A 121,896-nucleotide genomic window follows, 5' to 3' on the forward strand; every position below is an offset into this window, starting at 1 on the left:
GCTGAGGCCCTGGACCAGTGGGCCCGTGGCATGGATGCCAGAGGGGGCTGCTGGTTTACTATTTCCCATGGGACCCGAGAGCGTGGCCTCGGCCACCCCCATTCCTCCTCAGGCTGAGCTGGGTGCCCCTCTGGCTCCAGTGCACAGGGCCTCTTCATTGTTGCATACATCACATCGTTTTGTGTTCATTGTTGGCTCAGGGCTCCCAGGGGCAGGTGGAGACTGGGTCTAAAGGATGCCTGCTACAGAGAGGGCGCTTTGGTGTGGAATTAGGGCTCTCCCATCGCAGGGCTGATCTGGCCCAGCCAGATGTCTGTCCTGACTGCTGGTCTGGGCACCGGCAGCCTGTGAAGGAGGAGCCAGACTGGAGAGCCGTGTGGCCCAGGGGACGTGGCTATGGGCTGGAACTGTGTGGCTGAGTGTGGGCAAACCACAGATGCCAGCGCCTGAGCGACCCTTGGAGAACATGAAGGCTAGTGATCCCCAAACTTGAATGTGTATCAGAAAGACCTGAGGACTGGGTTCTAAAGTGTAAAGTTCCCGACCCCTCCGGTGTCCGGGCCAACACATCTCCAGGAAGGGTCTGGACCTGCGCTTTTTTTTCTTTTTCTTTTTTTGGCCACCGTGCAGCATGCAGGATCTTAGTTCCCCAACCAGGGATCAAACCCTCGCCCCCTGCAATGGAAGCACAGGGTCGTAACCACTGGACCACCAGGGAAGTCTCTGGACCTCTGCTTTTTTTTTTTTTTTTTTGCGGTACGCGGGCCTCTCACTGTTGTGGCCTCTCCCGTTGCGGAGCACAGGCTCCGGACGCACAGGCTCAGCGACCATGGCTCACGGGCCCACCCGCTCCACAGCACGTGGGATCTTCCCGGACCGGGTCACAAACCCATGTCCCCTGCATCGGCAAGCGGACCCTCAACCACTGCGCCACCAGGGAAGCCCGACCTGTGCTTTGAACAAGCACAGGGGAGGAAACTGAGGCCCAAGTCCCACCGTCAGTAGCTGAGCTGAGCTGGAAGATGCCACAACACGACCCCCAGTTCCAGCTCGTCCACTTGCCTCGCCTGGTCCCTGCCCTTGTGGGGCTCAACTCACTATACGCCTTGGGCTATGTTAGAAACCCCCTCTGCAGATGAGAAAACTGAGGTTTGGAGAAAAGAAAGTACCCAAACAACACAGCTGAGCTTCAGTTCTTGCTGTGCTAGACTTCCAGCAGGGAGGGGGGGCGCCCGGCTTCTCCGGGTCCTCTCTTCCCCGCACCCTCCACGGACACACACTCATAGCGGGAAGTCCCCCCAGAGCTTTTCTACTGACTTTGCTCTTTTCCTACGGTTTCTGGGGAAGTTGCTTTGAAGTGTTTTCCCCTTGTTTTTTCCTTTTCTGGCCCTGAAGTTGTTCTAAGACTTCACTAATTTATAACTCTAAATTTGCTTAGCAGAGCTGCTGCCTGGTTCCCGCTGGGGGTGGGGGTGGGAGTGGGGGGGCTGGAGGGCCAAGACCTGAGAAGCAGGGGCCCCTCGTGGGGGATGATGTGAGGGACAAAGTCTCTGTTCCTCCTTGTCCCACATCCTCGAAGTTGGGGCCGCGGAAGGCTCACCGGCGGCCTCAGCCTAACTTCTGGGTGGGACGATGGAATCGTAACCTTGACCGTGTTTCTCAGGTACCTCCCTGAGCCTGTTTCTTCCACAGAATGGGCTTGATGGAAGATGTTGAGCACCACGCCTGGCTTAGAGTAAGCATTCAGTAAATGTTAAGTTATTGTGGGGTTTTTTGGTTTGGGGTTTTTTTTGGCTGTGCCGCGTGGCTTGCAGGATCTTAATTTTCCCAACCAGGGATTGAACCCAGGCCCACGGCGGTGAAAGCACCTAGTCTTAACCACTGGACCGCCAGGGAACTCCCACGTTATTGCTATTACTAGTATTTTTCAATGGTTGCTCTGTGGAGCAGGGAAGGGAGGGGTGGAAAGCGGGGGGCAGGGGGTCTACAGGGGCTTCTCAGAGGAATCAGCAGATGAAGGGAATTTCGAGGCAGCTCCAGGACCTCCACTTCTGCTCCCATCCAGAGCAGCATATGGACTGAGCTTCTTTGCAAGAGTTTATTGGAAAAAAAGATTTTGCAACTTAAAAAGCGTTGGAAAATTACCTCACAGACCCGCATTTTCCAACACATGGCCACTAGTTACATATTAAAGTCTGTCTGGCCGAAACTGGGATGTGTTTTAAGTGTGAAATAGACACTATTTTCAAAGACTTAGTATAAGGAAAATAATGTAAAATATCTCAATTTTCAAAAATATTACATGTTGGGGCTTCCCTGGTGGCGCAGCGGTTGAGAGTCCACCTGCCGATGCAGGGGACACAGGTTCGTGCCCTGGTCCGGGAGGATCCCACGTGCCGCGGAGCGGCTGGGCCCGTGAGCCATGGCTACTGAGCCTGCGCGTCTGGAGCCTGTGCTCCGCAACGGGAGAGGCCACAACAGTGAGAGGCCCGCGTACTGCAAAAAAAAAAAAAAAATTACACGTTGAACACACTTTGGATGTGTTGGGTTAAATCAAATATACGACTAAAATGAATTTCACCTAGTTCTTTTACTCTTTCAACACGGCTACTAGGAAATTTAAAATTCCCTCCGTGGCGTGCATTTGTGGCTCATATTCTATTTCTGTTGGCCCGCGTGGCTGTACCCTACTTACCAGGGCCAAACCCCGGGGGCCTGGGAGGCTGGGGCTGCAGAGCTGCCTGTGTCATGAAAGGAAGACCTCCCTGCCTCCCAGCTGTCTGCCCCAGCTTGCCAGGGTGCCCGAAATCCCAGTACTAGGGCTTTGCTTTCTGGAGTCTGGAAAGCTTGGAAGAAGGGAGATGATTTCTGCCCTTAGCCTTCTGGATGAGCCGTGGAAAGAAAAATCTGGGGGGACAAGGCCCAGGCAGGGGATGAAAGGAGATGCCCGGAGCCCTGAGGGATGGCCCCTTGTTGGGGGAGGGGGTTGGAAATCTGGGTCCCAGACTTGGGACCCCCGAGCAAGCCCATCGCCAATCCTTTTCTCCTGCGCAGCCCTCGCACCATCTGAGCACCCTGGCTGACAGGGATAACATTCAACATCTAGGCTTACAGATTCTCTGCTCACCTTGCCTGACCTTGTTTTATGGATTCTGCACGCTGTCTTGAAAGCACATTTCCATCCATCAAATCTATTTTCCCTTTGGTTTCCATGATGGAATAAGAGATAGGTTGCTCTGGAGAGAAATAGGAGTAGTTAAATCCAGAAACCATTCAAGTGTCATTTTTAAAGGCTAGATAGTTATTATCAGATAAAATCATTCTTCCTGAAGATCCAAGGAAAGCCACGGAGATGGCAGAAAAGAATGGCCGTTGGGGGGATTGGGAGTCCAGAGGTCCTCGCCTGCCACTCGCCGCTGGACTGCTGTGGGTTGATCCTTCCCCTTTCCCCTCTCGGTACTGCGGGCTGCTTACCTGTAAGATGAGAGCATTGGGCTCACCGTCCTCACCTTTGGCCCTTGTGTTCACATCCAGGGCGGCCAAGCCCCAGGCTCCCTCTGGGCTTCAGAAAAGGGATACCTTGATGGAGATGGCTAGGCTGTCCTATCCCCCACTCCCACCCCCACCCCGTGGAGTCTCACCTCCAAGGAACAAGGAGCCAGAAGTGGCCCAAATCATGGGAAAGGAAACAATGCACAAGGAGGTCAGGGATCCAGGTTGGGCCCAAACCCCCAGGGTGCAGAGGGTAGAGTCCATATGGCAGGTCTCTCGGGTGGCCAGTCTGCTGGTCAGAGACCCTGAATCAAACACACGGGGCCAGGAAGAAGAGACCGGCTCCTGCCTGGGAGTTCCTGGGCTGATGGGGAGACAGGACGCCCAGACGCACCGTCACTTCCACAAATGACCAACCATCCTACATTCCCACTTGTGAAATGAGATAAGTGAACGAGGGCGTGCAAAGGGCTTTGTCATGGGAGCAATCCTGTGGCCCTGAGAGAGTTACGAGGAGGGTGGAGAGAAGAGCCTTGGTTTCCACATCTCTGTAGTAGTGGGGACCTGGCCAGGCCTGGGCGAGGATGGGGCAGGGCCAGTGCAAAGGCGCTTCATAAAGCTGGCAGGAGAAGTTCCTGTAGGTGCAAAGAAGCCACTGGCAAGGATTTCTCAACCAAACTCCCCTCTCTGCTTAAGGAGGTGTTGCTGCCCTTCTCGGGAGAAGGAATTGAACTTGACAGAAATGTGAGTGTCCGTGACCTTGTCCTTAGTATCCCCACCTCCTTATGAAAAGCAGTCCAAGCAAAAACTCCACGTCTGACTTTGACCCCTAGATGAAACCAACAAATTTTTTGTTATTTATTTATTTATTTTTGCGGTACGTGGGCCTCTCACTGTTGTGGCCTCTCCCATTGCAGAGCACAGGCTCCGGACGCGCAGGCTCAGCGGCCATGGCTCACGGGCCCAGCCGCTCCGCGGCACGTGGGATCTTCCCAGACCGGGGCACGAACCCGTGTCTCCTGCATCGGCAGGCGGACTCTCAACCACTGCACCACCAGGGAAGCCCGAAACCAACAAATTTTCCTGTATTGCATGCCAGTTAATCCTCATAGCAATCTTATGAAGAAAGGACTATCTTTTTTAAAATTTTTTTTTTATACTGCAAGTTCTAAGAGATATTATCTATTTTATACATATCAGTGTATATATGTTCATCCCAATCTCCCAATTCATCCCCCCCCACTTCCCCCCTTGTGTCCATACGTTTTTTCTCTACAGCTGTGTCTTTATTTCTGCCTTGCAAGCCGGTTCATCTGTACCATTTTTCTAGTTTCCACATATATGCATTAATATACAATATTTGTTTTTCTCTTTCTGACTTACTTCACACTGTATGACAGTCTCTAGGTCCATCCACTTCTCTACAAATGACCCAATTTCATTCCTAAGAAAGGACTATCTTGACTCCATTTTACAGATGAGGAAGCTGAGGCCCAGAGAGGGCAACTAACTTGGCCTAGGACACAGCCAGTGAACGTGGAGCCAGCTGTCACACCCCAGTCACACGCAACTGAGAGGGGCAGGGCCTTCTGCTCTATCACACTGCCCCCAGTCTCTGCCTGGGTGAGGCTGAAGTGAGGCTGGCTGTTCCCACGTGGAGGAACAGCCCAGAGGCAGGCCGTGCCCTCCCAGCACTCCACTTGTTTGTCTGCCGCTCTGGATTCTGCCTGCAGAGGGCAGTCCTGAGCACACACCAAGCCTCGGATCCTTTAGGCCCCCGCCGGGGTCCAGAGGTTTCTGGCACTCTGCCCCTGGACTTGGGGTCCAGGAAGCATTCTGCCCAGAAGCCAACAGCTCAGCCAGCCAGCCCTTCCTGGGACCAGCTTCCCCTAGCTGGGCCCACTGAGGCCATGCCTAACCCCCAAAACCTCATGGGTCTTTGCAAATGTAATGGAGGGACCCTAGGCCAGTGGGCAGAATGAGGGCTATGGAGAGGGTCCCAGCAATGCCACTCATACGCTGCATGTCCCTAAGCAAGTCACTTCATCTCATTATAAAACGAGGCCAATAATACTGCCTTGCAGGCTTCATGTAAGGAATGGTGATAGCCTAGGTATTATGCCTAGTAGATATAGGTGCCTAGTAGACGCTTGACTAGCAGTGCCCATCATCACTGTTACCTGCAGAGACCACACCGTGGTTCACTGAGAGGCTGCAGGAAGGGGGAAATGGAGGCTCTGAGGGGTGAACTGCCTTGCCCAAGGTCACACGGTGGTAAGAGCCAGGATTTGAAGTCACCTGGTCAGGCTCCAGACCCTGGCCCTTCCCCTTAGTCACTCTGCCACACCAGGGCCAGCACAGGGCAGGTGGGGATGTGAGTCTGAGGGGGACCACAAGACAGGGTGCTTCAAGGTGTCCCCAGGCCTCCCAGCGGCAAGGAGGATGAGAGAGTATCCCCAAGAGGCCGGGGCAGCATGGGATAGAGGGCATGACTGTGGCCTCATGCCCAATCCCCTGCTCTGGCCGATACCCTCTGTGGGCAAGGCATTCAATGGGCACAAGGGGCCCTCTGGGCTTGGCCTCGGGCTGGGCAGTGTGGACACAGCCTGCCAGGGGGACACCTGGCCAGCCAAGGTCAGCCTTCACCAAGGGCCCGTTGTGTGCCCGGCAGGGCCCCAGTGGGCTTTGCTAGGACCTAGTAGATTCTCAATCTGACTCCCTCCCTCTAGGGCAGGCACTCCCTAGGGTTGGGGCCTGCCTGGTCCGTTTCCCTCCCCACAGTGTCCAGCATAGCAAGGGCCTAGCACAGGGCTCGGGGCGCTGCCATGAACCATCGTGCTGCTCGTGATGAATTACGATGCACGCTTTGCAGAGGATCGGAGGTGTGCTTCTGACTCCTAGCACGGCTGGTATGGAGGGGAAGGGGGGAGTCAGGAGGGCTGCCCAGACAAGATGGGACCTGGCGTGTTCAACTGCATCTGCTGTGACCTTCAGCATGTCACTGCCTTCCTTTCCGTCCCAGGGGACAAAGGCTGAAAGAGGCACCCGGGCCAAGCCACCGGGAAATAACCTGGGCACGGCAGGGGTGACCAGCCGCTGCACTTCCAGTTTCCCCAGCGCGTGGCGCGCCGGGCCTACGGTCGCTCCGGGCCCCGGTGTCTCCCGGGGATCCTCCCGGAGCCCGCTGAGTGACCTTGACCCTCCCGCCCGGCTCCTGCGCCCGGGTCTCCCGGGGCCGAGCCGCGGCTTTCTAATCCGCAGCGGCCTGACCTGGGGAGGCAGAGGGGCGTCGCGGGCAGCCAGGGGGCTCCTGCGGGCCACCCTGGCGGCGGGCGCTGCGGCGGAGCGCGCTCAGGGCGCCGGGCGCGGGGCGGGGGCACGGCGCTCCCCCCGCGGTGCCCAGGCTGGGGCGCGGGGCGGGCAGGGCGGGCTAATCCCGTATGTAAATGGCAGCCAATGGAGGGTGGTGTTGCGCGGGGCTGGGATTAGGGCCGGGGCGAATGGCTGGCAATCTTACTGGGATTACAGAACAAAGAGCCTCCCTGCGCTCCCGCTCTCGGCTCCGCTCCCCGCGCCGCGCCCCGCCCTCCGCCGCAGCCCGCGCCGGGGGTGGGGGCCGCCGAGCGCCAGCCCCCCGGCCGGCCCGAGAGCCCCCGCCGGGCCCCCTCCCCGCCCAGCGCCCCGCTCTCCTCCCGCCCGCCCCCTCCGCCGCTCCGCGCCTCCCTCTGCCTCTCCTTCCCCCATTCTCCTGGATTAATTAAGGAGGCAGCGGCAGGAGTCTGAGTCCTGGCCGCGGGCCGGGGCCGGGGCGCCGCTGGCAGGAGCGCTTGGGGATCCTCCAAGGTAGGAGAAACTTTTGCGGGGGGCGGGCGCCGAGGCCCTTCTCCCCTCTCCTCCCACCCCCCGCCCCCGGGGCCCCCGCCCCTCCCCCTCAAGGTGTTACAGAATCTGGGTCCGGCTTTTGGGTGCATTGGGAGGCACGTGACTGGGATTATAATTCGGGCCGGGGGAGGGGAGGGACGGCCGCCCCCACCTGCCGGGAGGGGGTGGCAGTCGGGAGCTGTCACCCCCCGGCCCTTCCGGATGTAGGGGCGCCCGGGGCGGGCAGCGGGCGCCCGCAGGCTGCTGCAGTTGGCGAATGAGGTCAGTTGTGCTGCCCAGACGGCGGGCGCCAGTGTGGGAGCGGAGGGGGCTGGGAAGGCCGCGGCCCCCGCCCCTCAATTCCCCCCACCTCCGCCTTTCTCGGGCTGGGCCGGTCTCCTGGCCGGTGCCCCCCACTTATAGGCTGAGTTCAGGCAGGACTGAACAGGACAGCCAGGCAGGACTGCCCCGGCACAGTGGTTCCTGTTGGGGTCCCTGGGGAGGGGGCTGGCCTGAGTGGTGGCAGCTGAGCTACTCGTGGGGTGGGGGAAGGAGACTCAGAGGATGGCAGTGGGGGTCGCAAAGCTTTCAGAGGAGCAAGTTGGGGATGCTCTGTCTGTGGGTGGTCTCTGAGTTCCCGCAGATGGGTGGGGAGGCCCCTGGAGCAGCCATAGGATGTGGATGGGCTTTGAGTATGATGGGCTTAATGCCTTTCCTGGGTTCCCCAGCCCCTGCCTGTGGCCAGGGAGAGGGGTGATGCCCCGGCCTGGGCCCAGGTGAGAGGGGGACAGTGCATCTGAGAGTTCCGCCCTCCTGGCATTGCCGGAGGGGGCTCGAGCCCTGGACATCTGGTCCTGTGACCCAGGCTCCCAGGACTAGACCTGGGCTGGGAGGCTCCTGTGTCCACATCATAGCCCAAGTGAGGGAGCTCGGCATGTAGGGGTCTCCTTGCCCGGCACGTGGGGAAAGCAGTGGCCTTGGGTGGAGTATGGTGCTGTCGATGTGGGGCGTGGGGCAGGCCCGGACAGCTTCTAGGGGAGTGGGCATTTGCGGGGGCTTCTCTTACTGCCCACAGCAGAAGGAAGGGGTGGCCAGAAGCTGCTCTGACCCCTCTGGCCATCGTCTCCCTCGTGTGTCTGGTTGCTCGGTGGCTAGGACTGCTGCTCGCTGGTACTGACCTGGGGCCTCCGGGCTGGGGAGGTGCCTCTGAGCAGCACATTTATTTCAGCAACGTCATCCCCAAAGGGTAAGGGCATCGACATCGATTATTTATTCAGAGTGAGAGGCAGTGGTGGGGGGGGAGGCTGGTGACTGCTGGCAGGGAGGGGCCGGGCACAAGGGCAGAAAGGATGGGGGTGGTCAGGTGGCCATCAGGAGTAGGGGTCCGGGAGGGTGGGGGGGACCCTCTGCCTTCTTCTGAACAGGGACCTATGGACCAAGGGATAGGCCTGGCCCCAAGGGGTCAGGATGTCGGAGCCCCCAATCTGCCTTTGGGAGGTGGGGAGCTTAAGACCACACCCCGTTCTGTACCCTGCTCCGAGGGTGACCTAGAAAGTTGTGGCTCTGACTCAAAGGGTCCCAGAGGACCCCAGCGGAGGAAGCGAGGCAGGGTTGGTTCTCGGCCGCCACTCACTGACCACTCGTTCAAAATGTGGGTGGACTTGGGGGGAGAAGGTTGCAAAACTGGGTCTGGGAAGGTAGCATTGTCGGGGCAGGCTTAACCTACTTAAGAGGACCGTTCTCTAGATGCTGGAGGAAGGGTCATTTATTTGCACTGTGCTTCATCTGTTCGTTTAAGGCAGTCTCCCCGAGCTGGCTAGCCTTCTGACGTGGTTCCAGTTGCTTGATGATTGGAAATAGACGGAAAGGCAGACGTAATGATAGGGGTCTCGGAGACAGCTGTTCTTACAGCCTCCCTGTCTCCAGCAGCCAGGGCGTCCCCAGTTTGGTAATGGCCCCGTTGTTGGAGACCCCGGGTGAGGAGCTGAGGGTGATGTGGTGGGTGACAGCTTGGGGCTCTCGTGTCCTAAGCGTGACGCTGGAACCACAGACCGCATCTGCTGGTCCATCCTCGTTCCAGGTTCTGCTTCGTGTCCTCTGGCTCTCGTCTGCCCACCCGCTGCCTCCTGGGCCCACTCTTTGAGACCTGCAATCTTACAGTTTTCCTGAATGGCCTTTGCACGTGCCGTTCCTCTCACCTCAGAGATTCTTCCCACCTGCAGGGGCAGGGCTTCCTTAAATGGCCCCACTTGGTGAGGATGGGGGATAAGAGCTGTAGAATTTGCCTTTTTCCTCTCCTCTGTCAGGACTCAGCTGGCTGTCGTGTCCTCCAGCCGGAAGCCTTCCCAGACCTTCCCAGGACTGGCCAAGGTGCTACCTCTGTGTCCCCATGACATTCTGTCCTTCCCCTATCCCAACATTGATCTTAATCAAGAGTTACATGTCCCGATTGTACTAGGGACAGGGCGGGGACTGAGGCTTGCTTTTGGTTCCGTGGTGCCCCAGGGCTGGTCCCCAAATACTTGTTGAGTGAATGAATGAATGAAGTCCTGCCCCAGGGTCTGAATTGATAAGCACGCTTTCTCGTGTTGTTCCTGAATTCCCGTCTCTGGGGCAGGTTCCCACAATGGTTGGAATCCCAGGGTCTTTTCCTGAGCTTCCTGCCCCACATCCTCTGGGAGACTCCTCACCCCATCACCCCAGCCTGTGTCCCCCCCAAACCTGAGTCTGGGGCTTTGCTCCCTGAGCGTCATCCATCCAGCGTCTCTTGATCCTCCGACTCTCAGCCACTTGCGGACATCTCTCTCTTTGATGCCCTGCAGCCAGGACAGAGCCAGGTTCCTTGGCACAGACCAGTAGGGTGTGCCAGCTCCAGGGGTTCTGTGGAGGCCTCAGGGGGCACTGGGAACAGAACTTGCAGGGTTAATTCACAAGTCCCGGAGAGCAGAGCGAGACCCAGGACCGAGGGCTCGGGATCCCCCGGGAGGATGTGGGGCCTATGAGATGTGACCCCTTGTGGTGACTGGAAGGGAATTCCCGGCAGGAATTCACAAGCAGGGGCAGGTGGGGAGGATTGTTTTATATGGGAGGAGTGAAGGAGACAAACCTGGTCCGAAGACAGTGGCATGTCACCCCTTTGGTGACAGGGTGACAGTGGAGACTTCTGGGTGTAAATGTTGGGGTGTCCAGGTGAGTCCCAAGGGGAGCCAGCCTCACTGGGCGCCCGGGTTCCTCATTTGCAAGATGTCTGGCTGGGACTGTCTCACTGGGGTTGATATTTCGTCAGTTCAGACTTCGTGCTATGGGTTATGTCTGATGGCACAAAGAGGCTCAGAGCGCTGGGGGAGGATGGCGCATGGGGCACAGCCCTCCTGCACTTCGGGGTGAGGCTTTGCTTTGACCAGGCACGGGCTTGGCGTGAGTGGCGGGGGTGTGCCCGGCAGGGAGCAGAGCTCTCGCTCCGAACTCCCTCCTGGTCCTGAGCTGGGCCTGGCTGACCCACAGCTATTTGTGTGCCCACCTGTCTCCCTCCTTCAGGACCACCTGCTCCGGGCTGCCAGATTTAGCCAGTTAAAAGAGGGACACCCAGTTACATTTGGATTTCGGATAAGTAACAGACAATGCAGTACTGGGGCTCTCAGTGACACTGAAAATTTACTTCCTGTTTACCTGACGTTCAGACTGAACTGGGGGTCTTGTGTCTTTTCTGGCAACCTTTCAGCTGCGGCCTCTGGGCAGTGAGACTGTTGGGGGCTAGGGAGGGACTCAGGGTGTGGCTGGGGCCTGGGGTTGGGGTCAGGACTCAACCTGAGGGTCGGGGGATGGTCTAGAGCGAGTCTGAATCAGGCAGCGGCGTTTCTGATTTCCTCGGTTGGGCTTTCTCCTGTCTGGGGTCCAAGCGTCCAGATCTCCTGTTAGGCCTGGGCAGCGTGGGGCCTCAGGGATCCCCAGGCTGGGAGGCCCTGGTGTTCAGGGTCTTCTGTGCCACTGCGGTCCATACAGTGTATGAAGAAGTGTTGGGAGGAGCAGGGAGGTTGCCGGGGTCGCCCTGTCTGACACCGACTTAGGATTTGCAGAGCCAGGCATGAGCCCCGGGAGGCTGTTTCTCTGTTGCTCCCCGCTCCAAGGCTGGAGATTGCGCCTCTGGGGCCCCTGGTAGGGGAGGGTCCTTGGTGGGCTGGTCACAGGTTTGAGGGGCTGTCCCTTTAAAGGGATGCCAGGTGAGTACAGCACGCTGGTTGCTGGGAATTACCTCCCCGCTGCCATGCCGCCATCCAAGGCAGAAGCCCCAGCCCCTGTGTTGCACTGCGGCCCCTGGAATGTCACGGGAGGGCCCAAGGCCAGGGAGTGACCCATGTCCCCTCCCCCCAGCGGGCTGTGTGTTTGTGTGTGAAGTGGCGATGATGCCCCCGCTCTGCCTGAGCCCGATGGTGGTGCTGTGGTTTTGGGGGGTTCAGTGTTGCATGGTGGAGGCTCCACAGAGGGGTAGGTGGGTCACACCGCTGCAGGTCTGGAGTGGAGACGGGGTGGGAAGCCAGAGGCGAGAGGTCCCAGCTTGAGGGCTTAGGGTCCTGGGCAGCTCCTAGGTGCCCGGCCTGGCTGTGTGGTTGGGGAAGGAGGGACAGCTGAGGCCATGTCCCTTCCTGGCCTGTAGCTGGAGGAGACTCTTCAGGCTGCTTCTCTCCTGGAGGCTTGGGCAGGGCCAGGCCTGTTTGCTGGCGGGGTCTAGTGGGGTCTCAAGGTACGTTTTCTGGCTACTGGCAGAATTGCCCTATGGGGGTGTCTGTATCTGTCCATCCATCCGTCGGTCACTCCACAAACTAGTGAGAAACTTGCAGAGGCACCAGGTCTGCAGGGTCTCAGGTCCTGGCATCCAGCCCCAGGCCGGCACGTAGGAAGGGCTCACACCACGTGTTATCATGTATATTGTCGAGGGATGAGGAATATCTGGTGAAATGCCCAGGGCTTAAGTGTGCCGTCCAAGGAACTCGACCAATGCATGCATTCACATAGCCCAAACCCTGTCAAGACGTAGAACATTCCACCCCCCCCCCCAAAGGTTCTCTCAAGCCGGTATGCAGCCAGCCCCCTCCCTTCCCCCAGCCCCTGGCAACCCCTGATCTGGTTTCTGTCTCTATGGCTTCGCATCCTCTAGAGTGCCATATAAATGCAATCACGCAGTATGCAGCCTGCGTCTAGCTTCTTCCATTCCACCTAATGCATTGTCGGGGCATCGGGAGCTGGTCCTTTTGGTGGCTGAGTAGTACTCCACGGCACGGCTATACCACAGAGCTCTGCCACTCTTCTTGTGGAGGAGAGCTGAGCTCCGGCTTGGGGCCGCCCAGAGGAGGGGGTATCTTTTCCTCATGTTCACAAAGACACCCCCTCCCCACCCGCTTTGAGAGCTGACCCTGAGCCAGGATCGCTGCACACTTCTGTCCGCAGAGCTGGAATTTCATCCTCCGTTTCTGGTGACTTGCACAAACGGGGAGCTCCCGATGAAATTACACCTGCCTGCAGCCGCCCTCAGGTCTGCAGTCTTCCACCCGCCCAATGACCAGGTGGCTTCCTGGACAATTGATGCTCTGGGGGCAGAGGGTGAACCTGAAGGGAGGGAAGCTCTCTGTGCCCGGTGGTGTCTTGCCTGTCTCTGTGTGCCCCGCTCCCCCAGGAGTCTGGGGGTCTCTGGCAGTGAGTCCCTGGTCTCCACTTCTGCAGCTCTATAGTTTGGGATACAAATTCTGTGTTTTCCTGAGACAAGCGGATATGGAAGGAGGGCAGGCAGGAGCCTGATTTAGGGTCAGACAGAATGGGACTGTGTGACCTCGGGTGGGTGACACCACGTCTCTGTGCTTCGGCCTGGTCATCTGTGAACAGAACAGAGCATCTGGTTTCCAGGGCCAGCGTGAGCCTCAGCAGGGGTCACACAAGCCGCTGGGCTTCCGCAGAGCCCCAGAGGGCACGGGACCCCGCGGGGGAAGGAGGTGGGGACATACGGGCTTTCAGCACCCCGTGTCCCCCTCTGAGTTGGAGTAGGGCCACTTCTGTCCGAGTTACCTGTTAAGGCTCTGGATAAAACGTTGGTTGACACACATCTGAGATCCACAGATGCGCTGGATGTCCGTGTGGACGGCAGCACTGAGATTTCGGTTGGTCACAAGCTTCTGGTCAGGCCGATTCCAGCTCTGCCGCCTGCCTGCTGTGCGTGGCTTGGATGACTGCCAGCCTGCTGAGCCTCAGTTTGACCATCTAGAAAATGGAGGCAGCGCTGCCTGTGGGCTCATGAATGGCGGTCCCTGAGTGAAGGGGGGGCCCCCCCAGGGGTCGTGGCTTCCTAAGGAAAGGGAGCACCGTGGGTGACAACAGCATGGCCTATGGGTGTCTTGAGAGATTTGGGGGGTTTTAACTGTTTCTTGTGAGGAAGTCATTGACTTTTCCTGATGAGCCAGCTGCCCCCCCCTCCACCCCACCATTGTCCCCTCCCCCATGTCCTCAAAAGCTGGACCCCTGAATCCCACCCTTGGGCTGTACTCGGTGGAGGGACCATGGCAGGTTAGCCCTGTGCAGAAGGGCCCTCGGGTGCCCCTGGGTGGCTCCCTGGAGCAGACAGGACTCCTGCCTGCCCACCCACCCAGCCAGCTCCAAGGTGGTCCTGGCGGGCTCCAAGGGGGTCTTGTGACTGGGCCCATCTGGTGTCTCATGTTTATCCAGGAGCTGGTTTTTCAGGTGTGGTGGCTTTCAGCAGAGAGGCCCAGCTTGGGAAAGGTAGGGCCTCTGGGAAGGAGCTAGGTGCCCCTGTTCTCCATGTGTACCCTGGCTGGGGGGTGCAGCCCTCTGGGTGGATAGGCTAACCACATCCTCCCTCTGATCCTGGTCCATTGCCCACCCGCCCGCCCGGAGCCAGCCACTGCCTCAGATGCTCTGTTCTCTGCACATCCAGGGCAGGGAGATGCTCCTGGACGCCCTGGGTGGGAGGCCAGTGCCCCTCCTTGGGGGCAGGCTCCTTTGGCTTCCTTAGAGCTTCCCCACTTGCCAGCAGGGTGCCGTTTAACCATCAGAGCCTTTGAAACCAGACAGGCAAGGGTTGGAGCCCCAGTTCTACCCCTCACCTGCTGTGTGACTTCAGACGAGTGACTTTACCTCTCTGAGCCTCACCTGAACAAATGAGTGTGGTTATCCCTGCGTGACAGGGTTCTTGGGAGGATCCGCGTGTTCCGTTGGGAGAAGCTGGTCCCCACGCCAGTGAAGAGTGTTTTCTCAACTTGTCACACGATGATCCCAGAGGCTGGCCCTTGGAGAGCTCCAGGCCTGCCCAGAGAGGCCCTGGCCGCCATCATTCCCTGCTCTGCCCTTGCCTACTCTGCGCGCGGCGCGTGGGCTGTGCTGAATCTCTGTTTCTGTAAGCTGGGAAAACCCCGGGGGTAGAAGTGCTTAGTCCCCTTGGCGTGTCCACCTCTCAGACCCTTGGGGTGGGTGATCAGGTGTCCCGATGCCAAGCCCTACCTTGGTGCTGGGCTACCCAGGGGTATGGGCCCCACCGTACTCCCCTGGGGGCAGCCTGCAGGAGGTGACTGGAGGACGGGTGGGATTCAGGAGTAGTCTGCGGTGGGCATTCTGGGGTGGGGCGAGGTGGGGGCAGCAGTGTAGGAAAGGGTCCAGAGATGGGAAATGACACTCCAGAAGGTCTTCCGCGTGGACCAGCTTGGGGCGGGGCGGGGCGGGGGAGGCGCTTGTGTTGGGTCCAGGTGAAGACCTTCATCTGATTGCCTCACTCCCAGCCGGGCCCTGCCCGTTCCTATGAAAGCCGTGATGAGCTTCAGCAGTTTTCAGAACATGCTGCGCTCCCGTCTTGCTTCACAATGTGCTATTGCTTCTCCTTTAGACACGCTTTACCGCTCCCCATCCATTTCACTGGGCCAATTCTTGCAGGTCCCAGCTTGGATGTCACTTCCCTCTGGAAGCCTTCTCTGATGTCCCCTCCCGGGTCTGTGTTAGGTGCCCCTCCTCTGTGTTCCTACAGCTCAGCGCCCCTCGCCTGCTGTGTTCCAACTGGCCTTGTACTTGTCCGTCTCCCTCCAATGGGTCAGGGCCGTGCTGCCCTGTCCCTCTGCATCCCTGCCCCCAGCTCGCTGCCTGACACAGTGAGTGTCCTGTACCAACTTGTTAAGTGAATTAGAAGCAAGCTGGGTGCCGGGACATTTGGGGCAGGGCCTTGGAAGGTCAAGGGGCTTTTCCACCCTTGCATCCCAGCTCTCACAGGCTCACCCCCTCGTCCCCAGTTGCTGCCTCTGCTGGCCTGGCTGTGCCTCTCAGAGACATCCGGCGGGTAATGGCAATGGTGGGGGGGGGGCCACTGTGTGCAGACCAGTTTGGGGGGTTCCCCCTCCGTGAAGGGCAGCTGGCGCGTGTGGAGAGAGCACAAGTGTGAAGCCTCAGAACAGTTGATCCCCTGGATTATTCAGACACACGCTTTTGTGCGTGCACACATCTGTGTGGTGATCCAGAGGCCGCTGGCAGCGACCATGCCCAGGAACTTGACGTTTAGCTGAGTCCTGACCACCAGCCTCAGACACACGCCGCCCAGTGTGCGGAGCCCCCTCTAGTCCCGGCGGGTGGCACAGGGACGAGACCACCAGTTAGGAGCGTGTTTGGCTCCAGGTAATAGAAAGCCCAAGTACAGAGGCGTAAACAAAGAGGGGTTTATGTATCCCCCCCAAGAAGAAGCCTGTGGGTAGGTCCTCAGAGCCTCGGGTTGGGGCTCAGTGGTGCCTTTAGGGACTTTGTTCTCTTCCTCTAGCATGTTGGATTTTTTTTTTTTTTTGAAAATTATTTCCTTTAAAATGCACACTTCAGGACTTCCCTGGTGGTCCAGTGGTTCCGCTACAGGGGGCCCGGGTTCGATCCCTGGTCAGGGAACTAAGATCCCACGTGATGCACAGTGCGGTCGGAAAAAAAAAAAAGTAAAATGTACACTGCAGTGTGTTTTCATATATTCAGAAAGAAGTTGTGCAGTGTTCGCCATGGTCTAATTTCAGAGCATTTCATCGCTCCAAAAAGAAGTCCTGACCCATTAAGTAGATACACACACACTCGTCCCCTGGCAACCAGTCGGGGTCTGTCTTTCAGGATGTGACTTCTGTCCAGGGCTCGGGGCCAGAGCTTCTGTGGGAGCCCCCGTGCCACCTTCCTCAGGCACCCTTCTCCCTCCCCTACTCCTGAGCCTCCTGGATGGGGTGTGCCACAACCCTTAGAGCTGGAGGGGACCTCTTTTCCTTTTCAGATGGAGAAGCCGAGGCCCAGGGCTGGGAAGACACGTGGCTAAGGTCCCAGAGTTACAAGAATCAGGATCCAAAACCACATCTCGTGACTCTTGGTCCAGGGCTCCCTGTCCTCCGGCAGGTGTCCCGGAGCCTCCCCGGGCTTCCTCTTCAGGAGGCTGGGTGGACGCATTGAGGCAGAACAGCTGGCGGGAGGTCTGGGGGCAGACCGTGGTGAGGGTGGTGGTGGTAGGGGAGTGAGAGTGATCGGGGTATGGGAAACACCCCAGGTGAGGAGAGAGGAGGGTCCGCAGCGGGACCCGGTGGCTGTAGATTCTGCTCGGAGGCAGGAGGCAGAGGCCTGCTGAGCAGTTGATGCAATGGAGTGTAGGCTGATGGCCCCTGGGACCAAGCCGGAGAGAGGGGCACTGATTTCTGCCCCCGGGAGCTCATGGTGTCACCTCGGGGAAGCCTCAAGCCTCGTTATGTGTCCAGGGTAAATCCCAGCGGACACCATCCTTGGGATCTGTAGAATGGGGCTGACGAACTGGAAGGACTGCCTAAAAAAGAGACCCCTGGAGCCCGGGGGCAGGGGTGGGCAGGTGGAGTATCGTGGGTAGTGACGCTCCTGGTACGGGTGGACCCAGTCTTGGTGATGCAGGTGCTACATTTATCTGGTGAGATGTTGAGTCACTGCCTGTGTGGGCTGCGTCCGTCCTCGTGGCGCTGCCGAGAGCTCTCGAGGCTTCCGTGAGCACTTGGGGTGGTGGGCAGGTGGACGTGGCACAGAGCTGGCGCTGGCTAAGGTCCGGGTGCCCACCACTCACCTTGGGGAGCCGGTTGAGAGCTATGTCAGTCCCACCAGGAGGGTTCTCACCCTGCAGGCCTTGGAGGGCCAGGACCCTGGAGCCCAGTGGGAGGGGACATAGGGATGCCAGGGGCAGCGCCTGGGACCCCTCCCTGCCGGCCTGGCCTTCTGCAGGGACGGAACTTTGGAAGAGGAGTGATTTTCTCATCCCAGGCTTCAGACAGGGTTTCTTTTTTGGCAGTGCCTCCAGTGCCTCCTTGCTCCCATTTTCTGCTGCTGCAGACGTGAGGGCAGACTGGGCGACCCCACGTCACGGAGGGCTGCCAGCTGCCAGCATCTCCACCGTCTCCATAACTCATCCCAACGTCCCGGAAGGTCCGCGATCTTGGCGCCGCCCTCCGCCCTGTTTTTGGCTCAGAAAATTACATCTCCGTATCTATAGGGTCCCTTCTGGTTGTCAGGACCCATGATGACTCCGGGAAGCCCACGTTGGGCCTCACTGCGACCCCAGAAAGGAGGCCTGGCCACTGTCCTGAAGCCCCTCACTCTCTTGAGGGAGGCAAAAAAGACAGTTTGGAATAACGAACCAAGGGAGGACCCCTCAGCCTTTCTGCAGATACCCGCACGCGAGCCACTGGGCAGTGAGCCGTGCTTGGGGGGCTGCTCAGGGGAGGTGTGTGGGTGTGGGACACATGTTTGCTTCTGGCAGGCTTTGCTTTGAAGCTGGCCCCGAAGTCTTCCTGCTGTGTGACCTTGGGCAAGCTACTCAGCCTTTCTGAGCATCTGTGTCCTCATCTGTCAGATGGGTAGAGTTATGGTTAGAGGGTTGCTGTAGGGGGTTGAAAGAAGGATGCACAGCACTGGGTGGTCACACACGGCGGCTGATAAGGATGGCCGTACTGTGAGGCTTCGTGGAAAAGTGAGGTTCAGCCAGGGCCCAAGCCAAGGTGGGATTTGGATAGAAAGGCTCCGTTGGGGCCTGGCTCTCGCCTCCCACCACTGCTCTGTGAGGAAGGAAGGAGCAGGGTGCCATAGGTGTCTACGGGAGGAGGAGACTGAGGCCCAGAGAGGGGAAGCAGGTAGCTCTACGTCACACAGCCCCGGTAGGTGGCACACCATCAGTTAGACCCAGATCTCCCAAGGGCTGGCCCTGTGCACGCTCCCGAGACCATGGGCTTTTGGAAGGGGGGGGCTGCCCGTCAGCAGTGATCGGGCCCTAAGGAGGGAATGGTGTGACCTTGGCTGGGTTCCTCCAGGCTCTCCGCGTCCCTGGGGTTGGGAGACCAGGGCAGGCACGGGTCACTTTATTGGTACTTTTTTTTTTTTCGGTATGCGGGCCTCTCACTGTTGCGGCCTCTCCCGTTGAGGAGCACAGGCTCCGGACACGCAGGCCCAGCAGCCATGGCTCACGGGCCCAGTCACTCCGCGGCACGTGGGATCTTCCCGGACCGGGGCACGAACCTGCGTCCCCTGAATCGGCAGGTGGCCTCTCAACCACCGCACCACCAGGGAAGCCCGTGGGGTCACTTTATTGAATCACATCACCTGGCTGGAGCTTTAGGGGAGCCCCAGGTTGTCCCCGGTGGATCGAGGTAGCTAGGCTCCCCTCGCCCAAGTGAGGGTGGAGATGGGGGCATGAGTTTGGAGAAGGAAGTGGTGTCTGTGCACCCACCTGAGTACACACAGGAGGGGAGGGCCAGGGAGAGGAGCGGGAATGTGGCCTGGAGCCCTGGCTCCCCCTGGCTTGTGCGGTGGACGGCGGGTCACCAACACGCTGGGCCTCAGCTGTCCAGTGTAGGATGGATGATGATCTAGATCCTGCCCCCCTCCCAGATGTGCTGGTGTGAAAGCAGCTGTGGCCGGGGAGGGGTGAGTGGTGTGCACCTGTGTGTGGGATCCTGTGAGTGTCCTACCACAAAAGAATACGTGTCATCCCCTGGGGACCTGGTCATTGATGTGAACCAACCCCCTTATCCCGCAGGGGCAGGGATTCACCATGACACCCCCAGGATGGACCGTGTGGCTCCATCTTCCCCGTCTGGTGGCGTTCCTCGTCTAGTGCACACAGTGGGTCTGCAGGTGATACTTAACTATTTGTGAAAGGAATGAATGGGACTTGGGGCATGAGATGTGTGCGTGTGTGTGAGGACAGAGGGTGCAGGGACCTGGGGAGGCAGCAGGTGCGGTTGACAAATACCTGATGAGTGGACCTCTGAACGGAGGTGGCCTCCTCTCTCGTGTGTGGGTCACCATTTATAACCTTTGGCTTCTCTTTCCCCGCCTGGGAGCTCTGGGGTGGGAACTGGGCCTGAGTCACCCCAGTTCTGGGTCCGTGTCATAACAGGTGCAGTGAAAATACTGTGCAATTAGTTAGGGTCCTGTGGTATCCTTCAGGTGGGTAAGGGGCTCAGGGGGGTGGACAGGCCCAGGACTAGGTGGTCCAGTGGGAGCTCTGCGCTCCCGTTGCAGGGAGCCCGGATTCAATCCCTGGTCGGAGACCTAGATTCCGCATGCATGCCGCAACTAAGAAGTTCGCCTGCTGCAAATAAAGATCCCACGTGCCGCAAGGAAGATCCTGTGTACTGCAACTAAGATCCCTGCGCAGCCAAGATAAATAAACCATTTTAAAAAATAGAATGAAATAAAGGAGTAAGAACTAAAGGGTGAGGGGGCTGGAGGGCATCCAGGTTGGGGGTGGTGCCTGTGGACAGGCCAGAAATGAGGGAGGGGTGTGAGGGGGCGGGTGACTCAGATGACTGCTCTGGAGTAGATCAGGGCAGGTATAGAGGCCAGATGCCGGGGAGGGGTCGTGGTGGTCCTTCCATCTGGAGCTGAGAACTTCTAGCCCAAGTTCTCCACTTACAGATGGGGAAACTGAGGCTCAGAGATGGGTGGTGCCCAGGCTCCACTTCAGGGTGTCATCAGGAGTTAGAAGCTAGGTTCCTTCCGATGGGTTCCTAGGACCCTTGCTCCACACCCCTGGTGGCTCACAGGTCAGGGGGCTGGGTTGAGTAGAAGCCAGAAACAGGAGGAAGGAGGGCGGGGCTGGCTGCCAGTTGGGGTGGGGGCCCGTGAGTGAGCCCGGCGGCCCGATTAGCTCACCCACAGGTGACTAGCTTTCTTCCGCCCAGCCTTTTCCCGACAAGGCAGGGCCTGGGGCTCCTCATCCAGGTTTCTCATCCTTCTGAGAAGGCCTGTTTACGTCTGGCAGGGGGGCTCTCGGGAGATGCGCCCGCCCCAGGGGCTGGCACCACCTAGCTTCTTCCCATCGTCTCCTGACACCCAGCTGAGTGCCAGGCCTGCATTTCCCACCCAAGTCCCCCCAGCACGTAGGGGAACAGAAGGGTCCTTGTGCTGCCTGTCAGGAGTCCCGGGTGAGCTGGCCTGGAGATGATGAGACGGGTGATGTCAGGGGGAGACAGCCACTCAGCAGGTGATGTCAGCGCGAAGCCGTCATCACCGTCATCTCGGCTGCCTCTTTAACGAGCCCGTAGGATCTTCAGGCGCGAGCCAGACGCTTTTCACACGTTACGTCACGCGTGATCCTCTCTCCTCTCGATGCCGGGAGCGGCGCGTTTGGTGGTGCCATTTTGCTCAGGAGGAAACACGTGAAGACTCTGGGTGCCCGATGGAAGTCACAGGCTGGTGATAGCTGGGTGGACTCCTGATCCCAGCTTTGGTTGACCCCAAAGCCCAGGCACTTGCCCCCTCCTCACGCCGAGAGGGGCAGCCAGGGCAGCAGGGGCACTCAGGCCGGCCGGGTGCAGGCGTGGTAGGGTTGGATGTGTCGGGGCAGGGCCTTGGATGCCAAGGATGGTGGAGTTTGGCTCGGCTTGGTTTCCTCTCCCTCTCTCTTCAGGCTTCTGGTTCCTTTTAGTGACTCATTCATCCACCCAGCAAGTATTATGGACTGCCCGCTGTGGTTCTGGGGGACAGCCGTGAAGAAAACAAAATCCCCTCCCGACGTGGGCACGTCCTGTTGGGGCAGCTGGTGAGACCAGCACTCTCTCTGCCTCCCTGGCTGGTCTTTGGATCCGGCCTCTGCTGACCGGCACACACCTTCCCGTCCGATGGAAAGGAGCGGCCGTGGGGTTGGCACTCTTCATTGTCCTGGATTGGCAGAGGGCTTGGCACAAGGGTTCTTGGGCCTGTATCCTGAACTCAGAGGCTTTGGGGTCCATCTGGAAGGACCCGGGAGGCCTGGTCCCCAGGGGAGACTGTGTCTCCATCCAACCCGATTGGTTCCAGGTTTTCTCATCCTAAAGGATGAAGCCCTTCTGAGCCCTCCCCACCCCTCCGTTCTCGCCCACACCCCACGGCCTCCACCTGCTCCCACTCCTCAGCCCTCTACATCTGCTCCCTTGGGGTCACCCATTTGCCGCACCTCCCACCCCCATGTTTGTGTTCCTCTAGGCTCCTTGGCCAGCCTCCTGACCTCTGACCTCCACCCTTTTCCCCTCCCCTGACTCTCTGACTCTCCCTTGTCCTCAGTGCCCCTGATTTCTCCCACTCTGTTCTCCCTGGCACGCTAGGCCTTTGCTGCTGCCCTGCCGCATGTCTTGCTCATCTCGTCCCTTCTGCCCAGAGCTCCCAGCCGAGCCCAGCCCCTGATCACCCACGGGTTACAGGTGTCCCTCGGGATCCCAGAGTCAGCCTCTAGGCCTCCTGTCCTCCTCCCTCTGTTCCCTGCTGAGCTGGGGGCACCCTCATCCACTCTCTCAACAGAACCAGAAAGCCGGGTGTCACTCCAGGCGCCTCGCTCTCAGGACACCCGCATCCACTCAGTCACAAAGCCCAGTGATCACATCCCTCCTCTCCTCTGCCCCACTGCCACCATCTGCCTCAGACGTGGCCATCCCTGGCCTGGACTCTTGCAGAAGCTTGGTAGCTACCAGATCCCCATCTCCAGTCCTGCCCCCTGTAGTTCACCTGCCAGGACCCCCTAAACTAACCTTGTCTTGCCCCCGCCCCAAACCTGCCGGTGGTTCCCGTCCCCTAAACGATGACCTTCCAAGGTCCTTGACCTGGCCCCAGCAACCGTGCCCACGTCTTCACCCACCACTTCCTGCCCCGCCCTGGACGTTCCAGCCACGCAGAGCCAGGCCCGTCCCCACTCAACCCAGCGCTCTGCTCAGGCTCGACCAAGACACATGGGCGGCCCTGGCTGGTGGTTGGGTTTCCTGAGCAGCCGGTAATTTGGCTTTCCTTCAAACGGTCCTGCCGTATTTGCTCAGTATTTTATTCCAAGGAGGTGGGCCCTGCGGGGGCAGAGCAGTCATCCCCCATGTAGGTGAGCGGTGCCTGGGTATTGCTGCCCGGGCTTTGCTCCTCCCCTGCAAACTCCTGCTCCCACGTGACATGACACACTGCAGTCAGCTTGGGTATCGCCTCCTCCAAGGAGTCTTCCCTGATTCCGCCTTCCACCATCCTGTGCTTCCTGTGTGTCACCTTTTACCTTTGACGGAAGTATAATTTCCTTAACAGTAAAATGCATAAATCTTAAGTGTCCAGCGTGATGAGTTTTAACCTACGTATATGCCCTGTGTAACCACCACTCAAATCAAGAAGTGTCACCCTGTGTTTTAATCTCTTTCTTTCTAAGTCTGTTTTATTGTAACTATCTTATCTCCTCCCAACCTGGGACTCTCTCTAGGAACACCTGCTGTCTGTCCCAGTGCTCTGTGGAATGAAGTGTGATGGTTTTGGCGTGTGTGCGCATATGGTCATGTCCCCACATGCGTGACCATGAGTTGGGGGCGGGGTGTGGCAGAGGCTGTGCCCATGGGGACTGGTGCATTTTGAGCCTGGCTGGGGGCCCTGCTGCGAGGCCAGATGCCCCCTCCTCAGCTGGGAGAGTGCCTGATCTCCGCTCCCCAGCCCAGGGCCTCCGCAAGGAGCGACGCCCCGCCCAGAGAGGCCCCTGCCGGCTGGCAGCCTGGAGATTAGTCTCCAAGGCCACGACGCCAGTTGCCATGGGCACGCGGGCCCGAGTCAGGATTGCGATTCCTCATCCTGGTCACGCAGGCGGTGGCCGCCCCTGCCTGCCCGCCAGGAGCCGGGCTTTAAATAACGAAATGGAAACCTGACCCCCGGGGAGCTGTCTGCCCACCGGAGCCTGGCCTCCCCTCCCGCTGGGACAGGCCCCTGAGGCGACCCAGACACCCGCACACTGCCAACAGCACCTGCCCCGTCCCCTCTGGGGCAGAGCCTGGGTTTGAGGGTTCCCTTCGTTAGCTTAGCGCCCTGAGCACAGGCGTGGCCCTAGCCTGGTCCTCGGGAGCCCGCTCTGAGAAGAGAGCTCACCTTCATGAACCCCCATCCCCACCTGAGAGGGCTAAAGCCCCACCTTCCAGAATCCGGGGCTCAGCAGGGGCCGGGCTGCCCACGGCCAGGCCGCAGCTCCTCCTCCAAGCGGAAGGCGGGGAAGGCAGAAGGCCTCCCTCGTTTCCCCAGGAAGCAGCGTGATGCACGTGTCTGCCCTTTGCCCGGGCCTGGGCTGCTTTCCTGTCCTGGGGGTGGGGCAGCACGTGGGTTGGTTCTTTAAAAAAACTTTTTTTTTTAAGAATGAGGTTTCTGTTATTTCTTTCCAAATTGCAAAAGTCATACTCCGCACCTCAGATCATTTACAAAACGCAGAAGAGTAGAGGAGAGAAAGTCGCTCGTGGATGCCGCCCACGGAGATGAAATGTCTGGAGTCTCCATCCCAGGCTTTTCCGCGAGGTCATTAGTCTGTATGATGCTGGTTTCAGCTCCGGTGGGGCACTTAGGTTGTCTGCCATTTCCCTTTTTTGTGTGTTGGCGTGTGTATTTACGGATGTAGGACATGCTTTGGTGAAATGTTTTTGTACATAAATCTTTGTGTTTTGGATAATTTTCTCAGGATAAATTGTTAGGGAGTTCCCTGGCGTCCAGGGGTTAGGGTTTCACACTTTCACTGCCGAGTTCAATCCCTGGTCAGGGAACTAAGATCCCGCATGCCTTGCGGCTCGGCCAAGAGAGAAAAAAAAAAAAGGATGAATTGATTAAAGGACTGGGTCAAAGGGTGGGAACTCGGTTAAAGCTCTGGAGACGTGTCAAGACAACTTTCTCGTGTGTTGCGTAACTGGGGATCCCAAACCTGTCTCTTTAAAGCGGTTTATTGACGGGGGACAAAGCTCTTTATTACGTCAGCAGCTCGATAAGTGTTAGAAAGCAAGTCACCCAGGTAACTACCCAGATCAAGTTTGGAGCATTCCCAGCCCCCCAGAGGCCTCTATCATGCCCCCTTCCAGCAGCCAACCTACCCCACTTCCCTGCCAACGTGACCACCATCCCGGCCTGTAACGTCCGTCAGAGTTTGGCCTGTGTTTGAACCGCGCATAAAAGGAGTTCTGCAGCGTGACCTTTTCGCACCTGGATTCTTTCATCGTATTGGAGATACTCGGCCATGGCATGGCGTGTAGCTGTGTTTTGTTCATACATCTGATGTCTTTTTCACCAGACCAGGCATCAGGGAGAATGCATTGGAGGCAAACACATGGGCAACGCACTGAAAGCAGGATACCATCTGGATTATTGCCCGTTTTCAGAGACATAAAGTGTGTCTCCCTACAGACCCTACTCTGGTGAATAAGAAAGACTGCAGCCAGCACAGCACTTAAGCTCACGGGAGAGCACGCCGTGTTATGGGATGAACTTGCACAGAGCGTGCAGGCATCTGGGGTACAGTCCGTCCCCTCTGGGCCTTGGTTTCCGCAGAAGCACGTGGAGGTGGTCGGATGGGGGTCCATCCAGCTCTGAGTGCTATGACATTGTATACTTAAAAGCACTAAGAGTTCCTTCTCTAAAGTGGGTGAAGTTTGGTCTCGCCATCCTGTTCACCAACTTGCCTCGCTTTCTACATAAAGTAAGTGTGAGCTGACTTCGACCTCTGCCCACGTTACCCCGAGGCCAGGTGACTTGACGGAAGGGTCTTTGCAGGTGGTGTCCGTCTCTCCTTTGAAAACTTGCACAGACCCTCTCTAAGAGGCCTTGATAAGTGGGCAACTTCCACTTGAAAACCCTCAGGGACGGGGAACCCCGGGGCCCCCGAGGCTCCTGGTGTTCCGTTTGGAGACAGCCCTCCCGGTGGGGTAGCTTTTCCTGTTTTGAGTCAAAGCCTGTATCCCTGTAACCTCTACCAGTGTGACGTGAATGCACATGGACCAGTGTGGGGCTTCAGGAGCCAGTCACGAATCAAAGACTGGGGAGATGATGGGCATCACCAGGCCTGGCATCATGGGTCCCCTTGATAGCGCTCGGTAAATGGTAGGAGCTACTGTTAGTGTTCTTATTACTTTTTAAAAAATATCATTCCTTATTTTTTATTAATTAATTTATTTTTGCTGTGTTGGGTCTTCGTTTCTGTGCGAGGGCTTTCTCTAGTTGTGGCGAGCGGGCGCCAGTCTTCGTCACGGTGCGCGGGCCTCTCACTATCGCGGCCCCTCTTGTTGCGGAGCACAGGCTCCAGACGCGCAGGCTCAGCAGTTGTGGCTCACGGGCCCAGTTGCTCCGCGGCATGTGGGATCCTCCCAGACCAGGGCTCGAACCCGTGTCCCCTGCATTAGCAGGCAGATTCTCAACCACGGCGCCACCAGGGAAGCCCTTATTACTTTTTAATTGTGGGAAAATACCCATCACGTAAACTTTGCCGTCTTCACCATCTTTAAGTGGACAGTTCAGTGGCTTTAGGTACATTCAGTGCAACAAATCTCCAGAACTGTTTTCTTCTTCCCAAACGGAAACTCTTTCCCCCTTGAACACTAACTCCCCCTCCCCCCTCTCCCCAGCCCCTGGCACCCACATGTGACTCTGCCTCTGTGAATTTGACTACTCTGGGTACCGCTTACAAGTAGAATCACACGGTATTTGTCTTTCTGTGACTGGCTTGTTTCTCTTGGCATAATGTCCTCAAGGTTCATCCATGTGGTAGCAGGTGTCAGAATGTCCTTCCTTTTCAAGGCTGCATAATATTCCATTGTGTGTATAGACCACATTTTCTTTATCCATTCATTCATCAGTGGACACTTGGCTATTGTGAATAATGCTGCTATGGACATAGGTGTATAACTATCTCTTGGAGACTGATAATAATAATATTAATAAAATAATATTTTTAAATATATTTTTAATTTTTTTTTTTTTTTTGCGGTACGCAGGCCTCTTACTGTTGTGGCCTCTCCCGTCGCGGAGCACAGGCTCCAGACGCGCAGGCTCAGCGGCCATGGCTCATGGGCCCAGCCGCTCGGCGGCATGTGGGATCTTCCCAGACTGGGGCACGAACCTGTGTCCCCTGCATCGGCAGGCGGACTCTCAACCACTGCGCCACCAGGGAAGCCCTAAAATAATTATTTTTAATTATTATAAATTATTATTACAATAAAATAATATTATTTTATTATTATTATTATAAAATAATAATATTATTTTATTATTATCAACTTTGCTGTGGTATAGGATCTCAAACCTGGGATGGATCTGAGAAGTCACCTCTTTCGATCCCTCCTTCAGTGCTTGAGTCGGTCCATCCAGTATCCTGTGAGACTTCTTCCGGCCTTGGATGCATGCCAGGGGTGGGATGAGAGCCCTACTACCTTCTAACACCTCTGACCATCTGAGTGCCAGGAACTGGGGTGGCATAGGGTGGAGGAAAGAGGCTTTGTGAGAGGGATCATGGTAGAGGGAAGTTCAACCAGCCACCCCCTCTGTCTCCAGATGACCCACTAGAAGGAAGCAGGTGGGGGCTTTGGCAGGAGAAACTCGAATTTGATGCTTGGGCCAATGTTCCTCCATGGCAAGGATTAGGGGATGGTGATATTTATCAAGAGCGTCTTGGAGACTGAGGTCTATAAGAATAGATTCCATTTCAACTAACAGGAATTAATCCCTCAACAGTGCAGTGAGGTACATCCGATTTGCCCTATTTTCCAGATGAGGAAAGCAAGGTTTGGGGAGATGAAATAACTTGCTTCCTGGAAGGAAGGGCTTTTTCTCCTTGAATGGTGCCCGGCGTTGGGGCTTTTTAAAGGTTATTGGATTGATTTATTTTTGTTTAGTTATATCACACCTTATTTCAGAAGGGATTTGAAAGATTTGTAAAGAAACATAAACTATATAGCAAGATGGTTAGAGGACTTCCCTGGTGGTCCAGTGGTTAAGACTTTGCCTTCCAATGCAGGGGGTGCAGGTTCAGTCCCTGGTTGGGGAGCTAAGATCGCACATGTCTTGTGGCCAAAAAACCAAAACAGAAGCAGTATTGTAACAAATTCAATAAAAATTTTTTAAAAGACAGTAAAAAACAAAGGTTGTGGCCTGACACGGAAGCAGAAGTGAGTCTGAGTTTGATGAAGATGTGTGCCGTGGAGTCTGTTTCCATTAGGACTGTGTTCAATTGTAAGTAATCTGAGAAACAGAGACTTAAGAAGTGAGGGTTGGGACTTCCCTGGTGGTCCAGTAGTAAAGAATCCATCTCCCAGTGCAGGGGATGCGGGTTCAATCCCTGGCTGGGGAACTAAGATCCCATATGCTGCAGGGCAACTAAGCCCTCGAGCCACGACTACCGAGCCCAGGCACCACAACTGGAGAGAAGCCCGCGCCACAACGAAGAGCCCACGCAATGCAACAAAAGATCCCATGTGTCGCAACTGAGACCTGACACAGCCAGAAAGAAAGAAAGAAAGAAAGAAAGAAAAATATATTAAAAAAAAAAAGTGAGGGGTTTGTTTTCTCCTATAATGAGAAGTCTGGAGGCAGGTGGCCCAGCCCTGGGGCAGACTTCTGGGACTTCAGGGAGACCAGCGCCTTCCCTTCCCTGGCTTTTCCATCCTAGGTGGTGGCTTTGGTCACCCTGAGGCACACGGGACTGTTGGCCACCAGGCAGCAGGTGGAAGGGGTGGGGCAGCCAGTACCTGCTCTGTGGGCAGGAGAGAAGAGGGTTGAGTGAACCAGCTACACCGTTGGCCACAGAATCCTAGGTTCTTTCTGCGGGTCGATCACCAGATGGGATGGCCACTCTCTAGCCGCCAGTTACAAAAGGAGTGTTGGTCTGTTATAAAATAGACCAGGAGGCAAAAACAGATGGATGATTTTTTTCTTTGGTCACACCGTGAGGCTTGCAGGATCTTAGTTCCCCAACCAGGGATTGAACCCGGGCCCTGAAAGTGAAAGTGCCGAGTCCTAACCCTTGGACTGCCAGGGAATTCCCCAAATGGGTGATTTTTTTTTTTTTTTTTTTTTTTTTTTTACAACTGGTAAAGGTTGACTTAACTAGGATGCTTTTAGCTACAAGAAAAAGAAACCTCCACTGAGCGAGGCTTAATGAACGTGGGCTATTATTATATCCAGCCTGAAGCCCGGAGGTGGCAGGTCCAGATCATGAGCGTCCAGGTTCTTCCACGGGTCTGCTCTGCTGTCCTCTGCGTGATGGCTTCACCTCCTGTGCTGGCTCCTCTCGTGGTCCTCAGATGGCTGTCACGGTTGGGGGTGTCACATTCAGACCATCCCGACATCCTCGTTTCGGTCCCCTTCTAAGAGCAGGGAAAACTTTCCTAGAAGCCTCGTGTCTCAGTGGCCAGAAGTGGGTTCCATGCTTCTCCTTAAACCAATCCCAGGTGAGGGAATGGGATTGCCTTGACCAAAGGCCTCAGGGCGTCACCAGTATTTGCTGCCCCAGGTGTGAATTTAGGTGCCAAGACATAACGGGGGCTCTGTTAGCAGGGAGGAGGGAAAGGACTGGGGTCAGAGGTGGGGTTGGGATTCTGGTGTCTCGACCACAAATCCGGGCTGCCTTCCATTGTACTGTGGCCAGTGTAAGACCCCCTCCAGCCGCCCCGCTGGTACGGAAGTCAGGGCGGTGGCCTGCTTTATTCTCTGCCAGCTGCAGCGAATGGTGGACAGTGGGGAGGGGGCGAGAACTCAGGGCCCCAGGTAATTCCATCCCCACTGGGGAGCCCCTGGGACAGGAGATCCCATGGTGGGTAGGGCTGCTGGGGAGAAGGGATGCCCCCCCTCCCCTCAGGAGGGGAGAAATTTCTTTTTGTTTGTTCTCTCAAGCTTCTTTTTCAAGAAACACAGGCATATGGCTGCGGATGGTGCGGGGGCCGTGTTTGGGTGGTGTGTGTGCTCTTGCCTTTGGCGTGGTGGTAGTATTTTTTTCCACTGGCTCCAGTGCCCAGCTGGTACGTCGGGCATTGAGACTTGAGTCAAAGGTGCTCCCCTGGCATCCGGAGAAAATCCAACTCTTTCCAGTGGTGCCTCCTGGCATTTCCTATAGGGAAGGGATGGGAGAACTTTCCAGCAAACCCAGGTCTGAGCTCTGTAGAGGTCTGAACTGAGGAATGTGTGTCCAGGAGGTTGAGGATGTGGACGGGGATTTGTGAGGGGGACGTGGTGAGTGAAGGGGTCCTGGATTCACTCCTGAGGCTGCTGTAACAATTACCATAAACTTAGTGCCTTAAAAAAACCGAAAAATTTTTTTCTTAGAGTGTGGGAGACCAGAACCAGAATCAGTACCACTGGGTCAAAATCAAGGTGTCAGTAGGGTTGTGCTATCTCTAGAGGCTCTCAGGGAGGATCTGTCCCCGCTTCTTCCGGCTTCTGGTGGCTGCTGGCATCCTGTGGCTTGTGGCCGCATCACTCCAGTATTGAAGGCCGGCATCTTCCCAGCTCTCTCTGCTCTGTCTTCATGTGGCCTTCTGTGTGGGTCAAATCTCCTTCTGCCTCCTTATAAGGATATGTGTAATGGCATTTAAGGCCCACCCAGATAATCCAGGGTAATCTCCGCATTGCAAGGTCATTAACTTAATCACATCTGCAAAAGTGATTTTTCCATATAAGATTTCAGGCTCCAGGGATTAGGATATGACTGTCTTTGCGGGGCCTTTTTGGGCCTACCACAAGTCCTTAAGGGCAAATTTGAGCAGCTGTGCTTATAGAAGGGCTCTCTGGTAATATACACCAACCAGGAAGAGGGGGTGGGTGGAAATTCCCAGCTGACCTCCGCTTCTCTTGCCATCTCAGCTCTGCCCCACACTGGGGGCAACCTTGCACACATGCCTGTGGACACCCTAAACATGTATCCAAGTTCCATTCGCCCTTCCAAACAGCTGCCCCCTGGGGATGCACTTGCACCTGCATGGTCTGCCCTCAGTGTATCAGTTACCTATCACTGCATAACAAATAGCCCCAAACTTAGCAATGTCAAACAACAGTCATTTCTCATTTTAATCTCTCACAGTTTGGGATTTGACTAGACTCAGCTAGATGGTTCTTGTTCGAGGTCTCTCCTACAATTACAGTCAAAAGATGGCTGGGGTCAGGGTTGTCTCAAAGACTTCCTTACTCACGAGGCTGGTGCCTGGCCTGGGAAAGAGCTGGGGCTCCTCAGGCATCTCTAGATCCACTCAACCTGTCCAGCACAGTGGCTTCAGGACAGCCAGACTGCTTATATGTTGACCCAGAGCTCCGATGTTCAGTGTCTCCAAGAGAGCAAGATGCCAGGAGAAACCAAGCACCCTTTGGGACCTGGCCTTGGAGGTCAGGGTGGCATCTCCAGAACATCTGTTGGTTAGAAGTGAGTGATTAAGGGAAGTTCCTGGTGGTCCAGCAGTTAAGACTCCTTGCTCCCAGTGCAGGGGGCCCGGGTTCCATCCCTGTTCAGGGAACTAGATCCTGTGTGCCGCAACTAAAGGTCCTGCGTGTCGCAACTAAAGATCCCGCACATGGCAATGAAGACCCCCGCGAGCCACAGCTAAGACCCGGTGCAGCCAGATTAATTAATTAATTAATTTTTAAAAGTGAGTGATTAAGGCCCATATTCAAGAGGATGGGAATTGGATGTCACCATTGGATGGGAGAAGTGTCAAAGAATTTGCCATCATGTTTAAAGCCACCTTGGGTGGACACACCAGAGGAGAGGCCCCCTGGGGGTCCAGGTCGGGGAATTGCTTGCCCAGTGGATTCCAGGGGCCTGAGTGCCCAGAAGGTGGTCTGGGGCAGATGCGGGCTCGTGGCGGGGTGTGTCCTCTTAGGCTTATAGGCTGCTTGCCCCTCAGACCAGGGCTGGAGCGGGACCTCTGAAGTGCAGTCCCAAGCTCTGAGGTCAAGGGTGGGATTCCTACTGGACAGTCCCAGAACCTGACCGTGGTCCGTGTTGGAAGTGCTTCAGCCATCTGTAGTCCCAGCCTCCCTGACGACCCTGAGCCACAGCGTGCTTGCTAGTGACTCGGGGTCTTGGCCCACGCCACCTCCTGTCCAGAGTGCCCCCTTCCTCCCCACCCACCTTGTTCACATCTCCTGATTCTTTCAAACCTGCAGAAACAGCCCCTCCCATCAGACACCTTTCCAGGCCTTTGTGTACCAGGCTGATACTCAGCAGGCCTGGGGGTACACAGGAACTGGTGGTCTCACGGGGGCCCAGACGCCTCTGCATCCTAACTGAAGGAGAGTTGCAGGGTTGGAGGGAAGAAGGAGCTGTGGGTGCCCAGACGAGGGGCAGCAGGCCAGCCCGAAGGGTCAGGACATGCCTGACCACAGCAAAGAGTGAGCCAGGCAGAGGGAAGGGTGTCTCTTCTGAAGGGCACAGGGGTGCTACGGCCCAGAAGCCAGAGGTCAGGCATGTCCAGGGGCCTGTAGGCTGTTGTGTTGGGCACCAGAGGGAGGGCAGCGAGGCTGGGATCAGGGATCAGGTCGTCTCCTGGTATAGCAGTGACTTTGGACAGGACGGTGACCCCCGAGGGCAAGGTTTGTGTCCTGTTCATCTGTGTGTGTGGCAGTGCTGGGCCTGGGCTTGGGGTGGTGCCTTCTCTCTGACTGTCTCCCTGTGGGGGGAGCCCCAGCAGGACTTGCATCAGCATACTTGCGTGTGCACCTGTGATGTGGGTAAGTGTGTGTTGGGTTGCTAGTGCTCACACTCACCTGTGGGTCAGAGATGTGTTTGTCAGGTACACTCTTTCTCTCCCCCTTGCCCCATTCCAGCAGAGGTCACTGAGCAGCCACTCTCATTTTAGTGTTGACACTCAGTGACTACAGCCAAACACTTCCCCTTACTCATAGAGTGAATGTTATGTATCTCCAAGCCATGCTTCTTGCCTATGCCTCTCTCCACAGAAACGCGAATACTGTCTGTACATTTGTGTTCTCAGAGAACTCCTATTCACCCTTCAAAGCCCTTCTCAACAATCATCATCAACTCAGGAAAACCTTGTTTGGAAACCCTGACTCCTCCAAAGCTAAATAAACAGAAATTGTTTAAATAAAAGGGGGTGGGGACTTCCCTTGTGGTCCAGCAGTTAAGACTCCACACTCCCAATGCAGGGGGCCCGGGTTCGATCCCTGGTCAGGGAACTAGATCCCACATGCTGCAACTAAAGATCCTGCATGCCACAATTAAGACCTGGCACAGCCAAATAAATAAATAAATATTTGATAAACAAATACAGGGGGGGAGCCCTTTTCCCCCATATCAAGCCTTGTTGCCTGGGTGAGCTTCTCCTCTTATTCTCATTTCATGGTTCTGTAATTTTTTAAAATTAATTAATTTATTTTTGGCAGCATTGGGTCTTCGTCGCTGTGTGTGGGCTTTCTCTAGTTGTGGCGAGCCGGGGCTACTCTTCATTGCAGTGTGCGGGCGTCTCATCACGGTGGCTTCTCTTGCTGTGGAGCATGGGCTCTAGGCGTGTGGGCTTCAGCAGTTGTGGCACGTGGGCTCAGTAGTTGTGGCACGTGGGCTCAGTAGTTGTGGCTCATGGGCTCTAGAGCGCAGGCTCAGTAGTTGTGGCACACGGGCTTAGTTGCTCCGCGGCATGTGGAATCTTCCCAGACCAGGGCTCGAACCCGTGTCCCCTGCATTGGCAGGCGGATTCTTAACTGCGCCACCAGGGAAGTCCCTGGTTCTGTAATTTTTTGTGGACTGGTCCTGTGAGCTCTAGGAGGGCAGGCACGGCTGTCTGAGTCATTTCCAGGAGGTGTTAAGTAAACAAATTGGGGTGAAAGGAGGCCCGGGAAGCCTCTCCCCTGGGACCTCCCCACAGGTGGCCAGACCTCCAGCTTCTGCTGAGTTGTTGTAGGCTGCCCGCCCCACCCCCCCCCCCCAGAGCACATTGCCTTGGAACTTTGACCCAACTGATGGCCAGGTGGAGGTGTGCTCGCTGTTCGGTCCCAGTGTGGCCTTGCTGGGTGTAGCCCTCGGGGTTCAACAAATGTGTGTGGAAAGGAAGGAGGGGCACCCAAACCGTGTGCTCCTGATACTGGGGGACCCGGACGCACCGGCACGTGGGAGGAGGGCCTGGGCTGCTGCAGGCCCGGCTCGTGGGAAGCCCGTTGCTCGCCACCCCCTAGATAGGCTGCTTGCAGGAGGGCGGATGGCGTTTGTTTCTCGGTTCACCCCCAAGCCAGCAGGGACAAGTGACCCTCCCCAGCCTGGTGAGGCCAGGCCTCTCGGTCTCACTCTGACTGGTGGCTTCTCTTGTTCTGTGTGTGTCATACACACACTGTCTCTCTTTTTTTTACCCATCCCCATGCTGACACATGAATGCTCACTCACACTTCTGCCTCTTTCAACAAGTACTCTTCAACCTCGGTGGAGACTTGAGGGACGTGGGATTCCCAGTTGGGCCACTGTCCAGGGGAGGAACCTGTCAAAGGTGACCCTGGGCTCTGGGGACAGGCTCGCTTCCTGCAGGCCCAGGAAGGAGAAATATACCCTCCTGCCAGGAGTCTCCTTACCTGTGCCTGCCCTGGGGTCCCACGGGCAGGGAAGCAGGGTGCAGGGTGGGCCCCCTTCTCTGCCAGCCGGGCTGAGCCCCCCGATCTGTCGCTGCTCCAGAGGGAAGTGAGTTGAAGGCTGCGTCGTGGGGTGGAAGGAACCGGGATTAGTTGGCGTGATCTGGACTCAGGTCCTGGCTTTGTCACATCCTGGCTTTGGGACGCTTGAAACTCGAAATCCTTCTCTGTAAAATGAGGGTGGTTGTGAGAATTAACCGTGCATCGGGGCCTAACCAGTCCTGGGCACCTGGGGAGCAGTGCTTCGGCTTCTTCCCTCCCTCCCCTGGGCACCTGCTGTTCTGGCTCTGGCCCACTTTGCGTGTCCTCTGCGTGCGGCCCCGAGTCCCTGGGCTCATGGTGTGAAGGACCAGTGCCTGGGCTTCTGCGGTCATGTGCACAAGCCCTGCCCTGGTTCCTGTCTGCCCGGCGCCAGCGAGGAGTGGGGCCAGCCCACCGGTCTCATCAGCCACCTGGCTGTCCTGTCACTGTGCCTGGGGTTCCACCCTTAGCCCCGTTCCTCTGAATTAGGAGTCCTGCGCCAAGGAGGAGCAAAAAGAGAACGGACCGTGAGTGTCAGATGTCCCTGATCTCATCCTGGCTTCATCACTCACTTGGAGCAAAAATGTGCTGCCTCTGGGACTTGGTTTTTTCACCCTTGAAATGGGCCCAGTTCCCTCCATCCTGCTGCGCTCCAGGGGTGGAGGTCACAGGTGTCAGCGTGCTCGGAAACGGGCACTCGCAGGGGAGGGGGACAAGAGAGTGGCTCTTCAGCCAGGGAGAGGAAGAGGGAGCTGGCAGGGGAAGCAGGGCAAGGAGGGAAGGGGCGTGCGGGGTGCTGAACCCCTGGATGAAGGGGGCGTCTAGGATGGTGGGTGGGGAAAGGGTTTTTTTTTTATGGGTTGAGCTGGAACGTTTGTCTGCAGCCCTGATTTTTTGCCTACACACCCTTCTCCCCTCCCCCCATCAGCCCCATCCACTTCTCCTGCGGGGCCCCCTGTCACTGGGGGAGGTCAGGTTCCCTCCAGACTGAGCACCTGTCTTCCCAAGGCCATGCCCAGGCCATGGACAGCAGTAAGGACAAGTTCAAGGACAGTCCCCCCTTAGCCTCTCAGTGGCCCAGTGCGGGGTGTTTAGGATTGGAAACCCCAGCCCAAGTGCTGTCTCCTCACCCTCGCCCAGGGCCCGGGGGAGTGGCCTTTCTGGGCCCAACTGCCACGGGGGCCTCCCTCCCGGGGGCAAGTCTGCCTTGAGTTGGAACAGCGGTGACTCAGCCATGGACACAGCACTCAGCTAATCTTTGGCTCAGGGACCGCGAAGGCCTCCACCTCTCGGTGGCCAGCAAAGCTGCCACCGTCTGGGCCAGGAATCCTGGATGAGTGTAGGAGGCAGGCGGCGGGCAGAAAAACTGAGCTGCTTGGAAACATCCCCAGAGATCACCCAGGCCCTGTACCTGACTGCGTGTCAGAATCTCCCGGGGCTGAAAAATACAGCGTCCGGGGCCTGAGGTAGGCTTGTCACCTCAGGGCTTCTAGGGGGTGGGCCCCAGGAAGCTGGGAGCTGGACCCGCAGGTGTTGGCGGCAGCTGGGCCACCTGCCCGCCTCACTCACGCATGGGCAAAGGGAGGCTGGAAAGCCGGGTGATGGGGCAGGTGTCACACAGCAGTGTCCCTGCAGACCGGGGACCCAGATCTTCCCTCCACCTCCCCCAGCTCTGCCTTTTGGGGCTTTATAAAACAAGGTTGTCCCCTCTGGTCCCTGTGTGACCTTCAAACACATCAAGAGAGTGGCTTCCTCCCCTCCTGTGATCTCCTGGATGAAACAGCCCTGCTTCCTCCTCTGGGAGACCCTCCCTCCCCCTTTGTCCCCTCCCCTGAGGAGCCCCCAAGCCTGTCTCTCATCTCTAACTGAAATTGGATATTTTGGACCCGAAGGCAGGACCTATAATGTCCATGGTTTGCCTTCCTTATTGGTGTCTGTCCTTGTCCTCAGTGGCCGAGAACAGCATTTGGGCTCCCGGCTCTGCTGGTCCCTGTGTCCTGGGGAGACCAACCATCCTGCTTTTCCTGGGACTAAGGGGTTTCTGTGCTAAACGCAGGAAGGTCCCGGGCAAACCAGGCGAGTTGTTCAGCCTGGCTGAGCATCAGCTGTGGATTCGATCGGCCGGTCTTCCTGCTCCCCGCGTCCTGGCAGGTGTGAGGGGTACAGTCCTCATGGAGCATGTTGACGGGAGAGGACCGGGCTTGGTGACAGAGGGACAGATGGACGAGCTCATGCCCACTACCGTCTGTGACGGAGTGATAATATAGCAAGGAAGGCGGCTCACATTGTGACAAGCGTCTAGGCGGTGCTGATGCTGCAGGTCCTGGGACTACGCTTGGAGGAGCACCTGTGCAGGACACCTGTCTGACCCAGCAGCCTCCCTCATTTTCAGTTCCTGGACTGTTCCTCCTTCGTGATCCAAATACATCCAAAGTTGCAATCCCCCATGTTACCTTTTTATTGTTGTTAGACCACCCTGCTTATGGCTTGCAAACATCCTGGCTCCCGCCCAAAGTGGCTGACCATCACACGTGTTGTCAGTTCCCCAGATATTTTTGTTTTGGGCCACTCCACGCGGCACGCGGGATCTTAGCTCCCCGATCTTAGTTCCGTGACCAGGGATCGAACCCGTGCCCCCTGCAGTGGAAGCTCGGAGTCCTAATCACTGGACGGCCAGGGAAGTCCCCGTTTCTCCGAATATTTGTTGAGTGTCCCTGAAATCCCAAGCAGGTGCTCAAGGCAGTGAAGGTTTGGTAAACCTGACAGCCTCTGGTCTCCCGGGGCCACATTCCAGGTGGGGAAATCTGGCAGGACGCACGTGAACAGGTCACTTCGGATGTTATGAAGGAAATAAATGAAAAGGTGGGGGCAAGGGGTGGGGGCTGCCGCCTGGCTGCTGGGTCAGGGAAGGCGCAGAGGACCTGGTGATTGGGCTGAGGCCTGATGGAGCGAAGGGGCAGCGGGAGGAGACGGGGACCGGGCAGAACCTTCCGGGCGGGAGAAGCCGCGAGTCCGAGGCCCCAGAAGGGAGCACACGGTGTGTTTTGGGGACAGAAAGAGGGTGGTGCTGGAGCCAGCACAGAGCGGGGAGGGCAGACAGGCCCAGGTCACACGGGCCTGCAGCGTGGGGAGGTGACATTCTGCCTGCGGTGGGAACCCCCTGGAAGCTTCTTAGCGGGAGAGCCACGTGAGACTGGTGTGGCAGCTGCTTGCAGGGGGACCGTGGGGGCAGGAGGAGGGCGGGGAGGCTACAGTGGGGAGCCACTGTCCCCACGTGGGTGAGCGAGGATGGTGGCCTGGACGGGGAGGTGGCGAGAAGTGGGCAGACCTGGGTGCATCCTGGAGCCGAGCTCGCAGGACTCTCCCTGGATTGTTTCAGGGACGCGGCAGAAGAGAGCCGGGGGTGAGGCCTCAGTGTCAGCCTGCGTCTGAGCTGATGGCAGGAGAGAAGCGGATCTGAGCGGGAAACGCGGGCCGTGTTCCGTTTGGGTTGCTTGTTAGACGTTGAGATGGGGGAGGGGAGAGAGAAATGGAGAGTCCCCAGCATACAGGTGACATGTAAGCCGCGAGATTGCCTCGCAGCAAGGGAGGGAGTGGGATGGGGATGAGAAGAGAGCCCAGGACCCTGCAGCGGTCAGCGGTCAGTGCCAGGAGGGACGTGGCCGGGAGGTGGGGGGGAAGCCAGGTGTGTGGCCCTTGGCAGCCCTGGGAGAAGGGTTTGGGGAGGGGTGCTCACAGCTCCCTGCTGCCTTTCGGCCCTCGTAGGCCTTACCCCCCCAGGAACCCAGGGGTGGGTGGAAGTCCCTTGTCACTGAGGGCTTCCTGGCCACTCATGCCTCAGGTCAGGAGCCAGCCACCCATCACCCAGGATGTCACTTCTGATATCCTCTCTCAGGTGACACAGAGCAGCCCTTAGCTGCCTCCAGCCTCGCCCGGCCCCTCGTCCTCGCTTGCTGGTGTGTGGCGTGTGTGACGGCTCAGGCAGTGGCCTCTGTTCTTGCCATCCACTCCCTCTGGGGACTTTGTCCTGTTCGTTTTTTGGGCACTTGCCTCCTGGTTAACTAGCATACTTCGTGCTCTGTTCTGTGTCGTTTGTTGGTTTCATTGGGTGGTTGTCTTCTCCCTCGTTTTCAGATTAGAAGTAGCCCCACCTTACAAATGAGAAAACGGGGGGGTTAGGTGGTTGGTCCAATGTGGTCCTGGCAGCCTCAGGCCTGGGTCTCACTGCGTGTGTGGTTCACGGCTCGTGGCTCCCAGCCCAGCGCTCTGGTCCCCCTGTTCTACCTACAGCCGCTCCAGCCATGGGAGCCTGCCCCTCTCTCCAAGGCCCGGGAGGATCTTCTGCCCTCCTACCCAAACTCACCCAGCTGCCTAGGGCTCGGCCTCCTTGGGTTCCGGCTCCAGACAGAGCGTCCTGGGAGCCCAGACGGACTAGAAGTCAGGGGATGGCCCACAGCCCGGCCCCCTCCTCCTCCGTCCCTGAGTCCCTGGCTCCTTTCTAAATGGATTAGGACCTTTGCTGGAAGGAGCCAGCAGCCGTCTGGGGCGACCGGAGGCCAGGGCTGGCGTGCTGTCTGGTGCCTCCTGCTTTGCCCTGATTCGATTTGGGCTCCAGCAGCTGGGAGGCTGGCAGCCTGAGGCCTTTCTGGAAGTGGCTCAAGGGACTGGGGGGCAGGGGGCAGCTGTGGGGAGGAGGCAAGACTTCACGCGCCCCAGGCAGGCAAACCTCCCAGCTGGTCGTGCAACAGACCTGCGATGGGGCTTCGTGCCACAGAAGGGCCCTGGCTGATGCTTGGTCCATTAGCGGGTCCCATCGGGGCCTTTCATACCCTCAGCATCCCTTAATAACGTGGGTTTTGAGCTTTTATTGAAAATAAGGCAACCGGGACTTCCCTGGTGGTCCAGTGCTTAGGGCTCCACGCTTCCACCGCAGGGATCACAGGTTCGGATCCCTGGTCGGGGGACGAGGATCCTACGTGTGTGCAGCATGGCCAAAAATAGATAAATAAATACGGCAACCTAGGAGAAGAAATACATCTTATAAACATTTCAAAGTGAACCCATACACATTTTGGCCAACTGCTGACCTGGCCAGTTATTTTGTTTGTTTGTTTGTTTTAATTTAATTTATTTTATTTTATTTACTTTTGGCTGTGTGGGGTCTTCGTTGCTGTGCGCCGGCTTTTCTCTAGTTGCGGCGAGCGGGGGCTACTCTCCGTCGTGGTGCGCAGGCTTCTCGTGGCGGTGGCTTCTCTTATTGCGGAGCGTGGGCTCTAGGCGCGCAGGCTTCAGTAGCTGCAGCACACGGGCTCAGTTGTTGTGGCTCGCGGGCTTAGTTGCTCCACGGCGTGGGGGATCTTCCCAGACCAGGGCTCGAACTCGTGTCCCCTGCATTGGCAGGCAGATTCTTAACCCCTGCACCACCAGGGAAGTCCCTGGCCTGTTATTAAAATCAGTATTTATCTACAGCCAAGTAGCCAACTTGGGCCAGGATGGAGTCCAGAGCCAAGCTCTGCTGCATCCCTAATTCCTTTGAATGTTTCCGTCTCTGTCACTGGATGCATCTCACCTTGTTATGTGTGACGTGCTCTGATTGCTGTTCCGTGTCATCGATTTTACAACCCACTAAAAGGCCACAGTCTGTGGTTTGGACTACGCTGAGCTGGACACTGGCACTGGGGGTGCAGCAGTGATTGGCAGACCAGTCCCTGACCTCATAGAGCTTACAGTCCAGGGGGCAGAAGACACTATGGACTTGGCACTATATTAGGTGCCAGGCCCAGCCATCACCTACCCAGGACCTCTGACCCCCAACCCCAGTTACATGCACAGACTCCTTTACCCCCAAGAAGCAGAGAGGGCAGGACTCACAGGCTCCCTCTGATGCCTGCAGCTCTGTTCCCTGATCCCACCCCTGAACTGGCCACCTCGGGCCCTTGCACAGAGCACTAGAAGGTCTGAGCCCGGGGAGGGAAACTGAGCGTTCCTGCCTCTGCCCTCTACCTTCTCCTTTGCTTGGATTGGCGAGGGGACAGCTGCCGCATAGGAAGATGCTGGCACTGGGGCATCCTGTGGGTGGGCCCCCTGGACCTGATTCCTGGGTCAGGAAAGGGAGGGGCAGGATGGATCGGGGACCGAGGGAGGCTGACCTTTGTATCTAGTGGGGCCCAGGCCCGGCTGGGTAATACAGGGCCAGCAGACTTGTTCCCTGCCTGCTGTAGTCCCGCTATGACGCCCTGATCTGAGGGCGCCTCAGTAAGGGGGGAGGATACAGCTCTGTCCTCCGGGAACCTCATGACGAGGGGCAACGTCCTGTGTTGGGGAAACCTCACCTGAGGTGAAGGGGCCTCTGCCCTGTGGTATCTCTCTGCACCTCTGAGATTCAGTCCTGGAAGCCAGGAAGTAGACCGAAGTTCCACGGCCTTGGGGTGGCGGCCTTCCCCCGGGGAGCATGTGACTTGACACACAGCTGTGATGGGGGGACTCGGGGACAGGTGGGAGGCCAGGGACACCTGACCAGCCTGAGCAGGAAGGGACAGGAGGTGGGGCAATCCAGGGCACCTTCCCAGCAGAGGTGACAATTAAAAGCTAAGGGGGCAGGGCTTCCCTGGTGGCGCAGTGGTTGAGAGTCCGCCTGCCGATGCAGGGGACGTGGGTTCATGCCCCGGTCCGGGAAGATCCCACATGCCGCGGAGCGGCTGGGCCTGTGAGCCATGGCCGCTGAGCCTGCGCGTCCGGAGCCTGTGCTCCGCAACGGGAGAGGCCACGACAGTGAGAGGCCCGCGTACCGCAAAAAAAAAAAAAAAAAAAAAAAGCGCTAAGGGGGCAGTCAGTAGATGCCAAAGGGGCCAGGGAGGGCACTCAGGGAGAACAGAACTGGTGACAGCTGAGGAGCCGTGAAGGATGTCCGTATGTTTGGAGGGTGGTGACACTTAGAGTGCCTAGAGCATGGGGTATAAGGAGGAGTTGAAGCGAGGGACAAGAGTCTAGACCCTTGAATACCAAGCTGAGGAGTCGGGAGCTAATGTGGGCAGCAGGGAGCCATGGAGGGCGTGTGGGCGAGGGAGGGCCATGGCCAGAGGGGTGTGCGTAGGCAGAGTTGGCATTTAGGGCCTGCCGGGCACACTGCTTGTGGCTTTGGCTCTGGGGGTGCAGACTCGGGAGACGTGCCCTGAGGCACCCGCCTCCGTTATCCTGCCGTCTGTTCCCACACCTGTACGGGCCGTGTGCAGGCTGCTGTGTGTCCAGGCCTGTCAGAGCTCAAACCCCATCATGCATGTAAGACCCTTAGGTGGAGAAAAGGCCAGCTCTTGATTTGTCCCACCTGGGAAGTCGAGGTGGCCTTGGGGATCCCGGGGGCCTGGCGGGTTAGTGGTGGCATGCCACGCCCTATGGCCCATGGCCACCTCCGCCTCTTCCCTTCCTCCATCCAGGCGACCATGGCCTTGCTGGGAAAGCGCTGCGACGTCCCCACAAACGGCTGTGGGCCTGACCGCTGGAACTCCGCCATCGCCCGCAAAGACGAGATCATCACCAGCCTCGTGTCTGCCTTAGATTCCATGGTGAGTGCCCCTGCTCGCCCCTGGAGGAGTGGGGCAGCCAGCCTTTGTAACCCCTGCTGCTCACAGGAGCCCTAGCCGACCTGAGCCTCAGAGTCCCCGTCTGCTACAAGGCCTGTCTGCCGACGCCGGGGGTGGGAGGCTTAAGTGAGGTCAAGTGTGTGGAACTCCAGCCCTCGCCCCCTCGCCCCCTCACCCCGTCTTCGTTGTGCCACCTCTTACAGTTGAAGTCCCATCCCTGGGATGGTCACAAGTCTCCCTCCCAGCAGGTCACCTGGAGGGTAATGCGTCACAGTGATTCATTAGAAACTGTCACCCCCGTTCTTAAAGCCAGGGCTGTAACTGCATCACTCCTCTGACACCCTTGCCTCCATACCTAAACCTATAGCAGTTTATCCCAAATGAGAAAATAATAGGGAATTAATTCCCTGGCGGTCTAGCGGTTAGGACTCAGAGCTTTCACTGCCAAGGGCCCGGGTTTGATCCCCGGTAGGGGAACTAAGATCCCACAAGCTGCACGGCTCAGCCAAAAAAAAAAAAAAAAGAGAGAGGGAGAGAGAAAATAATAATATCATTTTCCTGTAGACTTTTCCTGGGGCAAGTTCTGTGATAGAGGGTAGGCAGGTGTCTTCAAAAAAAAAAAAAAAAAAAAAAAAATCTGTCTGGCATCAGGTAGCTGCACCCCCTGCATTTTGGTTCAGTGAAGTTGAACTTCAGAGAGGGCAGTACTTTGCCTGATGTCACAGAGCATGATTAGTTTTTAAAGTGGGCTCCCAGGGGCAAAGTCTACAGTGTCCCAAGGACAAAGGGCCTCCCTCCAGGCTATTCCAGCTGCAGGCAGCTCAAGGGCTGCTTAGGTGGTATTTGGGGCAGAGGTGGTAGACACCCCTGGGAAGGCCAGCTGGGTTTGACCCCTCCCCTGTACAGAGTGGCCTTCATGAGGAGGGGGGGCCCCAGGAGCTCAGCCCTGTGCCGGTAGCAATGTCAGCTTGGTGTGGTGGTGGCGGTACAGTTGACACAGGCAGCGACGGCCAGTGCCACAGCCACTAGCCACACGTGACAGTCGATATTTTAATTGTAATTTGTGAAAATTAAACAATTCAGTTACTCCATCACACTAACTTCATTACAAGAGTTCAGGGGCCACATGTGGCTAGTGGCTGTGGTATCAGACAGTGTAGAAATAGAACATTTTCATCATTGCAGAAATTCCAGGGTCCAGTGCTGGTCTAAAGGGTCTTTCAGAGGCTCCTTGGAGGAGCCAGTGACCCTGTAGCTGTCCTGGTGGCATGAACAAGACAGGCTCCCCCCGCCCTGCGACAAGGCCTTTACAGGTTTCCTAAGGGACCTCGTGGGTGACAGCGGCACTTACTTGGCAGTGACTTAACGCCGGCACCCAGCGGGCCTGGGGCCAGGTTCTCAGGCGGCCTGCAGGAAGATTGGGGCCAAAGTGCGGTCCGATCATCACCTCCTCCCACCCAGTCTCAGACCCTTTTCCAGGCATTTCCTCCTGACTCCCATTCTCTGTGCCTGTGGGTGAGTCTACTCCCTACGGTGGCCTCAGCTTCTTCAGCTGAGAAGTGACCGTGCAACGCAGGGAAGGCTCTCCTCCGGCTCTGCTGGCCACTCCTTGGAAACGGTTGAATCCGTTTATCGTCTCTGTTATACAGTGTTACCACAGGGCAAGGGAGCAGTGGGGTTTGGTTTTCATCTTAGAGAGCCGGAAATGAACACCATCCCTGCCCCCAGGAGCTCCCGGGGGACAGTCCTGCTGGCCCTGAGATGTCCCCAGCTTCCTCACCGGAGCGACTCCAAGCCGGAGCTGGCACTAAAGGCATGATCACGGCTCAGAGAGGTTGTAGAACCTGTCCTAGATCACACAGCAGTGGAACTGCGATTAGAAGCCAGGCTTCCCGACTGTCCGCAGAGCGCTAACTCAGATAAAAACCAGCATTTATCAGGCACCGACCGTACGCCACGAGCTTTGCAGGCAGGGTTTTCCCAGTGAAGTAGGCCTGAGATGCTGGTGGTCTTGGTCGCAGGGCCCCCTGTGTTAGGCCTTCCTGTGCAGTAGGCCTGCCAATCTCAACTCTGGGGCTGCAAAAAGAACCTCTTTGCCTCATACCCACACGGGATGCCCCGGTTTAGAGACTCTTTCCCACCAACCGGGCCCCATTGAATCCCCACAACAAGCCCATTACAACTCTGGGAGCTGGGCTGCTTGTCCGCATTCTACACATTTGGAAATTGGGGCCCAGAGAAGGGCGTGACTTGTAGGAAGAGGCTGATGCAGGATTGAAGCCTGGATCTGTCTGTGCCTTGGTTCTCCTGGGACCCCTCCCACCTCCTCATCCAGGACTTGGAGAGAGCCCAGGACAGGATCATTCCTGAGGCTGGGGCCAGGCCCGAGGCAGGAAGCCCACCCCAGAGCAAGGAGGAGGAAGGGGCACAGGCCACGTCCTCCTCCAGCCCCTGTAACCTTGTCTTCTTCCCCTGACCTTGGCCAAGCTCTGTGGGTGTCGTTCGTTCATTCCCACTGCAGTCTAAGACCCAGAACGTTGGGACGGTGACCTCTCCCTGGAGCTGCTGGTGGGATCTCGGGCAGCTGGGAGCTCACCTCCCACCCCCCAAAGCTGGCACTGGGGGTGTCCAGAGTGGGGGATCCTTCCCCCGGCTTACATCCCTGCTCCCCCGGCAGTGCTCAGCGCTCTCCAAGCTGAACGCAGAAGTGGCCTGTGTCGCTGTACATGATGAGAGCGCCTTCGTGGTCGGCACCGAGAAGGGGAGGATGTTCCTAAACGCCCGCAAGGAGCTGCAGTCAGACTTCCTCAGGTTCTGCCGTGAGTACTCGGGGCTCCAGAGGGCCAGTCCCCACTGTCCCTGAGGGGAGGAGCTCTGGCGCGTTGCTGGGTCCCTGGAGCAACACCGGGTGGCCCTGTGTGGGAGGAGACACTGGGCAGGAGGGGCTGCTGCAAGCTTCCCAATGTGGCGTTATCAGGGGCGGCCACAGTTTTCGTTGGAGTCACACAGCAGCCCCTCGGCCGATAGAGACTCTGGGCAAGCCAGACCCAGCTGCCTCCATGTGCTCGTGGACGAAGGGGACACTGTGGCCCAGTTGCTGTGCGGCCCTGATGCAGGGACCCAGTGCACGTGCTCAGCTAATACTTACTGAGCGCCTGTTGTGTGCGACACCCTTTAAGCACGAACTCACTTATCCTGACGTCAGAGGCTGGCACTGACCCTGTTACAGTAGCAGAATCTTGGAGCCGCCTCCCGGTGGCCCGTGGGGATGACGTGACTGAGGACTTGTCCAGCACGTAGGAAATGCTCTGGAAACGGGAGCAGCTAGGGATGATGTGATAAATAGAGCCACGGGCTGGGCCACGTGCTGGTGCTGTTTACTGTTCCCAGCAGGCTCGGGAAACAGTCATCACCGGTTTACAAATGAGAAAATGAGATGCAGTGAGTGTAACCATAGGGGACACACAGCTGACGAGTGATGGAGGTGGAGTTTGCTCTTTCGGCCGCACCCCTTCGAAACAGGGGGGATGCAGGGACTTCCCTGGAGGTCCGGTGATTAAGACTCCGCGCTTCCAATGCAGGGGACGCGGGTTCAAGCCCTGGCTGGGGAACTAAGATCCCCCATGCTACGTGGCACAGCCAAAAAAAGAAAAACGAGGGATGCAGCATGGGCACCCCCGGGACCCCTGCCAAAGGGTCCTGGTTGCTCCCAGAAGAAACCAGCACCAGCACTCAGAGCTGTGAGCCGGGACCCCCGAGGCAGAGGGGTCGTTCCGAAGCCCCCGACTCTTCAATGCTCCCTAGGCCGTCAGGGCCCCTCATAAGCAGCCCCGGCCTCTGCACTCTCTCCTCCCAGCATCCCTGGAGCTCACCAGGCTGCGCTGTGCTAAAGTACACGTTCCCCGGCTCTGTGTGTCCCTGCTCACCACTGCCTTTTGTCCCTGCTGTTCCCCACCTGGAAGGCCCTCGCTCCTCCCCTCTGCCTGGCAGACGCCTCCCCAGCCTCCAGACTGACATCCCTCCCGCCCCTGGCCCCATCGGTGCCCCTCCGCCCCAGCGCCCATGCCTGACTGCCCCCCACCCCTCGCAGCTTCCTGTGCCCTAAACTTCCATCCACGCCTACGCCCCAGCTTGGCGGGGAGCTCCCGAGGCAGCTCAGCTTCCCCTTCGTGGTGGATGAAGTCCTATGGGGTTAGAGCCTGGGCGGGCATTCTAGCCCAGAAGTTGGGACTCAGAGATCTTGGGGTTAAGAGCAGGCCCTAGAGGCAGACGCCTGGGCCCACGTCCTGGCTCTGCCAGCTGCTGCCTGCTGGGCCTCAGCCTCTTCACCTGTGAAAGGGGAGGACACTGCTACCCTGTCCTGGGTCGATCTGAGGATTAAACGAATTAATACACAGCGAGCACTTAGAACAGTGCCTGGCACTTAGTTTGCACTCGCTAAACACCATCTGTTTTTCGCACCGTTATCAGCATTTCCATCACCCGACCCCGGCCTGGGCCTGGACCCTGGGATCAGCCATTTCTGGGAAGGCTGTCCCCCCACCACACACACACACCGTGCTGGGGCGTATCGTTACTGGGGTCCAGCCACTTCCCCAGCCAGCCCCCTCTCCCACCCGGCCCTCAAAACCTGTACCCTCTCCAAGGTTGGGCAGGGGGCTGGACCGGTGTAGGGTGGGCAGTGGCAGGGTCCTGAGGCCCTAGATGGCCAGGCTGGGAGCCAGACTGGGGCCTGGGGAAGGTGCACCTGGCTTCCCAGAGCCAGGCACGGCTGCTATTTATAGCACCGGGAACTTGGCTGGTCTATTTCAAGCTTCTCAGGTCCCAGAGGAGAGCACACTCCAAGCTGGGAGGGGCGCCCCCAAGCCCTCTTCTCATCCCCTTTCCAGTGCAGTGCCTAGCATCTTCCCAACCCAGGGATCCACGGACACTCCCAGGCCCCCACCCTGGCCCAGCCTGGCATGAACCTGCCTCTTCCCAGACCCTCAGCCTCTTGGTGGAGTCCCCATCATCTCCCCATCTGGCAGAGCAGAAAACTAGGGCCTCAACTGGTTAATTCAGAAATAGGTGATGGGGGACTTCCCTGGTGGTCCAGTGGCTAAGACTCCATGCTCCCAGTGCGGGGGGCCCGGGTTCGATCCCTTGTTTGGGGAACTAGATCCCGCATGCATGCCGCAACTAAGAAGTCTGCATGCCGCAACTAAGAGTCCACATGCCGCAACTAAAGAGCCTGTGTGCTGCAACTAAGACCCGGCACAGCCAAAACAAATAAATAATAAATAAATAAATATTTTTAAAAAAGAAAAGAAAAAAGAAATAAGTGATGGAACAGACATTCATTGAACCCCAGTTCTGAGCCAGCCCATCTGGTCTCTCATGAGAGCTCACAGACTGAGGCCCAGAGAGGGAAGGGACTTGCGTAAGGTCACACAGCGAGTTAGAGGTGAGCAGGGATGAGTGCCCTCTGCTGGGCACTGGGAACCCTGAGGTAAGCAGCCCTGGCCCTAGGCAGGGCGGTTGGGGCAGGCCTCACTCACCCATTTATTCTTCCTTCATTCATCCACTTGCACTCCGTGTTGGGTGCCCAGCTACAGGGCTTAGCACAGGGCAGGGACATCCCAGCTCACTGGGCTGGTGGTGTGATGAGTACTCACCATGGCCCCGCGTGCTCTGTGTCCCACAGGAGGGCCCCCGTGGAAGGAGCCGGAGGCAGAGCACCCCAAGAAGGTGCCTCGGGGTGAGGGTGGCAGCCGGAACATCCCACGGTCTGCCCTGGAACATGGCTCGGACGTGTACCTTCTGCGGAAGATGGTAGAGGAGGTGTTTGATGTTCTTTATAGTAAGATCCTTCCTCATTCCATTTGGGGCCCCCAGGCGGGTGGGAGCCCCCAGCCCTGCCCAGAGGAGGAGGCCCCCTCCTGCCCCACTACAGGCCCTGGGCGGAACCTCAAGGCGTGGGTTCCTTCTCTCCCCACCCCCAGCCCTCCCTCATTCTGCATCCCCAGGCGTGGATCTGCTGTCCCAGCCCCATTCCCTGAACCAACATCCCTACCACTCCTGCCCTGGCGCTGCTCACTGCTCCCTTGTGCCTCGAAGAGGCCCCAGGCTTGCCCTGTCTCCTCGCCACCAGCCCAGCTCCCTGCTGTCCCCACCTGCCCTGTGACCAAGGGCATCTTCCCAAAGCACAAGTCTGACCACAAAGCTCTTCCCTCCGCTGCCTACTCGGGCTCCCTGTCACCCTGGGCGTGGCATCAGACCCTACCACGGCCCGTCCCCAGCCCCCTCCAGCCACGCTGACCCACCTCCTATTCTCCTGCTCATTCTGGCCTCATTTCACACCTGCTGTGACCTTTGGGCCGACCTTCCCCTCCTCTGTCTGGTGGACGCCTCATTGCTCTCTAAGGCTCAGCTCCAGGAAGCCCCCAGCTCTGAGCTTGGTTAAGGCCTCCTCTGGGCACCCACTATGCCCTGTGTCCTCACTCGTCCAGTTGCTCTCCAGGATCAGGGACTGTATCTGCTCTTTCTGCTGTTCCTAGCCTGCACTTCAGAGCCCAGCAACAGTGGGCTCTCAGAGGGTGTTTGTTGAATGACTGAGTGAAGGCTAACTGCCCAGCCAAGTACTACCTTTGGGGTGGAAGAGGGGAGGGGACAGGCAGGCCTGGTCTCCCTTGGGAAGTGTCAGGTTGCAGAGTCTCTGGCCCAGTGGTGACCTTCACACTCCCTGGGTGACCTCATGCGGGTCCCTTCCGTCCCTAAGGGTCCCACCCCATGATTTCTAATTTGCTTTATTCCTTTCCCTAATGCAGCCTTTGGTTCTGTGGAGCAAAGGTCGGGGTGGGGTGGGGGGACTCCTGCTGTTGTCTAGATGTCAGGAGGAGGCCAAGAGGGGTAGGGGGCCCGGAGGCCCTGGTGGGCATGCTGGCCCCGGGGATGGGAGGACTTGTCACGCATGGTTGGCTGTGCCACTGCAGACGCTTTTGCCAGTTGCAGGGTTCACGCCCAGAGCCCCCTGCACCCCTGCTCACTCTGCTCTGACCCCCCTTGCCTGCCTCGGGCAGAATCAGAGGTGATTATGAGGGGAGGGGCTTCCTTCTGGCTCCAGGTGGGAGGCAGCAGATGTCTGTGAGCCCAGAGCTCGGCCCTCCCTCCCCCGCCCCTTCCCGCGTGCTCAGCAGCGTCTCATCCTGTCTCCTCTCTCTTCTGCTTCCTCTCCATTCCTCCCTTCCTTACCTGCCCTCCTCTCCCTCGCTTTCCTTTTCCCTTCCTTCCTGTGGCTGTTTTCTTGCAGTTTCTCTCCCTCACCCCTCTCTCCTCACCCGCTGCTCGCAGCCCCGGGGCCTGCTTTCCCCTCCACCCAGATGCCCAGAGAGGAGAATGGCGGGGGAAGCAGGGAACCCCCTCGATGGGGCAGCCCCAGCTCTCAGGTGCAGGCCGCAGGCCCCTGTCCACAGCCCCTGCCGCCCCCCTCACCGCCGGCAGGGGCTTATTCTGTGGGAGGTTTGCAGTGAAGGGGCCTCTGGGGTCCTGTTTCCTGGGGATCCGGCACCACAGGGCGTCACTCAGCGCGGCCCCAGCTCCGGGGCGCGTCCCGTGCTCACCACAGCCCGGCTGCCGTCTCATACTAGGCCCCCTCCTCGACCCCTCCCACAGGCGAGGCCCTGGGCCGGGCCAGCGTGGTGCCGCTGCCCTACGAGAGGCTGCTCCGGGAGCCGGGGCTGCTGGCTGTGCAGGGGCTGCCCGAGGGCCTGGCCTTCCGGAGGCCGGCCGAGTACGACCCCAAGGCCCTCATGGCCATCCTGGAGCACAGCCACCGGATCCGCTTCAAACTCAAGAGGTGAGTGAGGCAGCCCGCCTGGGAGCGGCCGGCCCGGGGCCTGGTGGCTGGACCCTGGGGCCCAGGCCGGGCCGGGCGATGACCTGCTTCCGTGCGGGCTCAGCCGCTCGTGGCCGCTTGTCCTGCCCGAGGGCAGGGGGCTTCAGACTCCCACAGGGGACCCTGGTTGTAAGAGCTCCCAGTCCGATGGCAGAGGTGAGGCAGAAACTCAGTCACAGAGCATGCTCTGAGCCAGGTGTGGAGTCACGGAAGTCTTCCCCGGGGGACTTCTGTGTTGCAGAGAGCCTTGGTTGGGGAAGAAATAGCACCAGTAGCACTCCAGGTATCAGGAACAGCCCGTGCAAAAGCATGGAGGCGGGAAGCCACATCGTGGGTGCTTGCTTGGGTTGTCAGCCGAGGGCTCCATTAGGGACTGACGGGCCATGAGGTCATGGAGGCTGGGCCGGGGAGGGTACCGATCTCTGGGGCAGCCAGGAAGCAGCCTGAGGGCTGAACGTGGCCCGTCAGGGCTCGGGCACCGCGGCCAGTGCACGAGCGATGCGTTAGGGGGTGCGAGGCGATCAGCTGCAGCTGAAAGGATGTGATTGGTAGAGAGGGGACACAGAGGCCACGGGGCAGGGCCCAGGTCCTTGGGTGGCCCAGCCGTGTGGCCCTGGGCACGTCACACCCCCACCCGGGCCTGCACCCCGACCTGTAAAATGGGGACTGGTCATGCATACTTCACGGGCTGTCGTGTTCTGCAGAGGGAGGGCTCGGGGAAGACATACCCCTGGTGGGACAGGTGGATGAAGCTGTCTTGTGTCCTTTCCTTCACCCAGGCCGCTCGAGGATGGCGGGCGGGACTCGAAGGCCCTGGTGGAGTTGAATGGCATCTCCCTGATAGCCAAGGGGTCTCGGGACTGTGGCCTGCACGGCCAGGCCCCCAAGGGGCCACCCCAGGACCTGCCCCCAGCCGCCACCTCCTCGTCCGTGGCCAGCTTCCTGTACAGCACCGCCCTTGCCAACCGCACCGCGCGGGAGCTCAAGCAGGAGGCACCCGCCTGCCCTCTTGCCTCCAGTGACCTGGGCCTCGGCCGGCCCGGGCCTGAGCCCAAGGCCCCCACTGCCCAAGACTTCCCAGACTGCTGTGGTAAGCTGCTGCTGGGACTCCCGAGTCTGGGGGGTGGGGGGGGGGTGGGACAGAGGTCACTCATGCAGGGGCAGCTTCCCAGGGCAGGTCGGGGTGCTCAGGGCTGCAGGGGGCATGTTGGAGCAAGGAGCTGGGACGGGACAGAAGGCGTGGTAGCTTGGACTCAGTCAGACCCCGGGCCTCTGCCCAGTCATCTGTGAACAGTATCCTTGCCTGGGACCAAGAGATGCCCGAAAGGACTCCCACGGGAGTCTATGGAGGGAGAGAGTAGACATGCTAATCAGGTACGCGCATTTAATGAGCACCTACTACCTCCACCCAGTGTGGATTAGGGGTACTGGAAGCATAAGAAAAGGAACAGCTGGGCCTGAGAAAGACCTGTGTCCATATTTTGACCCCTGTACTTAATGGCTACGTGTCCCAGGGCAAATCTCTACCTCTTTGAGCCTCAGTTTCCTCATCTGTAAAATGGAGATGCCAGTAGTACCTGTCTCGCTGGGCTGTTATCGTGATGAAATGACAGAGCACATTAGAAATGCACATTCTCAGGCCCAGCCACAGCCCTGCTGCATCTGGCACTTTGGGGGCGGGGTGAGCCCCAGCTGCCTGCAAACTGACGAGTCCACCAAGTGTTTCCGACGGGTGCTCAAGTTTGAGAACCTCTGTATTAAAGCACCGAGTCCAGTGCTTGGCACAGAGTAGGTGCTTATAAGTTATACTTAACTGTTATTGTTATTATGAGAAGGAGAAAAAAGGACACCCCCTCCCCTCCACAGCCATGAGGGCTGAGCAGGGGGCTGGGACTTATATGCCTGAAACAAGTGTCCCCATCTGTAAAGTGTGACCTGGGACGTCCTGCCCTCCCCGATCTGCCATTCGGAGAGCACACTCTGCTAAAGAATGTCTCGGGCCTCTGGTCAGGGAACTTGCCTTGAGTTCATGATCACAGGGCTCAGTCCTGGGTTCTCCCTGGTGGGGGAGACTGTTACCCCAGAGCCCCAGCCCGTGCACTCAGGCCAGATCTGGGGAACCCCTCTTGGGGCCCACCTGGAACCTGTACCTTTCCGCTCCCTTGTCCAGGACAGAAGCCCACTGGGCCTGGCGGTCCTCTCATTCAGAACGTCCATGCCTCTAAGCGCATCCTCTTCTCCATCGTCCATGACAAGTCAGGTAGGACAGTGCCCGTGGCAGCACCCTGACCAGAGCGGGGATCCAGGACTGGGGTGGTGCTTATTACTGAAATGGATGTGTGTCCACTGGGTCTTTGTGAGAGAAAGGAGGAATGGCACCGCACAAGGGACTTGTGAGTGAAACCAGAGTGAAGCCAATATATAACAGTTACATATTGCTGCATGCCAAATTGCCCCCAAACGTAGCTTAAAATGACAAGCATTTATACCTTACGGTTTCTGTGGGTGAGAACTCAGGAGCAGCTTAGCTGGGTGGTCTTGGCTCAGAATTTCTCAGGATGTCAGCTGGGGCTGTGATCATCCGAAGGCTCGATTGGGGCTGGAGGATCCACTTCCAGCTCACCCATGTGGCTGTTGGCAGGATACCTATTCCTTACTACCTGGGCCTCTTCAGGGCTGCTTAAGCGTCCTCAAAACGTGGCGACTGGTTTCTTGGAGCTAGTGATCTGAGAGAGAGTAAGGAAGGAACCACGTCTTTTATGACCCAGCCTCAGAAATCACTGTCACTTCTGCCATATCCTACCCATTAGAAGTCAGGAACTTGGTCCAGTTCATATCCAAGGGAGAGAGAGGAATTAAACTCCACCTCATGAAGGAACAAGGGTCAAAAAAATATGTAGACAGATTTTAAAAGTACCACACAGTACAGAGAACCAGAAAGTTTGGGATTCATTTGTACCAAAAAGGGATGTAGTGAGACTTCCCAGCAACTTTGCCTTATGGAGGTCTCAGCCTCACCTTCAGTGAAAGGTTCTTTAAGAAACCTAGTTTCCTGGGATCAGAATGGAGACCACCACTGCCACAAACAAGCTGCATCCCAGGCAGGGAGGGGACCTGGATGTCCAGGCAGAACGGCATGGTGGGAGGCCGTGGTGGGCAAGAGATACAAGCAGAGATAGAATCTCAGCAGATACTAGCTGGGTGATCTCAGGCAAGTTACTCAGCCTCTCTGAGCCTCGGTTTTCCCACCTGCAAAATGGGAATAATATCTATTTCCGCACATTGTCCTGAGGGATTAAGTAGGATATTATACATATTAAGTGCTTAGCACAGATAAGTACTTAATAAATTAAAGATGTTCCTTTTATAATTTTAATGAACCAAATGATCGCTCTAGTTATTAATATTAAGTTGAAGCAGAGGCTTTGGTTTTATGGGAGAGGCCAGCAGGGCTGAGGGTTCGAGGGACTCCAACAGGGCCAAAGCTGGGTGAGACCCCGGGTGCACAAAGCATGAGGGTTAGGTTTTCAAGGTCAAGACTCAGGAGAGGCCCAGGATGGACTGAATGAGCCTGAGCAATATCTACTGCTATGGGGGTGGACAGGGAGGCAAGAGGCAGCCAAGCCATGGGGTCCCTGCTCCGACGGGCCCTCACTTGTACCTCCTGTGTTTTGATAGAGAAGTGGGACGCCTTCATAAAAGAAACCGAGGACATCAACACGCTCCGGGAGTGTGTGCAGATCCTGTTTAACAGCAGATATGGTGAGTGGGCGGCGCGGCCCGTGGTGTGGCCCCAGCAGCGCACTGAGCATCTCATTATGTGGCAATCACTCGTGTTCCCCAACATGACGGTGGGAGCCATATGCTGGCACCACGCGCCGTCAACGGAAATGTCATCTCCTGTCTGGGTAGGGGGTGGTTGTGTCAATATTTCCCTTCCAGATTCTCCAGGGGGCGGGACTGATGGCAAAGCCCCAGACCTTGGCTCACCTATGGGAGGGGGGCCGCTTGGGGGGGGCGGTGGCGACCATCCGGGAAAACGGCTGTTGGCCTTTTGTGCCTGCAAGTCCCCCACACACCACCCTGTCTCCTGCCTCCTCACCTTTGCCCGTGCCGTGCCCCCTGCCCAGCGTGCCCTTTGCACGTATTGCGGGCAGACTCCTACCTGTTCTTCAAGACTCAGCTCTTAAAGCTCTGATGGTTTCCTCTCTGTTGCACGTCGCACACGTGATGCACCTTGTCTGTATCTGTCCCCGTGAAAGCCAGGCCAGCACCGGCCCCTCTGTGCCCCCAGCACCCAGGACAGAGCCGAGCTCAGAGCACGTGTCGGCTCACTGCACTCTGGGCAGCAGACACAGGTGGTAACTGGGGCAGGGGTGCCCTCCATGTGGTAGCGCTTCAGCCAAGTGCAAAGTGTGGCCACTCTTCGGCTAGACGGCAGGGGCTGGACCAGATGGACCTGTAAGCCCTTCCCGCTCTGGGTCCTGGGACCCCCAAGTGCCCTCCCACACCTGGTCTCCTTTGTCCCCTCAGCAGTCCTCGCTCACTCTCACTTATTCGCTCAGCCTCTGTGGCGCTCCGTCTATAAGCCCCGCTCAATGGTCAGACGCAGCGTGGCTCTGGCCAGGGTGGGTGGCTCTCAGTCACTGCGGAGATGATGCAGGTACCCACGGATCACTCATCACGCAGGCGTGATGTCATTGAACCCCACTTGAATCGCGAAGCCCCTCTCTGGGGCAGCCCCTCTGCACGATGGGACCAAGGGAGGGCGCTGGGGGGAGGGGCAGAGCTGCAGGGACAGAGAGGAGGGTCCCGGGCCGCCTACATGTGCGGGTCAGGGGAGAGCACTGCCCTGGGAGTCCACGGACGCTCGCTGGATGCCCTGGAGATGGCCAGTCTCCCTGCCTAACATTGGCTTTCTCACCATGAGCAGACCAGACGTGCCGGGGTAGGGCTTCACTGCCCTCCCTGCCCTCCCTGCCCTCCCTCCCCTCCTGCTTGGCTACGAAAAAGCCTCTCTCTCTACTCACAAAACTTCTGACAGCAGGAGTGTGGGTTTTCCACGCCACGCAACCCTCCGGTTCTCTGTGGCCACCAGCTGGGGGCCCTACAACTCGATTCAATTCTGACCGTAACTCCCTGGAGTTACACAGACCCCTCCGCAGGTGAAGGGCTCAGTGCCCCAAGGCAGCACCCCACTTCAGATGCCAGTCACAGGCAGGGGGTCCCCAGGGTACCCCCACTTCCACCCAACTTGGCTGCACGCCGTGGTTCCCAGGACCCCCTCCGCGGGTTCGGCAGTTTTCCATAGTGGCTCACAGAACTGAGGGAGGAAACACTTTGCTTCTCTCGACCTGTTTATTACAAAGGATGCAGATGCAGAGGTACATGGTGAAAGGTCCGGAAGGGTCTTGAGCACAGGGGCTTCTGTCCCCGTGGAGCCTAGGGTGCACCAGCCTCCTGGCACGTGGAAGCTCTCTGAACCCCCTCGGTTAGAGTTTTTACAGAGGTTGCATTACGTGGGTGTGATTGATTTAACCATTGGCCATTGGTGATGAGCTCAGCCTCCAGCCCCTGTCCCCTCCCAGGAGTGGGGGATGTTTCCAACCCTCTAATTGCGTTTTTGGTTTTTTTTTTTTTAATTAATTGATTTATTTTTGGCTGCGTTGGGTCTTCTTTCTTTAATTTTATTTTTAATTTATTTATTTTTGGCTGCCTTGGGTCTTCGTTGCTGCATGCGGGCTTTCTCTAGTTGTGGCGAGCGGGAGCTACTCTTCCTTGAGGTGCGCGGCCTTCTCACTGTGGTGGCTTCCCTTGTTGAGGAGCACAGGCTCTAGGCACACGGGCTTCAGTAGTTGTGGCACGTGGGCTCAGTAGTTGTGGCTCGCGGGCTCTAGAGCGCAGGCTCAGTAGTTGTGGCACACAGGCTTAGTTGCTCCGCAGCATGTGGGATCTTCCCGGACCAGGGCTCGAACCCGTGTCCCCTGCATTGGCAGGCAGATTCTTAACCACTGCGCCACCAGGGAAGTCCCTCTAATCGCGTTTTGAGCTCCCTGCCTTGTGCCAGGCACTCAGACCAACTCTGGTCTCAAGGTGCTTCAGCAAGTAGCTGAAGGTGGGTCTGCAGTACACACAGTGGTGTACAGTGGTACGTTTGAGTATGTAGTAACGTGCAGGGGTGGGGTCCCTCAGAAGGGGAGGATGGCTCAGAGGAAGGTGAGGTTTCTTGATAGGCTTGGGGAGTCAGGGGAGGCTTCGTGGAGGAGGTGTTCTTTGATCCACCCTGGGGCCTGGGAGGCTTGGTCACGTGGGCTTGGTGGGCTGGGCCATCCTGGTTGGGGTGGGGCTGAGTGAGGCCCCGTACTACAGGGGGCTGTCTGTACCCAAGTTTCTCCCCTCCCTCCCTAGACAGGTGTGAGCAGGGCGGGGAGTGGGGAGAGGGGAGCTGGGGAGGGCTGGCTCTGTCCACATTGGGTGGGTTCTGCCCCACTGCTGCGGGCATGACAGCTGCCAGTCTTCCAGTCTGTCGTAAGTGCTGGATGTTTCCAGAATGTTGAGCCTTTCCTAGAGGTCGGCACTTGGGCCCACCACCGCGGCCAAATCCAAGGAGGAGTGTCAGGCTTGGGGTGGTTGAGACCTTACCCCTCCTCAGGCCAGAGCTCCCTCTGAGCTGTCCCTTCCGCTGCCCTGGGGAGAAGCTGCGCTCGCCGCCCCACCCCCATGAGTACTGGGGGGTTCCTGTGGCGGGGGTGGGGATGTTTGGCAGCCTGAACCATCCTGCAGATCCAAGACGAGCAGGTCCTGCTCCTGGTTCGCCCTTTCAGCTACCGGCTCCGGGCCAAGTGGGCCCACGATGTTGCTGGGGGTGCAGAGGGGGGAAAAAGAAACAGAAAAGACATGGGGGGAGCCCCAGCCTTGAGGAAGCCTCAGTGTCTCTGTCACCCGGGGGGAGGTTGAGATTACACCAGGGTCTAAGGATTGTGCGTGGCGGCTCCATCCTCCTCTTCCAAGTGGGCAGCAGCTGGAGCCTGGGCGGGCTGGAGCTTTTGTGCCCTGGGCTGAAAAGACAGGCCTAGCAAGTCAGATGAACCCGAGGGGAGGTGGATTCACGTAGACTTGAAGAAGCCAAGAGCCCATCGCTCAGGTGCTGGGGCTGGGGGGTGGCTGGTGATGCTGGGGTTCGGGGGAAGAGATGGTTTGACGGCTGCTGAGATGGTGAGGGTTTAATTAGACGATGAGCTAAGTGTGACTTCACAGTGAGACCTGGCTGCCAAAGCCTCCAACGCAGGCCTGGGCCGCATCAACAGAAAAGCAATCTTGGCGGTGCCCCAGGGAGGGCCACAGGCAGGCGACTCTGCCCTGCCCCGGTCCTGGCATGACTGCAGGGGTCCGGCTGTGGGCTGGCACTTGTCAGAACACAGACACATCCTGGTGTGGCCCGAGGAGCCAGGCCAGATGGGGAGGGGCCTGAGGAACAGTGAGGAGACGTGGAACCCTTGGGACAGGTTGGAGTGACCCTTGGGAGAGGCAGGAGTGAAGGGGACACCCAGCTCAGCTCGCCTCCCAGGCCTTGGGGCCCCATGAAAGTACCATCAAGCACATAGTAGGTGCTCAAGAAGTATTTGGTGAGGGAATGAATGAAAAGGAGGAGCTGGGGTGTATGAGTGACTGAAATGGCACAGGACCGCACCTAATGGTTTGGAGGAAAAGAGCAAGTAGCTACTTCCTGAGCTCGGGTTCTGTCTACACTGCTGTTGACAAAGCTGTCAGCTTCCAGCGGTGTCTCCCGTCACTGACGAGTGAGCAGAGTGCTGGGCCCCTCCCTGGAGGAAAGGGCACACCTGTACAACTGGGAGCATCTTGCCGAGAGTCCACCTCCAGCCTGGAAGCTTCCCTCAGCCGCTCATTCACTCCCAAATATGCAGGAAGCAGCTACTACGTGTCCTGCCCTATTTAGGTTCCAGACAGTGAACCGACGCACAGTGAATATGTTTGTAACATCAGATTATGATAAATGTGGGATGAAAAACAAAGCAGGGTGGGCTAGGGAGGGATGGAGGGGGCTGTTTTAGGCTGGTGAAGTGACTTTTGAGCAGATGCTTGAATGGAGAGAGGGAGGGAGGGAAGAGTATGGTGATCTGGAAGACGAGTGTCTGCCTAGACAGAAGAGCAGGTGCAAAGGCCCTGGGATGAGTGCGCGCTTGGCGTGTTAGGGAAGCACCAAGGAGGCCAGAGAGACCGGGGTGAGCAAGTAGAGGGGTGAAAGATAAGGCCAGAGGTGATGGGGTCCTGGTCACGTAGGGCCTTGTAGGACATTGGCCATCGCTGAGTGGGAGGGGAGCCTATGGGCAGTTTTTAAGAGAGTAGTGACGTATTTGGTGTTTCAGGAGGATTCCTCTGGCTGCTGAGTGGCCAGAGTGGTGCCTGGGAGGTGGGAGGTGGTGATGACCAGGCCCTGGGGCCCTGCATGTCCCGCAGCCTCCATCCCGCGTTCAGCCTTGCCGTTGCCCTTCCAGCGGAAGCCCTGGGCCTGGACCACATGGTCCCCGTCCCCTACAGGAAGATCGCCTGCGACCCGGAGGCTGTGGAGATCGTGGGCATCCCGGACAAGATCCCTTTCAAGCGCCCCTGCACCTACGGGGTCCCCAAGCTGAAGCGGATCCTGGAGGAGCGGCACAGCATCCACTTTGTCATTAAGAGGTAGGAGGTGGGGTGCACGGGGGCAGGGCTGGGCAAGGGGGCGACAGCAGGCACGAGGCAGGGCCCTGGGGAAGCAACAGGGGTCAGGAGCGGAACGAAGGGCCCCGTGGCCTCCTCCTTCTGGCCTCTTTTGAGTATTGAATGGAAAAATGGAGGCACAGTGCCTGACCCGAGTAGGCGCTGGCTAAGTTCTTAGAGGTGTTTTCCTGCCACTAAAGAAGACCTGAGGCCTTTGTACTTACCTCCCTTCAGAGAGGAGCCCACCTGAGCTCAGGTGGGGCTGGGCCAGCCTCTCCCTTTCTGCACCTCCCATCGGACTACCCTGCCTGCTGGTAGTTTGTCCACCTTTCCTGTCCTCCTAGGTGGCCAGTTTCCCTGGTGCAGGTGCGGGTGGGCGGGAGAAGGCAGAGCACTATGGGCTCTGGAACTGCAGCCCCTTCCCCCCGGCCTGCTGCCACCCACCCCCCAGCCTTGTCTCCCAACTCCTACAGGGGGCCTTGTCCTCACAGCTGGCCGGACTCACCAGCGAGCAGGCATCCCCAGGCAATGCCAGGCTTCCTGGGATTGCTTCCTCCTAAATAGTTAGAGAGGGAGGGGGCCAGAGGCCATGCCGTCCAGCCCCCTGCCTCCGGCAGCACTGCCTGCATCGGGCCCTTCCCAGGCATCCATTCTGGGAGCCCACCGAGGGCGTGCCCCCAGCGTGTGCACGCGCCCACGCGCCTGCTCGATTGTTTGTTGCCCTAGACTGTAAGCAGGGACTGTGTGGCTCGTGGCTGAATCCCCAGCGCCCACAGCAGTCCCTGGCATGCAGGAGATGCCAGTCCATATCTGTGGAATAAAAGGATGGATGGATGAAAGTGCTTGTCCAAATTTGGACTCAGGCCATCTAACTTGTTAGAGCTTAGGAAATAAACAGGGTAATAGGAGAGAGAAAAATGGTGGGTGGGTGAGGAGGAGACCTGTTTAGGGTGGCCCGGGGGCCTCTGAGAGAAGGTCCCCTTGGTTAAGCCAGAGCTGGGAGGTTGAGAAGGGCCGCCTGCACCCAGCTGGGCAGTGTCTGGGCAGAAGAATTGATCTCAGTGAGCAGCCCAGACGGCTGGGGTGCAAGAGGGTGGGGATTGACCCTGAGAGCGTGGAGTTGTTCTGAGCCTTGGGAAGGACCTCTGCAGGGTTGCTGGATGCCAGAGCTGGGGTCTGCCTGGCCCCCTGGCTGCTGGGGGAGAACGGACCCTAGAGAGCAGAAGCAGGAGACTGGCAAGGAAGCTGCTGCAGCCGTGGGCCAGGCCAGCGTGGTGGGCACAGGGAGAGAGCGGCTGGGTTGGGGGTGGAATCTGAGCGGTGATGGGGTGTGCTGGTGAGTGGACCGTGCAGGTGGGGAGGGGAGTGGGGAGGAAGGGTCACCCCCATGTTTCTGAGTGAGTTCACCTTGGAGGAGATCAGGAGATGGACTTTTCAGAAGCCCAGCTGAGAGGTCAGAAGCTCGGGAGGGAGGTCTGGGAGTTAGAGATAAAAATCTGAGAGTTGGCAGCGTGGGCCAGGAAGGGATCACGGGCAGGAGAGAAATAGAGAAGAGAAGAGAGGGGCAATTCCCCGGTGGTCCAGTGGTTAGGACTCCACTCTTGCCTGCTGAGGGCCCGGGTTCAATTCCTGGTCAGGGAACTAAGATCCCGCAAGCCATGCAACGTGGCCAAAAACAAAAAAAGAAAGAAAAAAAAAAAGAGAAAAGGTGGAGAGGACTCAGATGGACTCTGGGATCCCCACGTTAGAGGCTGGGGCTGCCAGCAGAGGAGGCTGAGGGTGGCCAGGGAGCTGGGCGGGCATCTCACTGCCACTGAGGGAGGTGACTCTGAGAGTCAGCTCTGACTGTGGGGCACGCCTGCTCAGAACCCTTCCCCGCTCCCCCACTCTCCGTGAGCCCCGGTGTAGCGGCTCCCAGGGTACCACACTCCAGCCCGTCAGCAGCCACCGTGCCCACCTTAGTGCCGCTCTGCCTTCCCTCCTGTTTCTCTGAACTCCTGCCTCCTCACGTGCCTCCAGCCATCACTGAAGCCCTTTCCTTTGCCTGGAGCTGCTCCCCACCCTCCTTCCCACCTGTCCTGTCTTTCAAGGCTCACTATTCTGTCTAGAAGCCCTCCCCTGTCCTCAGTCGGAAAGAATTTCCCCCTTCTGCAGCAGATGGCTTCTTCCCCCCATCCGCGTCCCCACCAGCCCCCCATCACCCTGATCACTGGCGGCAGTGGGACCACATCTGAGCCACCTCTGTTCCCTCTCAACCTCTACCAGGGGTCCCACTTGATAAATCATTCTGGAGGTGGATTTGAAATCATTCGAGGGAATTCCCTGGCGGTCCAGTGGTTAGGACTCTGCACTTCCATTGCTGAGGGCCTGGGTTCGATCCCTGGCTGGGGAACTAACATCCTGCAAACCGAGTGGCGTGGCGGGGCCAAAAACAAAATCATTTGGCCTTCTGTCAGGTAGTGCCTCCTGTTGTCTAGCTTAAGTCTCTCTTGCTGCTGCCTAAGTCCTTTTCCTTCAGTTGACTCCTGGTAGCAAGGGAGGAGGCTAGGAGAGCAGAAAGCAGCAAGGGTATCCCAGTGACCCCTTACATTCCTGACCGTGGTGTTTGAGTCCTCACTGTGGCTGACCTTCATCTCCCTCTATCCAAACTGTAGGTCGTTTAATCCTTCACTAGTATTTGCCAGGCGCCTCCTGCAGGCCCAGCCCTTCACTGAGCTCTAATGAGGACTTTACGAAACAGCAGGCACAGTCCCCATCTGCCCCCAGGGGCTACCGCAAGTCATGGGGGGTGGTCACTCCTGCGATGAGTCCTGGGAGCATCAAACAGCATGTTTCCAGGTGTAGACTCGATGGCATCTGAGCAGCAAGCCTGTGGGGCTTCCTGCAGGAGGAGGCTTGGCATCAGGCCGACTGGGCTTGAAGCCACACAGCACGTGAAAACCTTGACTAGCGCTTCTCTTCTGAGCCTGTTTCCTGATTTGTAAAAATAGGGACAATGATGCCCTATTCCTCAGGTTTTTCTCAACATAGTATGAGGAGGTAGACATAACATACCTGGCATGAAATAGATGCTCAATAAACGCGAGTCTTCTCCCTTGACCTCATCTCCTTCACGTATAGAGAAGTAGTTAATCAGTGCTGACAACCCGGGTTCGAATCCTGGCCCTACCATTTTCCAGCTGTGTGTCCTTGGGCAAGTTACTCAACTGCTCTGCCTTACTTTCCTCGTCTATAAAATGGGGCTAATGAGGCAAATTCCCTGGCGGTCCAGTGGTTAGGGCTCTGCGCTGCCACTGCAGGGGGCATGGGTTCGATCCCTGGTGGGGTAATTAAGATCCCACATGCTGCCCCGTGTGGCTAAAGAATAAAATAAAATAAAATGCGGCTAATGATTGTTCAGGCCCCATGGTGCTGATGGGAGACTACACGGATGTGAGCAAGGTGCTTAGAACAGAGGCTGCTCCTTTCTGAGCCCCAGTGCATTTTCACTGTTGCACATCCCAGCCTCGTCAGGGAGACACATTTGAGATCACATTTGCGATCGTCCTAGCAGAAGGGAGTCAGAGAACAGAGAGCTTAGGAAGCAGCCAGGAGGGGGAGTTGCCACCCCAGCCCAGGTGTCTGCAGTGGGGGGGAGGTCAGGGTGCTCTCCTGACAAAGGGGAGAAGCCCCTCGACAAAGCCTGTGGGTCTTGTTATTAGTGGAAGGGGGCTTCCTGGCCCCTGGGTCCCCAGTCATGCCCAGCCCTGACCCCTAAATCCCCGGTTTCTACCAGGACACAAGCCCAGAGCGAGAGGCTCTGAGTTCACATGTGTCGGTTCTACCTAAGGGAGGACTTCAGAGGGAAAAGTGTCTGGGGGTGGTCCTAGAACTCTGCAATGTGCAACAGCGACCCTTGTTCAGTGCTCATCAGGTGGGCCTTCCAGGCCGGGCAGCCCATGAGGGTGTCTGTCACAGCATTGGAGCCACGTCAGATCAGACTTTCTCCCTGTCATCTGTCTCCCCCGCTCCCCGCCCGCCAACTCCACTAGGAACTGCAGGCCAAGGTGCCACACCCCCTCCCTTGTGCTCCCTGATAAGTAAATATAACCATAAATAATAAAACCTGCTGTTAATGCTGGGAGCCTCCCCGTCACTGGGTGGAGCTGAGGAAGCGTGCCTCAGAGCGGAAGCCAGTTCTCTCCAGAATTATTCGCTGTGGCTGCTTCTCGGCCTTGGGGGACCCAGACGAGCATGAACCTCCAGGAACAGTGGGGGAGGCTTGCGCCTCTCAGAATAAGAACAGGATGCCGTGCCTGGGGTCTCACTGCCCTGGTAACCCACACGCTCTACCTTCTGTCACTGACCTTTTCGCCTCTGTTTGAATTTCCCTCTGGGCCCGGCTTGGGCACTGTCGGCCCCCTTGTATTTGGACTCAGACAAGCGGGACTTCATTTGTCCCATATCGCCTCTGGGGGTGCCAGTTTAGTGGCCAAAGCCCTGTCCCCTTGTCCAGCCGCTCCATGGCACACAGGCTCTGCTGCAGGCCCCCAGACCAGCTGCCTGAGGCTCCCCAGCCCGCTGGGAGCCACCCTGGTGGGGTCTGGGAGCAGAGCAGAAAGAACAGCAGCCCTGCAGGTAGGCAGCCAGGTGATCCCAGCTCCCTCGCTGACCTTTACTCCATCCTCGTTTTCCAGGAATAAGAGCTCCGGGTGTCTTATCAGGATGACTCAGGAGTCCCCAAATGGCCCCTGGGCCCCTAGCCATCCCCCCTCCAAGCTATCCCCCCTCCAAGCCATCCTCTGTGTGGTGATGGAGTGATCTGAGGGTGCCATGCCTCCTGGGGGCTCCCCGTTGCCCACGGTGTAGAGACCACATACCTGGGCACAGCACTGAAGACTGGTCACCTCCCACAGGACGCCTCCAGCCGGCCAGATGGAGCTGCCAGCCCTCCCTGTGCCTTTACCTGGACAACCTCTCAGCCCTCCCACCTGGGCTCGCCATCCCCAACTCCGTGAAGTCTTTTCTGACCCCCTCCCTGCTTGGGTCCCCTTGGCTTCTGAGGCAAACCGGAGGGGTCCCACATGTCACGCTGTGAGGCTGTGATCTGGAATGCTCCTGGCTTGTGCCATCGACAGAGAGCTTCCTGGGAGCAGGGCCTACCCCTTGCCTGTCGCTGAGACACAGGTGGTGGTGGGTAAAGGCTGCGGAGCCCTGGTGGGAAAGGGGTGTGAGTTATCCGCCAGCTGTGGCCGAGGAGAGCTCAGGGCCGGAGGAAGCCCCGCCCCCCAACCTGGGTTGTTGAGATGAATAGGTTGGACACTCCGGGACCCCCACAGGGGCTGGCCAGTGCCTTCCCTGGCTGTGGAGAAATGGTTCGGGATGTCTGGTTGTTTGGGGGTATCTGGCTGTTCCGGACCGTGCCCTCTTCTGCCCCCATGTGAGGCCAGCCCGGTGCCCAGGTCTGCAGCCATGCACGTGGGGCTTGAGTGACCGTCACTGAGGGGACCTGGAGGCCGGCTCCCCTCTCATGCCCATCTCTCCTCTCTCCCCAGGATGTTCGATGAGCGAATTTTCACAGGTATGTGTGGGTACTGTCTAGTCTGTTCTGAAGCCACCAAGCTGATGCCCCCAAGAGTGCTTGAGCTGCCACCACACCGGACCCGAGGGAGCCTGGGTGTGGCTTCTGTATCCGGGGGCCCCAGCTCCCAGGTGCAGACAGACTGTCAGGACATCCCCTCCAGACATGGGAAGCCCTGGATGGGGAATAATAAAGCTAACATTTGCTGAATACTAACATGTGATGGCTACTCTCCTAAGCTGTTAGCATATTTAATTTTAATTTAATTTAGTTTTCAACAGTCCTATAAAGTGGGTTCTGGTTTTTTCCCTGAAGTCTAGCTAGTGAGCACTGGGGTCTAGATGCAAACCGAAGTGCCCAGGCCATGACCAGTGGGTGGCCTGCCTCTCAGGAGGAAGAGGCGGGCTCTGCCAGGTGCAACAAAGGGAGCACGGATCTTGGGGTGCAACATATCTGAGTCCCAGTACCGGCCCTACCTCCCCCCAGCTTTGGGACCTTGGGCACGGTCATGTGGGCCTCAGTTTCCACATCTGTGAAAAGATAAGAGCACCATCCTCTGGGTTCCTGGGATAACTAAATGAGAGAATGGTCCCATGGTACAGCCTTGGACGGGACTCGGTCCCTTTCCCAAGGGCTCCCTCAGCCCCAATAGCATAGCCCCTGTCCTGAGGTCAGGACAGCCGTTTCTGGCTTCTTCCTCCTGCCAAATCCTCTGAGATCCCCGGCATCCTTATTCCTCATCCCAGGGGAGGCATCTCTCCCTGGACCCCTTCCTGGCTTGGCTGGACATGAAGGCCACAAGAAGGAGGGACAGAGGCCAGACCACACCTGAGGGGTGCCCCCAGGAGCTTCCCCCAGAGGCCCCTGCTGGGTGCCACGCAGGCAGTGGAGGCTGGAGAACCTTCGCCTTGACCACCCTGCCCCTCCCCGGCTCTCCCCCCAGGGAACAAGTTTACCAAAGACCCCACAAAGCTGGAGCCAGCCAGCCCGCCCGAGGACATCTCTGCGGAGGTCTCCCGTGCTGCCGTCCTAGACCTGGCTGGGACTGCTCGGTAAGGCCACACCCCGGCTCTGCGCCAGCTGTGCAGGGAGGAGCGAGGCCTAGGGCTGGCTGGAGGATGCTGGGCCCAGCGTCTCACTCCACCTGGACACCCTGCACAGGGTTATCCCGCACAGGCACCTGTACGCCTCACCCCACTGTGGGCCAGGGAGAATCTAAAGGGACCCAGAAGGAGAACAGAGATTTCGCCAATTTTCTTCCACCTGGAGGATTCTTGTCACCCCTTGGGATCTAGCCATATGTTATCTAGTCTGAAAAGCCTTTCCTGGCACCCAGACTAGGTCAGGAATCTGCCCTGCATGTCCACAAGGCCTCGCACTCAGCTCATGGCCTGGTCGCCATTCACCAGTGCCCCCCACCCAGGCCCTGGGCTCCTGGGGGCCAGGGATGGGCCATCTATCCCGGAATCCCCATGTCCAGCCCAGGCCTCCCCGACAGTGTTCTATGAATGAACCGAATTCTCCATCCCAGGGTCCTGCCCAGCTTCACTCCCCAAGCCCCTCCCCAGACTCCTGAACCCTCTCCAGGCGGGTGGTCCCTACAGCTCTCAGTGCCCCCAACAAGCACTGATCAAACCCCCACTGCACTAAGTGGTGGGGCTCCTAGACTGGCCAGTCTCAGGCCTCAGGAGCTCCCAGCTGGTGGGCAAGGTGGACGCCCAGCATGTCACCCCAGGGTACAGATCAGGAGCTCGGCTGGGGCAGCCAGGAGACTGCTGTCTGGGAGACGGGGCACTGGGAGTATTGCTGGCGTAGGAGGGGAGTGGCGTGGATCCCGCTGGGATGGGAGCAGATGTGGTCAGGGGTGCATTTTGAATTGGCAGCCGCCGTGGGCCCCTGACTGCTTGGAGGGGGAAAGCTGGGGCTGATGCCATGTCATTTCTCGGCTTCCTTCCCACAGGTCGGACAAAAGCAGTCTCTCTGAAGACTGTGGGCCAGGTGAGGAGCTGGATCCCACTGCGCGTGTCTGGGGTGGGAGGGCGTCCACCAGCCCCACTCAGCAGCTCTGGGGAGGAGGCCGGCTCAGACCACGAGCCTGGGTATTCATGAATGTCCTCCGTCCACCCCTGTCCCCTGACCCTCCCCCAGGCCGCAGAGCATGATGGGAGCTCGCTGGGGGCCGGGAGGGGCAGGTGGGATGTGGGTGGCTTTGTGGGAGACCTGGATTCGGGTATCACCTCTGCCTCCACATCCTTGGCGATGCAGGCCTCAGTTGCCAGGTCTATACGTTGTATCTACCTATAGCTCAGACACCAGGGCTGACATGACTTTTCTTGGCACTACTAACAAGTCACAGACAGGAGAATGTTCAAGAATGACTCCCCTGCCCGGCTGAGCTCACGGCCACACTTGACCAGATTCCTCATTTCCCCCTCACAGGAACCTCTGGGGAGCTGGGTGGGCTGAGACCCATCAAAATTGAGCCAGAGGATCTAGATATCATTCAGGTCACTGTCCCAGGTAAGGGCTGATCCTGCCACCCCCGCCTGAAGGTACAGGGGTCGAGCACCACCGTGTCCCCTCCCGGGCTGTCCTGTTCTGTCTCTGGAGCACCTGCCCCGGCCAAGAAGGGGTCGCCAGGCCGCTGTTTCTCTGGTCTGATCGTGAAAGGGTGCAGCATTGCGTGTGCTTTCTGTAGCCACATCTGCCCTCTGGGCTGGGGGTCAGGTCTCAGCTCTGACCTTCCTAAAGTTCCCCCCAGCCTTCACCTCTCTGGCCTGGCTTCCCTGGGATTTGAGAGGCTGCGGGGGAGAAGAAAAGGTCATTGGAGTAAGAGGATCTGAGTCTGACTCCAGACCTGGGTCCCTCTGAGTGTCAGTTTCCACATCTGTGAAGAGGGGCATGTACTTGTCATCTGGAGGCTCAGTATGGGGTAACCACAGGCTCCAGGCCCCCTGCTGTCCTCTGGCACAGCTACCCTCCCAGAGTCCAGGGTGCAGCTTCCTTAAGGGTCCTGCTCTGTGGGCATGCTGAGCTGGGAGGTCCCTGAGGGACCGTGACAGGGTGGGACAGACAGAAGATGCTGTTGTCATTTGGAGTTTTGCCTCCAGACCCTTCCCCAACCTCTGAGGAAATGACAGACTCGATGCCTGGACATGTGCCCTCGGAAGATTCCGGTTACGGGATGGAGATGCTGACTGGTAAGAAATGGGCTGGGGACCCACCTCCCTGGGATGTAACAGGGAGAGGGGTGGGACCAGGAAGCCTCTAGACTTTTCTTGGTATTGACTGTCCCCCTTGGAAGAAACTCAGTATATGCCTGCCTCCCCCATCCAGGCCAGGTTCCTTTCTGAAAACTTGAAATAGGCCTTTGAGTTAATATTAAGTCTGCTTACTCTGTCTTTCCCCGGAGCTCCCATTTGGATAAATTTGTTTATTTATTCAATAACTATTTATTGAGCACCTACTATGTACAAGGTCCCGTGCAAGGTGCTGGGGACAGAGCAGTGAACCCGGCAGACCAAAGTCCCCGCCCTTGTGGGCTGACATCCCAGTGCAGGGAGACAGGTAATAAGCAAATCAATAAGAAAAATAGGGGAATTCCCTGGCGGTCCAGTGGTTAGGATTCCAGGCTTTCACTGCCAGGAGCCCGGGTTTGATCCCTGGTCAGAGAACTAAGATCCTGCAAGCTGTGCAGTGCGGCCCCCAAAAAAAGGAAAAAAGAAAAATAGAAAGTCAGATGGTGGTAAGTGCTATAGGGAGACACAAAGCCAGGAGGGGAAGTATCAGGGGCAGGAGGGGTGGTTATTACAGGATTTGAGTGGTCAGAGAGGACTTCACTGAGAAAATGACATTGGAGCAAAGACCTGAAGGAGGTGCGGGCAGGAGCCGTGTGGATATCAGGACAGAACTTTCCAGGCAGAGGGAGCAGCATGGGCAAAGGCCCTGAGGTGGGCTATGCCCAGCATGTCTCAGCAACAGCAAGGAGGCCGGGTGGCTGGAACAGAGTGAGGTGGGGAAAGGGAGGTGGTGGGTGAGTTATGCAGGGTTGTGTACATCAAAGAAAGGACTGGAGACTTAACTCTGAAGAGACAGGAACCAGTGTGGGGGTTGGCGCTAATGGAGTACATTTTAACAGTGTTTACTCTGATCGTGGAGCTGAGACCAGACTGCAGGAGGTCTGGGGACAAGGACAGAAACAGACTCTGACGATAATTTAGACAAGAGGAATGGTTGGGCAGGTGGATAGCAGCAGGGAGAGGGTAGGGTTTCTGTGTGTTTTGTTTATGAAAGTTTATTTTGGAAATGTTCAAAACCACCCAAAGTTGAAAAGAGTAGCTTAATGAATCTCACATGCCCAGCTCTCAGCTGCAACCATTCTCAACAGATGTTATTATTGATAATAAGAAGTAAGAATTATTACACGTAGTTAATGTTTTTAAAAAGTGAATCATTATAGGACTTCCCTGGCGGTCCAGTGGTTAAGACTCCGCGCTTCCACTGCAGGGGGCGCAGGTTCGAGCCCTGGTTGGGGAACTAAGATCCCGCGTGCCGCGTGGCACAGCCAAAAAATAAAAATAAAAAAAATTTTTTTAAGTGAATCATTATAAAGACAAATAGTATGTAAATTATAGAAGGTTTGCAGATATGGCAGAAAACGATATTAATACTTAGATGATTTGAGTTTGGAAGGCTCTGTAACAAGGGATGCAGGACCAGGGCAGGAAACTTTAGGAAGATGGCTGGAGTTTGTTTCCCTTGCCTGTGATGTCTGGTGTGGGCTTGATTAGGAGGGGAGAGGGGTGGGTATTGCTTAAGGATACTGTGCAAAAGCATAGTAGGTGTATTTAAACGAACAGTGTGAAGAAATCTCATAATGTTCAATGTGAAAAGCAAGTGCAGAAGGATATAGGCAATATAGCATTTCTATAAGTTTGGAGATGTAAAAATAGCATTGCTGATGTTTCATTTTTAAAAATCGTGTGCGCATATGTCAAAATGCTAATGTGTATTCATTCCGGCTGATAGGTCCATGAGCGTTTGTTGTAATATTCCGTATGCTTTACTGCACTTTTTAACATTTCCCCTACCCAAAATAAACAAGTGACTGGAAAAATAAATAAGAAGGTTTCCTACAGGCCCAGATGGGTGGTGCCGCGTTAATTGGTGACAGAATAAAGGCAGAATATCTCTGCTCCTCGTCTGCTTCCGTCTTCTCTGTCAGGGAGAATGGTCTGGAAACAGGAAAGAGTGAGGAGGACCTGGGAGTCCAGTTCAATAAGGAGATATAAAGGGTCCTCAGAGCTGGGATGCGTGTGATCTATGGATAATACCTAAGACACGCATAGGACGTGAGAAGTCCCGGCGGACACAGATGAGCTGACAACAGAGACAGACTTGGAGATGAGGTTTTGCCCCAATTGCAAACAGGTGGACCGTGCGTTAGTCCCAGGCACAGTTCTGGAACAGATTTCTACATGGGCGACTGTGAACCATCAGAGGGGACCCAGTGTGGCGTCATCCACGGGACTGAGTTGGCTCATACGACATCGAGATCTCCAGATGACCCTCCGGCTGCGGAAGCTTCTCATGATTTTTATAAACAAAAGGATTTTGACTCTTAAGTGCAGTTTTAAGTATTGTTTTCAATTTAAATAAAAGTTATTTGAATTTCAAGCAAACAAAGGGAGGGCTGCAGGGGGACCCCAGCCTCCACATGGGGAAGGTTTCCCCTGTTGTCCTGGAGGGCTTGGTCCTTCCTCAAACATTTGTCAGTTAGTTGGATTAAAGGGACCTTAGGCAGCAAGATTATGCAGTTTGCAGATCCCTGGGGAGGAATGGTCAGTCCATCCGAGAATGGTGTTCCCCATGGCCTTGACAGACCAGAACACTGGGCTGAACCGCACAAGAAAACTTCACAGCCCCAGGACGGGTGTCATGGGCTGTGTTCCCTGGGGCCCAGTCTCTGAGATGGAGTTTAATGTGTGGGGTGTTTATCAGGGGCTGCCGTTGGGATCAACACCTATGTAAGGGAGGGGACAGAAGCACAAGGGGGCCGAGGGGGAAGGCAAGCCATGATCTGGCTGCAGCAACACGTCCACCAACCCCACGGGGAGCTCGGAGCCAGAAAGGCCCCTCAGAGTTGCTCCCAGTTGCACTGGATATCCTGGCCTTTATACCTCCACCTCAGTCAGTCACGAGATGCGGGCCACCCTGGAAGGGCAGTCCTTGAAGGGGCAGCTGCCCGCTGACCACACTCCCCGCTGCTAGGCCAACAAGCTCTTCCTTGAAGGGGATCTGAGTAGTAAGTACATCTCAGTACCTGCCACAGAAGAAGAGACAGACAGTAAACAAACGCATGCAGCCACAGAGAAACGGGCTTGAACAAAGGGGCATCTCTTGCACCTTTTAACTGAACAGAACTTTGGCTGAGCGCATGGGGAAATGGGCACAGACCTGGTGCTGGTAAGAACGCAAATGGGCAAATTGCTTTTTAGAGAAATGTGTCAGCTTGAAGAGCCGTGAAAATGAGCGCCACCACCCCCTCCCCCCTACGTACAGCAGGAACCCAGTCCGAGGAAATTGTCTGAGATGTGAACAGTGTTTTCTGCACAGAGATGTTGGTGCCAGCATTAATGATGACCATGAAAAGCTTGTCCAGCTGTCAGGGAACTGTTAACAGTATCCTCCTGATGGACTATTAGCCACTAAAAAGAGGCAACGAGGGAGACTGTAGAAGACACAAATCTGATGGTGTTTACAACTGTGTCGAAAACATGATCACTGTTTTGGGGGGGGAAAGTATCAAAAAAGTAGCTATGTTAGGTTAAGTGATCTATCTTTGTCACTCCCTAAATCAGCTGCGATGTGCTTTTAATACCTTGGTAATGAAGAAAGAATATTGTCAGGCACGGGCTGGGCATGAGTGGAATTGGAAGCAGTCCGGTAACTGTGTGGGGAGTGTAGTGGACCAAAGGCTCAGGGTGAGCTGACAGCGTGGCCAGGTCTTTAAGAAGTCGCATGTCACCTGGCTGCATTCACAGCAGAATTAAGAAGACCGAGGGGGATTTCCCTGGAGGTGCAGTGGTTAAGAATCCGTCTGCCAGTGTAGGGGACATGGGCTTTATCCCTGGTCCGGGAAGATCCCACATGCCGTGGAGCAACTAAGCCCTCAGGCCACAACTACTGAAGCCCACGCGCCTTGAGCCCGTCCTCCACAACAAGAGAAGCCACCGCAATGAGAAGCCCGCGCACCGCAACAAAGAGTAGCCCCCGCTCGCCGCAACTAGAGAAAGCCCCGTGCGCAGCAACGAAGACCCAACGCAGCCAAAAATAAATAAATTTAATAAATTAAAAAAAAAAAGAAGACCAAGGGGGTCCCGATCTGTGGAGGCCCCTGGGGTTGGGGGACCGTGGACCAGCATGGTGCCATTTCTATTGGAAAGGCTTCTCCCAACTGGTGGTGTTACTGTATTGTACAAATCATCCCTCGTTTGCTCACCTGGTGCCTTGGGCATCTCTGGTCATGCCCTCGATCGTTTACCAAGGTTGAAAATGGGGAGGCAGTGAGCACATGGACGGGTTTGTTCAGGGTAAGTAGCCCCGCGCCATGCCAGGGGGTGGGGGGAAAAGCAGGCATCTTTCTCACGTTTGGAATTAGGGCCCCCAAAGTACACAGGTCATCATCTCCTGCTGCCTTTGAAAGAGCCCCCCGCCCCCCGGGAGAGGACCCGGCCCCACTTCCTTCTGTTTTCAGGGTCCTACAACGAAGGCTGGCAGAAACCCCTCCTTAGTGGAGCCACAGAGCTGAGCTGGTTCCCTGTGGGTGTCTGGGTCCGGTCATCTCCTGCCTGGCTCTCAGATTGTTGCTACCGCCTGGGGGTGGCCCTGCACACACGGACAGCTCAGAGCGGGGACAGACTTCCTGGTCTCCCCTCTTGTTCCTCTCAAGCCATTTCGTGAACTTGATCGGTGCTGCCACCGTGACATCTGGGAATCTCCCTCCGCCCTGAGACAGATCCAGCTCCCTGATTCAGGAACCCTCCCTGGCAGCACTGCTTGTCCCTCTGTCCCCACCGGACTCCTCTCCTCCTGTCTGCCCCTCTCTGTCTAGAAATGGCAAAGATGAAGTTGGTGAGTTTGGGATCCCCCAGGGGCTTCCCCTGAGACAGGGGCCTTCGTTCATTTGGGAGGAGAGTGCGGGAAGGGCAGTCCAGGTACGAAGGGGGACTGGACAGGACAGCAGTGCCGTCAGGCCTGTCACCCCTGTGGGCAGCTGAGCTGAGGGACCACGGGAGCCCACGTAAATCACACACCTGAGTTAACGCAGCTGAGGAAGCTGGGAGCTGGGCTGGTGATCTGCCCTCCATCACTGGCTGAGAGCTGTTTCCAGGCATTGATCCCAGCCCTCGTACCTTGCTGGTCTGCTCCCACAGCCAGAAAAAAGCCTCCAGGCAGAGTCAGGTGGGTCCAGCATCTACCTGCCCATAGTGTACCTATGGCCATGAGAAAAATTTAGGCCGAAAGCTCAGGCCTGGCCCTTTTTAAATCAGAGGCTGAGCATAGATCAAACCTTCCAGAGCCTTCCGGGCTGAGCCCCAAGGCATAGGCTTGTCTGGCAATCCCAGATGCAGGCTCCCCTTCCCTCCGTCCGTGAGTGGGCCTTGACCATGGGCAGCTCTCCCAGGATCAGACCCTTTCCCTCCCACTCGCGATCCCATCTGGAACATCCCTGCATCCCTCATCACCGAGCATCCTCTCCACTGGCTGGCCAAGAGCAGACCCAGGTCCGACTTCTCCAACCCTCACCAGCTCAGCCTCGTGTCAGGGGCTGAGAAGGGCTGTTTAAGGGTTAGCCCTGCCTGGGAAAGCACCTGGCAAACGCATAGCAAACTTCCTAAGTCACAGTTTCCTTCTGGTTCTTTCAAGTGTTGAAAGTCCCCACGCCTTCCTCCAGCTCTTGGCACCAAAGAGCTGCTGCTGATGGAGGCCCTGCAGCCCACCGGTCGGCCTGTGCCCCACCCCCTGCACCCCACTTCCACTGTCCGCACTTGGAGTTCATCCTGCTGCGGAAATCCGCCATCTCTGAGTTTGCCACCACCCTCCCCACACACACTTCCCCCTCCCTGCCTGTGTCCCTCTCCCACCCCACTGCTTTCCCTGGACACTTGGGTCCAGCCCAGGTGTACCCCCCGTCGGCCCCCCAAGGCCAGTCTCACCCCTCCCCTGTATAGCTTGAGCCCTCACCTCCCCTGTTGTTCACTGTGCCACGACCTTGCTGCGTGTTGGACGGGCACCTGGGGACAAGGTTGGGTCTCTTGTGCCCAGACCAGAGCCAGTGTCATCTTGTCAGATGCGCTGGGACCACGTGACCCTAGATGGCTCCACGCCCCCACCTGCCTTTCCTCCATCCCCTTACCCAGCCATGCCACGTGACATGTGGGATCGTAGTTCCCTGACTGGGGATAGAACCTCTGCCCCCTGCAGTGGAAGCGTGGAGCCCTAACCACTGGACCGCCAAGGAATTCCCTCTGTTTTTCTTTACAGCATCACTGCCATCTGGCATCGTATGTAATGTTTGACATCACACCAGGAGGACAAGGCTTTGTCTTGTTCCCGTGTGTCCTCAATGCCTAGAACAGAACCTGGCAGTCAGTAGATGGAAGGACAGGCTGGTGCAGGGCTGGTCTCCACGGGGTGTTTACCAAATGTCACAGGGTATCTGGTCTCTGAAGCTCACATGGAGGCGAGGGCAGGTGCTTGTGCAAAATTGGGGTCCATGATCCCATCTGGGAGTCACCATGCCGTGCTCCAGAGTCTGGGCCTGCCGTTCCCCACCTGTCTGCCCTGACTTTGGTGGTGCAGGAGATGATGAACATGGCTGCCTGGCACCCTCTTTTTCAGACAAAGGCCCCAGCGAGGACCCGCGGCCTGAGGAGAGGCCTGTGGAGGGTGAGGCACTGTTCACCCCCCATTTTTCACCCCCCCCCCCACGTCTCCTCCCCTCCCCAGTCCTGCATCTCCTTTTTGTCTCTTCCCAACACCGGGTTTGGGGGTGGGTGTCCTGTGGGCTGCCTGAGTTGGGAGGAGGTTTATAGACCTGTCTTGTAGAACTAAGAGGTACACGGTCAGAGGTAGAAGCAGCTCTTTCTGGTAAAGGAAATTGTAAGCCTTTCTTACTTTGTTTTTATATACACCCTGCCTCTTTCCACAAAGGTTTTAAGGCTGAGTCTTCCTGAGCAAGTCGAATTTAGGCCTGAAAGCACAAAATTGGCTTTGTGTCCAATAGACATGTTCAATCTCAGGAACACTGCTCATTCCCACCCTGCGGAGGGTGGGAGTAGGACAGGCAGGGAGATCAAGGTGAGGATGGGTCTGTTTCCACCCCTGGAACAGAATGAGTGGGTGTCAGAGGAGAGGAGCATCACTTTCCCAATCCCAAACCCAGCCTGGCAGGGGAGGAACTCTGAAGTTTTAATCAACATCCACTGCCACCTAGTGGCGGCATACTCAATTTGCAGGCTTAGAGTTCACAAGCTAGCAAAGTCCCTTACGGTGCTGGTCTAGAGTGACATTCACGTAGAAAGGCCCATGGTCATTCTTAGGCCTCAAAACCTTCCATTCAGTCCTGGTAATGCCCTAGATCCGATTTCACAAGCAGGTATTTGAGCCCCAGAATTGTGGACCTGTCTGCAGGGAAGCCACTTCTGAGGAAGTAGGTTACCTGTCACCATTACCCTTCCCCATTCCAAGGTCCCAGCACAGGGTCATTCTTGGTGCCAGCAGACCTAGGACATGAGCTGAGAAGCAGGGTCCTGCTGCCACTGGGGAGGCTCACCAAACTGTTCTTTGCCTTTCAGACAGTCATGGTGACGTGATCCGGCCTCTGCGGAAGCAGGTGGAGCTGCTTTTCAACACGCGATACGGTGAGCGAGGAGCCGGGTAGGGTTGAGGGCATCCAGGCGTCCCTCCAGCTGCCCTGTTTTCAGAGGGCCTGACCCCCCATCCCAGCTGCTCCTGGAACAGAGACAGAGGAGGGAGGGGCCGGAGGGGCTGGGACCAACTGGGAAAGGGCCAGGGCTCCGCAGGGCCTGCCATCCTGCCCCTTCCTCAGTTCTAGACCTCCCTCTCTGGGAGACTGAGGCACTGCCAGAGAACCCCACCCTCTGAAACGCAGCGTCCCCACCTCCTCCTTCAACAGGCTCACACTCACTCATGGTCTGCCTCAGCCTCAGCTTACAGAGGCCACTCTGACTGCTGTCACTGCCCCTCTGTACCCACAGACACCCTCGTTCAGGGTCCTCAGGAGGACAGATGGATAACAAGGTCTTTTCTACTAGAAAGACCAGGAAAGAAAACAGGGAGGCAGGGAGAAGCCTACTCTTCATTCAGCCCTTGTGGTTGGCCAGGCACTGGCGAGGTGCTTCACATGAGTTCTCCCATCCCATCTCACAAAATGCCTGTGTCCTAATGCCCATTTTACAGGTGAGGAAAACGAGGCCTGGGGAAGTGATGTGGCTTGTCCTAGGCCCCAGAACTCGTGAGCGGCAGTGCCTGGCCTGGGCCTCAGATGTCTCTGGTTCCCAAGGCGTGGTGTTGGGCCATGCAGGGGGTTGGGGTTATTTTTGGTGGCAGGGGGACCCTCTGGAGGGCCTTTCTGGCAGCACGGGGACAAGTGGACTTGGGTGGAGCCGATGCCAGGTCTCACCAGCTGTCAGCAGTTTCTCCTGCATTGCCACGGTATGAGGGCATGAACTGAGCACAGGTCTGGGGACCCCACTTACTTGGGTTCACATCCCCCAGCTCTGGGGCTCTGAGACCTGAGACAGGTCACATCCCCTCCGGGCTCTGGGTCTCTTACCCACAGCCTGAGGCTACCAGTACTTACCTCAGGAGGGTCAGGAGGGTTCAACTAAGGGCTAAGTTTCAGAAGGGCTCCAGCACCTGCGGCCCCCCCATGCAGACATGGGAGGTGGGAGTTGAGACTTGTGGCCCCATAGATCCGGGTGGCCCTACAGCAGCCGTATCTCTGCAGCCAAGGCCATTGGCATCTCGGAGCCTGTCAAGGTGCCCTACTCCAAGTTCCTGATGTACCCAGAGGAGCTGTTTGTGGTGGGGCTGCCTGAAGGCATCTCCCTCCGCAGGCCCAACTGCTTCGGGATCGCCAAGCTCCGGAAGATCCTGGAGGCCAGCAACAGCATCCAGTTCGTCATCAAGAGGTAAGGCCCGGCCGGGTCCACGGGAGCCCTTCCAGGCTTGCCTGGCACCCAGGAGCAGCGCCAAGTAGCCATCTTCCTCTTCAGACTGGGGAAGGCTTTTTTTTAAAAAAAATAGGGCATCGATGAGGTTTGGCTTCAGTTGAGCAGGCACGAGGTTGCCCAGGCCCAGCCCAGGCCTGAAGGACCTTAAGCAACTAGACTAACGCCCTCTCAGTCCCACGAGAACAGCCCCCAGTTTACCCAGGTGTAGAATGGGAGAACACCCACCAGCTTGATCTCCTGGATAATTCTGAGCATCCTCTGGGCCAGGGGGCATCCAGGCTGAGGACAATGCCCCATGACCCCAGGACTGGAAAATCAGGCATTGGCATTTTGGGTCTCTTCTGTTTCCTCGGGCATCTAATTTTTGTCAGCGAGGACCCGGGGAGCTCAGTGTATCCAGCCTGTGTGCCAGCTCGGATATAAAGTCCCTTTGGAGGAGATGGAAGTAGCTACTAAATTTTTAAAAGATGGAGGGAGGACCTGGGGTGAACTGTTTTGTGTTTTGTTTTGTTTTTTTTGCGGTATGTGGGCCTCTCACTGCTGTGGCCTCTCCCACCACGGAGCACAGGCTCCGGACGCGCAGGCCCAGCGGCCACGGCTCACGGGCCCAGCCGCTCCGCGGCATGTGGGATCTTCCCGGACCGGGGCGTGAACCCGCGCCCCCTGCATCGGCAGGCGGACCCCCAACCACTGCGCCACCAGGGAAGCCCTGTTTTCTGTTTTTTTGCTTCTGTGTATTAACGCGATGTCTTATAAATTTACTTTTGGTTTGGTTGGAAGTGACAAGAAAGAGGAGACTCTTAAGGGTTTGTTCTCCCTGGGGGAGTAGATGGCCCCCAAATTGGGAGACTCACAGTGTCCTTCATGCCTCGAGTGGCAGGCTGGTGTTGGGGTGCGGAGCAGGGAGCTCTCTCGTGGGGCCTGGTTTGCGCCAGGAGAAGCAGAGAGGGTGATGCTCCAGGAGATGCAAATAGTGGACACGTGCTTCCTTCCTTCCACAAATACATCTTGAGTGCCCACCATGTTCCAGGAGTGATGCAGCAGCAAACGCCACCGAGTCCTGCCCTCGAGTTGGCTGATCTCACGGAATTAAATCACAATATAGTATCAGGTAGAGATAAATGCTATGATGCAAGTTAAAGGGGCAAAGAAGGAGGGGCAGGAGGAACCTGTCCATGGAGGGGACTTTGGAGCAGAGACTTAATGAAGCAAGGTTTGCAAATTATTTGCAATGGAAGAGCATTGAAGCAGCGGGAACAGCAGGTGCAAAAGCCCTGAGGCAGGGACATCCTTGTGTGTTTGAAGTCTAGCAAGGTGCCATTGTGACTGGTGCAGGGGGAGTGAGGGAAGAGTGAGAGTGGCGAGGCCCAAGAGATAGCAGGAGCTGGATCATACAGGGTCTTAGACTGGTTTAAAGAGTCTGGATTTTATTTCAAATTTAACGAGGACTCACCGGAAGTTTTTGAGGAGGATGGGCAGGGGCAGAAACGGGGACCGGTGAGGAGGCTGTTCCTGGCCCAGGGGACACAGTGGCATCTTGGATTAGGTAAAGTTAGGGGTGGGATGGTGAAAAGTTGTCAGATTCAGACAGTGTCTTGAAGATGAGGCTGGTAGAATTTGCTGATACATGGGATGTGAGTCTGCTGTGTGTTATGTTTGAGGTGCGTGGGGGCCTTCCAGAGAGGGTTGGCAGGTGGATTTACGGGGGTCAGACTCAGGAGAGAGGTCGGGGTGGGGACAGAACATGGGAACCTGTCAGCATTCAGGAGGGACGTAGCACATGGGGGCTGCTTGCCTCATCCACCCCCTCAGACTGAGAACTGGAAGCCCTTGGGTGACTCGCAGGCTCCTGGGTCTAAGTCCAGCTCCTCCTGTTACTGCCCCTGACCTTGGGTAGGTTGTTCAGGGCGTTAAATGGGGCACACTGTACCATTTAGGGGGTGGCCCTGGAGGTCAAGGCTTAGCAAAGACCTGGCACAGTGAAGGTACTCAATTAAGATGTTGTGTTTTTTGTATCAGGTTTATTGAAGTTTAATTTACATTCAGTAAAACTCACCCTTTTAAAATGCACAACTCTGATTTTTGGCAAACTCACACTGTCACATCACTACCATCAAGATACAAAACACTTCCATCACTCCACAAGCTTCCCTTGTGCCCTTTTGTTGCCTACCCCAGACCCTGCGACCTGGTAGTTGATCATTTTTTTGCCATTTTGCCTTTTCTAGAATGTCATGTAAATGGAATCATACATTGTGCATCTCATTGGGTCTGGCTCTTTCACTCAGCTTTTGAGATTCATCCATGTGGTTGCCTGTATCAGGAGTTCATTTAAAAATATATATATAGGGGCTTCCCTGGTGGCGCAGTGGTTGAGAGTCTGCCTGCCGATGCAGGGGACACGGGTTCTTGCCCCGGTACGGGAGGATCCCACATGCCGCGGAGTGGCTGGGCCCATGAGCCATGGCCGCTGGGCCTGCGCGACCGGAGCCTGTGCTCTGCAACGGGAGAGGCCACAATAGTGAGAGGCCCGCGTACCGCAAAAAAAAAAAAAAAAAAATATATATATATATATATATATATATAAATTTTAAAAAGTGAATTTAGATAATTCGTTTTCTGAATGCCAAGTGAAGAAAATGATTCAAGTAGGAAAGAGTGATTAACTTTGTCCAGTGGAACAGTTGGGGTGTTAGGATTAAGGACCAATTGGGGTGATTCTAAGAGATAATTGGAGAAGAGAGATGGAGCACTTGAGTATATTTATTTTGTTATTCTTCATTTAAAAAATTAGCCAAAACTACTATTGGGAATATTAGTGAAAAATCGCCACTTCTCATTAATCTTACTTCTAAAAAATATGTATTTGGGGGGTGATGTAAATGTTCTGGAATTAGAAGTATGGCTGCACAAACAACTTTGTGAATATACTAAAAACCACTGATGCGTGTACCTTAAAGAGTGAATTACATCTCAATAAAGTATAAATGTGTGTGTGTGTGTGTGTGTGTGTGTCTTACGTATGTTCGTATGTGTGTATATATATATGTTAGTTTGCCAGAGCAGCCATAACGAAGTACTACAGACTGGGTGGCTTAAACAATAGAAATTTATTTCTCACAGTTCTGGAGTCTGGAAGTTCAGGGTCAAGGTGTCAGCAGGGTTAGTTTCCCCTGAGGTCTATCTCCTTGGCTTGCAGACAACCACCTTCTTGCTGAGTCTTCACATGGCCATTTCTCTCTGTCCACACATCCTTGGTATCTCTCTGTGACCTAATCTCCTCTCCCTATGAGGACACTAGTCAGATTGGATTAGGGCCCACCCTAATGTCCTCATTTAAAGACCTTATTTTGAAATACAGTGAGCCTATAAAAATATATATGAGAAATCAGCACTTGGAGGGGATATCACTGATGGACTGATTTCCCCCTAAACCTGAATTCCACATCCTTCTAAACAGCCTCCAGACAGCGGCTGCCAGTTGATGAGAGCTGGCACAGAATCAAATCAAACTTTCTCAATCTTTGATCAAAAAACATTCTTAACCCAGATTCTTGAACAAACATGTATCCAAACTTTTCATATTCTTTTGTGCATTCTTCTGGAAATAGGGTCCCTTGCTTTCATCAAATTCTCCAAAGTTAAAAAAAACAAAACCAAAACCTTGGGAAATTTAAAACCATGGGTGGATTCACACGGATGGGAGACTGAGGTCCAGGGGAGGAGTGGCAGAAGGTCTGTCTGATTGCAGCGCTGCAGGGCAGTTCTGGTGCCGACCTCCCAGACTTAGCAGACCCTACGGATTCAGGACACAGTCCCCAGCAAGACCACCCCCACTTCCAACATCAGCTAAAGTTCAAAGGTCCCTAGACCACCGACACTCCTGAGCAGCTGGCTGGAAATTCAGGGGTTCCCAGGACCCCTCCCCAAGTTTGATAATTAACTAGCACGACTTACTGTATGACAGTTTTATAGAAAGGATGCAAATCAGGACCAGCCAAATGAAGAGACATAAAAGACAAAGTCTGGGAGGGACTGGACATGGAGCTTCCATCCCCTCTTCCTGCAAAATCAGGGCCCATCACCCTCCCAGCACATCAGTGTGTTCACCAACCAGGCAGCTCCACCGACCCCAGTGTCCACACTTTTACTGGAATTCATTGCTAGCCTTCACTGGCTTACTGGCCAAGTGATTGGACTGTCTCCAGCCCCCCTCCCCTCCCTAGAGGTCAAGAGGTCTGGCTGATAACAGTGGCTTGAAGACCAGACAAGCTACATTATACAGCACTGATTCTAAGTGCCCCATTTTTGGTGCAACCTTGTCCAGCTGTAGCAGGCCTGTCTGGGTAGCGGGGGTCTGGGCTGAATGGCAGGCTGAGGGCACTGGGGAGGTCACATTTGCCAGAGGAGGGCTGGCAGGACATGGCGGGTGCAACAGGTACCAGAATCGCTCCTTCATATCTCCCGAAGGGAAGGGATGCTGGACCAGGGTTCAGTGTGAGGATGAGTCTGTAGGTGAGGCTGCCCGGGGAGGTGCTGAGCTTTTCCTCACAGGGGTATCCAAGCAGTGACACAGGAGACCCTGCCTGGGAGTGAGGCCAAAGGCCAGACTCTCAGGGCACCACCCCCTCCATCAAGTGGATGAGGATTTGGTGTCCCTCCTGGCAGCGGGCATCTGTGCCTGACACAGAGCTGGGCTTACAGGGCCAGGGAGGGAGGAGGCACAGCCCTGCCTTAGATCACAGTTTCAGGAGCTGGAAAAGCCCTCAGACTACATTTAGACCCCCCATCACTTCCTCTCTGCCGCCTTATGGGGAAGCGGAAGCCCAGAAAATGTAATGATTTCCCCACAGGCACTGAGCAGGGCTCCCAGGCCAGAGTGCTTTCTGCGGTCCTGTTGTGTCTTCAAGTATGGATTTATGAGGCCCGTTCCCCTCTGAGCCAGGGCAGCGTTATTATTCCATTTCAGATGAGAAAACAGGCCTGGGGTGGGAGGGGTCCCTCAGCGGGAGAGGCTGCAGGCAAGGAGGAGGGGATGTCTAGTTTGAACTCTGCCCCTCTCGCTGTGCGGTCTTGGGCACGTTACTCACCTTCCCGATGCCTCAGTCTCCCATTCCTGCAAGTGGGATGATGGAAACAGTGCCTACCTCAAGGATGTCGGGCGGGTTACCTAATGTGAGGACGGACTCTGTGGAGTCTGCAGGGATACAGACATTAGTGTAAAGCTGGGTCTGGTCCCCGAGGCCCCGACCCCAGAGTGAAATGGTGTCAGCCAGAAACCTTGGACCTTCCCTACACCAGGATCTTGCCACAGTCAGTCCCGACTGTGTCTACAGCTCTGTAGGAAGGCCCCCAGACCACGTGCTCTGACCCTGGCCAGTGGCAGTTATGCATCCTGGAACCGAGAGTGAGGGGTTGAGCTCCACCGGGCCAGGACCAGGCTGGTTTCGCTCCTGGCTGGATCCTCAGAGCCCAGCGCAGCCCCCAGATCACACATGTGGGTCAGCAGGACAGCTGCCTGGGAGGCAGAAACCCCAGACCTTGACTGTCCAGAGCCAGGAGCGCCCACTGCACAGATGTGCAGACTGAGGCCCAGGGGGAGAGCTGGGTAGTACTGGGGAGCCCTGGAGGGACCTTGGTGATAGCCCCACTTGTGTTTTGCAGGCCTGAGCTGCTCACCGAAGGAGTCAAAGAGCCCCTCACGGACAGCCAAGGTACCCTGCGCAGGGTCATGGGCCGAGGCGCGGGCCGGGCGTGGGAGGGGTCCCAGGCTTCTGCCATCGCCCCTCCTCCTGCTTCCTCTGTCCTGGTCCCGTCTACCCTGGCATCCCCCCATTGCCCTCCCTGCTGGGTTTGCCCCCACCAGATACCACCTCTGTCCCGGGTCCCAGGAGCCGCCTGCTCACCCTGGCTTCTCTCCCCCCCGCCCCCAGAGAGGGATTCCGGGGACCCTCTTGTGGACGAGAGCCTGAAGAGACAGGGCTTTCAAGGTAAGGTTGCAGCTCAGGATGGGGTCCGCAGTCCCAGTGCCATGACCTTGACCTGGCTTGGGTTTGGAGGGCCAGGCTAGGGGTGGGAGGGGCTGGCCGCCAACCCCAGGGCCCCAGGGTCTGAGCGAGGCCGGCGGGCAGCGAGGCAGGGCTGGAGTTTGCCAGCCCCAGTGAGAGGCTCCGCAAGGTGGCTGGGGGTTTGGGGGTACAGGGCGCGGGAGCCGGCCTGCTGTCCGTCTGGGGAAGCAGCTGACCTGCCCGCTTCGTATTAGGCAGCCGGCCGTGCTCTTGGTGCTTTGAAATCAGAGGAGAGGAGGTCACGGAGGGCAGGGAGGGCTCTCCCAAGAAGGAGGACCCTGGTTGGGCCAAGGAGGGGTGGGAGGACGTGAGCGTGGAGGAAGAGGCGTGGAAGATGGGGGAAGCCTGATGCAGGGAGGGGCCAGGGACTGACAGGGGAGGCTCCCTCCCCACAGTGGAGGCTGGTATTACCTTTTGGTTAAGATCAAGTGTAGTATCAGTAGGGGCTGCGGTGGCTGAGAGCAGCCGTCCACGTGCACGTCGGGGCAGCTCTAGGGTATGGCTGTGAGTCCCCTAGGGTGGGTGCTCCCCATGTGGGTCCTGGGTGGTCAGTGTGACCCAAAGGAGAAAGTGGGGTCAGCCAGACCAGCGGCAGGAAGGGCCAGCCCCTGTGGGTGGAGGAGCCCAAATCCCAGAGGGGCACCTGCTTACCCCCCAGCCTCTCAACTCCTTCCTGGGCAGCCGGAACTTTCTGGGACGGGGGAGTTCCGTCTCTCACCTCACCCCGTGACCCCTCATACTCAGCCCTCTTAGCAGACTGGGGTCCGACCAGCCAGAGACCCACCCCTCCCTCCTCCATCCTCTACCTCTCTCTTCCCACAAGGCAGTGCCAGGTTCTCATCTCCCCAAGGCCGGGGGCTCGTCCAGGGGTCTCATGGCAGGTGCTGGCACGCGGGCTCCATAAGCGATAGCCTCTGGGTGAATGAGTGACCACGGGGAGCTTCCAGGCCGGCTTCTGCCTCCGCGGGGCCGCCCTGTCCGCTGAGCTCACGTCCCCGCGCTGCCTCCTGCCTCCCGCCTGACTCTGAGCGAGGCCCCACTCCACCCGCCGGTGACGCAGGAGGCTGCTCCCCTCCGTGGCGTCTCTCACCTCCAGGGCTGGCTCACTGGTGTGGGTTTCAAATGTCAACTGTTAATTCCCGACTCATCGCTGTGTGCATCCTTCCGGAAAAAACACACGTCTCCGTCAAGAAGTTAGTGCTGGAGGACTCCAAGGGGCCCGCTCCACGGAGCTGATAATTGCCTGAGAAGGAGTTCCCCATAGTTAGGAAATCATATTCCTTTAAAGTCACCAAGTGCCTTTTCATTTAACAGCCCAAATCCGTAATTGTTTTTCACTTTGCAGAAAATTATGATGCCAGACTCTCACGGATCGACATTGCCAACACGCTGAGGGAGCAGGTCCAGGATCTGTTCAATAAGAAATACGGTGAGCCCCGGGACACCCTGGCGGGAGGGAAGAGAGGCAGGAGCAACCCGGTTCTGGCCGTGGTCTCCTCTGGGAAGACCGCTCACCTGCATACAAATACGTCTTGAGCACTTACTGTGTGCCAGGCACTGGGGAAAAGGGAGTGAAGAAAACACGCAGTCTCACGGGGACTTCTCTGGCGGTCCAGTGGTTAAGACTCCGTGCTTCCACTGCAGGGGCTGCGGGTTCGACCCCTGGTCGGGGAGCTAAGATCCCACATGCCAGAAACAAACAGACAAACAAAAAAACCACGCAGTCCCTGCCCTCAGGGGACCCTGCAGACCAGTGACGTGAGACTGACATAGAACGGCTCTACCCAGAATCCAGCGACAGTGAGGCGTCGTCCCATGATTATGCAGGAAAAGAGCAGGCTGCTCAAGAGAAAATAGCTCTCCTTAGATTGGAAGCCAGGGAAGGGCTCTTGGAAGAAAGAACTGAACGATGGGGAATCAAGCAGAGTGTGAAGGAAGGGCATTCTGGCTGAGGTGATGGCATGTGCAAAGGCCCTGAGGCTTGTCTTAAGAAGGAGCCAAGGGAATTCCCTGGCGGTCCAGTGGTTAGGACTTGGTGCTTTCACTGCCGTGGGCCCTGGTCAGGGAACTAAGATCCTGCAAACCATACAGTGCAGCCAAAAAAAAAAAAAAAAAAAAATATATATATATATATACACACACACACACACACATATATGTATATATATGTAAGTAGATAGATAGATATAAGAAGGAGCCAAAAGCCAAAGCATAAGGGCAGGCACTGGGGGAGAGGAGGGCCCTGCGGAGCTGGCCGGAAGACAGATCCAATTGTCCAGGGCCTTGGAGGGAACCATGATGTCGGGTTTGTATTTTGGGAGGATTGAAGTAAATGGAGCAGCTTTGCACTTTTAAAGTGTCTCCCTGGATGCTGTGAGGAAAGTGAGTGGCTGTGGGAGGGTGGGAGTGGACACTGGGAGGCCAGCCCAGAGGCTGGAGCAGTATTTCGGCGAGAGTGATGATGGCTTGGGCAGGCCCTGGCCGGGCTGCTGCAGGAAACCGGATGGAGTGAGATGTGCTTCCGAGGGAGAACCACAGGCGCAGGTTGACGGGGCAGCGGGAGGAGTGGAGGCATCCAGCTGCATCCTGCCTCGAGGAGGACAAGCTGTATCTGTCAAGGTGCTTTTCGGTCTCAAGTAGCAAAACCAAACTGGCTTCAACCGTTAAGGGGGTTAATTGGCTAATGATTCAGTTACTATGACTTCACAACAGATCACCCTAACACGTGGTTGCCTAGAATAGCCACGATCATGTATTATCTCTGAGGGTGTCAGCGAGTCAGGACTTTGGGAGCAAGCCGAGCTGGAGAGCTGTCACTCACGGTCTGTCCCGGGGTTGCAGGCAGAAGGCGGGTGAAGCTGGGGTCATCTGGACGGCATCCTCACTCACATGTCTGACGCCTGGGCTGGGGAAAGAGCTGGTGCTGGAACGGCTGGGCCCCTCAAGCATCTTTCTCAGTTTCTGTGTGACCCCTCTACGTGGGCTTTCTGGCATAGCAACTCCATGGTAGCTGGATTTCCTCCTTGTTGGTCGGGGCTCCTCAGTGTCCTGAGAGAGAGAGCCAGGTGGAAGCCACGTTGCCTTTTATGACCCAGCCTCAGAGGTTGTGCAGTGTCCCCTCTGCCATACTGCATTGGTCAAGGCAGTTACAAAGTTCCACCCTAGTGTAAGAGGAGGGGATATAGACCCCATCCTCTATGGGGAGTGTCGATGTTACACTATAAGAGGAGCATGTGGGATGGGTGAAAGATTGGTGCGGCTGTCTTTGGACAGTACAATTAGCCGTAACTCAGGAAATCCAGCAGTAGGGTGGCTTTCAGGATTAGCTGGATCCAGCAGTTCAGGGAATGACCTTCCGCTGTGTCAGAATCATCTCAGGCTGACTTCCCGCTTGCTAGCAGGATGACCACGGCAGGTCCAGACATCCCATCCAGGGAGAGAGCTGGCTTTTCCACGGGCTTTCTCAGGAAAGCCTGATAGTTTCCCAGAATTCCCTGGGCCCTCCCCTGTTTCTCATTGATCCCCATTGAGTCACATGTCCAGTCTTTACCCAATCCCCATGGCAGAGAATGCCATGTGCTCATCGGCTTAGGCCTGGGTTACCCAGACCTGTCACCGTGACGAGGGGGAGGAGGGGGGAGCACAGAGCTGCCAGAGACAGGTGGATACCCAAACTGCCAGCCAGGGAGAAGGGGCAGCGCCCTCACTGAGCGGGGAAGTTTGAAGAGGGGAGATGATGGGTTCCATTTGGATATGTTGAGTCTGAAGGGTGAGTGGAGATGTCTCATAGGCAGGCAGAGAGAAAAGTCTGCTATTCAGGAGAGGTGTCTGGATTGGATGCAAAAATTAGACCACAGGAGCAGAGGAGACACCCCTAGGGGTGCAAAGAGAGCAGAAAGAGGACCCATGCAGAAAGCCAAGGAGCCCTGTGTTTAGAGGTCAAGTCCAGGAAGGGGAGGAGTGGCCAGAAAGGGGAAACCAAGAAAGTGAGGCATTATGGACACCAAGGTGTTGGATTTTGCCGAAAGAGAGCAAATACCTTCTGGGTTGGGCAACACAGAGGCCGTCAATCATTCTAGCAAGAGCCCTTTTGGGGGCAAGGAGTGAGGAAGTAGAGATGGCAATGTTCCCATTCATGGATTATGGGTATAAGTACATTTCTGTCTGCAGCAAAGTCAGGATAAAGAATGTAAAACAGGCTGGAAATTCATAGAAACGGAAAGTGGATTGGTTTGGTTGCCAGGGCACAGAGGGAAGGAGTGAGGTGTGACTGCTAATGGGGATGGGGTTTCTTTTCGGGGTGATGAAAACGCTCTGGAGTTAGATAGTGGTGATGATTTCACGACCTCCTGAGTACGCTAAAAACCACTGGATTGTTTAAGATGGTAAATGTTATGGTACATGAATTACATCTCAATTAAATAAAGCCAAACAAACAAGGTGAAGCAATGGCACGAAGCCAGGGGTGACATGAAGACTCAGCCATTCTGTCCTTGCTAGATGAAGGGCATGCATCAAGCTCTGAGTTTCCCAGGAGCCAGAGCAAAAAGGGAAATGAGGCCAGTTATACCATTCCCAGTGTCCACGAGATAAAAATTAGTTTATTGCCCAGAAAAAGTTCAGCTACTTCTCCTAGTGCAAAGATTTCTGCAGCACATCTTTGTAAAGGGGCATCCTGTGACACTGAGGAGTGTCCAGCCCTCCGTCCAGGAGGGGGCTCCCATGGTGCACCCCACCTAAGTCAGAGAGCCATGGACGTTCGCATCAGCCTGACAGCAGGCAGCAGGCCTTGGCCCAGAGTGGATCAGCCGTGGACTCAGGGCTGCTCCCAGGCTGTGAGACAAGGCACAGTCCCTGGGATGGACATGCCGCAGCCCTCTGCAGAGGGGATTGGCGACAGGAATGAGGCCGAGCGCCAGATGTGGAAAGAGAGCCCTGAGGTCTGAGCTGCGTCCTGGCTGGCCTGCCTGCTCCCAGACGCGATCCGCCCTTTTAGGCCAGGCCGATCCTGAACCAGGGTGAGGCAGAGCCTGTGGGGCTGATGGATCGTTGTAGGGAAGGGCCAGCTGTGCCCACCAGGTACCATCCTTGTGACGGCTTTCAGAGTCTCAAGCTGTGAGGCCTCTGACTTTAGCCCCTGCCCTCTCCCAGCAGCCATAGCCACACGTCCCCTGGCCACTCCTCAGCCTGCCCTGGGCAGACGCCCACACCCCCGACCCCCCAGGGCCCCTGCTTCCCAGTCCCTCACTGACTGTGCCTTTCTGCAGTGCTACACGACAGCCCCCCACCGTACCCCACTGTGCACGGGGTGTATCACGCTCGTTCATGGAGCACCCCATGGCTGCCGACAGCCCACCAGCCCCGCCTCTGGCTCCTGACACCTCCTCTGTCCCTCTCCTCCACAGGGGAAGCCTTGGGCATCAAGTACCCGGTCCAGGTCCCCTACAAGAGGATCAAGAGTAACCCCGGCTCGGTGATCATCGAGGGGCTGCCCCCCGGGATCCCTTTCCGAAAGCCCTGCACCTTTGGCTCCCAGAACCTGGAGAGGATCCTTGCGGTGGCTGACAAGATCAAGTTCACCGTCACCAGGTACTCAGGGGAAGGGAGACAGAGAGGAGGCGAGGCTACCACGGGAGGGGGCTCGCACCACAGACCCTTGGCCTTTCCTTCGGGTGGACCTGCCCTCCATGGACAAGGCAGCTCTTCCAGCACCACCCTGGGCCCTGGGGGTTGGAGGAAGGGGGACTGCCGGCCAGCCAGGGTGCAGGGAGCCCCACAGAAGTGAGACTAGCTCCCCTGCCCCGCAGCCACCATAGCGGGGGCAGCCTTCCTGGGCCCCGTCTACCTGCTGCGGCATCTGCTCCCTGCACTCCCTCATCCCCTGGAAGAGGCGTGGAGCCAGCAGGGCAGAGCCAGCGGGAGACCCTGCTTGGCCTGGTGCACAGCGGCCCTGCAGCATTGTCCCAGGGTCCCCAGGGTCCCGTGCGCACGAGGCACCGGGCATCTTGTTAAAGCAGATTCTGCTTCGGCAGGTCTGGGGCGGGTCCCACGCTTTCCGCACAAGCTCCCAGGCCCTCCCCTGACACCCCCATCTCTGTTTCTCTTCCAGGCCTTTTCAAGGACTCATCCCAAAGCCTGGTAAGAGGCGCTGGCTATGGGGGGGCCACTTGGCACGGGGGTGGGCCATGGTGCTGGGGGCCAGAGGCCGGAGTGGAGCTCACCGTGGGGAACCGGTTCCAGGACCCTGGAGCGGGACCCCCGCCCTTCTGTTGTCCCACCTCCCTGGGCTCTGGCCCCAGCAGAGAGGAGGAAGGCCAAGCTGGAGCCTGGCCCCGGTTCCTGGGACAGCTAAAGGGGTGGTGGGGTGGCACTGGTGACTTCTAAGCCTGGGATGGGGGTTCAGGAGGGAGAGGCCTGGCCAGGTCAGTGCCCCCCACTTTCCCTAATGCAGGGGCCTTGGTGAGCAGATGAGGTTGATGGGGGTGGGTTCCTAGCCTCAGAGGGAGGGCTGTCTGCAGGGGAACCTGCGAGCTTGGCGGTGGGATGTGGGTGAGTGCTTACCCGTTTCGTAAAATGCCTCTCCTGGCCCCATTTCAAGGCATCCACCCCCCACCCCCCACCGTCCCCCGGGCTATGTCCTGGCCCTCCCAAGCCCTGAATGAGCAGGGGCTGTCCCTGCGGGGACAGCACTCAGGGCTGGCCGGGCCTCCACGGAGGCAGCTGCATACGCAGATTCCAGAGCCTGCGCGTGGAGACATGGGGAGGAGCTCTGCCGCCTCTCCCCTGCTCCCGCCTGGAGTCACTGGCAGCCCTGGGCCCTTGGGGAGGCTGCGCTGGGAACAGAGAAAGCCTGCAGGACAGGACTCCAATTTCACAGTCGCGGTCACATCCACTTCACTCCTCACTCACCTCCGTGCGCCCTGACCCTGCCACCTATAGCTGTTCACTCCCTGCGCCCAGGCCTGGCTCGGTGGGCTTCTGGGGAAGGGGCGACCTGGAGGGGGGCCAGACTCACTGAGTGGGGTAGCAGTGTGGCAGCTGCCGTCGGGCTGCAGGGACCCCAGGGAGGAGGAACAGAGGAAGGGGTGCTTGGGAGGGTTTCCCGGAGAGGAAGGCTCTCGCGGGGCCTCAGGGGAGAGCAGTACTTGGAGGGCCGGGGGGAGAGGGAGGGAGAGGCAGGTGGTCAGCTGGGGAAGCAGCAGGGGTCCAAGGCCTACGCCCAGGGTGGTTTTCCAGACCTCTCAGAGGTGTGAAAGCCGTCGGGTGATGTTAGTAAGGTAGAGATGGTGAAGGTAAGAGCAGCAAAGCGCAGCAGTGGTGGCCCCGGCGGAAACCTTGCCAAGAGATTACTGGGTGTCAGACCCTGTGCTGACCGCTTCACGTGGGTCCGGAGGTCCTTCCTCCTAGGGCTGGGCAGTGGTCTGGGTACCGTGGTTACAGACGGAGGAGTCATCTCGTTTACCCCTCACACCTGTGAGGCTGGCGCCAGAGCCTGACCTTCAGGGGGAAACTGAGGCTCGCGTTTCAGCAATGTGCCCATGTCACACGGCTAGCCAGTGGCCTGGCCGGCCTCTAGGCCCATGATCTGTAGCACTTCGCCCCCATGGACAGGTAGGCCTGTGCTTCTGGGGGCTGCAGGACAGAACAAGGGTACGGGGGCTCAGGTGCTCATGAGAACATCACAGACCTGGGGACCCTCTTCTCATCGGCCATGGGGGGCAGGACACACGTCCCCTGGTGCCACCTGGGGTCCCTGGCCCAGCCCTGCTCTGTGACAGGCCACTCAGCCCTCTGTGGACCTGCCTTGCCGCAGGACCGTGGTGGGCGGCCTGCGGTCCGCTCGCCTGCCCCGCAGCAGGGGCCCCGTGACCCTGTCAGCCCTGTGCCACTGAGTCAGCTTCAAGCCACTGCCTGTCCCGACTTCACTTTCTGCCCAGGTTGGTGTCAGAGCCGGGCAGTGTCCGTCCTCTTCCCATGAGCGGCAGCAGGAAGGATGGCCGGGCCTCCCTTTGCTGACGGAGAGGAGAAACACGGCGAGGCAGTGCGTCGGCCTCCCCCTGCACACCCTGTGATCCCCAGCCCCTCCTACCCAGAAGGAAGGGCCCCGTGGAGACCTGAAAATATAGCTGCTCCAGGGGTATGCACATATTTTAACGAGTTTGAAAAGCAAGAAATACACTTGATCGTATGCTGGGCTGTGAGTTCAGCGCTTTGCACGTCACCTTTTTTTGTCCCCTTTTTACGGATGAAGAAACTGAGGCCAAGGGAACTTCAATGACTTGCCTTGGACGCCCAACCTGTAGTGGAGGAAGCGTTGGTTCCACACCTGGCTCCCTGCTCCGTCAGGGAGGCCCACTGATGCCAGGCGGGCGGCACGTAATTCAGAGCGGCCACCAAATAGCGGAGTGTCGGGCTTTGGGGAGAAACACTGGGGGCCGGAGAGGCAGCCAGCAGCCATTGCCCCCTTCTGGGGGGGGTGACCTCTTCCACTGACCACGGCTCACCCTCCAGCAAGGGGGCCTCGACAGCTCATCTTCCTGTTCAAACAGCTTCTTGAATCTCAGCCATCACCCCAGGGTGGCCATCTGTCCCCCATTTCTCTGTGCCAGTCTGCCCACCCACCCATCGGCCTTCCCTGTGGCCCCTCTGTGTGCAGAGAGGGCCCTTGGAAATGCTTTCTCTGCCCACGTGGTATGGGAGAGGGTGGCAGGCTGCCTAGAAGAAGAGATGGGCACCTGGCCCTGGCCCCAGGCCTCAGGGATGGGACTGCCAGCGCCTTTCCAGGCATTGGCGCTCTGGGCCGGGTGTCAGCCTGGAGGGACTGGGGCAGATGGGCTGGCAGGCCAGCTGTGTGCTTCCTAACGCCATTTGTCACGCTGGGCTGGGAAGGTGTCCAGACTCACAGGGGCCTCCGAGGGTTCACCAGAGGTCGCTGGGTGCTGTTCCTGCCCCAGAAAGGGCTGTTCCCAAACCGTCCATTAGACAGTTGCTGAAGCCTGACGCGGGCCAGCTCCTGGGGTTCCGAGGTGAACTGGAGCAGGTCGGGTCAGGTCTCTGGGGAAGGCGGAACGTTGGCAGGTGCCGTAGCCTGGAGAAAGGTAGGCTGTAGCTGTGCACCTGGAGGGGTGTTAGATGATGTGCTTTGGGATTGGGGGCCGAGGTGGTGTGGGGGCCATGGGAGAGCACAGGCTGGTGCTCGGACAGACCCAGGTTGAAACCCCAGACGCCTCTTACTAACCCTGTGACTCTGGGCTCATTATTTCACATCTCCGAGCCTTCACTTCCTCATCGGTGAGATGGAGATGGTCATATCTACCTCGCCGGGTGATCTGAATAAGTGGTGGGCATTGGTGGGTGAGCCATGGAGGACGGCTTTCCCCCTGCTGGTGCTTGAGAGAGATGTTTGTGAAGCCCTCGGCCCTGGGCCAGCTGTGATAGGAAGGACTCAGCCAATGGGGTTGGCAGTTGTTACTGTTATTCCTGGAGGTCGGGAAGGCTTCCTGGAGGAGGTGACATTAAGCTGGGCCTTGGAGTTGAGCAGAAGGGTGTGTGGTTCTAACACAGGGCACAGCCTAAGTGGGGGCACAGAGCGGGTGTCTGACTAAACCAGGCTTAATCCCAGGGGCCTGAGTGAGTGAGGCCTGGACGAGGTGCATACCACTGGAAGCTCCTTGCCACCTGGCCAGGCTGCTCCCCAGTTCACCCACCTGCCTGCAGCAGCACTGAGTTAAATTAGGGACACTGGGCCAGGGGCCAGAGAGGCAGGTGGCTGGGGACAGTCTCTGCCCTCAGCAGCACCAAGTCAAGGTGGGTCTCTCCCCAGACCCAGAGGGGCCCGAGGCTGTGTAAACCCAGGACAGCAAAGGGGCTGTTCATGATATGTTGGGAAAGATCAGTGGTGACTAAGGAAGGAGAGGCCCTCCGCCCAAGTAGCTGGTGTAGCAACAGCTGTAGAACATTCTAGTAGGTCGGGAAACACGAATACATACCCATGGTGGAAATCTGGAAAATACAGAGATCTCACTGCCCAGATGGCTGTTTATTTTTACGATGATACATTTCTTCCAGATTTTTCCCCAAGCTTATTAATTGTATATCTCGTCCTTTCCATAAATTCACACACACACACGCTTAAGCATAAGTATTTTCCCATGTCTTTAAAACACTTTACAATGGTCTGTCATCAGGGTGCATCATAGTTATATAGCAGCCCTGTCCCCCGAGAATGGACATTGGGGCAACTTCTCACACTGTGGATACCTAACATCCACGTCATGCTGATGATTTGCTGATTACCAAGCCTTCCCATACCAGCACATTTGATCTCCCCCAATAACCAGTCCTACAGGAAGAAACAGGCTCAGAGAGGTTAAGGAACTCGCTGGAGGTCACACAGCATGTGCCCAGGCTTTCCCCGCCCCCGACCTTTCATCCACACTGGGTAGGTCTTTGCTGCCCCCTTCTGGCTATCAGCATCTATAACAGTCCTGCCTGTCTAACCCTTAAGGCTCATAATCCTTTGAGTTCATTTATTTGCACAACAACAAAAAGATTATTGAATGCCTGTTGTACACCAAGCAAGATCTGGGAACACAAAATAGAAAAAAATCTCTACCCCCCGTGGTGCTTATATTCTAATAGGGGAGACAGGTAAATAAGAACAAATAGTATCATATTTCAATAGTGACAAGTGCCATGGAGACACACACAAAAGATAGCACTGTCAAGAGCACAATTTTAGAGAGGCCACCAGAAGTTAAGGCCTGAATGAAGACAGGGTATAAGCCATGTAGAAATCTAGGTCAATGATCAGGGAACTAAGATCCCACATGCCGTGGGGCAACTAAGCCTGCGTGCCACAACTACTGAGCTCGCGCACCTCAACTAGAGCCCCCGTGCCACAAACTACAGAGCCCACGTGCCCTGGAGCCGACACACCACAACTAGAGAAGAGAAAACCCACACGCCACAACTAGAGAGAAGCCCGCGCACCACAACGAAGAGCCTGTGCCGCAACGAAAGATCCCGTGTGCCTCAATGAAGATCCCGCGTGCCACAACTAGGACCCAGTGCAGCCAGAGATAAATTAAATAAATAATTAATAAATAAATGTTTAAAAAAAAAAAAAAAGAAATCTAGGTTGAGACATCCAGGGAGAAGAGTTGTCAGTGCAAAGGCCCTGGGGCCCTGGAAGTATTTTGAAAGTAGGGCCAACAGGATTGCTGAGAGTGAATGTGGGGAAGGGGAAGGAGAGAGATCAAGGATGGCATCAAGGGACTTCCTTGATGGCCCAGTGGTTAGGACTGCACGCTTCCACTGCAGGGGACGTGGGTTTGATCCCTGGTCGGGGAGCTAAGATCCCGCAAGCCACATGGTGTGGCAACAAAAAAACCCCAAACAAAACAGGAGAGCATCAAGATTTTGTCCCAAGCAGCGGGAGAGGGAAAGGGAGGTGAGGATCTGAGTGGTGGGCAAATTTGACACCCAAGTGGACAGATTGGGAAGGCAGTTGGATCTACAAATCAGAGAGAGCCCCACTGAGGGATATAGCTTAGGGATAGAGCATTTGACTACAGAGAGAGTCCCCCTGGAGACATGCAGTCGGGAGCCATTCTGTATTTCATGCATTTTAGTCATGAAACTGGATCACAGTGGGGTTCAGCATGGATAGTCAGAAGGGGTTCGAGGATGAACCCTGGGGCCCTCCAGCATTTAGAGCTGAGGAGAGACAAGTGAACCCCCAGAGGGTGTGATGTCCTGGAAGCTGAGTGAGAAACTGTTGAAGAAGGAGAGTGATCACCTGGGCCCAGTGCTGCTGCAAGGTCAGGATCAGACCTGAGATGGGACTGTGGGATGGAGCGCCCAGAGGTCCAGGGATGGCGAGGTCAAGAGCAGTTTCGGGGGCTTCCCTGGTGGCGCAGTGGTTAAGAATCCACCTGCCAATTCAGGGGACGCGGGTTCAAGCCCTGGTTCGGGAAGATCCCACATGCCTCAGAGCAACTAAGCCCATGCGCCACGACTACTGAGCCTGCGTGCCACAACTACTGAAGCCCGCGCGCCTAGAGCCCGTGCTCCACAACAAGAGAAGCCACCACAATAAGCCCGTGTGTCGCAACGAAAGTAGCCCCCTCGTCGCAACTAGAGAAAGCCCGCACACAGCAGCGAAGATCCAACACAGCCAAAAATAAATAAATACATTTATTAAAGAAAAAAAAAAGCAGTTTCAGGGAGGGGAGAGGACCTGAGTGGAATCGTGGGCTCAGGGGAGAACAAGAGAAAAGAAATGAACTCATCAGCTGCAGATGATGGCCCTTTAGGGACAGAGGAGAGGTGGGGTGGGAGCTGCAGGGTGAAATGGGATGAGGAGAGGCTTTTAGAGGTTGAATAGTGACAGTGATTTTAGAGAAATGGATGATATGGCAGCAGAGAGCGTGGGGAGAGTGGGCAGAGGAGGGACGTCCTCCTGAGAACAGGAGGTGGGGAAGGGGGTGCTGAGAGCACTGCCAGAACCCCTCTGCACACAGCGGGACAGGGGAAGGGTGACCGGGGCGGAGGGAAGATTGTTGGAGTCAGCGTCCTAGAGGGAGGGCTAGAAAGATGGGAAGGGACAGTCTCAGAAGGAAGTATGACCTGGACACCGTGGAGAGGCCACCAATGTTGATGACTAAGGGGTTTGGACATGACTGGAAAGAGGAGAGGAGGTCGAGACAGGGAGGGCCAGGGGCTTGGAAGGCATGTCTGCCCGCACGTTGATCCCCAGGAAACAGGACGGATGGCAGCGGTGTGGGTGTCCTGAGCCCCGTGCAAGTTCAGTGCCACCCGCAGGCAAAGACCAGTCCTCCCCCTTCCCCAGGAGAACCAGCTCCCCGCAGGCAGGCCACGTGCATCTGGGGGTCTGGGAGAGCTTCCCAGGGAGCTGACGTTCCTCCCGGGGGATGGGTGGATTGCAGGCTGAGGGGCAGCACTTGCAGAGGTGGGGAGCCCTGAAGTGACCATCCATGTCCAACCCTCGCTGAGTGTCCACGGCGTGCCAGGCCCCAGGCCTCTCCCCCAGAGCCTCGTGGGGTCTTCACAGCAAGCCTGCGACGTAGATGCTGTTTTCATTCCCCGTTTGCAGCTGAGCACGCTGAGGCTGAAGGAAGCAGTCGCATAGGTAACACAGGGCTGAAATCATACCCAGGGCTGTGCCCTTCTGGAGCCTGGGCGGGTTGGGCAGTGGGGGGAAGATCGCAGAAAAAGAATAAGGCCGAATCATGCACGGCCTTGACCTAAGCTCAAGCTTTCTCTGGTGGCATTGGAGGCTTTTTCAGTCAAGGAAATGATAGGGTTGGATTTGTATTGTCTTACGATTGCCATGGTAACCACACTTCCACCTACCAAGGTGGATGGAAGAAGGCAAAACTGGAGCAGCATGGGCTGTGGGACCCAGAGATGGGTGGGGTTAGGATCTAGAGGTGGCAGTGGGGCGTGAGGCGGGAGAGAGGGTAGAAGGTTCCAGAAGGGTGATGGTGGTGTCCATCCCCAAGGCGGGGTCTGCAGGCCTGTGGGACATCCAGGAACAGTCGTGGTGCTGAGAGCCTGCAGGGTGGCGCTGGGGCTGGCCTGGGTGAGCGTGGAGCCAGCAGAGAGGGCCCAGGGCAGAGCCGGGAGCACACCGACCTCCAAGAGACCTTGAGGGAGAGGAGCCTGTGAAGGAACAGAGGAGGTGGAGCCCCAGAAAAGGAGGTGGAGGGATTTGTGGGTAAGAAGCGCTGAGTCAGGCAGCTGTTTGCAAATCTCCCATGAGAGCAGAGTCCTGGGCAACACCAGAGAGATCAAGGAAATGAACATTCTCAAAAGGTTCTCGAATAGCAGTGGCTTAAAAAAAAAACAACAACAAAAAGCCTTGTTAGGTAGTGAGTTCCCCATCACTGGAGGCATCCAAGCAGCCATTCACCTGGAGGCACTGCAGGAGAGGCGGGAGGGGCTTTGCCCGCTGCAGCTACCTTTGGCTTGTGCATCCTGTGCCTGTCTGCCCGGAGCCCCAGCCCTTTAGAACTAGGGAGGGCGCAGACAGAGGGGTCTCCCCACGCACTGACTCACTTCCCTCTGCTGCCCGGCTCCAGGCTTCCCCACAGCTGCCCTGCCCCAGCTCCCTTCTGGCCAAACACAGGCTTCCAGCTTCCTCTCCTTTTGGTTTGGTTCTTTGGACCCCAGCAGCTCAGCCCTCCCTGCCAGCTTGGGGGAACTCCCTGGTGAGCAGCAAACCCGCCCACCCCCGGAGCAGGGGCTCCGGGCCCCACAGAGCAGAGCAGAGCTGCCGACTTCCTGTGTGACTCCAGCAGCAAGTCCGGTTTGCCTGCCTGGGCCTCGCTCTCCCTCTTTGCAAAGTGGGAAGAGTCACACTGGGGGTGCCCCAGCAGGGCAAGGAAAGGAGGAATAAATGGCCCGTCGTGCGCGGGAGGGGTAAGGCGGAGAGGCCGGCCAGGCCGGAGCGTGGAGGGCCTGGAAGGCCTGGCTTTGCAGCGTGGACTGGACCCTGCAGACCCGGCCTTGGCAAGCTCTTCCGCTGACGTCCCCGAGGCCGGAGCCCGAGCACCCCCGCGGGGCAGGGCCGAAGCTCTGCCGGGCCCCAGCTTTACCTAGGAAGCCCCCATTCCAGAGAGTCTACACTTGAGTTTTCATTCAAGGAACTATGTCAGATTACATTCTGCTGAGAAAATAGATGTTCCCACTCGACCTACTTCCCACCCCCAGCGTTCCCTGAGGCCCAGTTTGAGAAGCTCAGCTGTGGGTGAAGGGTCTGCGGAGGGGAGGGCTGTGATCCCATTTGCGGGGAGGGTACAAGGAGGGAGCGGCTCCAGCCCCAAATGGCACCTCTTGTCATTGTCCCCATTGGGGCCTCTGCTAGGTCTCCGCGGGGTCTCCTGTCACTCATCGGGTGCTGGCAGGAGTGGGCTTCCCGGAGAAGGGGACCTGAGCTGGGCCTGGGATTGACCTCAGCAGAGGGCATTTGGGGGTGGGGGGAGGGACTGAATAGGAGCTGGAACTAGTCGCCTGCTGGGCCCTCGGGAGCTGGGTGACCTTGGATGAGTTAACTTACTGTCTGTGACCCTGGATAAGTTAACTTGCTATCTCTGGGCCTCGAGGTCACATGGAGCAGGGACAGCCTTCGTGGTCCACCCCCCGACCCTTGTCACGCACCCCTGCCTCCCTCTCTTCCCTACGCCACCCCCCTCCACCCTTCCAACTCATAAGAGCTCAAGATAAACCCTGCTTTCTCAAGTTTCTGAAGATGCCACAGTTCCAGTGCCAGCCGCATGTTTCTCCACTTCATTATCTCTGCTTTCCTTTGTTAATTGGGCTCCAGTAATGATCTCACTTCTGCCTTCCCGGGAAGAGCTGGCATCTGCTGGGTGGGGCCTGGAGGCCTTTGTGGGCAGACGCCTGGCTGCCAGGCCCAGAACTGGCCGGCTGCCTCCTTTCCTGCAGGAGGGGAGGCCCCGCCCTTTCCATCTGGGTCGTGGCCGCCCCAGTCTGCCCCTGGGCTGGTCAGTGGTCCCAGCCCTGCCCTCCCTCAGCTCTGCCAGGTGGGGGAAGGGTACCTCAAGGTTCCCAGCGGCTGTTAGACAGGGGGCTTCTCAGGCCCCAGGAGCGAGCGGTGAGGGGGCTTCAGGCTCTTCTGCAACATTCCAGAAAACCTCACCGAAACTAGTTCCCCAGCTGGGACCACCCAAGCCGACAGGAACAACCAACGCCTTTATTTAGGCTAGGATGAGATCAGCTCAGGGTCACCAGGCCCTGCGTGCGCGGAACAGAAGCTCTCGCTGGCTGATAAATGCGTCTTTGAGCCACGCAAGTGGAGGCCTGGGGGGTGGGGCACGAAGGATGGCTCAGCGCACGTGGCTTACCGGGTGGACAGGATCTTTCCAACCTCCTGGGCTGGGTGGGGTGGGGTGGGGGAGGGTCTGGTGGCAGAAGCGACCTCATGGTGGGAGGTGGGGATGGGGACAGGACAGCACAGTCTGCGGAGGGACCCCTGCAGGTTTGGGAGCTCAGGACCAAGTACTTAGTCTGTGAACGGTTCCGAGGTGTCTTCAGGGCTGGGTGTAAGTAGCTTTTGATCAACGCCAATTAAAGAGAACCCTGCCTCGTGGAACTTGCGTTCCGGTGTGGATGCAGAGAACAGACCATGTGCGAAGGGTAAAGTGTACCAGGTGTGAGTGCTGAGAAGTTACAACCCTAGATGTGGGGCGGCCAGGGAAGGCTGGTGAGCAGGCCTGGAGGCGGCAGTAGTGAGCCAGGAGGGCAGAGCCTGGCAGGCCGAGTACAGACTGCAAAGACCCTGTGGTCCCCTGCCAGGGTGGGAGGCCAGTTCGGGCGGAGGACCCGGTAGGAGATGAGATGGAAATGGGAGAGAAGGCCGATTGTGGACGCTGGATCAAGATGCTGACCCTTGTTCCGAGTGAGCTGGGAGCCAGGGCAGGCTTCCGAGCAGAGGGGAGACAGAATCCAGTCTAGGATCTAACAGGATCCTTCTGGCTGCTGGGTGAGGACACACAGGGTGGCAGCAGGGGGCTATGTAGGGAGTTGGTCCTGGCAAAGCAGGTGAGGCCCAGTAGTGGCAGTAGTGGTGGTAAGTCCTTGACTCTGGGCAGAGTTTGTAGCTGAAGCCGACAACTTGCTGATGTGGGCTGTGAGAGAGAGAGGAGTTGAGTTTGACCTCAGGGATTTGGGCTGAGCTTCTGGAAGGATGGAGGTGCGGGTAGGTAGCTGAGACAAGGAAGATGCAGGAAGAGCTGGCCGGGGGTGCGGGGGAGTCTCAGGCATATTTGTGGCGTGTTAAGTCTGGGGTATTATCCAGGCGTGGTTGCATGTAGAGTGGGGGCGGGGGGCGTGTCCAGGGAGTGGTCCAGGCTTGAGATATAATTTGGGGAATCGCAAGCATATCGCTGGTATTTAAAGCCCTAACTAACAGAATGAGATCTTTGGGAGTGAGCGGAGTCAGAGGACCAGGGCCCTGGTGCCTTCAGCCTTTGTGGGTAAGGAAAAAACCGGGAGGGGCCGGGAGTGGGTGGTGTCCTGGGGCTGAGTGGAAGAACCCCGTTCTCCCTGGGGAGGCCCTTCTCCCCTTGTGGCCGTGAGGCTCCCACGGCCCAGAGACGCGGCTGAGCATCTTGCAGGGATGTCAGGGGTCAGGCCCTGAGCCATGATGGCTTCTCAGCAGGCCACAGGCCCACTGTGCAGGATTATAGATGCCACCCAAGGCAAGCGGGAGGAGGTTTCCCCTCCGTTGCGCGAAGTAGGGGAGCCCCAGGTTTCCACTGTCTGTTCCGTGAAACAGCGGGTTCTGCACGCCCTCTTGGGTGGGGACCTGGAGAGTGGCAGGGCTGGGTGAAAACAACTTCTCTGGTACCAGCAGAGGATCTCCTTCGCTGGGGAAAGGAGGATGGATTTGCCCCACAGACAACAGAGAGCCCTCAGCGAGTTTAAAGCGAAGGAAGGACATAGGTGGATAGACTGTTTAGAAAAATCTGAGTGGCTTGCAAAGCAGAGGATGAATTCGGGGAGGGCAGGTGAGAAGACCCACCTGGATTTTTGGATGGAGACAAGGGGGCACAGAGGGGTTTCGTCGGCCGCTGTAACAAATTACCCACTCGGTGGCTGAAAGCAACACAGGTTTATCTCCTTACAGTTGTAGAGCTAAGAAGTCCGAAATGAGTCTCACAGGGCTAGTCACAGTGTCCGCAGAGCGGGTTCTTTCCCAAGGCTCCGAGGGAGAATCTGTTTCCTTGTCTTTTCCATCTTCTAGACGCCACCTGCGTTCCTTGGCTTGCAGCCCCTCCTGCATCTTCAAAACGCATCCATCCAACCTCTGTTGTCCCCTCTCCCTCTGCTTTCGACCTTGCCTCCTTACAAGGACCCTTGTGATTACATTTAGGGTCCACTCAAATAACCCAGGATAACCTAGCCACCTCAGGATCCTTAACTTAAACACACCAGCAAAGTCCCTTCTGCCATGTAAAGAAACATAGTCACAGGCTCCGGGGATTAGGGCATGGACAGCTTTGGGAGCCACTAAGCCAAGGTTTCTCTCTTGAGCGACCGTGTAGGAGGTTGGAGCCAGGGACCCACGAGAAGGGAGGAGGGACAGGTTTGAGGGGACCTGGAGAAGCCAGCCCGGGATGTGAGGAATCAAAGGTGTTCGAGGAAGCAGGCGGAAACATGGGTTTGGGGGTTGCGGGTCCAGAGAGAGTGAGAAGAAACAGAAGTATAGATGGAGCAGAAGGAAGATCTCTCCCTCCCCGTGTGCAGCGACTGAGTCGGACACTCCTGCCCTGTCCTCCCAGCCACAACAGAACGAGGCTGTACTGCCAGGTGGTCAGTGGGCTGGGGTGAATCCTGGCTCTCCCTCTAACTCGCTGTGTGACCCGGGGCATGTGACTTCCCCTGTGTGCCTCAGGCTCCTCGTCTGTAGGATGCAGACACTCCTAGGACCAACTTTGTAAGGTTGTCAGAATGATTAAGTGAAGGAAGCCATGCAAAGATCTAAGAAGAGTGCCTGGCAAGCAGGAGCTTAATTTCTCAGACAGAAATTATTTACCGAGCGCTTGTGATGTGTCGGGTGTTATTGCGGGTGCTGGGGCTGTAGTCCTGAACACGTGCAAACAGACTGCACGCTCAGCCCACAGGAAGCATCTGTTCTCGGGTCGTTGGCTGCAGAGTTTGCTGTACAGCATGAGGATCGGGATTGGTACCCGATCCCTGCGTGAGGCAGTAGAGCCCTCCCTCGCCTGTGCGCTCCGCTGCCTCCATCTGCCCACCTTGCCCAGGCTGGGAGCTGATGTCCTGCTCATCACATTTAGTGTGTGGCATTCCGTACCTGGCCAGTCGTGGCCACAGTTCGGCCTTGGGACCATGGAGGAGGGAAGGGGAGAGGAGAAGGAAGGACACGATTTCCCTTGGGCTGTCCGTCCAAGACAGACCCCCACAAGAAAACCTGGTACTTGCTCTGCCCAGCCAGGTTTGCAGGTTCGAGCACAGAGCTGCAGGAGAGTTTGTGAGAAAGCCCTCTGAGGAGGTACTGGGCTGTTCTCGGATGGGAAAGCAGCACCCAGGGGTCAGAGAGACCTGGGTTTGAGCCTCAGCGCCACCCATCGCAAACCATGCGGCCTTGGTGGCTGGGAAGAGGCATCTTGACTCCTCTGAGCCTCGGTTTCCTTATGTGTAAAATGAGGATCATAACACCTAGAGGTCAGGCTTTTCGTGAGGAATAAAGAACATCACTGTGTAAATCACCAGGCACGGTCTCTGGTGGGCATGTGTCATCAGCAAATGGAGGATTTGCATCCCAGTGTCTGGCAGCTGGGAGGGCAGTGAAAGGGCCTGGAGCCCCAACAGGGGAGGCCCCAGCCAGACAGCTCTCTGTTGGCCATTGTTCCAGGCTCTTGTGTGCAGTGGGTCAGCTGAAGGTCAGACAGCTGGGCACCAGGGAGGAACCTGGATCACCTGCCCAGGCAGGTTGTGGTCCACCCACCATGCACCTCCATCCCAGGGAAGGGAGATGGATTGATGGGGGCACAGAGCCCAGCTCGAGGGAACTCTGGGGGAGAAGGCTTGCTTTCTTCCCTCCCCTGTCCCCCTCCCCAGTGAACCCCATGCACTGATCAGATCCGTCATGATCCCTGGCTCATAACCCACTCTGCCATCAATCCCTGCATGTAATCGTCAATCGATCAATTGATTGGTGGTTGTAACTTTTTATTTTGAAGCGATTTTTAATTTACAAAAAGTTGCGAAGATAGCACAGAGTTCCCAAATACCGTCTGACGTGTGGGATGTTAACGTGTGGGATGTTAACGTCTTGCATAACCATGGTCCCTTTGTCAAAACTAAGAAATTAACATCGATTGGTGCCATGCGATTGACTAAGCTATAGGCTTTATTTAGATTTCTTAAGTTTTTCCACCGATGTTGTTTTCACATTCCAGAATCCACTCCAGGATACCGCACTGCATTTAGCATTCATTTATTTTCATTCTTTCATTCGTATTCCCACATATTTGTTTGCTCACTCGTTAATAAATACTATGGTGAACGCCCATGAACCCACCACCCGTCTCAGAATCAGAACAGAACCAATAACGTACATCCACCTACGTGCTCTCCCTCATCCTGTCTGCCTCTCTCCCCAGAACAAATATTCTGAATTTTATGTGTGTCATTCTCTTGGTTTCTTTCCCTTCAAAATTGCAAAACTGCAGGAAAAAAAAAAGCATAGTAGAAGAATAGGAAAAAGAATAGGAAAAAAAAAAGGAATCCCTGCCTATATATTCTTTGTCAGGATTCATTAATTCTCTTTTTTGTGTTCGTGTGTGTTAATTCTTCTTTCTTCTTTTTATTTTTTTATTTATTTTTTATTTTTTGGCTTCACCATGCGACATTCGGGATCTTTTTTTTTTATAAATTTATTTATTTTTGGCTGCGTTGGGTCTTCGTTGCTGCACGCGGGCTTTCTCTAGTTGGGGCGAGCGGGGGCAACTCTTCGTTGCGGTGCGTGGGCTTCTCATTGCGGTGGCCCCTCTTGTTGCAGAGCACGGGCTCTAGATGCACGGGCTTCAATAGTTGCGGCACGCAGGCTCAGTAGCTGTGGCTCCCGGGCTCTAGAGCGCAGGCTCAGTAGTTGTGGGGTGCGGGCTTAGTTGCTCCACGGCATGTGGGATCTTCCCGGACCAGGGCTCGAACCCATGTCCTCTGCTTTGGCAGGCGGATTCTTAACCACTGTGCCACCAGGGAAGCCCAGACATTCGGGGTCTTATTTCCCAGACCAGGGGTTGAACCCAGGCAGGCCCTTCGCAGTGAAAGCGCCGAGTCCTAACCATTGGACTGCCAGGGAATTCCCTGGAGTCATTAATACTTTCCTTTTTAAAAAAATATTTATTTGTTTATTTGTTTGGCTGTACCAGGTCTTAGTTGTGGCACTCGGGATCTTCATTGCGGCACACAGGATCTTTAGTTGCGGCATGCATGTGGGATCTAGTTCCCCGACCAGGGATCGAACCCAGGCCCCCTGCATTGGGAGCGCGGAGTCCCAACAGCTGGACCACGAGGGAAGTCGCTGGAGTCATTAATTCTTAACATTTGCCAAATTCCTTCCCTCTCTCCCTCCCTCTGTCCCTCTCTGTCTCTCCCACAGGCACAGACCCCGCCCCATTGATTTCTGTCTCTGCCTCTTTCTCCATTCAAAGTAAGTTGCAGACATCTTGAGTGTTCACGCCTAAATATTTCAACACACAACCCACAACTCTCCAGAACAATGCTATTCTTTTGCAGATCCACAATACCGTTGTCACACTTATAAAACTTACTGACTCCCTGTCATCTGATAGACAGTCTGTATTCAAATTCCCAAAAATGGCTTTGATACCGTCGTCCCCCATGATTTAATCACTGCTCACAGGTTGATTTCGTTTAACGTGTCTATTGCATATAATACGGGCCTAAACCAAAATTATTTCATTTTGCTTTTCTTTTTAACTTTCTAAAAATTATTATTTATTTACTTAGTTGCACCAGGTCTTAGTTGTGGCAGGCAGGCTCCTTAGTTGCAGAATGCATGTGGGATCTAGTTCCCTAAATGGGGATCGAACCCAGGCCCTCTGCATTGGGAGTGCAGAGTCTTATCCGCTTTGCCACCAGGGAAGTTCCTTATTTTTTTTTAACTTTTATGACCAAGGTGTCCTATTGTAACAAGCCTGGGACTTGCTTCTGTCACTTAACATGACATAACACAAGGTTGAAATGTGTGGCCATAGCTGTCTGTTTTCAGGGCTCTGTAATATTCCACTGAGTGACTGTACCAGGATTGACTCGTCCATTCTCCTGTCCTTGGCCATCTGGGTTCCCTCCATGGTCTTGCCGTTACTAAGAACGCTCTTAGCACGCTTGAGTATGTTTTCTTTGGCACACGTACGAAAGATTCTCTTGGGTACGTGAGGTCATGGGCCTGGGGAGGGCTTCCACCCCACTGCAGCATGGCCATTCCCTCTCTGAGCCTCAGCTTCTCCGTCTGTAAAACAGATGGAGGACTTCCTTGCGGGTCCAGTGGTTACGACTTGGCGTTTTCACTCCCGAGGGCCCGGGTTCAATCCCTGGTCGGGGAGCTAAGATGCCACAAGCCGCGCAGCCTGGCCAAAAAAACCCCTAGAATTCCTGTTGCCCCTAAATACAGATCATGGAAGGGGTTAAGCGATGAACTGAGTTTTACCCTTTTATCCTGGCAAAGGTCTGGTGCCGGGAAAGGGAGGTATTGTGCAAGTCGCAGGGTCCCAGAGAGGGACTTGGCTCATCCCCCACCTGAGCGGTCCCTGCTTCCTGCACAAGGCAGCTGTTCTGCCAAGGCAGGGTGCCTGTGGATATCCACCCTCTGCTCTCTCGAGAGCCAGGCCCGCCCAGGTCTGCTTTCTGCCTGGATCGCCCAGCCCAAGCCTGGCAGAGAGGAGAGGCTGCTTCGAGAGGGTTGAGGAGGAATAGTTATTCCACTCTTCCCCCGAGATCCGCTCTCTCCCTCTGAGCATCATTCCTTGCTGCTGGCTGCCTCTGTGTCATTTTGGATCATGACTTCAGCACGCAGTCATCAGCCTGAGCTGGGGACCTCAGACTAGGTGCAGAAAGGCCAGGCTGCTCAGGGCTCGTGTACTTTGCCCCAGGAGGGGGCTGTGAGGCCACCCCAGGCATCACCCCGAGCCGACTGGCCTAAAACTGTGTACATAGCGTGGCTGTGGTTTAATAAGCTTGGTTGCTTTCTTTCCCCAGGCGAAATTCAGTTAACCCTCAGGCTAACAGACAGCAGATTAGAAACAACAAGATGAGAGCTACAGTAGTGAGATAGACAGTAGTGAGAGAGAGAAGACCAGAAAACTGGAAACAGCAAGAGGCAGGAGAAATGCCAGCCTGGGGCAGTGGGGCACAGGTCACTGCAGCCAGGGCAAGTTCAACAACGCTTTCTGGACAGCACTGGCGGTCAGGTCATGAGGGTGACCTCCACCTACCCCCAGCCATGTGCTTAATAAGAGAGGGGTACTTGATGAGTTTTAGAAAATGGTCTCCCCCACATGAGTAAAGCAAAACCCAGGGACTTAAGAGAACAAACTTCCATCATCTGGAAGAGTTTTGTATGGAAGATTTCGTTTCCTGAGACTACACAAGATAACTGAGGCACTGACCTGGTAATAACATCAATGATAACTTGACGCTGGTGGCATAAGACCTTAAATGTTTTTATGTACCGTGTCATTGGATCCCTCCCAACAGGCCAGGATTCCCATTTGAGGGATGTGGAAACTGAGGCTCACAGAGGTTGAGTGCTTTTCCAAATACCACACAGCCTTAGGGTTACAGTCAAGATTGCCTTGCAACCTTCTGGGCCAGGGAACTTCCCTGTCACTGGCCCTGAGGACCCCCTTTCTCCCCACTGTCTACGGGCATTCAAGCAGGTACATTGAGGGCACACCACACTCCTCATGGAGCCCTGTGACATTTCCAAATGGAGAACATTCTGAAATGTTTGCAACCGTTGGTGTCCTTATAACCAACCTGGGTTCAGAGAAGCTCAGGCAGGACCCCCCCCCCAGGAGAAGAAGAGTAATAACTAGACCGTAGACCGTGCCAGGCACGGACATAACGTCCTCACCTCATCATCACGGCAGCTCCATGTGGTCATTGTTGCTAATTTTTTTTTAAGGTGTTTTTTTTTTTTCTGTTTTTAATTTTTGGCTGCGTTGGGTCTTCGCTGCGGCGCACGGGCTTTCTCTAGTTGCGGCGATTGGGGGCTACTCTTCATTGTGCTGAGCGGGCTTCTCACTGTGGCGGCCTCCCCTCTTGCGGAGCACGGGCTCTGGGCGCGCGGGCTTCAGTAGTTGTGGCACGAGGGCTCAGTAGTTGTGGCTCACGGGCTCCAGAGCACAGGCTCAGCAGCTGTGGAGCACAGGCGCAGCCGCTCTGCGGCATGTGGGATCTTCCCGGACCAGGGCTCGAACCCGTGTCCCCTTGGCAGGCGGACTCTCAACCACTGCGCCACCAGGGAAGCCCTGTTGCTACTTGCCAGATGAGGAAATCCAGTGGTTGCCTAAGGTCACGAGCTAATAACAGAGCCAAGATTTGAAACCAGGCAGTCAGACTTCAGAGAGTGTGGTCTTAACTCCTGGCAACAGGGCTGCACCTCAGAGCCTGGGAAAGACCACTGGGTGTACGGCCGAGGCCCCATGGGGCCCCAGTGATTGTGCCTCACCCCCCTCCCCATGTTCTCATGTTTCCTGATCCTAGTTTCGCCCACAAGCAGACCAGACTCAGAGGTGATGGCTGCCGGGACCGTCCCACCCCAGCCTAGGCTAGGACAGCCGCTGCCCACAGCCATCCTTGGGGAGGTCCCTGGTGACCCCAGGCCTGGCCACCCCCTCTCCAGGCGGTGGGTGTGTGACGGTGGTGGCAGGAGCCTGGATCTGTCAGGAAGGAGTCCTGTGACCCGCCCGCAGCCTGCCAACAGGCCCACTTGGCTGGAGATGCAGGCTAGCAGGATGTATGGGCTTCCTCCTCCACACCGGGGCTCGCCAGGACTCGGCCAGGGGCCAGCTGAGGACAGTGGCCATGATTCACATCACAGGAGACCAGCTCTGTCCTGGGCACCTCCGAGCCCCCCGACACAAGCGTGTTCAGCCCTCCCCCCTGCATGGAGCTGGAGGGCTGGGGCTCAAGCAGGAACACAGGCAGGGCCTCTTCACCTGGGGTTCAGGTTCAACCTCCCAGCAACTGCGTCACTCCTTTGGCCTCACCACCCGAGGGGTTGCCTCTGAGTACACAGAGGACCAGCGCCTCTCTCCCCTCCAGCCCCCGCCAGAGGCTAACCTGGCCTATTTCATTCAAAAACTAGTCCTCTAAGAAAAATGGAACCCCCTTCCTCCAAATTAAGTAAAAACAAAGAGGTGGGGGAGAAGCCAGGAGCAGCTGTGGGGAAACGTGGGCATCCTCTCAGAGGCCCGACACTGAGCTGGGAGGATCCAGTGGTAACGCGCGTCGTGGGCCTGACAGTCTGCACATGGGACGTGCTTGGTCCACTCAGCAGCTGTGATTATTCTTGGTATTACGGAAAAAGGCCCCTAAACTCCCACCACACTCCAGAGGCATTCAGGACACCTCCCGGTGCCACCAGCGTCCCTCAGGCAACTCAGGTCCCGCTTTCCTGACGTTTAACTGCTGCCCCAGTTTGCTGCCTGGGACTGACCTGTGTACTCTTCGTGCTGGCTGCCCTGTGATGTGGTGTCACCCCTGCCTGTCAGCTGCAGCCTGGTTTGGGGGTGCTGTCCCCGGCAGATCAGACAGGACATAGGGGAGGGGAAATTTTCCATGTCCCCTAACGTGTGTTGAGCACCCACGGGATGCCTGCAGCCCCAACGTGCAGATAAATCTGTGTCCCACGGGGCCTTGGGTGGCATGGGTGTCACCTCCTCTGGGAAGCCCTCCTTGATCCCTGGCTGGGTTGGGGTCGTCCCCACCCCCACCCCATGTTTCCACGAGCCATGCACTGACAGTTATCAAGCCCAGTGGGTCACCGAGTGTTCCCCACTGTCCCCTGCCTCGTCGGGGGCTGTGTTCTGTACTCTGCTAAACGCCCAAGGGCAGCACTGCATCCAGATGGGACGGTGCTCGTGAAATATTCGTCCAAGACGAATACTATGTCAAGACAGTGAGCTGAAATGCTGAGAGGTGACATGGCGTGGCCCTTTGAGGCCTGGCGTGGCCTCTCAAAAGGCGAGGGCAATGTGCCGCCCAGGCCTGCCCTGTCTTTATCTCTCTCCACCCACTGGCAGTGGTGCAGCAGGAACCTGCAGGGGGAGGTGGGGTTGGTGAATGAGTCCTGCGCGCCCAGAGAGGTGCACAGGTGACGGCCATGTCCAGCAATTACGGGGACCTGAGCTGGTGGGCTTGCTTTGAGGTGCTTTTAATCCAGAAGGCTTTTTGTCATGTACCGACTGAGTCCGGCCCTGCCCTGGGCTTGAGAGGAGACAGGCGTGGAACTATGAGCTGATGGAACAAGAGATTTAGAGGAAACACCTTAAAGATCAACCCTTCTTTCTACAGATGGGAGACTGAGACTTCAGGAAACCCAGAGTGCATGGTAGCGTGAAAGACGAGGACTTTTGAGTCAGAGTATTCCTGGCACTTAGCGGCTGTGTGACCTTGGGCAGGTTACTTAACCTCTCTGAACCTTTGTGTCCTCGGCTGTGGTGAGCAGTGACCATGACCGCATCTGGGAAAGCTGCCAGCAGAGCATCCAAGCGCTCGTTGGGTGAATCCAGGCTGATCTTTCCCTGGCCTGTGTGGTGCTGCCGTGCCTGTGAAGAATGCCGGCCACCAGAGCAATCCCTGGTGGCAGGGGGTTAGCTAGATAAAGAGTGTCCTCCACCTCTCTGCAGGCTCTTAAGTGGCCCTGGGGCCCAGCGCTCGGTCCTAGTTGTTTGCTGAGCTGGAGGAGGGTCACGTTGATTCTCGCCACATCCGGGGTCCTGAAAACCATTTGGAAGGGCCATGTTGGGGCGTATGGGAAGATGGAGGGCTCCAGGGGGTGCTGAGTTTGGGGTCTTGGTGTGGCCGAGGGGAGCACAGGAGGGAGGGTGTTATCTGGGATGCCTGACATTTGCAGTGTCTCGTGGGCGCCCAGGTGGCTGGTAGGCCGTGGTTGAAGAGAGAGATTCAGGAATTCTGAGATACGGCAGATCTAGGTTCCAGAGTCAGGAGCGCTGGCAAGAACAGGACCAGACCAGGGACAGCGGGTAAAGGGGGAGGAGGCACCAGGCAGTGCGGGAAGCTCGCTGCCCTGAGGGGCGGCCCTGGACTGGGAATGGAGGCCCCTCCCTGGCGCTGGTGCAGGGAGAGGGCTGGGCCTGCTGGACGGGGCGTGAAGGGCAGGCGGGGGCAGCAGACAGTCTGAGTGGCACAGAGCCCTTGGCTTCCTAAATGGAAGTTCTGTGAGATTTTCCAGATTAACACAGGAGCTGTTTTTCTTCACAGACCCATTCTGTCTGCTCTGCCCCTCACCTCCCAGGCCCTGGCTCCCTGCCGGCTCCCCACCCCAGAGGCCCAGCCCCGTGGTTACTGTGCGAGGGTGCCCGGGCCCTTCCTGGAACTCCAGCTCCCTCCCCAGCCCAGGGCACGAGCCCCACAGCCCGGACCTTCGCCATGCCAGCCACTCCCACCCAGCCCGGCCCTGTCCCTGGGGGGCTCCACTGACCCCCCCCACCCCCGCTCTTCTAGGCCAAGGAGAGGAGTGAGGGGAGCACGGGGTCCAAGCAGAAAGTGCCCGTGGAGGGCTGCCCTGGACGCTAGGCCGGAAGGGTGTGCAGCCCCTACACCCCCAAAGCACGCCTGTCTCCCTGGTCACAGGCCTGGGGCTCTTGGTCTGCAAGGCAACCAGGGTGAGTTCTGAGAGCCCAGCTCAGTCAGGCCGGCACACACTGCTGGACCCATCACTGCCCCCTCCCCGGCACCGGCCCAGGCTTTAGCCGCATCCAGCACATTGTGACCTTTCTCCCTTCAGTGCCCACACATGGGCCAGTCCTACATCTGCTGTCTTTTCCCACCCGCACCCCACTCATCACAGACCCCTACCTGCCTTCCAAGAGACCACTTGAACATCCTGCTCTCCCAGGGGGCCTCCCCAGACTTGCACGGACGGGGTAGGCACCCCGATTCATGCCCCACGTCTCCTCGGAGGTGTCCCCCGTCGCATTTCTGGGTGCCGCCCCTGCCAGGCTGTGAGTTCCTGGGAGGAGGCTCACGGCCTCCCTCTCCTCGGGGTGCTCCATGCCTGACATGGGGCCTGTACGGGGGGAAGGTGTTCAGAGAATGTGGGGCGGGTGGATGGATGTACAGACAGACGGCTGAGGCCAGGAACAGGCTGCAGGGGAGTGGGCGGGCCCTGGAGAGTCTGCGCCAGCAGGTGAAGGTCTGGGCCGCCATGGGGGAGAAGGAGTAGGTCCGGTGGCCGAGACCATGCCGACCCTCACGCCCCCTCGTCTTCCTCTTGTAGATGAAGATGATGCCAACAGACTTGGGGAGAAGGTGATCCTCCGGGAGCAGGTGAAGGAGCTCTTCAACGAGAAATACGGTCAGTGCGTGGCGGGGGAGGGCAGGGCCTGGGGGGCAGCCTTCCTTGGAGGCACCCCTCCCTCTGCAGCCAGCCTGGCCTCCAGTTGCCCCCAGCTGGCCTGTCCGCTCCCTGGAGACATAGTTGCCCTGTCCGAGACTGATGGGAGCTGATCCCTCTTTCTCCCCATCCAAGAAAGGAGAAAAAACCCTGATCTGTGGTGCACACAGTGGGGATGGCTATGGTCAGCATTTCTGTTTCTCTAGGGCTGGGCTGTGTGGCAGAGGCCGTGCCCCACGGCCAAGTGCTTGTTCACGCAGACGCTTGTCTGCCCAACACACACTCAGCCCTGAGATTCCAGAGGAAGGCATCTGATCCCGCCGTCCAGGGGCTCAGTGTCGGGAGGGAACTGGCCGTGGAATATATAAAAGGTGCCAGGTCCTGTGCAGAAGGCATCCAGGTGCCAGGGCGGAACCCAGGATGGTGCAGTTGATAATACGGTTACCACTGAGGGAGCATTTTCTGGATTACTGGGTGCCAGGCTGCACTAGGTGCTCTATATACATTCTGTTTGTGATGAATTTAGTAGTATTGGCTCCACTTTGTATTGTAGCAGAGAAAGACAGTAAAAAAAAAGAATGTCAGAGAGTGACAGAGGAAAACAGGAAAATGCAGAAGTGTGAGACGGTGAGACGGGGTAGCCGTGGCCTGTCTGGATCGGTGAACCAGAAACCTCCTTGGGGACTTCCCTGGTGGCACAGTGGTTAAGAATCCACCTGCCAGTGTAGGGGACACGGGTTCAAGCCCTGGTCCGGGAAGATCCCACATGCCGTGGAGCAACTAAGCCCGTGCGCCACAACTACTGAGCCTGCGCTCTAGAGCCCGTGAGCCACAACTCCTGAGCCCGCGTGCCACAGCTGCTGAGCCTGAGTGCCACAACTACTGAAGCCCGCGCGCCTAGAGCCCATGCTCCGCAAAAAGAGAAGCCACTGCGATGAGAAGCCCGCGCACCGCAACGAAGAGTAGCCCCCGCTCGCCGCAACTAGAGAAAGCCCGCGCGCAGCAATGAAGACCCAACGCAGCCAAAAATAAAATTAATTAATTGAAAAAAAAAGAAAGAAAGAAAGCTCCTTGGAAGAAGGGATGTTTTAGCCAGAACTTGAACGTCAGGAGGGGACAGACATTAGAAGGAAGCTTGCCAGGCAGAGGGAACAGCTCGGTGACTGGGGAGCAGCGAGAAGTCAGGAGGGCCTGGAGTGGGAAGATGTCCTGATGACGGGGTGGGGAGAGGTGGGCAGGCCAGGACTCCGAGTTGGGGTTTCATTTTGAGAGTAACAGGAAGCAGCTCTGCTGGTGGTTTGTGGTGTCTTTTTCACTTTTTATTTTGGAATCAGTTTTCAAACATATACAAAAGCAGAGAGAATGACAAAATGACCCACCATGTAACTCAAACCTGGCTTCTGTGCTTACCAACATTTTGCCAATCTTAGTTCATCTCTTTCCACAGGCACACTTTGATAGGTTTAATACTTTGAAACAAATCTAAGACATCCCGTCATTTCAGCCACAAATACCTAAGTAAGGACTTTTACATTTTCTAACACAATTGGAGTGGATTTTTAGCAGCATCAGGTCCTCATTTGTCAGGTCCAGGCGTGCACACTTAACAAATCATTGCACTGGGCATGTGTGAAAGTACCTGTTTCATTGCCAGTGTTGGATATTGAACTTTTTTTTTTTTTGGGTGAGGCTTGAGGCATGCGGGATCTTAGTTCCCTGACCAGGGATCAAACCCATGCCCCCTTCAGTGGTAGCATGGAGTCTGACCACTGAACTGCCAGGGAATTCGATGGATTTTTTTTTTTAATTTTATTGAAGTATAGTTGATTTACAATGTTGTATTATTTCTGCTATACAGCAAAGTGACTCAGTTATATATATTCTTTTTTATATTCTTTTCCATTCTGGTTTATCACAGGGTATTGAATATAGTTCCCTGTGCTATACAGTAGGACCTTGTTGTTTATTCATCCTGTATATACTAGTTTGTATTTGCTAATCCCAAACTCCCATTCTTTCCCACCACCACCCCTCCTGGATTTTTAGTTTTGCTAATTGGATTTTAAAAAAAGTGGTGTGTGTGTTGACTTATAAACTCTCAGTGGTGCAGTGGCTACTGAGTGGGGCTGTGCTGGGTCCCAGCCGTTCCCCACAGAGCTTGGCTTTGACAGGGGACATCTTCCCTGACTCCCTGTGCCCTCTAGGTGAGGCCCTGGGCCTGAACCGGCCTGTGCTCGTCCCTTACAAACTGATTCGGGACAGCCCAGATGCTGTCGAGGTCACAGGCCTGCCCGATGACATCCCTTTCCGGAACCCCAACACATATGACATACACCGGCTGGAGAAGATCCTGAAGGCCCGGGAGCACGTCCGCATGGTCATCATCAACCAGCTCCAGTGAGTGCCCCCAGCACCTGCGTCAGGGTGGGCAGGGTGGTGGGGACCATGGGAGAGGGTGCTGCTTGGATCTGGGAGGGGAACCCCCAAAGCAGGCCCAGCCAGGAGTCAGTGAGAGAGACGGAGAGAAAAGGAGAGAGAGGGACCTTTCACTTGCACAGAATCCAGGAGATGGACTAGCTTAACACTCTCATCTTAAAGATCAGGAAACTCGGGAGGAAAGGGACAGTGTAAGTCACAGTGGGTCAGCTGGGCTCTAGACCCAGGTAGCTTAGTCGATTCGGGCTGCTGTAACAAAATACCACAGACTGGGTAGCTTAAACAAAAGAAGTTTATTTCTCACCATTCTGGAGGCTGGGAAGTCCAAGATCAAGGTGCCAGCAGATTTGGCATCTGGTGAGGCTCTTCCTGGTTCACAGATGGCCCTCTTTTCGCTGTGTCCTCACATGGTGGAAGGGACAAGGGAGCAATCTGGGGCCTCTAATAAGGGCACTAATCCTGTTCTCGAGGGCTCCACCCTCCTGACCTAATTACCTCCCAAAGACCCCACCAACAAATACCATCACATTGGGGATTAGGTTTCAACATTTAAATTTTTGGGGAAACTAGCATTCAGTCTGTAGCCCCGGATGTCCTGATTACAACCCCTTTCAACTGAAACACAAGGCCTCAGCATTCATGGGTGTTTGTTTACTTTTTGGATTTTAATTAAATTTGATTTTTTTTTTTTTTTTTTTACTATTCCCCTCATGTTTACCCATTTTACTGTATTTAGAAAATAACAGTAATTCAGTACCCCCACCCCCCAGAGACAACCGCTGTCTGTATTTTACTATATATCCTTATAGGGTTTTTAAAAAAATATTGTAGTTTATTTGATTATTTTCTGATTTAGAAACAATACACACAGCAAACTTGGGAAAATACAAAAAGTAGAAAAAACGAGGAAGATAACCCATAACACTCCTATTCAGAGTTAACACTGGTGGTGCTTTTTTTTTTTTATATAATATTTATTTATTTATTTATTGGCTGCACCGGGTCTTTGTTGCGGCATGCAGGATCTTTAGTTGTGGCATGTGGGATCTAGTTCCCTGACCAGGGATTGAACCCGGGTCCCTTGCATCAGGAGCACAGTCTTAACCGCTGGACCACCAGGGAAGTCCCTGATGGTGCATTTCTTTCTTAGTTTTTCCTCTACCCATATTTTCTTTTCAATTTTATACTCCATGTTTTAAAATTAAAATAGTATTTGCATGTGTCAAAAAAATCAAATTATTCAGAGGGGTCTCAAATGAAAAGTAGAGGTTTCCCTTCCTTCCCAACTACATTCCACTCCCTGAAGTAACTTCTGGAAAATAGGAGAAAATGCCCACCCCACACCCTGTAGGCATACTTTCCACAGAGAACCACCAAAGACATTCTGGGGTTTTCCTTCAACGTTTCCACTTCTCTTTTAATGCCTGTTAGATGTATATTTTGAAAAATGAAACTGAGATCAAACAGTATTTATCTGTAGACAGTAAGTAAAACTTGCTGTTTCCTCTCTGGCTATCTTGCGTGTATTTGACCATTATCCATTTCCATGATAACTCCCTTTAACGACTGTTTAGATGGACCATAATGTCCTCTACTGATGGACATTTAGGTTACGTCTAATTTGTGGGGGCTGGTTCATATAATAACACTGCAAGTAAAATAATCAATAAAATAAAAAGTAAAAGATATATTAAGATATACTACCGTCTCAACTATCCATTTACATAAATCTAGGCACACACTTTTGATTACTTGGTCAGACGACACCCTTGCTCTCTAGAGGAAACCAGGTCCCGAGACTGGCGAACACACGCCTGCTCTGGGCGGGGATGCTGACCGTTTTCATCCAGGTCTTACCTGGCTAATGTTCCAGCAGTGGCGGCATCTCATCTCATGTCATCTCATGAGAGATGTCGCCCAGACTCAGGGAGCAGGTCAGAAGGAGGAGGGGAAACCTCATTTTCTAACTGCCACCTCATCTTTCTCTTTTTCAGACCTTTTGCAGAAATCTGCAATGATGCCAAGGTGCCAGGTAAGTCAGAGGCTAAAGAGGCCATCCTTGGGAAATCCCTGGCAGTCCAGTGTTTAGGGCTCTGAGCTTCCACTACAGGAGGCACGGGTTCAATCCCTGGTCAGGGAACTGAGATCCCACAAGCCACGTGGTGTGGCTGGAAACAAACCAAAAAAAAAAGGCCACCCTTCTGCCTCTCAGGGACCAGAGTCTATGGACAGATCTGGGCCAAGTGGCACGCAATAGAGGGAAGTGTAGTCCCCTTGCCTAGTACCTCCCCAGGGAGCCTGAGACCTCCCTCTGCAGTGCCAGTATCCCCAGGTGCTGGAAGGACAGGAAGCCTGCAGGCACCCTTCAGAGAGGCCCTGCCACAGAGGGCCAGATCGGCTAGAGAGGATCAGCTAGAGAGGGTGTCAGATCTGCTAGAGAGGATGAGGGACAGGCTGGAACCAGCAAGAGGGGGCGTCAGGTAGGATGGCGGAAGTCACCTGGGGAGGGGAGGAGGGGTGACGTGGGGTCGGCAGGGGTGAGGCAGGCGGGCGCTGCCCGAGACTGGCTGGGCCCCCTAGATTCTGCCTGCATTTGCAGGGCAGCACCTGCACCAGACCCTGGTCTTCTGGAACCTTTCAGGGCGCAAGAACCTGGGAAACTCTGGGATTCTGATTAAGCAGGTGTGCCATAGAGCTCGAGAGGATGGAGCCCTGGGGATTGGGAGGTGCACCTCTGATTAAGAAACACCCATCTCGTCCCACCTCTCATGGTACCTCTGGGAAACTGAGGCCCAGGGAGGGGAAGGGACTTGCCAAGGCCATATAGCGAGTTGGTGGCCGCCTAGAACCTGATGTCCAGACCATCCATCTGAACCACAGGCCACCGTGGACTGCAGGCCCCAGCGTGGCTGCTTAATGGGGACAGTGATGGAATTCAGCGAGGTGGCCCCACCCCAGCCTGAGACCCAAGATGGTCCAACTCCAGATGGTCCCAGTTCCCCTGGGACACCACAGCCTGGGGTGGCACAGGCAACCAGCAGGCCCGTGTGCTGATGCCACGGGCATGGCACTAGGCACTCATGGTAGGGAGGTGACTAGGTTTGGGAGCTGCTCCCAAGTCAAAGGCAGACACGCAGAAGGCTCCACGGAGGCCTCAGGGAGGAGAGTTTGGGACAAATGATCAGAGACTGGATGCTGTCACTTACATCCACCACCACCCCTGCCATGGCCATCTTTAGGGTCCACAGCCCTGGGCCAGCACCTCTGACTTGTTTGCATGTGGAGCCTCCTACAAAAATTCCTCCTCCCTGGCTCACAACCTGGGCTCCTCCTGCCTCCAGAGTCTCCTATTTCCCGGGGTCTTTATACCACATCCCAGATGCCAGGCTCTGGTTTTGCTTCAGCAGCTGAACAAACAATTGCCCCCTGGGCCCAGCCTGCCCTCATGCTGTGTCATTAAGACACTTCTGGTGGGCTGTGTCAGTAACCTGTCCATCCACTCAGTCAAGCCCAGTCCCCACCTGTGCATCACACAGCAGCAAATCGTTTTTTTTTTTTTGGCCTTGAGAATTCGGGGATCTTAGTTCCCCGACCAGGGATGGAACCCGGTCCCCTGCGGTGGAAGTGCAGAGTCCTAACCACTGGACCACCAGGGAATTCCCCAATATACAGCTGCAAATCTTTTTGATAAGTCTTAACGTATTCACATGAATTGAATTCAGCAGCAACACGACCCCTGCTAGTCCTGCTGTGTGCTGGGCTTGGTACTAGGCTCTTTCATACACATAATCTCCTTTGAGTCTCATATCACAGTTGTCCCCTTTTGGCTCAGAGAGGTTAATCAGTTTACCAGGGTCACACAGCTAGTAGGTGGCAGCAGTGGAGTTTGAACTTAGGACTTCTGGCTCTAAACCAGGGTTTCTTTCCATTGGGACACTGCCTGTCTACTAGTACCTGTGACCTGTCATCATTCACAGCAAATCAGATCTGGGTCATCACACATCAGGGTAACAGTAGCAACAATACTGATACCAATTCTCGGTTTCTGACTATTTACTGGGGACCAGGCACATTAGCTCATGTGACTCTCCCAGCAAGCCTGCAGGATCTTATATTTTACTTGTGACAAAATGAAGGCTCGTTGGCCACTAAGTGACTCCCCTTAAGACTTAAGTCTGTGTGGCTCAGAGTCTGGGAGTTCTGGGAAGGCCGGGAGCCCACAGGCTACATGGTCTGGGGAGGGTATAAGGAAACCTCCTGGGGAGACCCACCTGGGGGAGGAGGCTCTATTGTTAGCAAAGCAGACAGGTGAGCGGGAGCAGGAAGGTGGGAGAGTGGGGCGTGGGGCTGCTTAGGGAAGGAGGCCGGAGAGATGGGCCTCAGCCGCTGGTGGGCCGGGAGCCTTGAGTGCTGAGAGGGGGACTTCAAACCTGAGAGCACGGCCTTCTCCGTGGGGGGTTAGGAGGCCAAGACACAGTGAACCTGGCACCCGGCGTCAGCAACCCTTTCTCCCACCAGCCAAAGACAGCAGCATCCCCAAGCGCAAGAGAAAGCGGGTCTCCGAAGGGAATTCCATCTCGTCTTCCTCCTCCTCTAACCCGGAGTCAGTGGCATCCACCAACCAGATCTCACTCGTGGTAAAGTTGCACAGACCTGGACCCGACTGCTCTTCTCTCTGGCTTTCAGCCGGCACTCGGGCAGGCTCGTCTACTCCGGAGCATGGGTCTGGGGTGCGGGGAGATGCTGGGCACTGAGTAGAGTCTGCAGACACATCTGCCTGCCCTACCCATGAGACAGTCCACCGCCCTCTCATCAGGTGCCCACAGGCGCCCGGGGAAGGAGTTCACACCCCCACTGTGCAGATGGGCAAGCTGAGGCCGAGGAGAGGGAAGGGACCTGACCACCCGCTCGGCAGGACCTCAAGCAGACTCCTGGGTTCCCGGGGCAATCAGATGCTAGACTCATCTCTGTGCTCACATCACATGCTCTGAGCCACAGCCCTGTGAGGTGTTCCCTGCGGTTATGTAGACAAGGAAAACCAGGGTCAGAGGCTGCATGACTCTGTGGCCTCATGGCTGGTCAGTGGTGGATGGAGACCCCACCTCCAAAGCTCCACCTGTTCTGCCATATGGCTGGATTTTTCTCTCCCACCCACGAGGAAAACCTCATTAAGGGCACACACTTGAGGGTTCTTCTGATTTCAAAATATTAGCTTTGAAATCCCGAGTCCAAATGGGGAGAATATTGGAAGACAGTTGAAAATGACTTTAGGATTTGTTTATCCTGGGACCCCTTCCTGCCCCGAAGCTCAGGCTTTGCCTCTGTTCCTGCCAGGGTGCTCACAGAGGGTCCCTAGCCCCTCGCGCCACCCAGAGAGACAGGACAGCTGCTTTGGAGCCTGAGGCCTGGAGGGGGCTGAGTTGATGGTGGTGACCAGCAGTTCTGAGCCAATCCCCAATTCCCTCCCCACATGTCTGCTCACATGGTTAGCCCCCGGGACACAGGTGGGAATAGGTCAGAAGGCTCCAGCCCAGGCCCCATGGCCACTGGTGAACTGCGTGACCTTAGACAGATCCCGTCCCGTCTTTGGGCATTCCATGGCCTCAAAATAAATAGCATCTGAGGAAGCCCTTCAGAAAGCAGCGCTGAGTGTTCTGGTGTGCTCTCCACGTCACCCGGAGTCCTAACCCGGGCTCTCTGTCCCCCTCTTTCTAGCAATGGCCAATGTACATGGTGGACTATACCGGCCTGAACGTGCAGCTCCCGGGACCTCTGAATTACTAGACCTCAGTGCCGAATCAGGACCTCACTCAGAAAGACTAAAGGAAATGTAATTTATGTACAAAGTGTATATTCGGATATGTATCGATGCCTTTTAGTTTTTCCAATGATTTTTACACTATATTCCTGCCGGCAAGGCCTTTTTAAATAAGTAAAAAAAAAAAAAAAAAAAAAAAAAAAAACCATTGTCTTTGTTCCTGTTGCGTGTTCTCTCTTGGAATTTGTGGCTGCAGCTGTCACTGGAACGAGGTCAGGAAACCCAGCTCAGGTGGCCTGCCCGGGCCCTCCGTCCTTGCCAAAGCAGAGGCGGTGGCCCTGACCGCGGGGCCCTGGGTACAGACTTCACTCACTTGGCTGCTGCTGGGGTCACATGACCTCAGGATGCGGCAGCACGGAAGGCAAAGTGCTAGGCTGACATCCTTGGCCTCAGGGAGCGTTCAGTGTGGTAAGGGGCCGGCTTGCCCTTGCCCCAGTAACTCAGGTGAAGTCAGAAAAGTCAAGTATGGGGACTTCCCTGGTGGCACAGCGATTAAGATTCCGAGCTCCCAATGCAGGGGGCCTGGGTTTGATCCCTGGTCCAGGAACTAGGTCCCACATGCCGCAACTAAGGAGCCCACATGCCGCAACAAAGGAGCCAGTGAGCTGCAACTAAGGAGCCGGCCTGCCACAGCTAAGACCTGATGCAACCAAATAAATAAATATATATATATTTTTTTAAGTCAAGTATGATAAGCAAGTATGGAATCTCCATAGCTGGAGGGAAGGCATCTTGGCGAAGGGGCTTTGGGTTGGGCCTGGAGGGCTGGAGTGGGTTTTTTTGTGTGTGTTTTTCTTTAACATCTTTATTGGAGTATAATTGCTTTGCAATGGTGTGTTAGTTTCTGCTGTACAACAAAATGAACAGCTATACATATACATACATCCCCATATCTCCCCCCTCTTGCATCTCCCTCCCACCCTCCCACCCTCCCTATCCCACCCCTCTAGGTGGTCACAAAGCACGGAGCTCATCTCCCTGTGCCATGCGGCTGCTTCCCACTAGCTAGCTATTTACATTTGGTAGCATATATATGTCCATGCCACTCTCACTTCATCCCAGCTTACCTTCCCTCTCCCCGTGTCCTCAAGTCCATTCTCTACGTCTGCATCTTTATTCCTGTCCTGCCCCTAGGTTCTTCAGAACCATTTTTTTTTTTAAGATTCCATATATATGTGTTAGCATACGGTATTTGTTTTTCTCTTAAAAATATGGAATGCTTCACAAATTTGTGTGTCATCCTTGCACAGGGGCCATGCTAATCTCTGTATCGTTCCAATTTTAGTGTATGTGCTGCCGAAGCCAGCACCTGGGGTGGGTTTTTGATAGAGTTCTGGGTACTGAAGCAGAGTGATGGGTCACAGCTGCTTCTCAGAAAGACCTCTTTGGTGGCAGGTGGAAAGGTGAAGGAAAGGATGAGACCGGCCCGGAGGCAGAAAGACAGGTCAAAAGGGCCTGGCGGTAGTCCAGGCCTGGCACCCAGTGGCCGCTCATTCAGTCCTGGTGGGGAAGGCAGGGCGCCCTTACCTAGCGCAGAATCAGGAAATGGTCCTAGAAGCACGTTAGGAGTTGGTGGGACAAAGCAGGGAGGGCTGGCGCAGGACGGTGGGACAAAGCGGGGGAGAGCCGCACGTGCAAAGGCAGGGAGGCCCGGAATGAGAACCTGGAAGTTCCAGGAACAAGGAGTCGCTGGAGCAGTCGAATCAAGGAGAGCGGCTGGAAGTGTGACGGATAGGTGGGTGTGTTCCTAGCAGCCTGCTGCCTGCACATGGTGCTGTGATCGAGAGGTGGGCGGGGGCAGAAATGCAGCCTGGGTTCTGCTGGTCCAGCCTTGCACGTTGCATCCTGTTCTCCCTGGCCCTGGTGGAAGACCTTGTGGGCCGGGTAAAGGTGATGGGGTATGGTGGTGAGAGCCACAGCACGGAGTACCAGGGGAGAACCAAGACCAGATCTGCATTTTGGAAGGGTCCACTTCCAGCAGCCAGGAAACTTCAGAGGAGAGAGAAGCTGGAGGCCATGTGGGAGGCTCTTGTAGTTGTTCCAGCGAGAGCTGGCAGGGGTTTGAGCCAGGTGGAGAATAACAGGGAGGGCAGCCAACAGGACTTGGAGGTCAATTGGATGCAAGTGCTGGGGCGTAGAGGAGGCAGGGTGACAACGGGGTCCAGCCAGGGTCCAGCAGGAAGCCTGCAGCTTGGAGGAACTGAGTCCTGAATCAGCTAAGTACACGATCCAAACGGTTCAGGAGCTTCTGCCAGCCCTCTGGGTTAGCCTGGTGCCCAGAGCTGGGAGGGAAGGCCCTGTCCCAGCCTTCCAGACTCTGCTTCCTCCTAGAAAGACGCAAGAAGCCAGAACCACGAGCTGGGTATGCCCCACCCAAACTTGTCCTCTTTCTGCCACAGCCAGTGGCCCCAGGACCTGCCAGGGCTCTCCACTCCATCCTCAGGCCCCTGGCCCTGGGCCCAGCTGGCCTTGTAATCTCCAGGATCAGGGGGAGGGGCGACCCCCTCTACTGACCACCTCCCCCAAGGCATAAACTGCCTAGGAGATCAAGGACATCGTTGCAGCTGCCACCTTGCCTTCAAGCCCCCTTCTCTTGCCACCCAGCCTTCCCCCATCTCATCCTATCTCTCCCTGGATTAAAAAACCCCACTGCTTTCCCTCCCCCGCAGCACTGAGTGCCAACTTCTTGGCGCTCCCGGCCTGTCCCCCTCCCCTGCCTCTCATCCCACCGATCTGTCCCCTTTCTTCTCCACGTCAGCCACAGAGCAGTGAGCGGCTGCAGCCTTGGCACCGGCCTCCTCGCGGCCTGGCCGGCCTGGGACTCGGGTCCACCTGGCGCCCCCGCACCCCAGCTGGCGCCTCCCGGTTGTCTAGACCGACCAGGGTCGCCCCGCCCCCGGGCTCAGATCTGCGGCCAGAGCCGGAAGTGGCTCCGGCCCCGGGCGGGCGGGGCTCCGCGTGCCCGAGACGGTGCCGCCGCCGACTGCGCGGAGAGGCGGGGAGCCCCGGGGAAGGGCGCTGGAACCCCGGAACACCAGCGCTGCGGACTGCAGAGTCTCTGCATCTGTCATCTTTCGGACGTGTGCAAATAGGTAGGTTGGTGCAGCAAACCTTCGCGCCTTGTTGCCGGACTTCATTTCATAAAAGCATAAGGCGGACCCCCTCCC

General features: G+C 56.5%; 1 protein-coding gene and 1 non-coding gene across 3 annotated transcripts; one reads left to right on the forward strand and one right to left on the reverse strand.

Annotated features, from left to right (window-relative positions):
• Positions 1-41,675: 41,675 nt before the first annotated feature.
• On the forward strand, positions 41,676-118,695 carry GTF2IRD1 (GTF2I repeat domain containing 1). 2 transcript variants are annotated; one of them, XM_065891914.1, is made up of 26 exons: positions 41,676-41,798; positions 44,494-44,635; positions 47,500-47,655; positions 49,467-49,650; positions 50,469-50,779; positions 51,860-51,949; positions 53,368-53,451; positions 58,206-58,389; positions 63,942-63,967; positions 64,911-65,019; positions 65,928-65,965; positions 66,407-66,487; positions 67,078-67,167; positions 73,871-73,918; positions 74,827-74,892; positions 76,002-76,185; positions 81,892-81,941; positions 82,119-82,217; positions 83,641-83,724; positions 87,701-87,884; positions 88,405-88,433; positions 110,359-110,436; positions 112,680-112,872; positions 114,906-114,943; positions 117,430-117,548; positions 118,627-118,695. In XM_065891914.1, the coding sequence occupies exons 1-26, from the start codon at positions 41,676-41,678 to the stop codon at positions 118,693-118,695; spliced, it is 2,859 nt and encodes a 952-aa protein (XP_065747986.1). The 2 variants fall into 2 exon arrangements, with proteins under 2 accessions (XP_065747986.1, XP_065747987.1); XM_065891915.1 differs by having other exon boundaries at positions 82,161-82,217.
• A 1,239-nt stretch (positions 118,696-119,934) lies between these two features.
• LOC136135790 (U6 spliceosomal RNA) lies at positions 119,935-120,038 on the reverse strand. Its single transcript, XR_010656631.1, has one exon. It is a non-coding gene; the product is annotated as a U6 spliceosomal RNA (small nuclear RNA).
• Between the last annotated feature and the right edge of the window lie 1,858 nt (positions 120,039-121,896).

The sequence above is a fragment of the Phocoena phocoena genome, chromosome 15 (assembly GCF_963924675.1).
Source record: "Phocoena phocoena chromosome 15, mPhoPho1.1, whole genome shotgun sequence".
Classification (NCBI taxonomy): domain Eukaryota; kingdom Metazoa; phylum Chordata; class Mammalia; order Artiodactyla; family Phocoenidae; genus Phocoena; species Phocoena phocoena.

Coding starts and splice junctions, on each gene's coding strand:
- GTF2IRD1 (XM_065891914.1), top strand. CDS start 41,676: ATGGCCTTGCTGGGAAAGCGCTGCGACGTCCCCACAAACGGCTGTGGG. Junction 65,966..66,406: donor CTCTGAAGACTGTGGGCCAG/GTGAGGAGCTGG, acceptor TCCCCCTCACAG/GAACCTCTGGGGAGCTGGGT. Junction 66,488..67,077: donor CATTCAGGTCACTGTCCCAG/GTAAGGGCTGAT, acceptor TTTTGCCTCCAG/ACCCTTCCCCAACCTCTGAG.